The 144,179-nt window shown below is 40.0% G+C and overlaps 3 protein-coding genes across 7 annotated transcripts in view; 2 read left to right on the top strand and 1 right to left on the bottom strand.

Moving 5' to 3' along the window:
* Positions 1–56,583: 56,583 nt before the first annotated feature.
* LOC119156257 (proline-rich receptor-like protein kinase PERK14) lies at positions 56,584–71,239 on the bottom strand. Its single transcript, XM_037405843.1, has 6 exons — positions 70,947–71,239; positions 69,478–69,625; positions 60,803–60,905; positions 59,538–59,610; positions 58,390–58,472; positions 56,584–58,191 (listed from the first exon to the last, which is right to left on the bottom strand). The coding sequence occupies exons 1-6, from the start codon at positions 71,237–71,239 to the stop codon at positions 57,872–57,874; spliced, it is 1,020 nt and encodes a 339-aa protein (XP_037261740.1). The 3' UTR covers positions 56,584–57,871.
* On the top strand, positions 70,065–131,829 carry PPM1B (protein phosphatase, Mg2+/Mn2+ dependent 1B). 5 transcript variants are annotated; one of them, XM_037405441.1, is made up of 9 exons: positions 70,065–70,282; positions 86,023–86,136; positions 88,019–88,367; positions 96,457–96,602; positions 107,083–107,946; positions 109,870–109,987; positions 118,109–118,220; positions 122,243–122,300; positions 128,128–129,165. In XM_037405441.1, exons 5-9 carry the CDS (start codon positions 107,101–107,103, stop codon positions 128,431–128,433), a joined length of 1,440 nt encoding a protein of 479 aa, XP_037261338.1. In that variant the 5' UTR covers positions 70,065–70,282; positions 86,023–86,136; positions 88,019–88,367; positions 96,457–96,602; positions 107,083–107,100; the 3' UTR covers positions 128,434–129,165. The 5 variants fall into 5 exon arrangements, with proteins under 5 accessions (XP_037261338.1, XP_037261337.1, XP_037261340.1 ...); XM_037405440.1 differs by lacking the exon at positions 88,019–88,367; XM_037405444.1 differs by lacking the exons at positions 88,019–88,367; positions 128,128–129,165 and adding an exon at positions 127,780–128,115 and having other exon boundaries at positions 70,067–70,282.
* Positions 131,830–136,162: 4,333 nt separating this feature from the next.
* Positions 136,163–144,179, top strand: part of SLC3A1 (solute carrier family 3 member 1) — a 22,097-nt gene continuing 14,080 nt past the window's right edge. Inside the window, exons 1-3 of the mRNA XM_037405447.1 lie at positions 136,163–136,761; positions 141,766–142,250; positions 143,462–143,641. Coding sequence (XP_037261344.1) covers positions 141,827–142,250; positions 143,462–143,641 — 604 coding nt within the window. The 5' untranslated portion in view covers positions 136,163–136,761; positions 141,766–141,826. The remainder of the gene's footprint in view (positions 136,762–141,765; positions 142,251–143,461; positions 143,642–144,179) is intronic.

The raw sequence follows: 144,179 nt of genomic DNA, 5'->3' as shown, positions 1-144,179 counted from the left end.
ATTGTTATCTCTATGAACAATAATCAAATTAGCTTTTATTTGTTAAGAACTCCCATTTTTCTGTTTATTTCTCTTTCCTCAGAGTAGGTCCACAGACCTGACTGACCGAGAAGACAGAAATATCCAGAGAGGTGTAAACAAGCATTTTGAAGGGCAGAGACCAAGAATCTCTTAAAACAGATCGGTCACTGATGGAAAAAGTTTTTAATATTTTTGGCAGCTGATCTGCTTTGAGAGATTTTTCTTCTTTTGCCAATTTTTCCATCATCCCTGCTGGACATTTCTGCCCCACTGGTTAAGTCAAATGCTAAATAAAATGTTGCTATGGCTGTGCTCTAACTGAGGAGTAATATTTCCAATTGTGAAGGCAGGGAAGAAACAATTAATTTTTTAACCTTTTTTTTAAAGTAAAAGTACTTTACTTGCACTTGCAAGTACAAGACAAAACTTACAACTCAAGAGTCAATTAGTCATGTAGAAAATGTGTATTGTTTCTCTGGCTTTGTCTTCTGAAAGCATTTCCTCCTGAACTCCAGAGCTGCCGAGTTTAAAAAACAAATAGATATGTTTACCGTAAGTAGGGTTCAGTACTGCTGAGTTTAAAAAACAAATAGATATGTTTACCGTAAGTAGGGTTCAGTAATGGCGTTTTCCATGTTACTTTAGGCCCTTGAATGAGTTTTATATGTATTTTTAGGGGTTTTTTCCTCAAGAAGTGCAGAGTTATAGTAAGACAACTTTCTGGCTAGACCTGTGTGCACACACAGTGAGTTAGGGACAAAATGTCAGCCCAACTGAAATAAAATTTTCCTTTAATGGAAGTCAAATCCAAGGGTGAGTTCCAAATTTGCTTAACAAACAGCTTGAATTCTCTTTGTTTCCGAGTACTTTATATTTTCCTAACTACTTATCATTTATACTACTCAAAATAAACATTTAACATTAAATACTGCAGATGCTACCAGATTTTTTTTTCCATAAACTTCAGTTAAGATGACTGGAATGGGTATCATTTAACTGGAGAGAGTAACCTGTTTCAACAACATGGGTTGTGTTGCTGATATTTTCCCATTGCTGCAGTGTGTGAAGTCTGGGAAGTTCAAATATTTCTCATAGGGCAGATACTGTCTGGATAAATCAAGATAAAATAGCAGTTGAATATATTGGGCTATCCAAGGTGCATCAAGTGATCCCTGCAAAGGAAGAAAAAATTATTAACATTTTAAACATACCTTATGTGAAAAAAATCACTCTTACTTTTCCCTAATTTGTCGAATAAATTACTTTAAATACAGGCCTTTGTGTCATAAAAATACTTGTGGATTTCTGTAAACTCATGTTTTAAAAACATTAATCAAAAACATGCAAAAGAGATTGTATTTTTAGCAGCACAAAAAGAAATATTTCAAACATGGATTCACTCTGCAAAATCCTCTGCTTATTATTGGCAAATATATGTTTTGCTGAAGCCATGAAACACTTTTGATTATTTTACTAAATCAGTGACTCGGACAAGGATTTCATGCTCCACTAAGTCTGATTTAGTACACTGAATATTGGCCTTAAAATAAAATTTAAAGAAGAGCTTTGTCCTCATTCATTTTGTTTCTTGCTTGTTGCTGTTCTTTGGAAAGTACCAGTAAAAGTTGCTTATTTTCAGAGGGAAGAACATATTGCATCTTTCCCAGTGAGAATTTCTTCCCACATATTTGTAATATTTGACCTGAACAAATGTTAGAAAGGAAAAAAAATAAAATAACCAGTTTTTAAATGGTGTGGCTAGGTTTATAAATTTGCAGGACAAGCTGAGATTGAAGGATTCATCCTCTTCTGCTTTATGCAAAGGAGCTTCTGGCTCCATCTGACTCTTGGAAAATTTCTCTTCCATCCAAGGCACCAGATGTCTCTCCAGCATGCACTGTACTAGAGTCTGCAGCTTCGGTGAGCTGCGCTATGTTACCTTGAATCCTGTTTGAAGGTTAGGCACTCTGTAATCTTCAGTTCTTCAGAAGTTCTCGGTGGCCCAGTACCTGATATAGTGCCTTATTGTTACGCAGGTACTCTGTAGTCAACATTTGCAAACAAGAAGCAAGAAAGAAATGTATGTTTACTGCTGTCTAATATTAACAACATAACTGTCAGGTTTAAACACAGACTTTGAAAAATATTCAACTATCTATCCTCAAAATGAAGACATTTCTCTGTTTTATCTAGCCAAAGGTTTCAGGTTGCCTATACAGTCTAATGGCTGGGATCTGGTTGTTTTATTAAAACTCTCATCCCAGAGACTGGTCTCATTAAGCACAAAAGTAGTGAAAAGGAATTTTTTCATGACATGAGAAAAGAGGAATTCTGTTAGTAAAAAGCCAGTTTCTCAGCAGAAAAGGCAGAATTTTCTACAGTGTGGAACATGTAAAGAAGTACTTAGTTGTGGCTGTATATTTCCAACAAACCTGGATACCTCCATACATATGAACAATAAAACTTTCTTGTGCCACAGTGAAATGGGTAAAAGGACTATTTTTTAGCATTAAATATTTTTATGTAAACAGGTTGAAACAAGTCATCCGGAGAGGGTCTTAACAAACCTGTCTGGACTAATGATGTCAATTTTAAATGACAATCTGAGAAGTTCCAGAGAATCAGGAGGATGATCTGCTACCATTTTAAGTGGTAAGACAGGTAATTCGGAAAATTAAATATAAAACAGCTATTTAGGCACAGAGCTGCAAGGAAGTAACAGGTCAGCTGATAATGGGCTTCAATAGAGAATTAAATGCTGAGAATATAGTTAATGTTAACCAGCATGGCTTCATAGAAATTAGGTCTTGTCAAATGAAATTGATACTGTTCTGAAGGACTGTGAGTCTGGTTGATACAGGTGACAGCTGTGTTGGCACACCTTTGTAAGGCATTTGACTTAGTGACACCAATTCAAAAACATTTGCTCTTCAACAACAATAAATTCAGAATGGGTTACCTAGTAATACTCAAAATTTATTTCCTAGGAATAGCTAGCAAAATAAATTATAATATAGTGAGGTTATATAGAGATCATTCACAGCTTAGTACTTTAATTAAAACCTAAAGGAAAAGTCACCATCTGAATTAGTGTGAAAAATCTTGGAGCAGTAAGTGGTAGAAATGGTTCACTTGCACAAAATTATTTGGATCATGTTGTCAGCCAGTGCAGATGAACAATAACTGAGATATTTCAGCACATGTAAATTCAGGTGTGTTGAAATGGGTGGTCATTGCTCAAGAGGACTTTCTTGGGAAGGGAACCTCCCCAGAGATGCAGAGTTACCTCCGTGGGAGCTGCCTGTGAATATCCTCTGTGTGGGTCAGGGCAGCGCTAGGTGATGGGGAGGATGTTGCTGGCACTGAGAACACCATCATGTACTGTGATCAGCTTGATGTGTGCATGTATTAGCTCCTTTATCTGCTTAGTGTGTCAGGATAATGCTATGCCATATCCATACCCACTTCTCCGTTTAAATCCTTCTTCCACATGCTTCTCATTTAATGAACATTAGCATCCAGTTTTACTGTGTAGCTCCAAAAGCTCATGGAGGAAAGGAAAGGGCAGGAGTCAGGGAAATATGTAAAATTTGAAAGAATGTTGATTAATCAGGTAAATAAGCTTAGCCTGATCTTTATACATTTGTCCTTGTTTCAGCTGGGATAGAGTTAGTTTTCCTCTTAGTAGCTGGTGCAGTGCTGTGTTTTGGATTTGGTGTGAGAATAATGTTGATAATACACTGATGGATTTAGTTGTTGCTAGCTAATTTTTATACTAAGTCAAAGACTTTTCAGTTGCTTGGGCCCTGTCAGTGAAAGGGCTGGAGGGGCACAAGAAACTTGGAGGGGACACAGCCAGGACAGCTGACTCAATTGGCCAAAGGGATATTCCATACCATAGAATGTCATGCTGAGTATATAAACTGGGGGGAGTTGGACGGGGCTGGCCGATCACTGCTGGGAACTGGCTGGGCATCAGTCAGCAGGTGGTGAGTGATTGCACCATCCATCACTTGTTTTCTCCCTTCTCTCTGGATTTTATTCCTCTCCCCTTCTCCCTTCTTTTCATGGCAGTTGTTATTATTATTATTGGTTTTCATTTTATTTTATTTTCATTATTAAATTGTTCTTATCTCAACCCTCAAGTTTTACATTCCTTGCTGATTCTCCTCTCCATCCCTCTAGGGAGGGTGGTGGGGGGAGTAAGCAGGCAGCTGCGTAGTACTTTGTTACCAGCTGGGGTTAGACTACGACAACATTGAAAAGTGCTTGTTCTGTTTGAGGCAATGGACTATGTATCAAAGTGTGAGGCTGTTGGGTGAACACAGCCTGGTATCTGTGGGGAAATCAGTCTGTCACCAGGAGCTGAGAAACACTCTGGGATAGGTAGCAAGAAGGATATATTTCCCTCAACCTGTGTTTTGCTTCTGAGTCCTCATCTGCACCATCCTCTTGTGCTAGCACAAGTGTTTACATAGCCACTTGATGAACCAGATGAATACATCAGCCTGTTTTAGTTTTAAGCCAGATCACCTCCCCAGCCCTTTACACTGCACAGCCACACAAATAGAATCATACAGTGGTTTGGGTTGGAAGGGACCTTACGTATCATCCAGTTCCAACCCTCCTGCCATGGGCAAGGACACCTTCCACCAGACCAGGTTGCTCAAAGCCCCATCCAACCTGGCCAGGAACGCTTCCAGGGATGGGGCATCCACAGCTTCTCTGGGCAGCCTGTGCCAGTGCCTCACCACCCTCAGGGTAAAGAATGTCTTCCTAATACCTAACCTAAATCTGCCCTCTTCCAGTTCAAAGCCATCACCCCTTGTCCTGTCACCACATGCCCTTGTACAAAGTCCCTCCCCACTTTCCTGCAGGCCCCTTTAGGCACTGGAAGGCTGCAGTAAGGTGTCCCCGGAGCCTTCTCTTCTCCAGGCTGAACAACCCCAACTCTCTCAGCCTGTCTTCAGACGAGAGGTGCTCCAGCCCTCTGGTCATCTTTGTGGCCTCCTCCAGATGTTTGTGCTAATGCAAGGCAATGACAGAGAGTGGACCTTGGCAGAAATGGGAAGTTAGTGACTGATGGTGGCTAGATGTCTTTTTTTTAGCATTGATGCTATTTTATCCTGTCTTGAAGTGCTCATGAAACTTAAGCTAGATATTAAATTCAATATTTAAAGAGATCTAGTGATCTTACTTGCACTTATTTAAGTGCAAATTGTAGTAGAATATTACCAAAATTGATGCTAATACTGCTGACGTGTTCCAGTGCTTTATAATGCTCTAACTGAAGTTAGGCCAAGAGAATATTTTCCTGACTTAGTTAGGGAGCAGAAGGGAACTGAAGAGAAGGATCCTGCTGCTGACTGTTAGCTATCCATACCCTGGGTTCCTGTGTTAGATTTTGCCTAGCTATGCAGCATGATCTTTATTAATAGTTCTTACTTTGCTTCTTTCAGCACTGAATGCAATTCTGGAGATAAGCTTGATATAATTTATTAACATGTTTAAACTTTTATTGAGGCATAAGAATTCCTTAAAGCTGAAGCTTCAAGCCATTCCTGAAGCCTAAACTGAGAGTGAAAACATACTTCATACAGAATAAGGGGGACTCCACAAAGATTTATTCAGTGATATATATGAGGCTTTAAATTTACATTCTGCACTGTGACAGGAAGTTAAACATACAGAGAAATCTGTACAGTCATGGCCCAAAGTTGTGTTTCTGGTCCTTGGAGAACTTCAGTGTAAGGCCTTCATTGATGGCATTTTAGTGTGTGCAAGGACTTACAGATCACCTCATTTATATTAGTTTAAATTGCTTTATTTGCTCCGATTCAGTACTACTGTACATTTTTCTGGCCAGGTTGTGTTTGAGCCTTGGATAATTTTCTCATTCCTAGCTTAAGACTGACTAGAATTACAGTCATGTTAAGAGTGCCCGCTTTTATGCAGGTTCATTTACAGTTAACTCTCGTTACTTGGTCAAGACTTTTCACCTTCCTAGAGCTTTTAGTAAAGGTTATCTGTACATGACAAAATTCAAGCTCAAGCATATAGAAAAGATTTTTACAAAAACAAATGAAATCAGCTTTTTACCTGGAAGACCACTTCCAACACTTTTAAATCTAAATCTGAATTTAGAAGATGCAAACTAAATTAGTTAGAATGTGTTAGGACTCCAGTAGGAAGAGGTTTTGCCTATTCACAAGGTTAGTCAAAAAAGAAAAGGAGCTAGTCCCATATACTGAGGATCTCAGCAAGTTCATATCTCCTCCCTGACCCTCCTTATTAGCCCTCAGAATTTAATTGTTTTCTTCTGCCTTTTAGTCATGTATATGTGTTATTTTTTTATCCCTGAACTACACTTTATTTCCTCATTTGGGGGAGGAATTTAATTGGTTTTTTCTGGGTTTTTTTGTTTTAATTTCTGCCTATAAACTTTCACAATTTCACATTTTACTTTAATCTTTTTAACTACTCATTTGACAGATCAGTCACTGGCTTAAATTTACCTAAGGTGTATCTTAACTAAGATGTATGTGAGGATAGAGATGTGCCTAAACATTTGTGGGGTGCAGACGCAGAATTTCATTGAGTAGGCATGTTTCCCTTACCAACACCAACTTCCATTATGAATATTTGATACATGGACAACCATGCAACATTTTCCTTCTATAACTTTTTGCATTTTCACCTCTTTTACAATACTTTCTTACTTGACTTTGACAGAACATCCTTTGTTCGAACTCATTCTATTATAAGACTTACTTCAAACATCATTTGAAAATAAAAGAAAGCCTTTTTACTTTAGTCTTTTGCTTTATCATAAAATTTATAAAAGGAGATATTTTGTTTAATTTTTGGAGGTAGCAGTAGGTCCCTAAGAAAAGACTGTAACATTAGTTAGTCACTATTTTTTGTCCTTAAGAAGATGTATTTGCAGTTAGGCAAGGTGTAAATTACTTTCTCAGTTACTCAGGTTTAATGCAATCCATATAGCACACAAGTCTTACCCTGCTAGTTGTTTAGCCATCCATGGAGTCTGTGAATAAAAAAGTACATGTGGCTTGCATTTCTAATGTAAGCAAATAAAAGTTGGATTTTTTTTCCTTTTGCATATTAAAAAGCATCAAAAAAGAAAGAAATATACTTTTGCCCAGTCCACTTAAAGTTTCTTGGGCTTGGTTCACCATTAGATTTATACTGAGGATGAATTTGGCCTCTGTATTTTTCCTATCCTATGCATATTTTCCACTCAAACCAGTCCTTTTTTTTTAACTTTTTATTCCAAATATTTGCTTCTAAGCCTTTTCCTAGCATTCTCTTTATTGTCAGCATCTGTTTTTCTTCCTTTCCTGTTACCTTTCTGTTGCTTGGAGTAGAGCTCTTTAAACATTTACAGTTTCAGAAAGTTTCCAATCTGCCATTACTAGTAAGCTCTTAAAAGAATTCCTCATCTAGAAACATCTAAGTAGGACATTGCTATTTCATCAAAAGATTAAAATATTTTTCTAATTATGTGTCAATTTAAATTGTAAAGCCCTTGTAGAAATCCTTGTGTTTGGTGGTTGTTTCCCTAAATACATTTCAGTGAGAAATACAAGGGTTTCAAGTGTCAGCAAGATATGCCTTCAGACTGTTTAGGTTTGATTGCATTGCATTATAGAATGCTTCATTACTAGTTTTAACTTCTCAGAGGTTTTCAGCTGCTGTTTTATTTAGCTATACCGACTACACTGCCTACAGCAACTCCAGGCAATGATTCCCCCAGTGGCATGCATGAGCTGCCCTGCTCTACTGCAAAAATACATTATGGCTGAATTTGCCCTCAGAGTTTGGAAAGATCTAAAGTCTTTGGAGACTAAAAATGTGTTTTTTTCTTTGTTTTAGCTGGCAGTATGAGCCTCTGGCATTTTAAAGTGCAAGTCATTAGCGTCCACAAGGGTGATGTTAATATGTCTGTGTTTCAATCTCAGGACATTTTCCAGTTGCTTCTGCCACAACAATCTCTGCCATCTCAGTGCTTTTTAAGCCCCTCGTGAATTCGAGCAAGCTTTGCAATGCCAGTAAGAATCACTGTAGACTTTGGCTGAAACCAGTTGCTACCTGATTTATTCTTTTTGCAGCAGTTGGCAGTGAGGTTCAAAGTCATTCAGAGCTACTTGATGGCAGTGGGTGGAAATTAAGAGAATGAGGGATGTAACATTTAGAAACATTAAACACAATCACAAGAAAAGCTAGAGGATTTTGGACAACCTTTTTTTTTCCAATTATTTTTACTTATTTTTAAAATTGAGGAGCTATGATTTAGACTTAGAATAATACTCAGTTGCACATACAAAATCCCAGCAACAGCGATAACATGGCATCCAGAAATAAAAGCAAACTAAAGGATCAATTGAAGCAGTCAAGAGCATAGCCTGAGGGACCAGATGACAGTCCTCATTGATGAGAAGGATGGAATCTGTCTAACAAAGGTAAAGCCTTGTGGGAAATGCAATAAGGCAACACAGAGAGATCAAGGGCTGAACCTTTCACCCAGTGTGTAAGCGCTGAGTGTGGATGTACAGCATGTTTGGTCAATTGCTGCTTGCTTTCACTGGCAGGAATGTCAGAAATATTCCCCCTTCCCTTTTAGACTGCTTTACTATATTCCCTCCAGTTCCCAGCTCAGGCATAATCCCAGTTCCCACAACTAAGAGGAACGTAATCTAATCAGACGGATAGGGCAGAAGAAGAAAAGAGGTCCCTGTGAAGACAACCGAGCGAACCTAAAAACATAAACATTTTGGCAAGCGTTGCTATTTTTAGGCATTTCATTTGGTCTTAGGGAAAACTAGATAGTATGGTGCCAAGTCAGTAGCGCCTGGGGTTAGATCACAAAGTTTCACCACCATCACTGCCTGTCCCCAATGTGTAAATATATCAAAGGTCTGGGGACTAAGAAATACGGTTTCTCTTTTAGTTTTCTTCTGATTCATTATTGGTTTCCCCCTAAATGTCTTTAAATTAAGAACTCTGCAGGGGATTAGTCTCTCCAGCTTAAAGCAGTGAGGGTCTCTCTGGCACAGGTTCCAGCCCACTCCTGCTGCCAGCATCAGACATGGGTCTTTCAGAAATGAGTGGGAAGGGTCATCTGGGCACATGTGCCTGTATGGACACATCTGCCATCTGGTACCCAGCCTGGTGATGGCCTGGTGTGAGGGCCTGAACAGAAGGGATAATCCTGGATCACATTATAATGACTACTGCCTGGCCTGTTTGGTGCTTTATAGAACCGAATCTCTTGCTCATAAAGTGTATGAAGAGTCCCAGAAGGGTTGTGGTTTGCATGAAGCTGATCCAGATCTGCAGACCTGCAGGTACTGAGATCATGGTGTATCAATTAAAAAACCGTCAGTCCTGTTGATCCATATATTTTTACATTAGTTATTAAATTTATGGATAAATATAAAGCTATTCAGGTATTTCTAGACAGGTCTCTTGAAAATGTCACAACTCCTTAATCTGGTCTTAAGTAACACATTTTCCTTTGGATCACTAACTTTGACTCATAATATCGGTAGTGTACATATTCATTCTGGCCATTTTCTTTTTGTTCACGTGTGTTACGGTAGCAAGTAGTTCTGCTCCAGGTAAGACCTTGCAGAAACTCAAGTGTTACTCTGAATGTTGGTAATAGTTTATATTGTATGTTGGTCTGACCTGCTTACACATTGGCCTATAAGGAACTAAAAACTTCAATATAAATTTCAGTTCTGGTGAAACTGCACCATTCTGGGTCTGTGCAGAACTGAAAGTGGTAAGGATGGGTGGTGCAAGTGATTAAAAAGCAGAACCCAGATGTGGGCTAATTCACAGCACCCTAAATATCAACATCTAAGGAGAGGGAGGGACTCTTAATTTTGTATGGGAGGAAGTCAAGCTGTCTTACAAAAACTGTAGCAGTAAATTCATGTTAATTGGAATGAAAATTCAGAGGTTTGTGGCTAAAGTTGCAGAGCGAATGAATGACAGCGCTAAGCACAGACTTGGTTTGACTTCCAGGCCCATGTACCAGAGTACATCTTGCTTTTTTTTATTTGATTTGAACAGGATTGGAATGAGCAAGTGAGGGTCTCCTCATGCTCTGAAAACTATGTTAAGATGCTCCTTTTGAAGTGTGAATTTGACAGGATTCACAAACAAGTACCAGGAATACAAACGAGCAGGCAGTGCCTTGTATTTCCCCTTAGCTGAAAGTTGCATATCAAAAGCAAACATACACTTGGTTTTTACTGACGAAAAGAGGCAAGGATGACTGTGGGCCTGTGTTCATGTAGCACATGTCAGTATGACGTAGATGTTCAGTGCATCTACATCTTAAGAGAGGCTGTGGGTATCTGATGTATTTTCAATTTAAATTATTACTGTTTATTTGAAAAAAATCTGAGAGCAACATACCATTTTGATGATTAATGGCCAAGTTTTCTTTATATTGTTAAAAAAATAGTATTTCATTTTATATAAATTCAACACAAATTGTTTGAGAATAGTTGTCTGAGAATAATCAGTATTCCTTTTATATAAATTCAACAGAAATTGTCTGAGAATAATAGCTACAAGAGGTTCTGTTTTGCATATCTATCATTCTTACAGTTGGATGCTCTAAAAGCATTTTACAAACAATAATAAATTTAGCTTTACAACACCCTGCTGGTGTGAGCGAATATTATGAACGTTTTTTAAAATAGGAAAACTGAGGCATAGAGATATTAAAGCAAAATGCCTCAAGGGTAGCCACTGGCATTACTTTGGGATGCTTCCATTTTCTTTCAGTGAAAGAAAATGACACTACATTATCAAACACTACATTATCAAACTGGTGAAAGTGTAAGGAAAAATTTTATGATGCTGTCATCACTTCTGCACTGTTTTTCCTTGCAAGATGAGTGGTAGTCTAGAAGGATGTTCAAGATTTCAATGAAAATCACTTTAGATTAGCTGGAGAGGACTGTTGTGAACATCATCAGATTTTTTGCATAATGTAGTGCATTATATACTATGACCCTTATAATTTGTAATAATGTACAATTGTATGTGAATGTAATTTTTAGATTACTTTCTAAAATAAATTATGAACATTTTATGTTTTGATGATAAATCCATTCCAAATTTTTGAGACATGCATTTAAAAACATTATCTTAAATGGGCAGAGACATATTTTTAAATATCAATATCCTTATACCTCCAACACGGTGTTACAAACAGAAAGGTATAGAAAAGTTCTCCCCATTGCTGCAGATACTCAGTTTTGCTAGTGCAAGAGGAAAAGTCTTATTTCATAAGTAAAAAGCCAAAGGAGATACATTGCATGAGATGTTAAAGATTTTGCATTCTCAATTAATAATAAGCAATAAGTACCACACACTAGACTCCATTATAACTGTAGCCCATACGTGCAGCCAGAGTTTGATCTAAACTCTACTCCATGGGTATGAGAAAGCTAATCACAGCTGGTGGATCTTTACAATATCATGAAGTTCCTTTGGCTTTAAACCGGGTTGGTATATTTATGACTTGGTTATACTAGCTGTCTTGATTTTTTTGGCTTCTGCTTCAGCCAGCTGCGGAAGAAAGTCTTGGAATATATTGACAGTGCAATTCTTTGTACCAAAAGATCCGAGATGAGCTATAGAAGGTGTAAGAGTGGGTATTAAAAACAACTAGGGCTGAAGGCAGCTCTTAGTGAAAGTATCAGTGGCATATTTACATACCAGTGTAAAATTTACACCTCGTTTGTGAAAGGTACACTGCCTTATGTCCTTATTGTAGAAAAGTCCATTCAAGTTTCCCATACATGGCCTCATTTAGCGTTTATAGACTTGAGGCATTAGAGTTCTGCTTGTGCTCCACGGGACATCCTCTGCAGCAAAACAATGAAGGAAAACTTCATGTGTAAGTTATGCATAAATTACTTCAAACATGAAAAATTGTTCTTTACAAATATATCATTGCTGTGCATCGCATGCTTATTTTATCATCTAGTAATTAGTGTTGTTTCATGATATGCTCCTTATATGAGCTATTTAACAATTCATTCTAAATAAGTTAAATAAATTAGTTGGCAGTAGAATGATCGCACATCAAATTCCAAAATGGGACCATAGTTAATACCAGTTGCCATGTAGGTACTTCCAGATGTAATTACCTTGGAAATCCTGACACTAGGTAACAGAGTAACTTACAGTTCATTTTGCAGCCCTCTAGAGCACGTTGCTGCAAATGTAAGTCAGAATGCACTACCTGAAACTGAACATTTACTTTTGAGTTGAGCATTAGCACTGATGTGCTGTGTCTCAAGGAATGAGCAGAATTAAGTAAATGAATTTAACAAAACAGAAAGCTGGTGCAGTGTCTGTGTACAACCAATTCTGATTTATTTGGATCTCATGTCTACCAGTGGTCTTAAAAATAGCTGTGTGGCAGTGCAATTTGTTGGTCTGTCAGCTTATTGGGGTGGGAAATCTTACTAACTTAAATAGTCTTCTGAGGACTATTTTATTCTTTTCATATTGTGACCATGTGCAAATGCTAGTGGGGCTTGCAGGACAGAGGTTACCGATGAAACAATGAAACCAGTTCCAGTGAATCCTGCTTCAGAACCTCAGGATGTTGAATAAGAGCTGGTTCATATGGCTTCACAGAGACCACCTCAGTCCCTGAAAAATCAGAATGTCTTTTTCCCTCCTTGTTCCTCTGATCGGAGAGTGATGTGATTTTCTCATGTTTTCCTACTTAACTAGAAAGCTGCTTGTGGGTTTCTTCCCTTAGCTTCCTAAGCAAAGTATTGTTAAGTATTCTCTGTTCTAGCTGGACAGGACTCAGTTCCATTGGGTTGATGGTCTAAGAAGAGGAAGGCACTAAAGTAAAAGCTGAGCAGCAGAGTTTGAGCCCTATAGTAAAGTTATTTAATCAAATTGTTTTTCAGGTGTTTGCAGGAGTGCTTGATAGAAGAGTTTTGGTGTGTTTTTTTAAAGGCTATTGGATTTCAGTATTTGTCCCTCATGACTCAGTGATGGGAAGGCTTTGAGTACGATGAAAACTTGATTGATTTTAATATAAATGCTTATTCTGAGAATAATGGTTTAAAGTTTTTGTAGGGCAGCTCCCTTCAAAAGATTAGCTGTGCTAATCTGATCATACTGCCTGGTGAATCTATGGAAATCTTGAAAGTGCTGTGAAAACCAGACATTTTTGCACACAAAGATGTAGAATTCCAAGATTTAAAGCTTGAGTATGAGTTTGTTGCAAAAGTTTTCAGTGTCACCTGCCCTGGAAGTATGTTTAGATCTTTAATCCATCTCCGCAGAGCAAGGTGGCTGAGGATCCCTCTTTCATGGATATATTCATGGACCACCATGGGGTCCATTAATATAAGATTATTAATGTATTTACTTGTATAGTACTTTGGGCTGAGGACACTTCTCAGATACAGGCCTAAATTGTACCTTTGAGCATACTACTGATAAAAATGGTGTTATAGTGCTCCATGCAGCCCAAGACAATATAAACCAAGGACCTCCTAGGTCTTCACATCAAACATGACCACATGTACTGCACCACGTAACTCTTTTCCTGACCTTGACAAAATTCATCATGCTGGGGAACAGCCCTTTTGCTTCTGCCGCTCAAGTGAGAAGCTGCATTCCAGAACTGGACTGCCATGGGAGCTTCCTCCAACAGCCCCTCAGCTCGCATACAGCCAGTCATTCATTTGCCTGTTGTGGCTGTTAAATGGAAATTCTTTTCCTTCTGCACCCGACTGAGATATTTCTTAAAAGAAAATTACATCTGTTATAAGCCTCGACAGATCACTCTCTTCATGTGTTATCTCATCAGATAGCCTCTTCTTGTTCCAGTTTGAGGAGTTCTTTCCTGAGCCAGGTGATCTGAAAGCTTCATAGTAAGGTGTCACCTAAATTTTCCAGGTAGGGTCTCACCAGCTGTGTTGCACAATGATAGTAGTAGTAGTAGTTCCTCAACAGAAAAATCTTACCTGATCCCAGCTTGGTATCATTTGCCTTTCTTATGCTGGCATCAGATTGTCATCTGCAACTCCCCCTGTGGTCTCTCATTACACTAGAATCTTTCTCCTTGTCCAGCTGATGGATTCCCAGCTTACAACAGAGATTTTGTTATTAGTCTCCAAATGCACAATTTTGCATTTTGTGATACACCATTTCTTCACAGTTCTATTATTCCAGTCATCAGGTTTTTCTCTGAGACATGCTGACTCTTTCTGTACTGCTGTACCTTTTAGCTGAGCTTTGTCAACCCATCTTGTCAGCACACTGTCATTTCTCTGTTAAGGTCAGAGAACTTTTGACAAAGCTTGTTTTTAAAATTATCCTGGAAGATACCCACTAATAACATCTCCAACTTGAAATGCTTATTTTTTACATTGTTTGCTATTATATCCTGTTTTATCGGTTCCTTCATGTATCATGTTTTCCTTTACCAATTTAATCTTCAATTTTCCCAGGAAGCAATTTGTCAGTTTTTTCACTGGAAACCTGGCAGAGATTTTCCTCATATCGTATAACCAGAAACCATTACTTACTTGAAGAAAAACAACCAGGTTAGGCAAACATGAATGACCAGTGGAAAATTCATTTTTTCTCCCATTTTCCATTCTATTTATTGAGGAATTTCCATTCATTTCCAGTCTTCCTTGCTGATTTGCTGAAAGTTGGTCCTTGCATGCTATCATATTATTTATGTTTGATTAACAGGTTTTATCTCCTTAACCTGTACAATTTTCTTCCTGACTTTAAAGACTGTTATTCTTCATTTAGACAAGATGTCAAGGACTTCAGTACTAGAAGTTTGAATTGAATGACTTAACTAAAGGAATCACTATATAATCCCGAAGTGAGAAATAAACAGCTGAACAATGGATTTTATTGCTCGCCTGCCTCAGCTGTCAATTGGAATTTTTTGGCTCAGGAAAAACAGTTTAGCTGATAGCAACTAACACAAATTTTATATCTATTGCATTCCCCTATTTTTGTGCCTTTTACATGAGTTCTAATGAAGGCTTCACAAGGAAACCCAACTGGCAGCCACTTCCCTATACATTTTATCACATATCCCAATAGAGTGACATTTTTAGCATGCTTTTCCAAGTTGTTACATTAACAAATTTGCACTGATTTCTTTATCCTGTCATCTAAAGACCACCTTGTAGTAAGACAGTGAACTTTTACAGCGTTCCATAGTTGATGCACTGTCTAATGTCACAAATGTCTGCTCAAATTACTTCACTAGGACTTGAGAAGAGTCTACATTGTGCCTTCCATTTGAGCTTGATTTGACAGAATCAGTCCCTGCGCTAGCTCATGGCACTTATCAGTTAGTCAGCCTTCCTCAGGGAAGAGAATTTAGAGTGCACCATATTCAGTTTTCAGATCAAGCCCTGTCCCCTCAGGAAGCTATGTACTGCATTATTAAACAAGGTGCCATCAGCCGTAGCACCACGCTTAAACATTCAGTCAAATAAAAGACGACATCATTATGTTAACTCTTTTTTCACCAGCTTCATTTATCTTTCAGCGGTCTGAAATAAGATGCTAAGACAAAGAAAACTGCTACATTTTTCTTTTAATTTCTTTAGAAAGTGCATAAACGTGGGCAGGAAAACCTGTCTGATGTTATAAAATAATGATTAAACTTAATGCTATATGAAGAGGGTTTTGAAAATTTGATTTTTTTAAGTTATTTGAGACTGATGTATTGTTTATTTTGTCAGTTTTATATGTGATTCTTATATAGACTACTCATTTTGTGTGTTTTGATTTAACTGTTATAGCTATACACAACTGAATTCTCATGATTGCTGTAACTATATCAAAGACAGAAAAGTTACTTCAAGCTAATACATCTAAATGAGAGAAGAAATTGGTCATAAATGTAGAAGTCCCTTTATAAAATGTATTACCTGGTATGTCATCAGTGCACTGTGCAATAAGGTATAGTAGACTGTGATCAAATTATGCACACAGTGTCAAAAATTACGGATCCTTTGAAGTGTCTTATGTCATTTCAATCAAACTGAAAATCACACAGAAGGGAGACGTGCTCCCTCTTGCAAAGTGAGTAGATTCAGGATATATACTTTAAGATCTGAATTTTAAATCTCCTTGGGTCTTCTCCTTATATTCAAAGTGAATTTTGTACATCTTTATTTATTTGTCAGACCAGAAACTGTTGAGATTCTCTGAGAAAAGGAAAGATACCCTTTTTAAAGCTTCATGTTGATATAAATATGAAAATGGATTAAACTCTGCTTCCAATTTTCAAACATATGTACTTCAATGAATATTAAATGGTAGACCCATATCATCATCATGACTTATTTACTTCTTAGAGTTTTTATCAAAAAAGGACTGGAGTTTGCTGTGGAGCGTGAAACTCCACTGTAATTGAGTTTAGAGTGGTAAAACCACTAAAGAGGCCATGGCCCCAGAGAGTTCCCTGAAACCCACCTGTCAGCTGGTGTTACATCACTGATCCAACAAGCCGTGCCTTCCCCTTCCCACTAAAGACTTCTGTGGCAAAAAAAAAAAAAAAAAAAAAAAAAAAGACGAAAAAACACCCAAAGTTGCTCCTAGAAAAAAACCCCTCTGCAACAGCTGCACAGTGTCAGCAGAAATAATGATCTGAAACTCAGCCTCCAAGGGATACTAGTCTGGGTCCCAGTTCTGTAAGGTGTCATTTCTTTCATTGCAATGCCGTTAAGCATGAAAGTAATGGAGAGGACATGAAGTATTCTTTCACCAAAGTATAGCAGAAGAGAGAAAGGGTACTTCAGGATATTGACAGGAAAAGGTGTCTCGTTTTGCTAGAAGGATCATGTTGAAGGGTCCATGCATAAAAATGGCAAATTAATTCTTGCTATTTTACCATCAAACTTGCACATTTTAACATTGTAGCTTTTGAACATGCATGTTCACATGATAATTGACTTTGTAAGCAGGTTTAGTTTTGTAATTTCTTTGGGTGAAAAGCAGTTTTTTGCAGGTGAACTGAATGACCTAGAAGACTGATACTAGACTACTTTAAAACCATTGATTAAATCAGTCCTCAGGTCAAACATTCTGCTTGCAGAACTCCATTTACTTCAGTGGAGTTACATCTGTGCAGGATCTGGTTATAAGCCGATAGTGACTGTTGATATTTAACAAATGGTTCACTAGCCTGTTTTCTGTCCAGCAGACAGTTAGATCTGAGGTGTGTGTGCACACACACAGCCCCTGCTATAATTTAAGCACCTGCACTAGGCTTTTTAGCAGAGATGAGGAGCTGAACAACACCACCAATAGCTTCTTTGTGAAACTCAGGGTGATTCCTGTGCCAAAATGTCAAGGCAAGCTGGCAGGGCCTTGTGAGCGGTTTTACAAAATGGCACATTTATTCTATTTTTGGCATGAAAAGAGGCTTTCGTCTTCAGACTGTCAAGTACGTCCCTTCACAAAAGCAAACACCTAGCTTCAAAGACAGTTAAATGCCCGAGCCTTCTTAAAGAGCTTACCTCCACTGAAATCACTGCCATTCTGACGTTGAATCAAAGTCTATAATAGAAAAGGATCCAAATGTTTTCTTTTGAGAAGATGTAGCGGATCGTATTGAGTCCCTTTTTCAAGAAAGGGAAAGAAGCTGCTCTGTTAAGACTTGGATTTGTTTCAAAGATTGTGGCTGGCAGATGCATTGTTCTGAAAACTACTCCTGCCAGTTTCTTTATCTATTACACCCACATTAATATTCAGTGCAAATGAGTCCTCAGCTTGGTCTTTGAATTACTACTGTGATCATCGGTGATGAAATTGAGAAAGGATATGATATTTCTCCTATATCTTAGCTGCACATCAAAGTCTGAAATAGTGCTGCCTACAGGAGATGTGCTGCTCTCAGTTGTCCTGCTGTAACATGCTTCAAAAATAGTTGCTGGAAGGAAAATCACAAATTGCTGTGCATTGTCTACTTACCATGGCATGCGGGCTTACTACAACTAGTAACTCTGAACCTGATCACTGCTGGGGAAAGGATACACAGAAACTTCCAACCTACTCAGGGAGTGATTTGGGCTCCCAGCCTATTGCTGAAGGAGAATAAGGCTGTTGTTAGTGTGGGTGCTCTCCTAGCTGTACAGAGATATGTCTCCTTTAAATCAGAGAAGATCACTGCAAATTCAGTGTCTCCCAATGTTTCCACTTGCTTTCAGCTTCACATTCAGAGTCCTGAGTGATTATTTATGAAAAACATTGAATTGAAGATAAGAAATCTGATGTCCCTTACTGAAGAAATCTTCTAATTGTCCATCTTTTCAATATTCTATGCATTTTTACAACCAAGGGAACTTTTAGGCACATAATGAAATTCGAAAATGTGTGTGCTGAGAAGAAACACACATTTTTGTCTTTTGATTTGATCTTAATGTAAAGCAGCATGCTTTTTTTCTTCAAAGGATGCAGTTTAAACATTAAAAAATGTCACTTTCTCTGTACTATAAATAATTCTAATTTTAGTATTCATATATCAAAATAAACTTTACTCCCCTACCTTGATATTTTACACTTCTCGAGGGGCTATAACTCACACCCATTGGTGCATACTCCGTAGCACTGCGGCCAGGGGCATGGTTTCATTTGTTCTTAAACCAGTTGAACTGTGGGCTGCTGCTAAAAGTGCTGATTTTCTTTGAATGATCAGGCTGCTGTTCCTGCCCCAGGATCTGCTGCAGGGTGTCATTTTTGGGGGCTGTCTGACAGAGCTCACCACACCCAGTTAGTTTTCAGTTGGATCCATTCACTGACCTGGCAAAATCTCTTGCTCAGGATTACCGGACCTGACATGAGGAAAGTGGTGGGAGCACACCACAGAAGGGCAATCTGAATTTTTTGGCAACAGTCTTAAGTTACACAGGATAAGATGTATCATGAAGTCACTTTGCAGGTAGTAAGACTGCTGGTTTATTGCACAAAACAAACAGGGGAAATGTAACTCCGTATCTCTGAATGACCCTCCTTTTGCTCCCCTTATGCAGGACCACCAGTGTAGTGCCTGCATTTCACATCAGCCTTAATTTTAGCAATACATCAAGAAGATGGGAGATGCTTAAAATAACTCTTTCCATAGATTTCCGCAGACAGTCTTCTTACATCTCTCTGACTGTGATAAAACTTCTTGCCTCCAATCCTGCTCACCTACAATGTTTTCTGGCATCTCTATTTGAGGGGCCCAACATGGAATGACTGAAAAAACAATGCCACAAATTATTTACATTTTTATATTTGTAGGAATGCACCAAATTTCAGGTGTTCATACTTCACTGTACCATGAGAGGCTGTAGAAATTCATTAGGAGAACTTTATGTTAACATGTTAGAAGTTTATGCTCCTCAGTGACAACAGAGTATATGTGCTAAAAGAATTGCCAGATTTTTTTTTTCATGGTTTGACTGTCAGTATCTGTGCTGTTCTTGATACCTCATCGCTGAATATGGAATAACTGACAAGAATGAAAACAAAAAATGGCACCCTGCATGTCTGCAACTTTCATTACCTATTTTGCTATTGTGTGAGGGTGGTAATTGGCTCTGTTGCACAGCAAGCTGGGCTATCACTTCCAGCAGCTTACTGAAATAAGTGATCATCTGATCATCGCAATGTCCACAGTATATTCGAGGTATTTTATTGTGATGCTGGCCAGATCTGTTTCTGCAGAAGACTCATTACTCTTTAGATGTACTCGTTATTGGATGTTGATCAGCAGCTTTCAAACAAAGATGTTCACAAATTGTCCACACATACTGCCCAAACATCGTGGAGGCGAAAAATTGTTATTATTTTTGAGCCTTACATTTAACACCCAAGCATAGTGTCAGTAGCCTGTCCAGTAAATGATGAAGGATATATGTAACAAATAATGCAAATATTGTGAGAATAACGCTTTCCCTTTGACAAACAATACCCAACACTAGATGGCACGCTTGGCCTCAGGATCACAGCTCTGCATGTCCTTGCGTTGCCCACGTCCCCTACCGTTTCGGTCTTCCTTTTCTGCAGATTTTAAAAAAAGCAATGTAGGTGAAGTTACAGGGCACGGCTCAAAGACCCTCGCTGAGTAATTTTGCAACATCGGATATGTGATCCTCCCCAAGCTGCTTCTTTCTACAATTTTCAAAAATTTTCAAAAAATCCCTGAATATGGAAAGAAAATGTCATTGAAATAGTAAAATTAGAGGAGAAACAGGAATGCAAATAATAGAGTACTAAAAATAGTAACATTTAAAAGCAAACATTAATAAATAAATAAAAGGAGAATGGGAATGCAAAACTATTGGGTTTTTTGTTATATTATATTGTTTAGAATATATATATTGTTTAAAAACAATATAACAGACATATTCTTCCTCCTCTATTCCATCTCCATCATCTATTATTCTTAAACTAGCAGATCAAAAATTGTTACATAAGGTAAAAATAAATTGCTTCCTGTCAGTTTGATCCAAATCAGAATTTTATTTTATGACAATTCTTGCTTTGATCATTGAACAAAAAATCCACAGTTTCAATAAATTTTCACTTAGCTTCTGCCTATGTCAGGAACTAGTGGGACATAATGGGATTGGGATTAAAGAGCAAAATGGATGGGGCTAAGGATCCTGTGTCCACACAAAATGAGTTTCAGGGAGGTTACTTTGGCTAGCTCTAATCTGGTCCTGTGGGCTGAATGCCCATGTATCAGGCAAAGTCTTGGGAGCTCAGCCTCTGGTTTAATTGCATTGGCCTCGATGATGGCCAAAGTCCACCTAGAACTTTCGGCCATTGCCATAAAAGATAAGTGTTTCTGTAAATCCATTTGCAACAAAAGAAGGGCTAAGGAGAATCTCCATCCTTTGTTGGATGCAGGGAGGAAACACAGTGACAAAGGGTGAGGAAAAGGCTGAGGTACTTAATCCCTTCTTTGCCTCAGTCTTTAATAGCAAGACCAGTTGTTCCATCCCCCAGCGCTGGAAGACAGGGATGGGACACAAAGTGAAGCCCCCATAATCCGAGGGGAAATGGTCAGCCACCTGCTACACCACTTAGAGACACGCAAGTCTACAGGGCTGGATGGGATCCACCCAAGGGTGCTGAGGGAGCTGGTGGATGTGCTCACCGGGACACTCTCAATCACTCATCAGCACTCCCGGCTAACTGGGGAGGCCCAGCTGACGGGAAGTTACCAGACGTGATGCCCATCTACAAGAAGAGTCAGGAGGAGAATCTGGGGAACTACAGGCCTGTCAGTCTGACCTTGGTGCTGGGCAAGTTGATGGAGAGGATCATCCTGAGTGCCATCACCCAGCGTGTACAGGACAAGGCGATCAGGCCCAGCCAGCACGGGGTTATGAAAGGCAGGTCCTGCGTGGCAAACCACATCTCCTTCCACAACAAGGTGATCCACTTCGTGGGTGAGGGAAAGGCTGTGGATGGTGTCTGCCCAGACTTCAGTAAAGCCTTATCAACTGGGATATCAGTGTATGATCTCCCCAGTGAGAGCTTAGATGTTTCTTCTTCCTGAAGGAGTGGAAGCAGAGCACAAAGCACAGCTTTCTGTTGGAAGCTTGGGGTCCTGTCTTGGCAAAGGCAGGCACTGAACAGAGTGCAGAGCTATTTTTTGCACTCTGGTACCACTCGGTACCAATATTTGGTCTAGGTGTTTTAAAATAGTTAGGTATGAAATCTTTCTAAATTTCTGCCTTTCCACCACTGTAATTTAAACAATTTTACTTGCATTGTTAGTGATTTACATCAACCAAAGTGAGAAGGAAATCAAAACACTGAAATCTTAGGAAGTGAAATGGACCTTATTGTACTGTCCACACTAATAACAGATGTATTGATTTTAGTAGTTCAGCATCCTAATTTTTAGAAGCACTAAAATATCTCCCAGCTGGATAAAAAAAATGTGGGAAAGGCAGCCCTGTCTAGCTGACACAAAGTCAGAAACCTAATAAAGGGAATGCAGCATTGGAAAGTACAAAAGTCAACATGTCAACATAAATCAACTTTGTCAGAATGAAACAGATGAGTCCATTTGTTGGTAGATCAGATTAATGTAAATCAAGGCAGTATAAAGGTTACACATTATAGGGATTTGTGACTGGTAAACTTTCATAGTGTGATCAGAGATAGTAATCATCTGGCAGTAGGAATAAAAAGTCAAAGTGAAGCTTGAACGCTGAATCAAAAATCAGTCCTGTTAATGTCTAACATGCTGGGGTCAAAAATTCATAAGAGTCCAGCTGTGAAAATAAGATGGGAGCTGTATTAGTTTTCTCCATTCTGTATCTCACGTTTAAGTGTTGTCAGTTGATGAGGGTTTGTCCCTTGGGAATTGTCATAAGGTAGTTTAGTCCATGTAAAGCAAAAATTTTGCATCATATTGAGGATCTTGTGAAATTCTGTAAGGCATGAGGACTACATGCTGAGATTCATAATGGCAAGGAAGGAACAGTAGAAACAGTAATCTGCCACATGCCCTTATCTAAAAGTGGTCCTTGACAAAAGAAGGCAGCATGTTTGCAGCATGGAAGCTATCAAAATCTGTGACACATTTTAACAGTCAGTGGTTATTAATGGGTAAAACCTGGTAACTTTAGACTGATGCTGACATATAGAACTGTTTAGAATAAATATAAATCCCCATGGACCCATTCTTTTCACACCTTTCAGTACTATTTCTGTTCGTGACATTGTGTAAAGTTCTATTACTGGGTCAAACGTTTGATGTAAACAATCAATAAGCTCTCTAGCAGGATTTATATACTGAGAAAACTTGATTTAAGAAAACAAATCACATGCAGCTTATTTAAGGCATATGTTGCATAATATCTGTGCAAATATTTTATAAAGGTTTTTTTACTTCGTGCATTTCCCCCCTTTGTTTTCAAATGATAGACTCACAATTCATTGTTTATAACTCCATACATTTCTAAATTTGTGTAACATTTTGATATCATGGGCTTACTGCATACTCTAGAGAAAGAATCTAAATCAAGCAAAGAATTAACTTTAAAAGAGATTAATGCAGTCCTGGTTCTTTCCTAAAAATTATTTGCAATCCTTGGCAAATTGTTTAACCTCTGTGATCCAAATTCAGACATGTTTAAGGTCTCTTTCCTTTGCATTTGACCCCACTCTCTTATTTTCAATCGGTTATGCTTTCCAAAGAGTAAGATGCTACTAAGAACATGAACATGTCACATCTATCCAGAAGGGATGTATTATGTACTTACAAACTACATTACACTGAATTGTTGATCAAAGGTATTTCAAAGGATTTTCCAATGTGTATTTGTTGAGTATGTTTAGCCTCATTTTATAGAAGTTTATAGAAGTTTATTATTTATAGAAGTTTAGCCCTTTATAGAAGGGGTATCGAGTGACATAAAACTGAGGGCAGATGATATCACTAACATAACTTCTCTTATGATGGTCTAAATGTAATCGAAGGAAGGCTGTCAGGATGTCGGCTGAGGCTGATGTGCCTAGGAGCACGGCCTATGAGCCCATATGTTTCTCTAACTCTATGACTACCCACTTGCAAGTAATCAAAGCTCTGGAAGCTGGAAGTCACAGTCTGAAATGGTGATCTGTTTGTCCAAGATAACAGTGACAGCTGTGGCAAAGTCAAGATAAAAATACCCAAGTATCCCAAATCTCGGTTTCCAGTTCTGGACACAAGATCATGTTGCCTCCTGCCTTTTAAGTATAGTGAAAGCAACACCAACAATAAAAATAAAGTTTTCAAGCATCCATTTATCCTTTGAAAATACAAACGGAGAATAGTGTATGTAACTAGCATCAGGTCATGGTATCAGAAGCAGAGATTCTATTACTCTTACTCAGTTAAGTATATTTTACTGAGTATTACCATGACTGCCATGTAGAAGACAGTATTGCCCTTTGTGAGTGAAGGTGCTGTATGCTTTCCAAACTGCCAACAATGGCTTTAACTTTTAAATGAATCACTAAAGGGCCAAATGTTTTATCCATGACATTAAGGGAAACACACTGTGTTGTACGAGCTTCCTCAGCAAGTTGTGAGGAGCTTGACTTATTGTTCCTGACTTACAGTTCTCATTTAGAAGGGAAAAAAATATCTTACATGATAGTAAGACAAACATTAGTGCTGATGAGGTGGAAAGGTCATAGCCAGGATCGTGAAATGTAGAGCTTAATATTCAGAGTGGCAATGAAAGATGATGAGTGGCACAAAAACTGAGGCCAGATGATGCCACTTCACACCTTCTCGTCTTGTGGTGATTCTACTGGCCATAGATTGTCATGGGATGGTGCCCTAACCTAATAAAACGTGGAACTGGTTAAAAAACTACTAATGATAAAAAGATTTACAATTAAACTAATAGCTAAAGTAATTTACTTCCATTCAGAGGAGTCTCAATTTAGTTTGACAATTACTTCTGTGGAAATTATTTTATTTGTCACATAAATCTAGCCAACTCAGAAATGGGACAGAAAGCTTTTAGCCATTCAGAGTAACAGAACACCAGTTAATGACATAAAATGAGAACCAAAAATGCTGCTGTAATAAGAGTATGTATAGTAAATGTAGTGAAATGCCAGTGTCCTGAGAGGGAGGCAGTCATCACTAGACTAATTGGAAGGCGAACCTGATCCTGCGGCATTAGGAGTTGTGGTAAACCTAGAGGAGAAGGAGGGATGATACTAGGTCAGAGCCAGGAGCTGTCAGTGAGCATTATCAGTGAAGGGAAAAATACAGTATTGGCAGAAAGATCTGCAGACAGGTAATGAAGGCAACCACAGACTTCCAGGGTAAGTGAAAAGTGAATTATCGCACTGAAATAATAGTTGTTGGTTTAGACTGAGTGTACTCAAGCTGGGTTTCACTCTAGACATGAGGTCTGTCAACACTGAAATTGTCTTGAAATCTTTTATTGTAACTTTCTAACTTCATTCCCTGGTGCTGATTCAGTACTTCTGGGTACTGACTGAGCTTGAAAAATACAGCACGGGTGGAAAAGTACTCCTTCCTGCAAACATTTGAGTTTTCTTGGAAGTTTCCCAACTGAGTACTGACCTGGCCTGACCCTATTTAGCTTGTGAGATCTGATGAGATCAGAGCCTGAGGTTATGGCACTAAACTAAGAAAAGTGATAACAAAACAAAAATGGCATGATTGACAGGTTAGTAGGCTGAACACAATAAACCTATGGAGAACTATGTGTATGTATTCCACTCCTTAATATCCTCTTTGTAGATAAGAAAAATAAGCCGTAGCCTGGAGCTGAAATAGTAATGGGATGAGGGCTGCCTGCCTTACTTGATGGCCATAAACAATATTATACAAAGTTGGATTACTGAAATGGAAAGTGGGTACTCATGAGGTGCTACCTTGAGGCAGGACTGAAGCAGGAGCCATCCCGGACCCTTATGCTGTCTACGGTGGCCCCATGTTTCTCAGTAAGCTGTGATACGACCCTGTGTAATCCACTTTAGTGCTTTTCACTGTCAGGTTCATTGAGGCTATAGAAGATTTATTTTGCTTGGAGAAAAAAAAGATATGTGAACAAGTCACTGAAAGCATTTACAAACAAAAGAAGTAGTCGGCAGAAAGCTGTCTAAAGAGGTTTCTTTTGTGGTGCACCAACGAAAAGCAGCTACTTATGACAATAGAAAAAATGGCAATAGAAGAGTTATGTAAAGAAGCCCAGGTTTCTTTTTTTGTGTCCATGTTTTTCACTGATCTTGAAAATTATTGAGACACATGCTATTAAGGTTGTGACGTAATTATATTGAACTCATTTAAGAGAGCTGTAATGACAGATTTTTCTGTCTACAATGAGTACTGGAAGTAACTTCAGAAATCAGGCCAAGTTCTGATGTTACTTTGTAGTGTGATTAATAGGGAGAAACTCCATTACCTTCAAAGGACTTGTTCTAGATCATTACCAAATAGTTGTTCAGGGCTCAGACCCTCTATTTTTCAGGTTTTCAGAAAACTAGCATATTTTCTAAACATCTTTCATTTCTATAGACTATTTTATATGCAAGCTGAAGGCTCATATAGATCTTCTCCTTGCTTGGAACAAGCTGGAACAGATCGGATGTCCCCGAGGCTTTTTTCTGCAGTGTTCCAGTTCAAGATAGGAATGCAAATTCATCTGATTAGAAATTACACAAAATCTTCCTATTTTAGAGATTCAGAGCTGGTTTGCAATTTCTGAGTGTGAACTAGAGCTGGTGGGAATTTTTCTGCTGAAACAACTGATGCAGAATGGAATTTCTGAGGGAGCACAAAATTCCGTAAATGGGAGAATACATAGTTACAAAATTGTAAATGAATAAAAATCGCTGATTTAATATATTGTAGACTGATTCTGGTGAGGATCTCATAGATCTTCTAGCCCTGTTAAACTGAATGTAAATACGACAGATATTTGGCTTATCATCTTTAGTGCAACCTGGAATACAGGGATTTTCCTCTCTACTAAACAATCTGAAGTGATTGCCTTCTGTGCTTTCAGAGGACGTGAATTAATTTTGAAAGCAATAGATCATTTTCCTGGTGACTTTTCCAAATACAGTTTTATTTCTTTGTGTGGCATACTTGTGAGTGTTACTGTTTTACATTCTGTATAAAACTCAAATGCAATAAAATACAAAATTCTTTTAGTGCCGTCATCTCAGTTGTTGCAAAGTACTGGCTTCAGACAAATTTGTAGGCACAGTTTTGCAAGTACTGAGAAGTCACTTGCTCCCTGAGAATAAAATCACTACAGCAGGGACACCTGAAAACTGGAATACAAATCATTTTATAAAGGTAAAGTGGTCCAAACTCAAGTCTTTGTGCCTAAATTCATGCATGTGCTTTTCAGGCACCTGAGGCTACTTCTTGGGAAGGATGATATTGGACAAATCCATGATTAGAGCATTTGTAATGCTAACCATCCCTACTGCGCTGGAATTGATTACACACATTTCATCAAAGGCAATTTGAATGGCAAGTCACTTAGTCATATTCTCGTTTTCACACACCATTCAGCTTCCTACTGTCCTTCTGCTCGTTTTTTTCTCTTTTCTCACAGCAGTATGCACTGCATGTCCCCACCATTGTTCAGCATAGTTTGAGATGGCATTGAGATAGAAAGATTGGTATAAACATGTGGAAAAAGTTCCCAGTGAAATGTCCAGGCTTCTCCAGTGTACGCACAGCAAAAGCTTCCTAACATCTCTGAAGAAAACAGAAATTAGCAGCATTTTACTAAGAGGTGAACTAATTACTGCGAACGGGTTAAAGCCCAGTCCTACAAGTGGCTGGGCATTCTTACTGTACCAGTGAAGTCTGAGGGAACGGAGCATACTCAGCAGCTATATCGCTTAAATTTGACCACTTACTTAACCAAAGAAACTCTGTTTCCTGCTATGTAGAATATTTGGGGTTGAAAATTAACCTGAAGATTAGAACTGGGCCAAAACAGAACCTATACCGCAACTCTAAAGCTATGTCAAATTTATCTTTTTAACCATTAGATTAAATTTCCATGTATAAACATGGTGAAGTATGAATTTTGCCAGATAGTGAAATATTTTGATTCCCTTTTTGCAAAGAGCAGCATTTGAATGGTAAGTCAGTTACTCACATAATTGTTTTCACGCAGAAAAAGGAAGACTGAAAAAAAAAAAAAGAAAATAGGAAGACTCAGATCAAAACTAACTTTAATCCACTGTTTCAGGCTCCATGGTTTTGTCTTTCTTTTGGAGCTCTTACTGTTACATAGCATCACAACTGGCCTCTCATACTGACATTTATGCCACTCAGATATCAATCACGAGGATTGTTTGGTTTTATTTAAAATAAGATTGCTGAACGGCACAGCAGCACTTAGACATAGCTACCTAGAGCCATGGTTGTAACAGCTTTGAGGTCTTTTTGTGATGGCAACGCTGTACACTGAGAGCTGGGGAAAAACATCTGTAGCTGACAGCACAGTCTTGATTAGATGTCCTTAGTCAGAGTCTGAAGCTGCAAAGTGGTGTATTCCTCAATACACGTGAGGTGTATCAACATGGCACAATGCAGTTCTGAGGCAAGAAATGTGAGCTGCTAAAACAACTTAAGGACCAGCAGTATTGCTACATTAGCACAGAGCTTTGCTCACACTTCTAAACCTCATGTTTCTTGTAGAATCAATGTTTGACCATCTGAGCTACCTGCCCCCGTGCAAAAAGCACCTGAAGAAGGGCCAGTGCAGGTACCAAAATACAAAGTGGCAGGATGCAGCAAGATAGAGGGAAAGACAAGGCCACAGAAGTATTGTCTAAGAACACCATGGGCTAATAAATGTCAAATTGTGCTGTCAGGCCAGCACCTGCTCCTTGGAGCTGAAGACATCATTTACAACAAGCATTGTGCAGTCCTGGCAGTCGCTTAGGTCTACGCATGCTCTCACTACAGCCAGCAATAAAATTTCAGTTGAACTAAGTCTGGGCAGTAGTGTCCCAACGTCTGGGAGCAGAGGCGTTATCAGAATCTCCAAAACACCTCAGAGAAGTAGTATCTTCAGAAACTGTATCCCTGCAGGAGCTAGAAGTGCTGAGCTCTCACAGGCTGCATGTCAGACATCTATAGAGGTAAGCTGAAGGGACCCTCTGGTTTGTCTTCTTGTACAACACAGAGCAGAATTTCTCCGGTTATCCTGGTTTTATTCCATATATCAAGTGGTCAACACATTAAATAAGAAGGAGAATTGTAAATAATGTGTTTCCTATGTCATGCCCGGCAAAGGCCAGATTTTCACAGTAGGTGGGGCTCTACATTTGCCATCTTTTATAGGCACATTAAAAAGGTCTGAACAATCATTTTGCATCCAATGAATCTACCTTTTAGAAATGCATTCCAGTCTTGGAAAGGTTCAATACATTTGCTGTGTGTACTGGAGGGCGCACATTGTAATTTCTTCCCTGCCTCTGTGTCAGGCAGTATAGCATTCCTGCTTTCCAGCAAATAAATCCATGCATAAATAAGACCCTAAAAATAATTTCTCTCTGATAAATATTTTAGTGAATATTCCTGCTTGCACAGGGCTCTCTTTGGTTCCCCTGAAGCCAGATCTGGCCCACATACAGTGAAAATGAGGCTGTCTGCTCAACATGCAAAACTCCTTATGTTCTAGCTAACAGTAAGCATCAAGGAAAAGGGAAAGCACTTTTTATTCCTTTGTCTTCCAGCAATGTTAGCTCAGACAGCCACCAGCACATGATCATTTACATAAGGAGGGAACTGCAGAGCTGCTGCCAACTGCCCATAGTGCCTGCCAAAAACAGATGTTAGATGTTACTGTTAGAATAATGTCTTCTTCAGTTTGACATGTGAGTGCTGCAATCTTTATTTAAAAGGAAGAGGAAAAAATATGGTTGAATTAATGAAATGAAGCACACAACATACGGTCTGGAAAAATTATAATGTAAGGGAAAGTGCTAGTTGTCCAATTGCCTAAAACTGCTAAACTCAGCTGGGTGGATTTGTTACAGAGAACTGTCCTGGTCTGTCATGTAGATGGATCTGGTGACCTAATAGGTCCGTTGTATTTTTACATCTTTACTCCCATACCTTCACATTGATTTTTAAATAGTTTCCAAAAGGCAGTGGGTAAAACTGTAAAGCTCTATATTGACCAGGATGGTGCTAAACCCAGTATTCTTTCTTTGTTACCAAAAATCTACATGTTAAGTATCAGACAGCCTTATCACAAAACCTGTGATTTATGCTTGGGTTTTGCTATAATTTTGCATGAATCCTGGGGGCTCTATAAAAACACAATTGAGATAAAACTTTTGTATTTTATCTGTGAGGTACTTTATATATCTTAAAGGAAAAGAAGGAACTTGTCTGTAAAGGTGAATAATATTATAATTGATTACTTTTTTGCCTATCTTGCTGTAAGCAGGGCGCTAAACCTCTTGGTCTACAGAACTGGAAAGCTGACTTACGTTGCAGCCAGCCTTATATAGTCAGCCTCTGTTGAGACTTATATTGATGTTGGTTCTGTGTAGTCAGTATAACTAACGAACCCTAATTTTTGCATTTGTGTGCTGAGTTTGAGCTTTCACACAGCCTCTGCCATGTCTAACAATGGTTAGTTCACTCTTCAGCCCTTCCTTTCATTAACAGCCACATTGTCTTTTCTTGCTAGCCAGAGCCTGTGGGAACTTAACATCCCTGAGACCTCTGTGCCTAAATGTCATTGGAAGTGGTAAAAAAAACCAACCAAAAAAAAACCCCAACAACAAAAAAAACCCGGATAGATGTACAGGCACACATACTGCATGATCTCACAAGCATCATTTCTTCAAGACAACTGCCTAAAATGGGTTCAGATCCTCAGCTTTCATGTGCTGTGATTTCCTTGCAGGTCCTGTAGTAAAAGCAATTTGTACCTATGAGGAGTCTGTCCCCAGATGACCAGGAGATAAGGCAGAGTATCCCTGTCTCCTGCTGCAAGAGTAGCCGATACAAACTGCCTCACAAAGGATACTCCCGCATTTTTTAGGACTTCAACTTGAAGTTGCTGTGCGGAAAAGGCAGCTGCCTAATTGCACAGCTGCCTTCTCTGTGAGGGTGTGCAAAGTGCTGCCATCTGCTTCTGAAGACAGATGGAACAAGAAAGCATGTGAGTGCTTTGTGTCCTCTCTACACTCCTTTCCATCTTCTGGTCTGGGAAAGGAAGTTGTCAGGGTTTTCTGTGGCTATTAGACTCTGGTAGGCAGGTTTGGAGGAGGTGGGCTCAGTGGCCAGGTCATGGCTGGCAGGAGGGGAAGCCCTCGTCACCTTCTCCTCACACTCACCATGCCTGTGACAAACTATGGTGCTCCTTTGCTCCTGCAGTGGGCTGTTTGATTGACGTGGCATTTTAGGTGTTTTTTCTTACTTTTTTCAACTTTGGTGAACAAAGTCAGCTGAGTGAGGAGTCCAATGCATACTAGAGCTTCCTCCAGAGACGAAGAAAAGGGAATGGGATTGCACATTTTGGTAGCACTGGTGTATAGGGTTGGCTCAGCCATCTTGCTTAAACACCAGCAGACTGTGTCGAGATGTTATCACCACCAGACATTACACTTCGTGATACGGTTTCAAAACTGCAGTAGTCTTGGCTTTTGGTCATTCTGATTCTTTAAGCATTTTTAATCCCTTTCCTCTTTCAAACTACAGACTGTTTCTCCAGCCATTTGCAAAGGGACTAGGGGAGGACAGCACAGGGAAATGTGTCCTGATGCAGCTCTGCAACAGCACACCAATGTGGAGCTTTAGCTGGATGCAAAATATACCGTGTTTGGCAGTTAAGGTCTTTTTCTTTGCATCCTCCTGTCCAAAGAAGTATTTACATGAAATGTCAGTCACCCTGTAGAATTATATGAGAATTAATTATCTGTGGAGAATGATTTGGCCCTATTAATTATGGGTCTCACATAAGAAAAAGAATAGGCATAATGTGTCATGTGATGTTTTTTAGCCACTGAACTAGGAACTCATTGGCATCAAATATCAATAATGGTTTTGTTGAATACAGATTGATGACCTCTGACAAAAATTACAGGAGAAACTTGTATCATTTTGTCTTATTATAGCCTGCTAAGACCTTAGTCAAGATCAGGGTCTTATTTTCTTAGGCTTTCATGCAAGGGTTAAAGCTGATATTTATCAGATTATTGTTTGCAACCAGTCATGAATGAATAAGACTTTAATGTATGTAGAGTCAGAAATAACTGATGTTAAAATGCAATTGCAAATCAAATACAGTATTTCATGGAGACAGTTAAAACATTATGTCTAATTAAGTCTTCATTTAAACGTGTGTAATTTTGTTGTTCAGAATTATGTACAGCCTTGTAGAATGTTCCCTGCAGTGAATCATGGTGCCTGTTTATATCTTGCCATTTAGTAAAGGAAATTTTGAATTTTATGTTTTGCAGATATAGTTAGATATAAACAAAGTCCTAAGAAGTTTTCTGCGTTATTCAAAATCTGTGTATTTTACTGAGAAAAATGGAGTATTTGTCGTATTGTACTTCTAAAATATGCTCGAAGTATTTTCTTGTTCTTGTGCTTTCTCTCTCTCTTCTGACATTGATCAGCAACTTCTTTGAATGGTTGCAAAGCACAGCACTGGCACAGCTGGAATAGGATCCTTTCTAGGGGAAATAGCTTCTTGGCTGCAAGGGAAACTCATACTTAAATACCAACAAAATAGATATCACCACCACATATATGAATTTCTGACTGTAGCTTAAATATACTAGCAACCTGGGTTGTTGTTTTTTTTTCTTTTGGGGGGAAAGTAAGTCCTGGAAATTAAAGTAGAATTGAAAGAAGGTTTGAATATCTTTTTAACTTTTGCAGATTATGAGTAATATCTAGCCATTATCTCTCTGTGTTGCCAAAAGTGTTTTAGGAGGTTGGTTGAAGTAAACCTGAAGACACCTCATGTTATCTGGCTGTTACAGAACTCCCGATGTGCTGAAGAACATCATGTCAATAACAGAGATGATCCTCCCCCAGCAGGACCACTTGAGATAAAGGGTGGTCTGGCAAGAGGATAAACTGATCTGTAGCTCCTTTTGGAAAAAAAGCAGTATGTGTACATGCTACTTCATCCAGCATATGTACTCTGCTGTCTTGCCTGCATTTGTTGCGTTATTGAGTCCAAAAGTTACCTATGTCAGGCTGAGGAGAGATGATGCAAAGGAGTCTCATGGGCCATGCCCCAGGTTTCACAGGAATTCTGTAGAAGGGGAGTGCAAACCACACATTCAGTAGGACAAATCCATCAAATAATGTTTTTCATAAATTAATGCAATACTGCAGAATGCTTTTCTCACGAATAAAATCAGTGCAAGCTTATTTTTTCTTCAGATGTTTTCCTGATGCAACAGCACACCTACTGCTGCTTGAAAAAGTAAACCTGAAACAGAATCTGCTTTTGGAAAACAGTGCTTTGGTAGGAGCAATTGACATTGTAAAGCAGAACATTCTCAGTTTTCAGGCAGTGATATTGGACTGTAGGTCAAGAAAACATTGGCACGTTCACCCTTCACCCAGTTCCTTTGAGTGTGAACATTTAAAATCAAAAATAAATGGCAAGAGAAGCATAAAGAGAACTCCCTACAAACTGGGACTTTGTGTTTTATACTTTAGAAAAATCATTTCACCTACTAGCTTGTCTGGCAAGGTTAAGAACTGCAGTTAAATGAAACTGCCAAATTGCAAACCAGTTATTTGGAAATAGAAGAGAAAGAAAATTCTAAAGGAAACTCAGATGATACAAATTCTTCCTTGATAGCAATTTTGTAGCAGTCTATTCAGATAGCATATAATGGGAAATGCAGCAAGGGATACCCATAAAGACACCTGACTGAAGAAAAGCTCCTTCTTTGTTCTGTGTATTTTTCTTAAAAGTATTTCTGTTGCATTTAGTGTCATCTCCGCAGCCCAAGCTTTGCTTTTTTTTGGGCATTTCTATGGAAAGGATAAATTGAAAATGTAAATTTTCACATATTTTTGCATGCAGATTGGGTTCACTCATGACCATTTAATCAGATGCAGACACATCTACATAGAAGTGCAAAACCACAAACAGGAAAAGGGAAACAACAGGAAAATGGCAAACAGCAAAAGCCTTTGGGAGGTTTCACTGTAAGTGTTTTCCACAGCTCTGCTGGAGATGAGTGGCCCCTGTCCTGTGATACTTTCTTGGCACCATCAGGTTTGGTAGGATCTGGGCTGTAGAACCAACCTGATTAAAGAGAAGAGAGCAAGTTAAAAGAAGAAATAAATACACACAGCTACTATTCACACCTGGACTTTAGGTCTTTGCTTTGCTTATACAAGAAAAAAAATAAACAACAGCAGAAGCAGTTTATTCATTAGTGGCAAATCATGGACTCTTTCCAGAGGTAAAGTAAAGCCTTACCCCCATGGGCACAGAAGGACAGAAGGCCAACTCCACTCTGCATATCACCACCCTATTCATCCTTCCAGACAGCTTTTTGTGGATGGGCTGGGCACATAAGGAGAGCTAGAAATCCTGCTGTAATCTGCGAACTCATTTCCCAAATATGCATAATAAACCATATTAATTTGCCATACCCTCTGCATCAGTAAATTTCCTTCTTCCAAGGGATGGGCCAGCAGTCCAGTCCAGCACAAAAGATCCTCTGAACAGTATTTTCAGTCTTCTGAAAGAATTAGGGAGGCTACAAACAAGTGCATGAATACAGAGCCTTCTCATTTATTGCCTCCTGCCACAAGTGTGTGTGTACAGGGAGGCAAGAAAAAGGTACAGACATACCGAGCCTTCCCATAGATTTCCTCCTTTCATGTGTGTGTCGGGGGGTATATGCACAACCTTCCCAGAGCACGATTAAGTAGAGTTTTTAATTGTAGTGAGGACCATGTGAAAGAGCAACACTGCATCATAATTTTGGTAAATTGTTTATCCGCATGCTGTATTGATGAAGAATTATATGATGGAAATAAATTTTAGTTCCACAAAGCAAACAGTAAAGCATTATTTCAATTCTAGCAAAAATGTTATTACCTTCTTAGTGTGTAATGATTTGATACATATATGTGATCATCACATACCAAGGACTTAGAAACATAGTCGTAGGTATTTTTCACAGCCACAGTCCTTTCATCTTTCCTGACAGATTCCCAGAGAAACAGCGAATAAAGAAAATTAGATTTATTAATAAATTCAGAAAATGTGAAGAATGTCTCTCAATGAAAAATGTATCTTCTTCTAATAAACACTAGCATTTTTCTTTCACTTAAGTTTCAGTTTCACACTGTCACAGTAATAGTGATTTGAAAATTTAACTTCAAACACTAGAATGATTAACAATGAGGTATAAAAGACAATGAAAACAGAAGGCAGGTCCTCACCTTCATAAACCGCTACAGTTCAGAGGCTACCGATGACATTTTATTCCCAAGGAGCTGACTCAGGGTGAATAGTGAAAAGGATGTAAGACAGGAGGAAGAAGCAAAAAAAGAGGAAGGCATGTACTGGTACTGTGGGCACAGTCAATATATAGTTCCCGTTTCATAAAAACCCTTGCATTTTCTGTGTATCTTTCAAGCAAATTACACTTCAAAAGGACACATGCAAAGGTATTGCACTTCAGCACTTTTTCAGGAATCGATTCAAGGAGACTTATTAACAGCTGTTTTCTATGTCTTTGTTATTTTTTTCAGCTGATTAGCCATTTGCTTAATGTGGGTAAAACGTTGTTGCATACGGTGTCATACAGGGACTGACTACTCTGCCAGCTCTGAAGAATGACAAGATACTAAAAAGTCACAGCAAGGCATACTGTCACTACAGTATGATGGCATTTACCTTGCCACAACTTTTATTCTTTATTCAAAGAGCCATTTTTGTGAAATGAATGTTACACTAGTATATCAGGATCTCAGTCTGCAATTGCTCTGATACTATCTGCACTTACATTTAAGGGGGTGTTCACTTCTCCATTGAATTTTTCTTTGAAAAGAAAGGTGTCCTTTCCTTCTCCCTTCCTGCTTCTTCCAAAGACAGTCTTAGGACTTGTCAGAGCCTCCTAAATGCACAATATACCTTAGATCTTGGTAAACTCAGCAAGAAATGAACGTGCTTGGATCTTGTGAAGAGATGAGTTGGATTTGTATATGTAGTTCCACCTGCAGGGCCCAGAGGAATTGTGCATGGCTGTAAGATCACACACTGCATGTGTTTGCACTAGGGTGATGGTGATATTTACAGAAGCATCAAAGTTCGCAGCTGTCTGTTCTTTCATAGATAATCAATAAATTATATGTCAGCTCCGATGATTGTGCATGTCAAGTAACAAGTCATCAACATCTAAGTTGTTAAGGATGGCATGCTATTTTTGTGGTGTTGTGAGTCAGTTCTCACTAAAAGAAGGAAACAGGAGTGGGGAAAAAAAAGAAACTCCATGTATGAACCATCACTTTCTGCATTTCTGATACTGGTCAGGAAATGCAGAAGTGTTTATGAATAAGGAGAGAGCCCTCACCAGTAAATTAAGTAAACCTGCATGATCTCTAAACTGCCCTACTTGTCACCAGCTGACAGATCTAAAACATGAAAACCCCTTTTGACATTTTCTGATCTTAGCCTACCAGATGGTGCATAGCACTTCTAGACCGATGTGGTGGGGAAGATAGGAATGGATGGAAAACAAAGCAGATCACAATCGTAAGCATCCTCTTTTATAATTCTGACCATTTGCCACTTCATAAATTAATCAATCTGATTTCCGATGTATGGTTATAATGCTACAGAACATCAGACTAAGATAAACGGATCCTGTTCTGCATCCCAGATGAAAATAAACAGGATTCTGTGAGACTCTGGCATCAGCTCTTTACCTCCACTGATTCCCCTCTAACACAAAGGTATTTATGGTCTAAATTAGTGTTAATGTTTTGCAGGGCTTAATTCATATTACTAAGTGGCTTTGTGATAAACAGCTAAAAGTGCAAAACATGACAATTCTGTTTCCCAGACTATAATTTTCTGCAGCGATAGAAATGCATTAGTGCTGGCTTTGACTTCTCTTCTGCTAATAAGGGCACATTTTAATGCATTTCTGAATCTACTGTACCTTATTCTTCTGGGATAGCTCATTGACTTATTTCCAACTAGTAAAACACAAGCAAATGCTGACGATCTGAAATCTGCATTTGTACATAACATCTAGGAGCTTCCCTCAAGATGGCACTACTGAACTGCTTCACATACCTCTGAACCCTTATGTAATCTTGTTTATACAGCATCAGGGTCATTTTAAAGCTAAGATCACACGATGCTAATTTGGCCAATGACTTTCATTTTCATTTTGGCAAAATGCCTTCTTTTTATCTGGGCTCAGACACTTAAAGGCAGTATATTTGTGCAGGCTCTGCCAATAGTCTTCTACTCAGGGTACACTTGTTAAAAAATAGCCAGGGTTATACTTTTCAGTTTGCCTTAGAAACCATGAACCTCTCTTTAATCTGCTCTACAGATTTGTGTGCAACAGATCTACAGGCCTCCCTTTTCCTGTTGGCTGAGACTCTAGATCCTTGCCTTAACATGTGAATTGAAAAGGATGATACGAAGCAGGGGGGAGAATGGGGAGAATTTATTTTTCCAGAATTTGTGAATAGATGGAACCCCTGCACGCAGCTGTCTCCGTTCATAAGTAGGAAAACTCTTGCCTTTCCACCATCCTGTTAGAGCCTCCTGAAACACTGCATAGAAATCAGAGGTCATACAGCATCTAGAGCGTGTCTGGAGCAACGTCATTGTTTCTTCTCACATCTCAAGCTTTGCAAGGGGTACACCCCAAACTTCCCCCAAGCTGTCCTGACCTTTGCACGCACACACACACAGCCTTCCAGACTGGGAGCTTCATTGCAAAAAAAATCTAGGCTATGATGCCTCAGCAGAGGCAGTCCTTAGAAAACAAATGCCTTTTTTCGTGTTTCTTTTTTGATTTTCCAGAGCTGTCCTCAGAATCCTGCTCTCTGAGAGGGCACTTCTTGACAATGTTATAAAGAAATATTTTTCTGCAGAGAACTATAGAGATTTTCTACATAGTTTGGCATAAGACATCAAAGAAAAACTTGCTGATCTATATTGAACTGTAGGAGGAAACTGAGAATATCAATGAACTGTAGGAAGAAACTGAGATAGTATCATTTGCATTAGCAATCACCTTAAAAACCACTGGAAAGAATCTGGTTATACTTCATTCAAGTGTTGTAGGAGATTAAATTAAATTATTCTCATCACAGGACTGACGAACCTTGCTATGCTATGCTAAAGCTATGCTATGCCCTGAGTAACTGATTCATCATAGCAAAACCTCATCTTTTTGCCTATGAATAATGTGAAGCAACCTGAATGACACAGAACCAGGGAAAAGTTTTTACACTGTGAAAGATGGGTAGCAGCATAAGCACAGACTCTGTTCAAAATATCTAACATTTTGCAACTTTTCAATTCTCCTCCCTGTTTTAAGGGTTGTTGAAATTCTAGATTTTTACACTTAAGAAAGCTGATCAGATATTTTTCTTTGAAGCTGTAGCAATCTTCAATAAATGAATAGACTTGTGTGAGACCTCCCTGTTACGTGGCACTGACACAGCTCAGTCTATGCTTAGCACAAAATTTCTTTTGTCTGTATGAGACTTCTGGGGTCAAGCTCTGTGGGACCAAAAGCCAGTCTGTTTGTTTCTCGCAGCTCTGTCAGTTGGTTTGATAAGGTACATCACCTCTCCCTCAGAAATGTTGCCTTCCCACAGCTGCAATTACAGAATCTCAAATTACTATGAAAGGAGTTTCACAACTGTATGTGATGTTGCAACAAGTGATGGCCAAAACTGTTCACTGCAGGTGAACAGGGGCCAATTTTGCCTAGCATACCCTGAGCTGAAATGGTTGAATTAAATAAAGGTTACTTAGATGATGGTGGATGTATTTGCAAATGTTGTCACACTGAAAAACAATGATTTAGCACAAGCTCTGACGGAACAGTTGAAGGAAGTAATGCAAAGACGGCATATGGGACCTCTGCCTTGAACAGTGATATCTGAGGGAATCTGTCGCAAGGGACTGCTACCCAGGATGCTGGTGGGTTAAGTGCTGTACTCACTGAGAATCACTGATTAGTGGTTCAAACCTCCAAATTAATATTGTGGTTTTCTCTCTCCCTCCACGTAATAAAAAGTTGTATTTTCAGAATTTGATAAAGTATTTGTGAACAAGTGGGTAATGATCCATTGTATGTCCAACAGAAAGGTTGTTTGGTACAACTAACCAGCTTTTGGAGGATGGGAGGAGAAGTGCATATTGAGCTGCGTTTGCTTTAAAACAAAAGCCCGGACTCCCATCACAACATTAAAAATCCAAGTTGTAATTCCTGTGTTTTTTAGGGTAAAGGAAGTTACCTGAAGAAATCCTTTTTTCTTCTTCCTTGTGAGGAAAAACTCTGTATTTCTGAGCAACAGTGGTAAGAAACACTATGATCAAAAGGGCTAGCTGAAGTCAGTAAAAGCTTGGAATTTATTCAAAACACCAGGGGTTCACTCCTGAACTCTTGGAAGCTGCTGTGATGACAAAACCAAAGCAAAGTAAAATCATGGTGTCTTGCTACTTGCTGAATGCAATGAGCAAGCTTAAAATAAACAGTACCCTGTTGCTTACTGGGACTTAATCCCAAAAGCACATATGCATGTGCTGTACTTCACAACCCCGTACCTTCTGACTGATTTATGTAAGACAACTTTGTGGAAATGTTTTGAGAATTAAGACCCTACATCTACCACGGATGAGCTGCACGACATCCTTTTCTGATTAGCTGCTCCATGGTAAAATTTTTGATTGCTTATGTTATTGGTGTGCACACAATGTCCTAAATGCTGGCCTTAGAAAGCACAGCCACTCCTACAAAGTGTAGAAGTCTGAAAAGGTATGAAACAAAGGATGAAGTGCAAGTTAGGAAGGCAGATAAAACATGAAAATAAAGCTAGACATACTTCCAGTCTTCCAATACCTGCTGTTCATTTTGCTCTGGCAAACCAGGGAAAATATTGCAGAATGTTTCTGACTATGAACGAGTAACAATTTCAAGGTATGCAAGAAGAGACTCAGCTAAAAAAGTTACTTTCTGAAGGCATCATTGCTATCTTAGAAAGAACAACAAAATTTCCACTCCCACTGTTCTGTATCTATTATACTTGTCTCCTTTTTTCCAGGTTTTCTACCCTTTCTCTTCCCACTCCTTAGACTTTACTGCATGGCTTTGATTTAGTAGCTTACTGAATGGTTCCTCTACTATCCATGCGTTTGGTAAATATTACCTAAAATTATTCGCAGGTTTAAGGACAACAAGAATAGAAAAACAGAGAAAAAAAAAGAAGTCTAAATAAATCTTTGCACCTCAGCCAAGTCAGGCCCTTGAGTATAGCCTCTAAAAATGACCCACTCTTGATATATTGAACAGTTACTTTTGCTTAGAATGTAATAGATGCCAGCAAAAGGTTCAAGAAAGGGAACTTCTAATTGCTAAATCTGTCATATCCATGCATGTATGGAATGCCTCTACTTTCATACTCTGCGGGAGTACAACGCGAACTAACATAGTAGGAATTTCCAGTGCATGGATGGACTTACAAGAATGGATGTGGGCAACTAATAGATGTATGATATGTCAGTTTGATTCTGATGAGAAAGCAATATTTACATGTCCAAGCAGAAGTAAGAAAGGAACCACTAAGCTAGGCTTTCACAGAGAAGCAGCTACACTGCTAGATGGAATCTAATCAATGCAAGCCTGCTTACAGGAAGGTTGGCATCAAAACACAACAGCTGAAGTGTAGCAGATGGCTAGATCTGAAGGAGATGTAAACAGAGGCGGAATAACTAAGCATTGCATTCTGCAGATGTCAAAGTTTCCAGGCTGTAAAAAGTTTAGTCTGAGCACTCTCCTGAAAGCTCTTTTTGGTTTTAGCTACCCAAGACCTGCACTCTACCCACACTCTCTCCATGTGATATCTTAAAGGCATCTGCTTTGTCCGGCTTCCCAGCATGAGGCTGATGAAGAGTTGTCCCTGAAAGGCCATAAGACGCAGAGGATTATCATTTCCCTGCTCCTTGTACATGGATCCTGCCAGTACTGGATGTTCTAGGATTTCATTCTCAGTAGCAAGGAGATATTGTAAAGGTGAGAACACTGCCATCAATATGGATAAAGGATAGAGAAGCACAAGGATGGAGTGGTTAATTTCAATTTCCTGCAGAGCAGGGAAATAACAGAAGTCTCTTAATACCCTTCTCCTTCCTTGCACATTCCCAGCTTGTTTATAGGGCCTGCGTATGAGGAAGGAGGCCTATACCTAGAGAACAGCAGAGCACCAGAAAGCAAGGTTGTGTTTGTCCACCAGGCCAATAGGTCTCTGTGTAGACCCCCAAAGAAATAAACAGGCTTGAAAGCCGTGTGAGTCAAACCTGATCTGTTCCATGCATTTTCTGCTGCCTACTTCTTTTTGTCATTGTCTTTTGTGACTTGCACTTCTTTTCATAGCGCACCTCTACTTAGAACAGGCCACTGCTTCGCAGATTATAAGCACCATTCGTCTCTTTCAGTCTTCCCTTGAAACACTCTACCATCGAAAAGAAAAATTGTGAGATTTCTTCACTGAGAACTGGCCTGTGCATCACGTTCTACAAGTGAGACAGCGAGTTGTTCATTCTCAGTGTGCTGTGTAAAGGGTATGTTCGTACTTGATGCTGTATACACATCAATATCTTCCAGAGTTGGGCAATTGAAACTGTTAGGGCAGATGTTTTGGCTAGTCTTCAAGGAAAGGAAAGCAAATGGCAGCGCAGAGGGGAGTACTAACTCAGATGCTGAGTCACTACCTGGAAACTAAGACTAGGAAAAATCTATAGAGAAAACGTCACTTCCCAGTTTGTGAGTAGTGGAGAATGAAGTTCAATAGAAAAAATACTATGAGATAAATTAACTCAAATTTAAAAGATTATTTTTCAGCCCCATGCTCCCATCTTTAGTTACTTGCAAATGTTCTTGATGGGTGGGTATATCATAAAGGATTTTTTGCTTTATTTCTGTCTTGCTTTGCAAGAATTCCAACTTTATGCCCCCTTAACACTGGGCTGTTGCCAGTAGTGCAGCTTAATTAGCTTAATGTGCCTGTCTCCAACCACCAGCAATGCCATCTACAGCAATGCCTTCTACTGTTGACTTTGTAAAAGGTTATCAAACAACACCCTGCAGTTGTCTCTCCAGTTCCTGCTCTGCAGGAATCCTTCTCACCTCTGGAACAAGGATTTTTAGGTCTTCCTTTGGAATCTTTTGTCCCTCACCATGGCATAAAGATGAAGTGTATTGAAGTTACAGTTGGATGCCCCCTGAAACTGACTGAATAAAGGATAATTTTAATAGTGGCTACAGCTGGTATAGGTGATCTCGGACCATGCTATAAGGATATTAATGGTACTGAAGGAGATAGGCTTTACTGAAAGAATAAAAAATGACCATGCTTCAGCTAGCATTCAGCTTGCAGCATTAGAGTGATTTGTTTTGCTTTGGCAATAAAGCTTTAGGTAATCAAATTCAATCTGAGACAGAATGTCACATTAGAAAGTAACCAGGAATCACATCGGCCAGTTTGATGACTTTGCTGGTGAATTTACTATTAAAGCTGACAATTGAGCTCTGGCATGTGGAAAACACTAAGTTGTAGCCTGGGCCATAGACCACGTGGGGAAATGAAAGTCTATATCCTTGAAAGTGTAATTGTATAGTGTATGAGTGGACTAGGGGTTCAAGTCAAGTATGGCTTTAAATTTAGATCCACATGTTAACATTGCCAGTTGTAAAGGTCTTTCTTCCAGCCATCTAAGAATTTTTAAATGCTGAAGGCAATCAGAAGTAAAATTCCGATACAAATTGTAATTAACGCTCTTCAGCAAAATGTGCATGTTCAAAATGAAGTCCAAGTCCACATTCATCTCTAGCTAAATACCCTACCTTCTCTTCCTGAAAGGAGGAAGATTAATTAATTATATAATTAAAGAGTTAATAGAGTTAAACAGAGAAAGCCAGTGACTGTAATCATCTTTGAAGTTCTGGCTGTTTTCAGGCAACATGATTGAAGCCTCTGGTCACACTGACAAACCCATTTCCCTCTCTTTCCCCAAACGTCCCATATCACTGAGACTTCTTCACTACCCAGAAAGCCCAGGTGCCACACTGATGGACATCAGCAGATCAGAGAGACCAGTTTCTCAGACATCTCTGGGCCTCCTTTTGTCGTCACTAACTCCTTGCTTCTCCAGCTACACCTTCCACTGCACGCCTTTCACTGGAAGCTTTCTATGGCTTCTGGCTATGAATGAACATTTCAGTCTTTTGGTGCAAATTCAGCCTTGCTCAACTCCAAGGCACTCAGGAGTGCTGCTCTGTGGGGTGCCACGTGCTCTTAGCCGTGGCCTAATGCAGGAGAGATGCTGTGCATGAACACTACCAATTGAACTCTGGTTTTGTAGGAGCTCACCTTTGTGGACACAGGCCAAAATTCCCCTTCCTTCTGCTGCTGTGGGGTGAGTTCAGCACCAGCTGATTGCTATGCTTTTCCTTAGGGAGGGCAGTATTTCAGACAGTGCTTCCTATAGATATATATTTATGCAAATATAGATATATATTTACGTACATACACATCTGTATATGTTTAAATACATGTTACAGCTTGTTCAGATTCTTTTGGGGTAAATGCTGCTCGCATATTGTTTTCTAAGCATCAAGTGTGGCTATTTGCCATATGCAAGGAAAATGTTATGACTTTGTTTAATAAAACAAGGAAGAACTTCCAAGCTGGTCCAAAAAAATCTAGGATCTGACCCTGGCCAATGTCAGATGCTTCAAAGAAAAATGTAAGGGATGCTATGGTACATATTTCTGGAATAAACTCATTAATTATATAGAATAAACCAAACGTAGCTGCCACAGTTAGTGAGTGAATATTAACCATGCATTGTAAGAACATAAAACATGAGTGGAGTCAGCTGTTACCACCCTGAGCGATGTATGGAGTTTGAGGAGGTCAACACAAGTCTCCAGCTCGCTCCAGACTTCCTGCTTCTGCTTCACATTTGCCTCAGTACAGCAGCAGGGACTGCACATCCCTGTCAGTAATTAAACTGCAGGGTTGTTTATCTCTGCATAGTCGTGGTATAGAGAGCTGTTTACAACTGAAGCATTCATATGTATTCTCATCAATCTTGTTCTGCTGGTCACTTACCCAATCCTTCTCTGTGGTGTTTCTCAAACACACAAGTTACAGCCATTGCTTTCAGTTTCTGAAACTCTGCAGCAGGGAAGTTTCTGTGCACTGACAACCAGATACCAGTATGTACAGTGTACAGTGGACTCCCAGACATCCATGGGCTTATCCACTGTTGGACAGTTTTGTTTTTATATCCCTTAAAGAAAAAGTGATGCTATGGGGCTTAGCTCAGAAAACGGGGTTTCCTTCCTAGAGGTTCAGAAATGCCCTGGAGTCACGTCTTTTCCCCGGTGGTTCGTATGAGTCTGTGGGACTTTCTGTGAGCTTACAGTTTCACACCAGTGAGTGGGTCGTGCTGACCAAGCCTCGGTCTCTGACTGCTCGTCAGATGTGTCACTGCCTGACTGCCACTCAAAAGTGAACTGGCACATTTCTGCCAGGAATCCACTCATAATGGCTACCTTGTTTGATTTCACACTGCCCACAGTTACAGCTCATTGTAACACAACCATACCATCAACTTCTCAGAAAGGCAGCTCAGAGACCAAGTGTGGGGTCAGTCTAAGCAGGTGGTGAGGCGTGACTGCAAACCTGCCTTCGCTGGACTCTTCCCACACCTCTTGCACCTTCAGGGAGGGGAGGATAGAGCGGAGATAACCCAGATGGGTCCTTTGGATTTCCCTTAGGTCTGAAGTCACTCTCCTGATGAGTAGCTCTGGAGAAGAGACAATGCTGCCACAGCCATTTGTGCTTTGGGTTATATAGTGCTGAGCTGCAGAGTTTTTGTCACACGTGCTTCTCCCAGGGGCTACCAAAGGAGCAAACAAACCAGCTGCTCTGCACATTGCTCCTGCACCTAGGCACTCAGGCATCCGTGTTGCTGAGTGCATGCCATGCTAGGAAAGCACCTTTCAACTATTCAGAATTAGTATTTTTGAATGAATAACTATGAATAATAACTTATTTTTACTGAAGAAATAAAACAAGCCAAATTAAAAGCATGCGTCCAGTTTTAAGAACGAAACCCCACAAAAGCATCTTTGTGAGGTCTATTTAAATGTTTGGAGGCAATTCTGAGGCAAGCATCTAAATTTAGTCAAGTGATTCAAGAGTTACATTAGCCTTCATGATACCAGCACTAACTTGTCTGGCAGACAGTCAAAGATGCAGGGCCAGAGCTGCTAGAAAGACTTACTTGTCTTAGGGAAAGCAATGCTAGTTGCTTTTATTCTTTCAGATGTATACTATATGACTAAAATACATGGAGAAAAAACATAGCATATAACTAATACCAAATGTTCTTAATTTCTGACTCATTGGCACCCAACTATTTTAAATAGTTTGCAAACACTGGTGCGTTTAGTTGCAAACCTCATGCAAGGCAAGTAGGATGCTTTACAAATAAGTACTCTATAGCACAGCAAAATTAAGATACTTGCACAGTATTTCTGAATGAGTGAATGTATGTTCATTGAAACAGTGGAAGGGGATTCTAAGAACTTAAGTTTATTAGAAGTTAGTTAAAGATCTCTCCAGAAATATTGGGTCACAGCAAAAACTTCCTAGGTAACAATTTATTTATGCCTTTTCTGACCTATTCTTCCTCCTTATAAATTAGTATCTTGGGTGGAATTGCGGACTGCTGAAATAGGTCTTTCTGATCAACAGAACACTCCTGAAATTTGCAAGACTTTTTGAAATATTCCCCTGTTCACCTCAGCTGTAATCAGATTTTTAATCCTTTCTGAGACACTGGAAGTCTCAGGTCAAATGTCAGGTCTAGTCCTGAATCAACAAATAATTTCAAAAGCAGGCAGAAAACATTTTCCTTACCATCACAACCCTAGTCTTTTTGGTGAGACGCATCAGGACTATCAGCACTGGGAAATGGCTGCAGCAGTCCTGCGTCTGGCCACCTCCGTGAAAGTGCGTGACGCTGGGAAGACCTGGCCATGCAGCAGAGCTGGCTCCCAGGCTCTGGAGCAACTTAAGTGCAGAGTGGGCTTCGTGGCAGGCCACTGTGCTCACCGTTATTCCAACCCAGTTATCTGTGAGACAAGCCATTACCATTTCTAATTCCAGGACACTTTATCCAGACCCTAGGCTCCTTACCCTATTACATTATTAATTTCTGTCCCAGCTTTGAACACTCACATACTGGAGACTATGCTGTTTTGTAATTGCTTTTCTAAAAGTGCAGATGAAAATCAGTTAGAGCTGCACTACTGGCAGCAAATGAATTTCACTTAGAAGCTATTACAGTTACCAACCCCAAATTATCCTCACCCCAGCCGGAGTGGTGCCTCAGTCAGCAATTCACCTTTTAAAGTGTTCTTTGTGTGAATAAGTCAAAGAAAAAGGAACCTAATTGGCCTTTGTTGTAATTTTTATTGTTGCCTTTCCAGTGGACCTTTTTGCTTAACATTATGACAGGGTAACTTAGAAACTCTATGTGAATCAAAGTAACCACTTGGATTAACATCACTGCTGTGAAAATGGAGGTAAACCCTCAGGGTAGAGATTCAGTGCCTGGCTCGTGCAGAATCCGATAACAACACTGAGAAAAGATGGCGTCTTTCCTAAATTTTTGACAGGTTTTCAACTTGGACTAGGGCAGCTGTGGGGATTCTGGATACCTTGGTCCAAAAGAGCACTGGTGAGTTCTGTGAGGTACCCCAAGCATGTGAACAGCATCCCAGAAAGACCTCACACTCCTTGTTCTGCTGGGATGTTTTCCCCATTGTTCCAGGGCTATCTGTTCCTGCCGTTCTTCGTGCACAGGTGAGTTATCCAGAAGCCGCACAATCCCTGTTCTGGACTGGCCATGGCCGCTCCTGGTACAGGGAAGGCCATTTGGGTCTGAGGAAGCAAAGAAATGCTGTCCTCAGCCACCAGCAGTGTAGAAGGCAGCTCCATTCCTCCCTCTTTCGCATGGGTACGGTGAGGTGCCGATCTCCGTTCTCTACGGTGCTCACCAGTGCCAGCTGCAGAGGGGCTTAAGTTTCCAGTGAGTGCTCAGGATACTCAGCACTTTAGGAGCTGTTAGAAACTTGAAGGTTTGGTCGCTAATACAAGATTTCTCAGGCATGTGTGCTTTTTTAGCTTGCACGGGTAAGAATAATTTAAACAGCAAGAAGGAGGAGGCTGAGATTCAGGGACACCTTATACTGCAACCTGCTAGAAGCCATGCTCTACCGTCATCAGATTGAAAGGCTTCAGGAGTGCTTGGAGCTTGCAGGGTCTGTGTCACACAGAAATAGGGACTAGGTACAGGAAACACCACATTACCATTTTTATTACTTGCATGACTTCAGTGGCAAAATATCTCACAAAGCAGGACAGTTGTAGAAGGAACAAAAAGGGGTCCACAAGGCCTACTGACTGCCGTTTGACTGAGCAACCAACTAAGAAGTCTGCTTTCTTTGGAAGGAACCACGTATTCCCGGCCAGCCTCTCCCTGCCCAGGGTGAAGCAGGCCATCAGCAGCTCTGCTCCATGCAGCAGGGATGGGAGAGGGGCTTGCAACAGGGAGTGCATCTGTCTGAGGCATCCAAGAAAAAACACCCTTTGGGGAGATGTGGGGTATGAGGCACTGTCATAATTTGAGTCACTAGTCAGAGTTTGGGAACAGGTTTTCATTTCCCTGGAATGTGGTCATTTCAATATAATTTTATTCCTTTGTTAAATGTGTTCTGTTAAGTTGTTCCTTGTGTTTTTCAGTTTAGATCAGCTTTTACAATGAGGTTACTCTCAAAATGATGGGTATGTGGCCCATGGCTACTAATTTCCATATCTAACTATTCATCTTGCAACTAAATAAATAGGCTTTCTTTCTGCATCATATGATATAAATTTCGTAATAATCAGCACTCCTGGCCTGTCTGATCTTCAGAGCCCTCTGAACTACAACAGTTAAGATATAGCAACTTCTGGCACGCCAAAGCACCGTGTATCTAACATCTAATTTATCTGCTTTTGACTCCTCAGCCCAACCATGTGTTTACAGTTTTGAGAGGAGACACTCTTTGGAACAATCTCAAAGTCATCCTTGTAACATCCTAGCAATCCATTTTAACCACTCCACCGCTGTACTCCTGTGCTTTCCTGTTATCACTTAGCTTAACGTGGCATTTCAAAACCGTGCTTATAAACCAATACATTCCTGTTGAAATATTTCACAAAATGCCAAAGCCACATGGTTGACAAGAACCTGAAACCGAGATGCTTATTTAGGTACTTAGCTTCAGGTATTGGCATTTGTCTTCATATACAAAGCTTTTGATGCCTTGACAGCAATTCTTCTCCACATATAATGAATCCAGAGAGCAGGGAGAGCGGCCCTGACCTTACTCTTATTAAAGTCCTGTTTCAAAGGTATTACCTGTATTTTTCTGTTGCCTGTGATAGGATTACATATTACCCTGCCTAGGTATTGATATTAGGAGAGAACAGGTGATGCTGGGTACTTTCAGCTCCTTTTCATCCTTTCAGCTATCCCAAAACTACTCTGACTTCAGGGAAGAAGGAGCAGATGTCCGTCTTCAGTAGCACTTTTGAATGGCTGCTTTACTCCGAGCCGCAGAATAACAGCTCAGGTAAGTGATGTAATGAGGTTTTGCACTGCAGAGAGCACAAATTGCAAGTGTTGGAACTCCTCCCTTTATGCAAAGAAGGGCAGGAACCAAAATCATAAGAGCAACATGGTTTCACCCCAATTTCATTAGCATGTACCTCTTCTGGCTCCACAAGATTCCATTCTCCTGAAGAGTGCTTGCTATCGTTGGAAAGGGGTTACTGCTGGACCCAGCTTTTTCTTTTGAAAACCCCACACATTTCAAGTGTAAGAGTTCAGGGTTTTTTTCAGAACCACTGGGGAAGTTAACAGAGGCACAAGACTTTAGGGAATTCCCATTTTTCTTACAACAGAAAGATCTATCAGTCCTCTCCTCCCAGGTCAGGACCATTCCTTGAGCACATGAAGACCTTGACTGGTAACAGCTAGCGCTAATGCTTCCCAAGGTGTCCAGGTAGGGGCAGGGTCTCACTGGGTTTCCTGTGTTGACTCATGGAGAAAGACAGAAACCTTCAGAAAATGCATCAGATCTTAGGTGGGCTGACTCAGTCTGTCACTCATGAGTAACCCTATGCAGACGTGAGGGTTACTGCTTACTCTTCTGATAGACTCAAACATTTGCCTACAGCTAGGTGAGATGAACCCAGACCTAAGACATCAATCAGTCTGTGACATGCAAATTCCGCCTGGATCTTAAACTCAAGATCTTTCCAATTCTTGTCCTGGCAGACAACAGAGGCTCTGTCAAATCATTCTTCAGCTGTGCCTGTGCATGGGTGGTTTCGGTGATTGGTGAAACCAATATAAATCCACTGACTCTACTGGCTAAATGAGGTTTAACAGAAGCATAACTGTATATGCTACCTATAAATAAATATATGTAAGTAATAAAACCACAACAGTAATCCTCCTGGTGATAGATGAGACAAAGGAGAACCTGATTAATTTCTCTCCTAGTTGTGGCAGCTTTCCAGAGGTGCGTAAAAGTAACAAGTGGTTACTTCTCTAATGAAATGAAGCGTTTGTGACACAGAAGACACAAAGGAACAGATCTGTCCCCCAAAACAGCAGCTGTCTTACAAAATAAGTTTCATAACAGAGTTGCCTTTGTTAGTACAGTAGAAAATATTTTTTTTTCAGCACACTGTTCCACTTGACTTTCTGAGTCCAGCTGAGCTGGATTGTACTTGCCATTGTATCAAAGAAGATACATACAATTAAATGATGGGGAGCGAAAATAAAATTTGTTCTGTTTCCTTCTGATGTGCTAATATTTATATTAAAGGCTTCCAGTTCAGTGCTTAATGTATTTCCACAATCTGCACATCTGTATTTGAAAGAGTAACTGGAATGATGACATCCTGTTGTACTTAAAATAGACTGTACTACCAAGGAGAGGTGTCATGAAGTGACATTTAGTAAAAACTGTTCACTCTTCCACAGCCCTGTTCCCTGCAGTGTCCTTCATGCTAGTTATTGATCAGATCTTCACTCGATGCAAAAAGCCTCTCTTTGAGCCCATGCTTTAAATGTAATAATAAAGTAGGTCATTGATTAACTGGAAGTATGACAGACAGCTCCTCCAGTCAGGTCCTGACGTGCTGTAAATCTTGAGGGAGGAGAGCAAGCGATGAATCAGTGATGTGAAAAGAAATAAAGCCCACAGTTTTTAGTCTTTTGGGAGAACTTTTCTTGCCAGCATAGTTAGTGGCATTACCCTTAGCAAGTCAACAGCTATGCAAATTTACAAGAGAAGCTTTTTGGATTTCCAAAAAAAGAAAGAAAAATAAACGTATAAGATAAAATTCACTTACCCAACTGCAGTACCTACAGAATTTTTTTACTTTGCAGGCAACTGACTTATATGGGCTACTCCTACTCATTGTTCTCTACATTTAGAAATAATATATATAATTAAGCACTGTATAATTAAGTAGTTTTACATGCACTGGTTTCTACTGCACTGTCTTCTGGCAGCGCTTCCTTAACAGTCCTTATCCCCAGGTCTGCTCCATGGCTGCCCACTCCACCCCAGCCTCCCATGGAGGCAGCTGGAGAACATGTACATCAGCACCCTCCAGCGAAGCCTCAGGCTTGCCCAGCTCCAGCAGCACGTGCAGGACAGTCCTGCCAGCCATTCTGCCACCCCACACACCTCGTTGTCCCCATCTGCCCATTATCCACAAACAGCACAAACATCCTCTTACTTGGTTTTCACATGCCCTTGTGCTTTCCAAGCAAAAATTGCAGTACACATAAGCCTTTCATTAGCTGGTTTGCACCACTAGTGACATCTAAGAAAGGACGGTGCTTACACCACAGGGCAAGTCCCTGTCGGGCACTCACTGGGAAAAGAACAGTGATGTGGCTTTGACTGTGCCAGAGCTAACCTTGTCCCAACCATGCCAAGTAGCCAGTACTCGCTCTTCGCCCTGCCCCCTCTGGAGATTTTCTGCTCCAGAATTGCTCACTGTGGGTCATGACTGGCATTACTAGATGTCAAATCTAGTCATCAATCAGTCCAGAGAGCAGAGCAATGTTGGCTTAGCGCTATGCACTGTGATACCCAGAAGCTTTTACATGCTCATGTTTAATGTGATTTTTTCCCCAAACATGTAAAACCTGCAATTTCTATCACTGCCTCCTCTCTGCCTCCCACTTTCCCACCCAGTAAAAGCTAGCTCATCCACTTGCATAATTTTTTTTCAGATGCTAGCACTGCCCACAGTCAGTCTACACAAACATAATGATGTACAAAAAGAGAACATGAAACAACTGGCATTTATTTAGCTATTTTTGATTTACAGCTATGCTCTACGGACCTCATTATCACCCACGCATCTCTAGCCTTTCTGTCTCTCACGTCCACACCTCCAGTGCTCTGACAACTCCAGCCCTCCACTCTCTGCCTGTAGCTGCGGTAGCTGGAGCTAAGCAGTGCCTACCTTCATAGGTTTAAGGGGGAATATTATGCATGTGAGTCAACTTGGCGATTAGTTTTAAGTCAAACCTTTGATGTTTAATTTTCATGAGAATTAAACAAATATATTTACGTACATACAGTCAACAAATATACATAGACCTGTAAAATACTGTCAGATTCCCCACTGCCCTGCATTTTGTACATTCATCACATCTGTGCAAAAAACCCTTGAAGTGATACTGAATATTGCCCAAGTATAAGGGTCACTATCAATAAGAAAGCCTCAATTGATTCTGTCATGCTTCATTTTTACTTTTGGAAATTTTATTTGACTTTTTCTCAAACAAATAAGAAAATTAAAGGATGCTGAAAAATCATATAATGGTTTGAGTTGGAAGGGTTCTTAAAGATCATCTAGTTCCAACCACCCTGCCATGGCCAGGGAACCTTCCACCAGACCAGGTTGCTCAAAGCCCCATCCAACGTGGCCTTGAACACTTCCAGGGATGGGGCATCCACAGCTTCTCTGGGCAACATGCTCCAGTGCCTGAACACCCTCACAGTAAAGAATGTCTTCCTAATGTCTAACCTAAATCTACCCTCTTCCAGTTTAAAGCCATCACCCCTTGTCCTGTCCTTGTTGAGGCTGCTCCTATGTATCTATAGAGGGCCTCCTCAGCTCAGGCTTCCTGGCTGAGCAGCCTGTAGCAGATCCCCACTGTAATGTCACCTGTCCCTGCCTTCCCTTTAACCCTGACTCATAAGCTCTTGGTGGGCTCCTCATCCATCCATCCAGGTGGAGCTCCACGCACTCCAGCTGGTCATTGACACAGAGGGTGACACCACCTCCTCATCTCCTCTGCCTGTCCTTCCTAAAGAGCCTGTATCCTTCCATCCCAACACTCCAGTCATAGGAGCCATCTCACCACATCTCCATGATGCTAAGTAAGATCATAGCCCTGCAGGCACGTGCAAGTCTTTAACTCCTAAATTATTTTTAACATTAAAAATATTATAACATATTTGCTTAAGTTCTTTTGCATAACAAATTAATGAAAAACTTTAGCTCTTTTTCTCCAGAGCTTGCTTCCTTCATTCCTTCATTTCCTTCTGCTCATTCTCTCTCTCTCACTTTCTCTCTTTCTTCATTATTTGAAATATCAGCACTTGGACCTGATCTTGACATCCAGTTTATCAAAGCTGAAAACATAGCAGCAGGTCTGTGTGGCAGAGCTGAATGTTTGATACTATCAGCAACTCTTGGCTAACAATTACCTAAGTGGTACAGGCATGAAAACGATGCTCTAAATTACATTAAATGAAGCAGCATACTGGAAAATGACCAAGATTACTCAGCAGTTTCATCTTGGAAAATCCGCCTGTTGCTAGAATAAAAAAAAAAAAAAAAAGCCTTTACTAGCCCCTTTCCAGCTAGGACACAAAATACAAAGATACAGAATGACCACATATTTCCTTAGCTGAATTTATCTACAGGCTATTTAAACAGAGAGTAAGTCATAAGCGCATCCAGGAATGACTTAAATCAGAAAAACATTACAGAGACTACACAGGATATTAAGAAAAAACATTCCTACCTTTGAAGTAAGCCCTCTTGAAGACTTAAATTGTTATCCCACTACCCAGCCACAAGGGCTGGAACTGCCTCATTCAGAGTCCTACGTGAGGTCTGGAGGGGGCTGGGGTACCTCAACGCTTTTTCAGACACCCGCTCAATGGCTGTGTAGCTGAAGTGAGGAGCAGCCCTAACCCCAGGTATACCAAAGACCTGCACATGAACCCATCTCACCCTCCCAAACAGCCCAAACTGGAGTGAGCAGAGACTACCAGAGTACTGGGGAGGCTCCACCGCCCAGGCAGTGGAGATACTAAGCAGAAACAGTGACTCACTCTCACATGACCCAGAGATTCACACTTAAATGCACCTGAAAGCATTTAAGGACAGAAGGGCACTAGATACACCTGTGTTAATACACCTGTGTTTTTTCCCCCTCTTGCAGGCCTACTCATTAGAGTACTCGTAAGGTCTTCATTGGTGTAGGCGTGACTGGAATTTTTTAGCTGCAAGTCTGAACTTCAGCATTGGTGTTTCTCCTGGGAGAATTTCTGATGAACGAAAAGGAAATTTCATGCATCTCCTTCAGGCTCTGATGGTCTTTGCTGGAAGAAAGATCCTCCCTGAAAGGTAACTCAAGAATTATTGTTTGGTATGTCATCTTCTGTAGCCAAGTATTAAATTGTATTTGACAGATCCTTTGTTCTGAACTGGTTGTATAGCTACCCAAGTGGATTTCCCCTTATCATAGCAAATTTAGAAATAAACTCCCCCAAAATTACAGCAAATGTTAATTTCAGTAGCTAATGGAAATCATAATGAATGGGGATTTTATCTCTTTTTTGATAATTTTAACCAGTGTTCATCAACCCACTTGGATTGTAAGGGATGCTGAAGAAAGAGCAATGTATCAGAAGACTGAGTGTTGCTTCCAGCAACATTTGATAACAAGTTAACTAAAATAGATGCTACTTTACGTTTTTTTATGAAATACTGCTTAAAATATACGAAGTGTTTTGAATATTTACTTTCTGTGGAAAGACTACACGCTGAAGATATATTCTAAAAAGATAAGTGTGTGTATGTACATAAGCATATGTTGCACGTATATCTCTACAATGATGAGTTTTTCTGCAGAAAATGTTTTCTGCTCTCCATTTACAGTCAAAAAGCAGCAATGTCCTACAAGTAAAGTTATTGCTGAATAGTATAATTGAATAAACATGATTGAAGTATTTCTAATTTTCTTTGTGTGTATTTTCTGCAACCTGCTAGCTATTAACAGATACGTTTCCAACTGATCTTATTTACAACTTGGGTTAAGTGCTGAAATCATTGGGCTGTGTGTGGGGTGTTGGCAACCCTGATTGCCAAGTGAGTAAACAGCACTGATGTTTGGTAAATGTGGCTTTGAGTTTGTCCTTGCGGTTGTACTTGAAGGCTGGAAGCCCAAATCCAGCATTAAGGTGCCTTGACACTCGCAACACACTTTGCCCTTGGAGCTTCTTGCAAAACTTCTAAGGGGCTTATGCTCTTCCGCAAGGTGTGCCTAAGGTAACCTGTCCTAATGGCACTAGTTCGCTCCTCGGTTCAACAAGATTCACAAAACTGATGTTTCCTCATGCAGCCAAAGGGCTCGACCCAATAGACAAGTTCCAGCTGTGGTCGATGCCTTACAAAAATAAGTAGAGGCATCAGCACGGTCAAGTGTAGCCTCCTTTGCTCAGCATGTAGGAGTTAATATATCATGCACAGAATTAAAAAAATAAACAAGTTTTCACTAAGACTACTACCATATAGCAATAGCATATGAAGGGCAATATTAATTGCCTGAAATGCTAAGTAGGTGATATAGAGAAAACAACAATTCCAGGGAAAGGAATTAGTAAACCAAAACATAAGTTAAAAGTAAATCCAGGAAACATCCTCCCCTTGAGAATAATGAGAGAACAAATCGAGAATGCATTTGCCAAGCTATTAGGAGAGTGGGAAACAAGAGTCTGTGGCCTAAAATAAGAAGTTAAGCCATTTCTGTTTACACAGATTTTAATATATCTCATAGAACTAGGGCCTCTGTTTTGTAACTAGATTAGCTGATGTGAATCTGGCTGCATCTGTGTGGCATCACTGTAATAAGTGGGATGCGAGTGGATGACTAATCATGGCAGTAGACTTGGTTTCTAGACTGGGTTGTGGAGTGGTCAGTCAGCCAAATAGCTGTGTATGTATATGCCCAAGGGCCATCCTAATCCATTCACTAGATTGTAAGCACAGTTTACAATACTTGTGAATTTCCCTAATCTTTGGCAAAACTAAAGAAAAAGTAAATATTAGAGCTCCCAAAATTGATAAGAAAAATGCATTTCCTATGTAGCTGTGCAAATTGGGATACGCTGAGTACTTATATATTGTATGTAGAATGACAGGTTGGAAGAAAATGAAATCTGTTTCAGTGGAAAATGAAATCCAGAGTAAACAATTTAACTTTTCCATGGAAATTTAGAAAAGTGAAAGGAGAGAGGAAAGCAGGCATAGTTTCAGCCTTACAAATGCTAGTCTACTTTGCATTCAGAGTCTTTCAATAAACACACCACAACTAAAAACTCTTCCAGAACAAAACTGACACTATTTTGCTTAATACACAGTTGGTGACTTCAGCTAAATAACTTCATTTGTCATAGCATCTTATTACCCACTTAAAATTTTGAGTGATGGAAACAATTAAAATTGGAAGAGAGAAAAAGAAACTCCTTGGGTTTCAACCAAGTAATCAGAAATCCACCTGAAAAGTAGATGTTGCTCAGCTGTTTGTCAGTGTAATGCAACTATGTAAACGATTTTATTTGCAACCTGAGGCTTTCCTAACAGCTTTTTATATTTGTGTTAGCTTTGCTTAATGAAAAAACCAAAATAGAGGGATTTGCTTCCCTTTAACCTTAGGTGTTGAGCTGAGAACACCTACAATATTTTAGGAGAGTTGGGGCTGTCATTAATAATATCTAGACAAAAAGCAGGAGGATGGCGTTATTTTGTTACTGTGAAATGTTTCTAAATGTACCTTGTGGATTCATATAACCGTAGGACGGTATGTCTGCTGATGACTCATGCTGACTCACCCACCAAGCCAGAATTTACTGAGCCTTCTTCTGTGCCCACACACAGTGATATGATTTCCAGTCTGAGTGAATTCTTTAAAATTTAATTTAGTAGGCTTTAACTACAGAGACAGATACACTTCTTCAATGGTTGCCTTAATTTGTATTTATGTCTTATTAAATGTGTGCTCAGATTATGTTTTGCAGAATGCTTTGAAATAAATCTTTAAAATAATGTGCATAAGTACAACTGTACTTTCCAAGTATGAAGGTCTGTCTGAAAACATTGCAAATACATAAAGCAGTGATAATTTACTGATGCTATGAACCTAAAGGCCTAATACATAATCACTGCCTTTTTGCTATGGCTTTAGCAGCAGTGCATGTGGGCCTCAACGGCGATAAGTCCCTAGGCTTAGGCAATGAATAATTAATAAAAAGACAAATTGACCTTATTGTGGTTTTATTTTTAAGACTGAAAAATCATGTGTTACCCCACAGAAGTCAACAGAATTAAATGGTATAAAACTAGGTGTGAAAGCGGTTCTTCAAATTCTACTACAAATACCTTCAGACTGACTTTGCTTTTTCTGAAATAAATAGGAATTGTATGGTGGACTTTAGTGGGAACATCATCAGTCCAATTATTTGTTTCACTTGGAGTTCTGGTCAAAATCTGATGTGATGTAGCAGCCTGAAAAGTAATTCCTGTTGCAGTACAAGCTGCAGTGACTGAAGAGATGAATGCGAGTGAGGTTCTCTCTTGGAACCAAATAAATGCTTCTCTTCATTCTCGTACTCTTTAATACAGACTCATATATATGTTAGATCAGGATTTAAGATAGCCTTGTCTTCACTCCAAGATTCTTTACCCTCTATGTAAAAACTAGAAAAAAAAATTTGCTTGGACTACTCCTGCATGATTTGCTTTTTAAACTCTTCTGACAAATGACTAATGAATGTTTAAGCAACAGAAAATGAGATGCATGTATCTTCCCTGAAAACATGATCAAATGCTTCAGTAAATTGATCGAGGTCTCTAGTCTTTTCTCCACCTTTCCAGTATTCTGAAAGAACAGTTGATGCCCCCAAGCCATGTACCCTTCCTTCTTTTTCTGGGAATTCATGTAATTTCTCAAAAGTATGTCAGCTTTGACAGTGTTTTGGGGCTGTGTGTGTTACTTCTCTTGCTTCTGCAGTCAGTCAGGCATGATTTCTAATCTGCAAGAGTTTGTCTATGATTCTGTCTTCTCATCTCTGGGATTCGCTAAATTGCCCTGTCCTCTAAATCTGAAAGTGCTGGATGAGTGGACACTTCATCCCCTGTGGTTTCTGCTTCACTGACTTCCTTGTACTTTGGCTGTACAGTCCTTTGTTTTGCTTCTGGAAAACAAAAGTCCCAGACTTTTAAGTCTTTAGTCACACCTTCCTGCCTGCATCTTTGTTCACACAGCGCTTCCTTGTAATTCTGTCACTAGAATTCAGAAGTTGTTGGTTTTGTGGTTTGAGTTAAATGTGCTTGACAATAGATATAACTTCTTTTTGTTACTTCAGCCCTCAGTGGCCATTAACATTTTTGTATGTAATGGGGCATGTTACAAGGAGAACCACGTAGCTGTATGACAGGGTTTGAATACAAGTTGAAATAAGTTTTTCTACCTCGGTCCCCATATGTTCTGCCTTTTAACGTTCCTCCTTTTGCTGTTGCACTGCCAGTCATAGTCTACATTTCATCTGAGACCATTGGTAATTTCTATCAAACAGGCATGCACAAAGGACTCTGCTCTGCCGAAATCCTGTCAGATGCTCTGCAGCAGATGCCCACATCTGAGATGCTACACCTTTCCCTAGTGACAGCAGAGGGCCATGTGCTGTGGTCCATCCTTTGCTGCAGGACATGGCAACTGCCTGGAAGTGCCATAATCACTGAATGTAAACAACAGGCCGCTTGCAGCAAGTTTCCCATGCTGAAGAGATAAGCACCCAAGAAATACAGAAGCTGAGAGTAGATTAGTATCGCCAAGTAATTCGGACAGCTCGCTGTTGGTATCCTCCTCTCCAAGCGGTGCCACAGACCTGTGAGGAGAAAAGACAGATTACTGGATTAATTGTTCTGACAGTACCTCGTTTCTAAAAGCCGTCTTTCTCAGGGGCCCTGGTCCTTCCCATGTTTTATTACTGGGCAGGGAGGTGGTAAGTAGGCTACTGCCACTACCAAAGCAAATCATCTGGCCTACAGCCTGTTCCAGAGGGCCATAGACTGAATAAACAAACCTGGTAGTCGTAGCCACTGGAGGCCGAATGCCCCTGTTATTTTCTGTGTCTCTGCAAATACTGTATCTTTTCTTCTTTTACTCCTGATTTGAAAAAAAGTATAATGATAATGTAATAGCGACGTGCTAATAATTGAAAGAGTAATGTTTTTTTCAAGGAGTGAAATTTTCCAAGCCTCGTCTAGCAATGCAAATAAGCAGTTTATGGTGTTTCAGCTAACACTGGCCTATCTTAGATAAACATACATGATTGCAAAGCCTGTATCCAAAGGTCCCTCTCTAGCTGAATAAACTGGCACTGAGGTTTTTCTGTATCTCTATAGCTTATACACTGCTGGGATCCGGTTTTAAGCATCCTACTGTGATATTACAGTGCCAGCAGTGTTTGGCAGTGTCCACTATGTACTTACTTTTGTATTTATTATACTTCAGCTGTGGAGCCTCTCAATTTATTTTTTTCAAACACTTTATGAAAAAGCTGAGCTTGTTACCATTGAAGAGCTTTGCACAGTAGTACTCTCCAGTGTCTGTTGTCATTCTTTCTTTTCTAGCTTTCGGAATTTCACTGTTCTTACACCCTTTTTCAATGGAATGTAATATTTACATTTCTTGAATCTTTTTCTGGATGTAAGATCCTCACTTGGCTTATCATGGCAGTTGTACACTCTGCAGTTCCCTGCTTGACTGTCTTGGAGTTCCACCTCTTCTTTTGCCTCACCTCTCCTTCCCTGCAATACATTGCATCCTCAGTAGTGCTAGAGCACTGTGTCAACTCCAAGAGATTTAATCTCTGGCACCTGCAACTGTGCAATCTCATGTGGTCAATGAATGCCCCACTGGAAAGACTTCTCCCCCTAGTGTAACACTGACTCTTGCTATTTGTTAAGAAATGCCTTGATTTCTCAAATTTCTCTTGGGTTGTGAGTATCCTAAAAGGTATGTGTGCCAACTCATTCATTTGGATTTGATGCTTCTTCAGAAATAGTGCCTTGTGCTTGCCACAGTCACTTGAAATCACCAGGCAAAGTTAAATAAGGAAAAAAAAAGATTATGCTAACAAAGCAACAGTTAAGTTTCTGATATAAAATGGAAACACACTTAAACACAAAACCAAAAAGTATAGAAACAAAATCCAATTTCAATACTTACCTTGTTCTGGGAGCCAAGGAGCTGGTACAACTGAACTTCAGGATGTACTTCTTGGTTTGGTTTCCGCCTGCCTCTGCCCAAAGTATGAGGGAACTGCTTAGTGCAAGGGAGGCTGAACTTCAGAACGTTTCTTTGGATCATCTGCCTTCCCTTGCTTCCTTCAGTTTAAGAAAACTAATATATTGTATGGTAGTTTTGATCAACCTGAGCTGTTTAGATGAATGCAAATGACATGTTTACGCTTATCTCAACCTGAAATGTCTCCAATACATGGTGGTCCTCTGACACATCGATTTCCAAACTTAGATTTACCTTCCTGCTTAGACAGTCAGTTGAATCATAATTTGCTTTGGGTGTCAATTTCCCAGACAGTATAATTTCTGTTATGAACCTTTTTTCATGGCTTTTTAAGATCTTATAAATTACATACAATAAAACTATCAACTGCACATTAGACCCTAACCTCGCAGCTTGTGAAAAATGGATTACTTTATTCATAGAGTTCACACATGGCATGTCACTAATAACGATGATCAGTTTAGGGTCTGGAGCATTTTCTCAAATAATTTTCATTCCTCTTATTTCCTCACTTTATCATATCAGAGGCTTTACAACTGCCATAGTAACTTCCAACTCTAATTCCCTTAGCCATGGTTAATTATAGATATCCCAGCAGTTTCTCTGTTATTTATGCCAGAGTTTCTTGATAGTGAGCAGGCTAATCGGAGGTCTTCTGTAAGCCCTTTCACTTTCAGAAATACTGCTTTTAAACTGTCAAGTCCTATCACCACAACTTTGGTAGGTTTGTTTCATTTTTGTACTGCATAGTGTAAAATTCATAAAATTCATTAATTTCTTCGAAGCTGAACATTCCCATTTAAAATCCACTATCCTTTTCTCACTAGCTTTAGATTATCTTTGATTAGAAATTATTTTCTAATCATTTGAAATAAACTTATTTAGTTGAGTAACAGGTAGCCTGTTAAAAAGATATGCTTTTACGCACTTCACTGACATAGCAGTTCTGTTGGCAAAAAGGACCTGTGCAACTTTCTTATTTTAGCTGGCAGCTCTCTGGTGGAGTTGGGAACAGAGTTCATAATATTCATTGTGCAGAGAGTCTATTCTTTATAACATAAGGCAACATATTTTATATTTTCTCTTTGATAACTACAACTACTACTTTGTTTTAGTTGTTTCAAAAACTTTATTTTTTTCCTTGAGCAGGACCAATCCTCTACTTCTTCCCTGGCGTGTATTCTTACCAAGATTGGTGGCACTCTGGCTTGAGCAGAGCTGAACCGAAGGCTGTGATCCTGGGGCTAGTTTCCCTTTGCTGAAACAGGAGGGAGTCAGAGCACTCGGTACCTTGGAGGAAGAACACAGCATACTTAACGTTGACACTACTATTATAGTTGGCATATTTTGATCATCTCATTTTCTCTTTGATACTGATGTACAGTAAAGTGTGAACATTATCTTTAAGCTGCAGTCTGATCTCACTGAGCTTTAAGTGCAGTGAAGGGCAGTGGATTTTCTCTTCAGCAACAACACGAACAGCAGGAGCTCTGGAAATTGTAGTGGCATCAGCAGCATCTGTTGTGACAGTTCTCGCGTAGGTCACCATGGTGAGAATGTATCTGAGTGGGGTATTTTTTCTTTTTCTGTCCCAACAGTAATATAATTTCCAGAAGCCAGAAGAACAGCTTATATAAATTAATACCCTTGTCATGAATAATCTCCATGTGGATATGCTAGTAAGAAATACAGACATTTTCTTTTTTAGGAAGGATTTAATGACTGGACAAAGAAGGATTCAACAATACTTTTGAAACTAAATACAACATACTTACCTTAAAACAATTGTTCTGTCTGTTAGTATATAATTGGCAAAAAAACCCACTGTTAATTTAAAAAAAACAACTAACAAACTTAATAAATAAAAACATGGAACCTGGACTACATTCTGCTTTGCTTTTCTTTGTGAAGATTCATTACATGCTTATATGTTTCAACATTAAAAATGCTAATTTTTAAACAGTGGATACTGCATTGAACAGGGGATGTACCTGGATTTGGCACGCAGAAGGCTAAGATCTTTGCTCAGAGCTCAAAATTGAAATGGCTGCAATGTGATAGTGTCTGACACGGGCCACTGGTCAGGGATAGCACCTATCAAACCACCCTACAGAAATGCAGAGAAGGAAGAATTAACTCCTTTTTGTGAGGGGCTCCATTTGGAGTCAGCGTTATCCCTCTTGCCTATCACACGGATTAGCTTTACCTCCCAGCAAGCTGGTGTGCAGTCTGCTGACCTTACCGGATGGGTTTGCTGTTGGTGACTCTCTTTCACCGAGTCACCACCAATTGTTTCCATTGGCAAGTTCACAACCACTCACATCTGCAGCTCTGGACTACTAGGACACTCCTTCTGGGGTTATGCAGCACTGGGATGGATACCAGAGAGAGTTGTTTAGATGTTAACAGATTTTAAGAGAAAGAGGCCCTTCCCTTGCTGTGGGTTTACTTTTCTTGGTTTGTTTGATTTCTTGCCATCTTTCCTTTCTACTTAAAGTGGTATTCATCAGTCACATGCATATATAAATTACTCAACAGCCCCTGCTGCAGTTCAGTTCTTTAGGAAAAAGTTCAGTGACCTACTGGATGTGCATGAAGTTTCTGTCAGAAGATGACATTTTTCCCCCTCAGTCTTTAAAAAAAAAAAAAAAATCTTCTCGAGACCCACTTTGGTGATTGTTAGCATTTGAGCTGTGTGTTCCGACAACCCTTCGCGCTGTGCATGGTTTGGTTGCTGGTGTTTTTCCCCTCAGAAGGATGATGAGTCACATCCATTCCAGTTTAACAGCTCGGCTGATCTTAACAGAATGCCCTCACTAGAAACATCCACAGAATAATACCAACCATTCACACAGATCAGATTGCTTCTGCCTGATGTGTTGCCCCATTCTAGGCAGCTTTTCTTACCCATTGTGGATAAGAACAACGTGTGTAACTAGCCCCATCTCTCACTGGGGCTCTCAAGCTGTTCTCCCTCAACAATGGGGAGAAAAAGATGGTGAATGGACACGTGTGAAAGTATAAAGTGTCCCTGATTTTATGAAGCTACCTTTTCCACTCCCAGGCAATTACTTGTCATAGTTACAGTAAGGAAGGGTAAAACAGTGACTAAACATTAATGGTGAATATGAATTAGAAAAATATCACAAAGATTAAGTAGGAAGCTGTTAAATTGTTATTAGATTACTACTAGAGATGTGCTTAGAACATGTGTAAGTGGGCAGGAAAAGGTAGCAGTGGAATTGCATCGACCGTGATATATCTCAGTTAATAGCAGCATACTTTAATGATAATCTCTTCAGATTTCAAATTTGTTTCTTTTTTAATCACATGCTTATTTTTGAGTTTTCATTGGAATGGTCTGTACTGTATAACTTTGTATCGATGCAGCATTTGAAAGATGTTTGAAAACAGAGGATATTGTTACCAGAAGTTGTCTATTTTGTGAAGCTTAAAAGAAGGCTTGCTAGCCAAATTTGATTGACTTTTTCAATAACATAAGCTTACAAGCTAAGAACAGAAATACTATACAGTGATAATGCTTACGCTTTTGACCACTCTTATAGCATTTTAAGATCTCTTAAAATATTTCAGTCAAAGAGTAGAAAAAGTAATCTGAAGTCCAGATAGTCAGTGAAGAACAAAACAGGGCAGTAATAATGAAGAAAACATATTAGGGATAATGGGTGAGAGTAGTGTAAGCAAAAATTGCTATTCTAACATCAAGGTAAAATGTTTAGCAAAATTTTAGACTGCGAAAGTAGCCATCTCAGCAAGAAGTTAACAAAACTAACACTTCTAGTCTACCTCCCGTGCCACTTACAATACTACATTGAGTTCTGAGCTTCCTAGTAGCATGGAGGAAAAGTATGATCACAACTGATTGGGTTACCAAAGCAAATCATTGCTTATCAGCTAGGATGCTATAGCAGCATATAGTAGCTTAAACTAACACATCTTGCTTCAGCAGCTGGACGGGCTGGGAGCATGCATACAGGCAGTTATTACAGCTTGCCTGTGGAGTAGTAACTTATTAAGCCATGCTAAGTCACGGCTTAATTACAAACTGGCTTGACAGCTTGTGGCTGGTTGTCCCTACCCAATTTAACAACACGAACAAAGCTCAAATGAAGGCCACAGAAATAATCATGGCACATCAGCCCCTTCAGTTTGTTACAACCCAAAGCCAGCTTATGGCTGCCTGTGTGGAGCTCCGAGTAAGTACTTCCACACTGCCAATTAAGGGCCTGTGTGCACGCAGTTAACCTGTTGCTCAGCCATGCTTAAGATTGCATTTGTCATTCTAATGCTGAAACTGAACGGCATTTCATATCATGCTGTGATAAAATAGAATATTCAGTCCTCCTCCATCATCTTTTTGAAGTGATGAGCTCCCAGGTGCTAGAGGAAATCTCTGACAGTAATCCTCAAAGATCTTGCTTTTTATACTCTTGACGTTAACTGCATTTCTATTTCTCCATCAGTTTAATTGTGTGTGGTTTCCTAGTTCTCCTTACTGTTGGTACCTCCAAGCACTGGGTCATTTGCAAATCTATTTCTCACCACCTTCTTGTGTCCATCATTAAGGAAAATGTCTAATAGGCTTATTCCAAAACTGATCTTGGTGGGGGGCAGATAAAAGGGAAAAATTTACTCAGATACTTCACCTCTGATCATTAGGTTTTACTTCATCCTCTATGGATAGTCCATCAACTCCATTAGTCTCTGGTACTGCTCTGCTAATTCCTGTCATCTCCTCCCATATGTAGAAGTTGAATGATATTATCAAAGAAAGATATTAGATTAATCTGGTAAGGTCCACCTTTTGTAAACAATCATTATGCTTTCTCATTTCCTGCTATACTTACTTTAAAAAGCTTACTATGAGACAAACGGTTTCATTTGACACTGTTTCCTGACTTCTGGAATGGGCATTATCTGTTTTTCCTGCCCAGAGGCTGTAGCCTGTGTTTTATTTTCTTCTTAGATGTGATACCAGCAATTTCCTTTCCCTCCTAGCTATTAGCCATCCTGCCCTCTAACCCTGTGTTCAACATCACCATCTTTACTGAAAATTGAGCCAAAATATGCATTTAGTTGTAGAATCAGATGTAGACTATCTCTAAACCCCACTTCTTCCTCACCAGAAAGCAACAGCAATTCTTTCTTACAATATTATGCCATAGCTGGATAACATCTTGCTGGTTTTCTAGATATCATATGCAAGGTCTAAATTAACCTGGTTTTCCAGGTAAATTCTCTCTTCATTCTCACATTGACATTTGAGATCTTTCCTGAACCAGACCATTTCCCCCCCCCCGTTTTGTTATATGCTCTCTGCTTATAATTCTTACCTCTCCCTCGATGACGCTTGTCTTCCACTTACGCCTTAAAGCCTCTACCTGTAAAAATTTTTGCCTCGTGTGGGATACAGAATCCCAATGGAATTAGCAATTTTGGTTTCAACATACCTAAGGCTTCTTCCACATTCAGATTTCTGTTTTCATCATACAAGCTGATTTTATTGCCAGGCCCCTTCATTTAGCCCAGCTTGCCTTTCTAAAATTGAGTATGTTCTTACTTTCACCCCTACCTTTGATCGCACAACTTGTGATGGCTTACTCCAAGGTTATTATCTACAGTCAGGCCTTCAAGGGCACATTCCTGAACCATGCAAAAGCTTTACTTCTTGCAGGCTTAGTGGCAGTTTGGAGGAGGAATCCATTGACTGCCCCAGTCCAGAATGTCAGCTCCAATTATGAGTAGCATGTATACCCCAAACTGTTAACCGGGAATTTGAAAACTCACTGGCTGGTTCTTGGTATCCAAGTGGTATCATCTCTTTAATAATATGGAGTTTTTAGCTACCTCAGAAACTTCCCTTCAGGGGTCTGTAACAATCTCACATCCCTCTCCTCTCAATACATTCTATAACCATCTTTTCCAAAAATACATTGGAACTAAATTACGAGCTGTTTTGTTCCCCATGTTTTATTTGCAGAACATTGCTTCCTTAACCTACCATGTTATTATCCATCTTTAGTTCTGTGTTTCCTCAGCTGCAAATCCTCTCTAATCCACGTGTTTCAGTTAGGAAGTCCATGAGTTTTCTTGTATCACAGGGGGGATGTCCTGAACTGTTTTGTGATAGTCGTCCTTTTTTTCCCCAAAAAATGCTGGAAATAGTATATCCACTTTTCAGTTATTTCATTTTGACACAGTAACATTACTTGCTTTTTGCCTCTGTATCTGTGACGTTTTCTTTGCTACCCATCCCACATTCTTCCTATTCCCCGTTGCTGTATTGGCATTTAACCTTCTTCCTCTTGAGCAAAACCCAAGGTGAAACATTACATGAATCTTTCCAAATTTTCTCTACTAATTTCTTAATATGATGATGACCTTATTATCTGTGGTGATTTCCTTCCTTTCTTCACAGATGGTGTAATCTAGAAAGGGGTATGCAGGGAAGTGGTGAAGAACTGAACTACTGTTTTTTAGTGAATTAATTTCCATGGGAAGTTACTCAGCTGAAAATGCGTTTGTTTGCTTTGCAGATAAAAAATGCTCATGTACCATGAATATTCTCAGTGTCTGAGAATGCTTTCTTGTGAAACTAGAGCAGTTGCCACTTGTGGTCAAACCAGTGTGAAGGCCAGTTAAAACATTAGTTGGATACATGCTTCAGATGAAAAGTTAACTTTTTCAAAAACAGAGGTAAAAGTTGAGATAACAATGTGAAAACACTGTCAGATTGAGTAGTTTCCCAAAGTTACTGATATTTTGTCAAGACCTGTTTTACAGTTCATTTGTTTGAACAAATTTTTGAGAGTGATCAACAACTACGCCTAAAAGGACAGATCTGTTTACTAATATCAATAGAACATTAAAAAAAAAAAAAAGCCATTTTAAAAACTCTGTATGTTAAGAATTCACTTTCATTTCTCTTAAGTGCATATCAAATATAGTAATTTGTAAATTGTCTTTATCCTGTACAATCTACTTCCCATTTATTGGTTAATATTTCTATAGTTCACAGATATTTTCATCACCACTAAGAATCAGACAGACATTGTATGTGTTAACAAATGCACACACTTTCAGGCATGCACACATGACTGTCTATCCAACACACATGTATTCTCACAAATATCCTGCTGTAGTAATATTAGATGAAGCTTAACTGGGCCAGCCATGAAAAAGTACAAAATCCCTAGATTAGCCATTAACTCCACATTGCCACATACAACCATTATTTCTCCTACTTATTACTTCACCCACCACCCCTGCTGCCTGTCACTGTGCTACTTGCCTATTGCCACACACAGCTCTTGAGCAATGCCAGTGTTCAGTTTTAGCCCACATAAACCAGCCAGATATGCATTTTCTAGTGACTAGGAATGTGCTGTTTGTGCTGGGTTAAGGACTAGTGCACGTGGTGTGGATTTTTATTAATCTCTAACATTTAAGCAGGTAATGTTTGAGAAGCAATAGGGGACATGTTTTATTACTTTAGAGATAATGTAGGGTAACATTATTTTGGGAAGTCAATTCTGTAAAGGTTATACTGGTAGCGAGGTGATATGATAAGGAAGTGTTTTGTTTTTTCTGAATTTGTTATAAGGTGATATATGCAGTTAAAGCTGAAGGTGAAATGAAGGGGATAAGAACAAAAGTGTTCAACCCAGAAGCAAGGAGAAAGGCAGGGTCAGAAGGTTTGGATGACAACTGAAAGACTAACTTGTGATTTCCTCCAGTATTTCTGTACATTTTTTTTGTTTAGTAGTCCCTGCGGGAAGAATGGCTGCTACAGTAAATGAGACGGAAGACTCAGTAGCAGCTGAGTATACCATGGTCATACTGAGCAAAATTATCTAATGCTACCTATGGTATCTCTCTGGCTGGCAGCCAAGAAGCAAAGTAAGGGGTGTAAACAGAGACCTGATTAAAACTACAGCCCAGTTCTGTACTTGCTGAAATCTGTGCAAGATTTACCATTACTTTAAAGAATGACAAACTCTCAAAAAATTCCTGGTGAATCACTTGAAATAAAAACACTTTTAAAAGTCCAAGCAGTATCTAGACTGAATGAATTTTACATTCATCAACCCGAAAATATAGTCATTTTTAGCTATATTTGTCATTGCTGTAATAATACATAAATTGTGTTTAAATGACTATGAGATATAAGCCTGGGGAAAGGGGAGGAAAAAAAAAAATCCCTAGCTAGATATATAAAAGCATCTTGAGTTCCAGATCATGTGGACACTGCTAAGTTAACTAGGTTGATTGGCAGCTGGGTCTGGGCACTCAAATTAGCTTGTCTATGAGCAAGTTTTCTATGACAGAAGGCTAACTGCAGCCTCAGCGTTCTGGCCGTTTCTGAGCTTGCTCACGAGTGCCTGTGCTGAGGCAATCTAAGTTTCATTCTCAATCAACTCCATCAGCAGGTCGAGGGCTGTGGAAGCAGCACCGTCACACGGGAGCGACCTTTCCCAGCTTCTCACGGCGGAGTAGACGCACTAAAACCCACAGAAAGCAAAGCTTCGGCGCTTAGAGCTGCAGTTGCATCAGTCACCTGAGCTCAAAGTGCCTCCAGAGGGTTTTCTCGTGTGAGTGGCGGTGCCGATGGCCTCACAGCCAAAAGCTGCGCGGTATTTTCTGTACCGCGGACATAACCCTGGAGAGCTGGGAAAAATCACCCCCCAGCGTGGCGATGTGGAAGAGGGGGAGAGAATGCCACCTCCTGAGGGAAAGTTCCCATCTTTTTCAGGGCCAGCTCCTTGCAAACACCCCAGAAGAGACAGACGTGTAAATAAAAAATGCTACATAAACCGTGTTTCGACTTAGGATCTCAAGTCCTGCTTGTGACAAGGGTTCATTCACCTGATGTGTAAAGTGTGTGGGGAAGAAACGTAAGGGGATAGCAGCAGGCTCTTGTGTGAGAATGTGTGCGCTGCTTGTACGGGCGGTGTATCCAAGCCCAGGGCAGGGACGGCATTTCCCTGTCATTTAGCTTTGCCAGGATGGCCTGCAGCGCCCCAGCGCAGCCACCGCAGCGGGGCTGCGGGGCCAGGCGGGAGCGGGGTCCCTCCGCAGGGCCGAGCCGCCGGGCCAGCCCGCCGCCCGGGATGGGAACGGCGCGGGCTGAAGAGCCGTCACCCGGACTGGCACGGTCCTTCCCGAACAAACGCTTTTGTGTCGGGGCTCGGCAGAGGCTAACGGGCCTCCCGCGGGGCGGCTCTCGCTGCAGCCGGCGGGGCCGAGGGGCCGGAGCGGCCGCCTCCCCCGCTGCCGTTATTCCTCAGGCGGCGCCTTAGCGGTCCCGGTGCGGTGCCCGGTTCGCTCCCCCAGCGGGCTCGGCGGCAGAAATGGCCCCCCGAGAAGCCTCCCACTGAGGCGTGGGGGGGGCGCCCTCCCGCTCGAGCCCCGCCGGTAGAAGGGAACGCCGAGACCCGACACCCCCTCCGCCCCCGTCCTTTGCAAAACCGGCAGCTGCACCCCCCCGAGCCGGCCGGGCACCCCCCCCGCCGCGCCCCCCGGCCGCCCGAGCCGCAGCGGCTCCCGCAGGCGGGAGCAAGGCCCCGCCCCGCCCCCCCACGACCAGGAGACGGGCCCCGCGCCCCCGATTGGCTGCCGGTGATGTAATCGCGCGCACATACGGGTACTGCCCGCCGCTCGCCGCGGGGGAGGTCGCGCGTCTCTGCCCCTCCTCGCCCGCCCCACGGCCAATCGCCGCGCGGAGCGGCGCGCGGGCCGGGACGCGCTCTGCGGCTCCGTCGGCGTCCGCCGGCCCTTCCCCAGCACCCGCCGGCCCCGCTTTATTGGCAGGGGCGACGTCCAATCAGGAGAAGGCACCCACCGATCGATTCACGCCCGATTCGCGAAGCGGCGGCCGGGGCGAGAGAGGCTGCGGGACTGGCGGCGCTGAGAGCCAATGGCCTGCAGGCAAACCGCGCCGGGAGGGAAAGGATGTGGCGGGGGGAGGGAGGCTGGGAGGGGCAAGGGCCCTCGTTGACAGCCGCTTCCGTCAGTCCTGCCCAGGCTACGAGGCCGGATTAAAAATAAAAAAAACAACACCAAAACCCGGTGCGGAGAAAGACCGACTGCGTGCAGTGGCACTTTGATTGACAAGAGCCGTAGCCAATAATTAGCAAAGCAGAGAGGAACGGCCCAATTAGGAAAAAGTTTTTGGGCGGGGCTGGCGGGTGAGCGGCGAACTGATCGACCAATGACACCGAGGAAGGGTAGGGCCTGCAGGGCAGAGGGCCAATGGCCACCGGGGGGGGCGGGACGGCGTGAGCGACGGCAGCGGCAGCCAGTGGGTTGGGAGGAACGCGGGGCGCCCCGGCCGGGAACGGCAGCGGGGCGGTAGGGGCGGGGACGGGGGCCGTGCCCCGCCCGCCCCTCCCGGAGCGCTGTGACGTGGGCGGCGGGGAGGGCGGGGCTTGCGGCGGCCTTTGGGACGGGGGCTCCCAACATGTCCGCGCTGCTGGCGGCGCTCGGTGTGCGCGAGCGGGCGGCGACTGCGGCCGGCGGCGGCCAGCGCGGGGCGGCCCGTGCCTGAGGCCGAGCCAGGGCCCCCACCACCACCTCACCCGGGCCGGGCCCTGCAGGGCCGCCTGGGGCCCGGGCGCCGGGGGACGCCGGCGTTCGTCTGCCGACAGGTAGGGGAGTCAGGGCCGGCCGTGGGGCGCGGGCGGGCGGGCCGCGTCCGCGCCGGGCCGGGCGTGGGAAGGGGCCGGGGGGCTGGGCTGGGCCTGGCGCGCGCGTGTTACCGAGTGGCACAGGGCCTGCGCGCGTGCCGTGGGACGCGGGGGCTGGCGGCGCCGGCCTGCGCCGTGGGGCTGGAGGGGCGGCGGGCGCGGAGGGCCTGCTGCGTGTGCGCCCCGGGCAGCGGGCAGGCGCCGCGCAGGCCAGGCCTCCGCCTCTTCCCGCCGCCGGAGAAGAGGGGGCTCGGGGCAGCGCTGACACGGCCTCCCGGCGCGGCAGCGGGACTGCCGGGGCAGGCGCACGGGGGAGGGACGGTGAGGAAGTGGCGGCGAGGCTGAGCTCACCGGTGTGGCCGATGTTGGGGGCCGGCGGGCCCGCCCTCCGTGCGCCGGGGCGGTGGCAGGGGGCCCGGGCCCCGCACGCCGGCCGCCGCCTGTGGGGCGGGGGAGCAGGCGGGCCGGGCCCTGCGCGGTTAGCGCCGTGCGCTGGGCGGGGAGGGGGCCGACGTGCCCGGTAGCGGCGTGGGGCGAGGGGGCGGCCGGCGGGCCGGGCCGGTGCACGTGCATTGGCTGGGGCCGGGGGAGTGGCGGGCCGGGGCCGGCGGGGCCCGGTGTTTACCGACGGGGTGGGGTGGTGGGAGGCGGCGAGCTGCGGCCGCGGCCCCGCTGCCGGAGGGAGAAGCTGTCGTTAGGCCCGGGCGCTTGTGACGAGCTGGTGCTGTGCGGTGGGGGGGCGGGGAAGTCACAGGCAGATGCGCAGCGCCTGGACGCCTTCGGCGGGGAAGGGGAAAGAAGTTGAAGGAGCTTCTCTCTCCTAGTTCGGGCCTTGCTGGCTCCCTCCGCCAGCCCAGTGGCTAGAAACGCGGTTGTGCTTTTAATATAACTTGTAGCTAGTCGAAGGGAGGGGGTCATTGTGGTGGGCTGGAGGCAGCTGGAGAAATCTGCGTGCGCGTTGTTTTGTGTGCTGTGGTAGGGTGAGGGATGTGTTTATACCGTGGGGATGCAGATGGTGGGTGAAACCACATGCATTTAGGAATAGTAGTACTTTGTGGCTTTTGAATTTAAGAGTGATAGGTAAACAGTCCTCTGAGTGTTGTGAGAAGTAAGGTGGTAAGTTGGCTGGCGTCAAAGCCTTGGGGAGAGGAAGGCTTTGGGTGGTAAGCCTATGTACAACTCGCAGGCACAGTGGTAACAGGCTGCTACAAGGTTCTGAACTCGTTTTGTGTGGTGGCCGGTGTGGTTAGACTTAATGTGCGAGACCTTAGTGTGTAATATGGGATGGTATGTGGACAGAGAAGCATGCGTGTTCTTACTGTGTGTGAGCTGGTTTGTCTGCCACTTCTGGGAGTTGTGTGACGCGTGGCTCGGTGAGCATGTTGAGGTGGGCTAGGGCAACAGGCAGCCTGGGCTGTGCCCTGGGAGGGTGAGAGGAGCTCGGAGCTGCTGTCTCACTTGTGATGAAATTGAAAGGCTGGGTGTTTGTTGTGTTGAGCCATGGGATACAAATTGGAAAACATGTAGCAAATGCCACGTGTTTGGGTGGTGATAGTGCTGTTTGGAGAAAAATCTATGCGTGTCCTGGGGAGCTGTAGAACTGTAGGTATCTGTTTGTGACAGGTGTCAGACAGTGTAAATTTCTGTCTATGCATCAGTGCACTCCTGGGTAAATTTCCAGGGGTTACCACGGCTTGTAAGAATGTGAGGGGACTGGGGTGGATATTTAGAAGTAGAAATGACTGGTGGAGTCTTTGAAAGGCTTGTGTACATTTGAAAAGGGGCCGGGGGGGGGGGGGGGGGAGGATGAATTTGGGGGGGGATTATGCACATACAGGGTGAAGATTACATTAAGCTGTGTGTACATGTGTGTATCAGGGGAATGGTATTTGTGCAAAAGGGAAACTGGAGTTTTCGTATTGCTGAGTTAGTGGGAACTCTAGTCTGTGTATGGAGAGAGGAGTCGGGCATTTTTGGCTGAGGCTATGAAAAGTTGAAATGGTGTGCGGGAGGGATGATGAACTGGGTCTGGGGTCCCAGGTGTGTCCCAAGCAGGTGGGAGCCTGTGGGGATACTTTGCTCCTGTCAGTATGGAAAGAAGTATTTTATAGTTGTGACAGCCAGTGGAAACCAAAGTGAATGAAGATGCGGCAATTTGTGACTGTTAAGAATATCATCAGATTAAAGGGGATACTACAGAACAGTCGAGGGGCTTCTGCGAAGGATGCTTTTTTTTCCTTATTTTGCTCTGTTTTTTTCCACTGGGTGAATTGTCCATGAACTTACCATGAAAAGGGTAAACTTTTGTCAAAACTAGTAGTCATAATGGTGTTGATGGGTCAGTAGCTAACTAAAAGTACTTAATATGGTGTAGACAAGCCCCATATATGTGTGTGCTCAGATGTGTCTATTGTATGTATTTATTATATGTGTTATATATACCTTAACACTTTAAGTGATTGCATGTGTCCAAAAGGTGTGAAGTCTTTTGTACTGGACCATACACTTATGTTTGAAAGAGGGTTAGTGTGTAAACATTTGAGGGTGAGAGATCTGTGCAAAGATGATCCGTTTAGAAAGGAAAGCTGTTTGGCTTGGGTGGAAATAAGGAAAAATTGCACATGTATATCCAGTGTTCTGCAGGTTTGTGATAGTATGTATTATTTGTTTACACAGCCCCTCGTGTCTTGCTCTGCACAAATATTTAGAGGAGGTTGTTACATAAGATAATGATTTAATTAAGGGACATAAAATCAAGAGGAGGGAAACAGAATTAATATAGTATAGAGAGCGTGTAGGACCCATTTTTTTTTTATTGTGGTAGCTGTGAGGTGGTCAGTTAATGAGGTAGGGAACTGGAGAATGAAAAGAGTAGTCTCATAGTAGTTGTCCTGGATAATCCAGTTCCCTTCTTGTCTCTGGTGTGGAATTATCATTGTTCACTTAAACTTTTCCAATGGTGATCAGTAATGTGTGCTTCAGACTTAATAAACTTGAGACCCCATCTTAAATAGAAATCCATCACAATTGAAATTAAACATGTTGAACATAGTCTTTTAAGGTGCTCAGTGTCAAGAGGGGGTGATTGAAAGCAGTATTTGTTCCATGAATGCGTTGCCTCCATACTACAAAAAGGGAAAGGCAGTAACAATCTGCTCTTAATATTGGATGTAAAAATCTGTTTCTGTGAAGCACTTGTGTTATAATAATTAATATCCCTCTTTGGAGCAGGGTTTATTTAGACTGCAGCAAGGGATGGGGTTGTACGTAGAACAACATTCAGGGAGTACTGTCCATCTTGAATAAAGCAAACTGCAGCACACCTAGCTAAGTGCTACCATAATATTCCTAGGTGTAAGTGTCGGGTTTTGTTGGTGTGGAATTTGTTTTGGTTGGTTTTTTTGGGGGGTGGGGTGTTTTTTTTTAAAAAAAAAAAAACTCTGAAAATTAAAAGTGATCATTTGGGTAGTGTATGTCAGTCCAGTAGGAATACTTAGGCCTGCTGCTGTAGCTTAGTAAGTGGTAAATAGCTGTTCTTTTCTGGTCAGCAGTCAAAGATAGCTAGTTAACCGTTCATCTTTTCAGCCACAGTCTCTGAGTGAATGAGAAGGCCTTCATGAAAGAATCCAGGGCTTCATGTGTGAATTGTGGAGAGGGATTACTGTAACAGGTCACGCATATCTTTGTGTCCATAGTTGTGTCTTTAATATTCATTCTTTTAGCCCACCACCATAATTGTATCAAGTATGTTCTATTTTGTGTGGGTTTTTTTTTTTTTTAAACTCTCACTACTTTGTCCAAAACTTTTCTCATCTCTCTGAATTCTGTGCTGCACTAGTGTTTCTCTTCTCAGTGGAAAAGAAGAAGCATCCTTCAGATCCCGGGCCTTTTAGCAGCCCAGGTGATTTGATCTGCATGTTGGTCTTCTCAGTAAGAGCAGTGGTGTTTCTTTGGAAAACTGTTAAAATTTTTTGCTCTCATGGCTCCTTCCCTACTTACCACTTTTTTTCATTCCGTGCTTTGATTGTTTATGCTTGATCATCTTTAAGACTTGGCTTATAGATGTATAGGCCATGAATGGTGGCTTCTTCCTTCTCACTGTCTGTTAGCAGTGTGAATGCAGGCTAAGCGTTTTCTGAAACTTCATGAAGGGTCTGGTTTAGCCCTGGTCTTCAGCATAACTATTACACACATGACCTTCAGGGAATTTAATTTCAAGATCTGGACAAGTTATTGCAGGTTATTAACAAAAAAAGAAGTCACCCAGATTCAAATAACAATGGCCAGAAAAGAGAGATTCTTTGCATGGACAATGAAAGATCCTTGATGCAAGAACAAAGATTCTGAGTTTCCAAAAAGTTAAGCAAAACTTTTTTTCTTTAGCAGACAGCCTTGCAAACTCCTCAGCTATTTGGCTGACATCTTTCAGTCTTTGGCAGATAACTAGCATGGGAAACGTTGGTCAAAGTGCTTAAAATTTGGCAAATCTTGTACAAGTTTGTACCTGTATCATGTGCTAAAGCAGAATAAAAATTCTGAAGAATTAGTGATGTCACTGCAAAAGAAAACTGGTCTGAAAAGCTGTAAATAACTGAGCTGGTGTAGCTCATATCAATTTCTGGAGATGAGCAGTTCAGCTCATCTCAACTTCTTGAAGCATTATTGGCGTGAGGAAACCATAAGGTTTGCCAATGAGCGTAGGTTAAATTAGTCTTCTGGCTCTTAGCAAAGCCTGCACTGGGGGAGAAGGCACAAAGATGCTTTAATGTAGAAAATGATAGAAAAGAAGACTCCATATTTCAGCAGATAACAGGCTAAATATTCAGGCTCAGGTATTTTTCTGTTAGGAAAAAATTCATGCACAACTTTTTTTTTTTTTTTTTTTCTTAATGCACCAGTACTTCCTCATTAACATTACTTCAATGCGTCATTTTATGATGTTATTACATTACTATCTCATGGCGTAGGTTCTGTGCATCTTTGATGGGAAGTAACCTTTTCACTAAGTATTCTTTCAAATAAATAGTACAACTAGGTGCTTCAGTCTATGCTCACAAGAGTTAACAGGAATTCAGCTCACAAACATCACTTAAGGATGTTTGACTGGGCTGCTTGCTGGAGAGCTTATGGTGGTTCTTTAGTGTGTATGGTAATGACAAGGCAATGAGCGCAAACTTCCAGTTAAGTCACAAAGGAGAGCATCTGTCTGTCTTCATGAAAATGTTGTTTTCAATAATCCTACTTTTGTCTACACCCCAATGTAGAAAGTTTGCCTTTAACAATGCAGGGCTGGATTTGCTCTACATTCAGTAGTATATGAATTAATTGTTTTTATCAAGGAGGTAAATGAAGTAAGATGATGACTTGTTGAGTAGAGGACCTAGCACTTACTGTAATTTATTCGTACAATACTGCTTTGGCCTATTCTCATCAGCTTGTCTGTCCTGCTAAAGCCAGGTATTATTTGTTCAAAGCTCATGATTTTGTATTTAAAATTTTGTATAGTAAAAGAAAAATTGGTGACTGGAGAGAACAAATACCAAATGATGGAACTGTTTGTAAAGAACTGATATTTTGATTCAAGTGGAAAACTGTAACAATGAATATTATGTTAGTCAGCTTGTTCAGAAACAAAAAAACCTCTTTTCTGGGCAGCTTTGGTTAAGCTGATGTGCAAGTAATATAATAAAGCATTACTGAGCACATGCTGCTCTTCCTTTCCTGTTGGCAGCTACAGTGGAGCCATTGATGTGGGTTGCCTTTTAAGTGTTTTTTTTAAAGTTTTATAAAACAGTGTATGTAGGTAATGTATTAAGTGTGTCGATCTTGGAAGTTTTTTAACTTTTTCAGAGAACTTTCCTAGATGTATCCCACTAGCTTTTGATACTCCTAACTGTAAAGGGGTAGAAGCAAAAGTAGATGAGCGGTGAGACACAGCTGCTATAGTTACTCCAGGAAAAGGAGCACTCAAAAATTCACAGTGCAACCTTTCTTTTTAGGGCTGATGAGGTGTGTGTTGGCAGCTTAAGTATGTGGGTTTAGTTACTGCTGCTTGAGGCTCTCTCAAATGAATGGGCAATATCTGCCACATTGATTATATTTACATTAACAAGCAATATGCTGCAATTGAGGATTGTAGAGTGAAGCTGTGAGTTAGGCAGACTCAGTGTCCAACAGTGTGTGTACTTCATGTGGCTTTAGATGGGTTGTAGTCTGGTTCTGTGGATCGCGTGTACTTCAAACACTACTGAGTATTAGGTGTTTTGCCAGAGTTTTGGTTTCGGTTAATCAGAGATGTTCAGATTATATGTTCAGAAACTTAGCTGAGATGTGAACCAAAGCACAGTGAGTGGGGTGACTCAGACTTACTTCGAAAGTGTGCTCCTGATCCAAACTGAAGTGCTAATGTGGATGTACTGACTGGGTCTCTGAATCTTGGAGCACTGCAGAGATTGTTGAGCTGTGCAGGGGGCTGGATTCTGCCTTCTGCCTCCCAAGTGCTGTTGTCAGGACTGCAGATATTGTCTTGCTGCTCTCTGAGTAAGGATTGTTTGTGTATCTTGAGTGGTAACTGAATTTCCATTTCCAAATTGTTGTCCCTAGTTTTGTAATTGTGTGTGAAAATGACTGGTGTTAAAACTGCAATAAATTCTGGAAAGTAGCTCTTTCATGAGTTTACTTCAGTTAATCAAGAATGAAACTAGCTGTGTGAGCAACAGGTTATGAAGCCTGACTTCCTGTGGCTTTGTGTCTTGTGGTTGGATTTTTCTGGGTAATACTGCATTGTGAGCTCTGAAAGTATTTTCATGTGTTTGGGGCGCTATCTGTCCTGCTGTCCTGTACGGGAGGTTGTTTTTAGTAACATAGCTGAGCTCCTGCTGCACTGGCCCTTAAGGGCACTAGTTTAGATACATCTCCTTGATCTAACTGTATTTCCACAAAATTCATAGGACCTGATTGTCTCTGAAATATTTACCCTTGTGTTAACTTCTGAATTGTGGCCAGTTTCAATAAAGTATTTTTTTTGGGGGGTGGGTGTTCGGTGGGAACGACACACACTGTAGCTTGGTGTCTTGAGGTTGTATTTTGGGTTTTTTCCACAAATGCTGTCTCTTGTTTAGCTTCTGGAAGAAATTTTAAATAGTGGTAAATAGAGATGATATTTCCCCCCCTTCCCCAATGTTTCAGGCAGCATATCTGAAATAGGAGATTATGTTCCTGATGGTAACTTCTTAAGGGATGCTAAAAATCTTGTCTCCATAGGATGGATAAAATTCTTGAAAGTATCCAACATCCTTATTAAACTACTTTTAAATAAATGTAGACAGGTCTAAAGTTGCCTTTGATGTATATCAACCTTTTGTAATACACACTGGTACCACATACGGTAGTTTTGGGCTGTGATTCTAGGAGAGAAGTGAATGAAGGTTTTGAAAACTAATGATGTATTGAAACCTCTGATGTACAGCTAGGTGGGATTGTGAGGGTAGTGGGTTAGGAATTGGAGGGGGCAGGGACTTGGGTTTGTGATTACCCTTGTGACCTTGAAAAACTGCTGCAACTGTAGTGTGCTTTGAAACTTTGCAGATAAGTACTGTACTGAAGCTATGTAGTACTGCCGGCTGAGTTCTGAGAGTTCTGTCTTGGGTGTATAAAGCTGAAGATACTGTTCCTTTTGCTTCTATTTTAAGTGGGCCTATACTCAAAGCACTGACTTCAGAAAGCTTCAGCAAAGGTATGAAAGGTGAACCTAGCAGAGATATTACTCTGTTTCTTTCTGTGTCCTTTCTGCTCCTGCTCTGTTTCCCTCGTATAGTAATAAAGTAGGTGGGTTTTTTTCTAGTTCCCAACAGGAAAATCTCATCTTGATCAAAAGGTGCTCTGCATACTAGTTTGTGCGCAGGACCTCACTTCAGATAGGGTACTAGTTGCAGGTGCTGGTTTCTACTGTCTAACTTAAAGTTGATTCTCTGTGGGGCATTGGAGAATTTGTTTATTGCTGATTTCTCAGGAAAAGGGTACTCTTCTTTAGTGTGTGTATTCAAGACAAACACGAAATGCTTCTTTTATTTCAGCTGTTGTAAAACTTGAATCCAGACGTAGCAGAGGTAGTACATTGACTTGACTCCCCTCCTAGGTAGCAATTGGTCCTACATCTTAGAAGGCAAAGAAGCTCCATCTAGCTCAACAGAGCCCCAGTGTGTTAAGGCTCAACGAATGCCTCACTTTGGGTGTCTTCAGTAAGAACTGAAGTGATGCCTCTAAGGAGGCTATTAACAGTGTCTAATTAAAGGTGGGATTTACAGGCACCTTTAGTGAGCGTTACCCGGTAATTGTGGGACTGCTACCTTTAGGTGTATCAAACTGACTTACCAGATATGATGTTTATCCATTTGCTAGCTTGTCATGATTTTGGTGTCTCTACCGCTTTTCCGTGAGACATATTACAAGGGATTTTTTGTTTCTTTTCTCTGAGATGATGTCTTTCCCACTCTCTTCCTTACTGATTGCTTAGACTGGTGGGTGAATTCATTAGAATCATTGAAAATCTAGGTTGTGGCTGATAATGTTACTCTGAGGAGCACCTTTTCTAAACTAGTAGAAGGTTGTGCATAAAACTTCAAATAGGAGGGGTTTTATAAATAAGCAAAATGAAAACAGTCTTGTGAAAACAGTAGCTAGAGCTGGCGGAAAGGAGATCTGTGAAACCTGTTCTGTAAATCCTCAATAAATGCACCACAGTTTGAACTGCTGTTTAAAAGATAACAGAGAAGTTCATAGGCATTTGGTCATTTAAAAGATGCTTTAATAGTAGTAATTGCTTGTTTTGTGGATTTTTTTCCAACCAGCCCTCCTCTAGATTCTGTGAATCTCCTAAAATGTAAAGAAACTGGAAGCAGTTTAAGGTTTGTGTCTCTTTTAGTAGTCATTTGTGGGATCAAGTATACTACTTTTATGAACAGTTACGCTGGGAAGAGAATGTTTCACAGAGTTTGCTACAGTCAGATAGCTGTATGGTCTCTGCTGCAGGCTGGCCTTGAGAGCTCATCTGTTTTTATAAATGGTAAGAGCTATAGTTTACCATTTTTCCCATGTCTTAAAATGGAAATAATAATTAGGCTTGTGTGTGAGGTGCAAGAAAAGCGTTGTTAGGACTCTGACATAGTGACATTGGTGTCTTGTGTCTTACATTTATATTATAGTGAACAATGTGATTTTTCACTTGTTTCCTGTTTGTTTTTCCTTATGCTGGATGATGTCTGCGCTTCTGTATGTTTTATCACTATATTTGAAGTGTAAGAGTGATGAAGGTTGAGCTGTTGAGAATTAATATCTAGCTTGTAACATAAAATCCAATAGGATAACTTCTCAGTTTATTAACTAGAATGCACCAAACACAAGCAATTCTGGGCCAGAGAAGAACTTCTCTACAATATTTAATGAACTCAAAATAGTAGGTGCTCTTAACTGTAACAGCTTACTATGTGGTTTTTACTATTGTTGCAGTACTGTTTGAATTTAAAGAAAAAAAGAATGCCTTTAACTTAGAAGTTGGACTTCTGGAGGGAAAGGGATAAGGTGGTGATTTGGTGGTGGTTTTTTTTAGTTGTCAAAAAATTTTCTGATTTTTTTTAACGTGAAGTGAAATGGGATTTGACTTACGGAGTCAGAGGGGAAGAAATAAAATTCCAGTATATTTCAGGATTCTTGAAATGAACTTGTGAGCTGCTGTTGCCAATTGCAGGGAATAGAATTTAACATGGTCAGAAAAATGTCACTGGGGAAAGTACTCTGAAATTGTATTTTTAAAACCCTTTAATTTATATTTGGGAAAAGTTTTCCTTGAAAGATACTGTATATTCAGATATATTTAATGACAGTGTCCTTCTCAGTCTGAAGTTTTCTGTATTTCTGAATCTGTACAGAGGGAAAGTAGGGCTCCATCTAGGAGAAGTACTAGTCACTTACTACTTGAAGTTACCTTTTTTCACTGTTTTGCTTTGTTCAGAGTTACCAGATGAAAATGTGTTTTGTATAAATAAAAATTTGGGGGTAGCAATTTGATAATTTAAGTAAGTTTTTTTCAAGGTCTCTTAAGGTTTGTCCAGACTTGAAACCTGGTTATGTTGTCAGTTTCACAAAGAATACAAAGTTCATGTGGAAAACTTATTAATATGTCTCTCCATATTGTTTCTTCCTCTGTGTCTTGTTTGTTTATTGAAGCACTGATTAAAAGAGAAGCAGACAAAGTAGTACAAAGCAGACATGACAGCTTATATCCATCATGAATGGTCAGATTTGTGCCCGAAACATTTCTAAAATAATGGTCCTGGAACACTGTATTGGAATCTCCATCATACTTTTCTGCTATTTACCTTTTTTAGTAATCACCTCAAGATACTGTGCAGTACAAAAAGAACCAGTGAACCCGGACTACTGAGCACTTTCTTCTGTACAGTTACTTTGTTCCAGTTTCAGAACTGTTGATTCTTTCTTAGTGTTTCTCCTCTCCTTTCCTTGGTTCAAAGTCTGATACTGTTACTGCAGGAGAGAAACTGAAATGAGACAGGAGAGGAAATGAAAAGTAGTGTTCTTGAAGAGAGCTACAATTCTTTCTAAAGAATTGCAGTCATAAATTTGCTGAGAATTTAAGCTAATCCAGAGAACACTTGAGTAGGCAGAGCTCATAGAGAAGTGTTCTTCCTTATTCTCTTATCACGGGGTTCTGTTTTCTGTTCATTCATCTCTTCATCATGTGAAAGATTTTTATCAACAGATAAGCAACCTTTTATTAACAAGTTCTGCTGTCTGCCACTAGCCTACTGGAATTATTTGCCTTTCAGAGGTATCGTGACTCTCTGATACTGGTACGGGTAAAAACCAACAAGTATAAATTCACCGCTGGCACCTGTATTGCTTAGTGAAATGGGGAGGACTGCTTTAGTCTTCTGTCTCTCTCATTATTTTTGTTGATGTGTGGTTTCTTTGAGCTCGTTTTCTCCTCCTGTTGTGTCTCTTTTTTGACAAGGGTTGAGAGTGAGTTGGAGAAATTTAGTCTATAGCGCTTTTTCCTGAACTGTGTAAAAGTTGTGGGGTGTTTTTCACCCTGAACTGTGTAAAAAGTCCTGCAGACAGTGGAAAACCTAGTGCATGACATGATCTATTCTTATTATGGATTTAAGGTGTTATGGAATTGGTAGACTTGCATCACTGTTGCTGAGGAAGCAAAGATTACTACAAGGTCTTCGGGTGACTGAAAGGATGTACTTGGACTAAACTGTCATGTTCAGAGAAGGAAAGGAAAGCTAGAGTGGACTGATGTGACCCAGAATAACTTTTTCATTAAGAGGGGAAAAAGCAGTAAAGCTTGTTTAGTTCAACTGCCAAAGTGTAGTGCCTTAAAAAACCTAGACAGGACAAAGGTAAACCAAGCACAGTTAAAGAAGTAGCTAGCATATAATTCAGTTGAAACTAAGCTTTTAATTCTGAATTTCTTCTATATTAATTTCTAGTCATTAAATCTTATGCTACCTCAGTGAGAGCGCTGGGCACTAGGTATATCTGTTTTCTTTGTCAGCTGGACACTGTTGTTTCTTCACAGATGTTACATCAATTGTTTTTAAACATCTTGGAAGCTGGCTGAAAGTACGCAATATAGGTTTGTGTTTGTCTCATCACTGCAGGGAGTTCATTCCCTCTACTCAAACTGCTTCCTGCTACATGCTGTCTAGTTGGTGAGCATCTGGTATTCCTCTTTTTAGTTAAAGGTCCTTAGAATCATTTGGTTTTTCCACCACTCTTCCGTGTTGATACAGTACAGAAAAGAGAGTTCTTGTTAGGCCTCTGCGTGCACTCAGGCATTTGGTTCTGGAACCCACTCATAGTCTTGACTTTCATTAAGAAAGAGCTGCTTACATAATTACCTAAGTATGTTAGTGCTGCTGTGTTTCTGCAGTCTTCTGCCTCTGACCATGGGCTCCTTTTCCTTCTCATGCTGATACTTGATTGCCTCTGCTGTCCTGGTGTATGTTGGGGTATCTCTTGCTAATTTCCCTGTAGTTTAGCTGCTTGAATCAGCTTGCTACATGAGGATGTGATAGCAACTACTGATGCAAAAGTTGGAGTAGAAAGTACACATGGCAGGAAGCGGGCTTACAGCAGTTGTTGGTTTAGCTTAGCCTAATTTTTTTAAGACTGCACCCTGAGATGTCTCGAAGGAGGTTCTTTTTTTTAAGTTGTAGTTATTAACATCGGTTAATACTGATGGTCTGGATACCTGGTGACCTATCTTGCAAGTGGAGGTCCTAAATTTACTTGGAATTACTGCTGATGAAGAGAAGACCACACTGAAAGTCACATAACTGACTTGTTATGTGTTAGCAGTGTCACCAGCTATGTTGCAATCGTAAAGTAAAAACATGCAGTTACATTACAACCTCTATTATAACTAAATTAAAAATGCCCATCTCCTCTTTTGGATTTCCCCCGAATGTGTAGCCTGCTACAGATGTTGATATGACTCCCTTCACAGCAGTCATTCTGGTTTAATTAAATCTCACCACTTACTGACAAGAATATCTTTATTCTGTAGGCACATGAGAATACAACAGAGTTGGCATTGGTCACTGCTGAATGTGGAGCTGGAATATATCTACTCCCTGCCTTAAGCATAAGTTTTGGGGAACTGTGAAGTGACTGAAGTATTTTGGGTGAAATATGAGTAATCTTATCACTGGTAGAGGCTAGAGTTTACAGTTGTTTGTCAGGCACTGACTGTTTTCTGTGTCCAGGAGTTCCTGAATTTTTTTAAAGTTCAGAGGTCTCAGTGAAGTGAATATTCTTTCAATAAAGTCCAAGAGAAATTCAAATAATCTGAAAAGATATAAGCAATCTGAATCTCAGAAATTCTTTCTAATATGCATAATGATGCATAATGAAACATACTTAAATTTTGTTGAGCACTTGCTATTCTTTTCAACTCCTTTCTTCTTCCCTTTCTCAGCCACCAGTTTCTATAACAATTTTTAGGTAGTTATGAACACCAATTTTTTCCTTTTATAACGTCTGCTATTACTTGTTGCCAGATACTTTGGAAATTAGCCAGAAACTCAGTTGCATGATGGCTCTGTTCACTTGTTAAGACCTGCTTATTTTTATGCACAGAGCTCTTATATTGAGGTTTTGGGACACTCGAATTTTGCAAATTGTTAAAGCCTAGAGATGGTTCATGTTTACTGTTTCAGGCATCCTAGCTATTTTATGTGATAAAGAAAACTTTCTATTTCACTTGATAAAAACATGGAATACTGCTTTACTTGGGTAGCACTAACAGTAATTTTTTTATATCAACCTGTAGCAAAACATTTCTGAGCCTTGAAGAAGGTGACTAGAAATAGTCAGCATGGCTTCACCAAGGGTCAGTCATGCTGGGCCAGCGTGACTGCCTTCTGTCAAATGACCAGGTTTTCAGCTGTGGGGAGAGCAGTGGATGGTTTTTTTTACTTTGACCTTAGCAAGGCTTTTTACAGTGTCCCACAGCATACTCCTGTTTACAGTCTGAATGGGAGGATGACTAGGCACGTGAAAACTGGTTGAAGAGTCATTTCGAAGGGTGGCTGATGGTTCATGCTCTGCCTGGACAGCAGTTACAGCTGGAGCTCCTCAAGGGTGTGCTGTGACCTACTTTTCTTTTTAATGTCGTTATCTGTGAGGAGGAGGTGGAATGCACCTTGGTCAGGTTTGTGGTAGACCCAGAACTGGGTGGCTCAGAGGCAGGATGGCCATCTTGAAGTACTTGGAAATACTAGAGGAGTGTGCCTGTTCAAATCTTAATGCAGTCCGACAAGGGTACGTGCCAAGGCCTGCTTCCAGCATCAGTAACCCTCCTGCAGTGCTGCAGACTGGTTGGGTTGTAGCTTTACTGAGCAGGACCAGGTTCTGGTGAACAGTAGGATAAATACAAGTCAGCAGTTTACCCTGGAAGTGACTAAAATGTTTTTTTATTCCCCTTTAGCTGGCATTTGTTCTAGGTGTTCCCAGACTGCGTCTGTGATATTCTGTGCAGTTTTGCTCCTGTTCTCCCTACCCCAAACAAGAACAACATCAATAAACTTTGGGCCAGTCTGCCAAGGTGATCAGGGGGCTGGACTATGTGACCTGTGAGGGGATGCTGAGAGCTTTTTGTAGCCGCCTTTATCCTGGAGAAGAGGTGCTTAGGAGGGGACCTAGTAGCAATGATCTGGTATATACAAGGATGAATACCAAGAAGATAGAGCCAGTCTCTTTATTGAGGTGTCCAGTGGGAAAAAAGAGACAGTGATCATAAATTGAGATGGGTGGGTATATGTTGAAAAATTTTACTGTAAGGGTGATTTTTAAGAGATTATACGAGGTAACCTGTAAGCCTCTGTGGAGGTTTTCAAGACCTGAGTGGCTAAAGCCCAAAGCACCTGGGACTGAGTTCAGTGTTGACTATGCTTTGAATTTAAACTAGATGACCCTCTAGGTCCCCTCTACTCTGAGTCATTAGCCAAAGTAATCAATACATCTTGTTTTATTTGGAAACTTCATTCCTTGTGCAAGTGGCGTTTCTTTCTAGTGCTTCTACATGAAATAGCTTGAACATAATCAGTTACTTTCATTGACTATCTTTGGTACTATGTATTAGTTACTTGAAATCTACCTATTCGGTAAGCATGGAATAAGCAGGATAGATTCACTGAATAAGCTCATTTAATCTAAGAAAGACAGGAAAAATACTCTTTCTCGGTGTTGAAAAATAAATTTTAGAACTTTATAGTGACCAATATGTCTTGTTTCTCACTTGCCGTCCACCCATTATTCTGAACCTTGTGGTAAACTAAAACAGTTTGTGGAGCATTTGTTGTTGGAAGTTACTGGGGGCAAGATAGATACAGGAAAAGGAAAATAATTTTTTTCTGAAACTGGTTCACTTCCCTCTTTGCCCAGGCCTATGAAAAGAAACTGTCGTCCTAGATGCTATGTGAAGACATCTCAAAACCAGAAGGCTTTAGGCAGATTCATGCCACAGAAATTACATACTGGTGTCCCTAGGTACTGTGGGTGTAACTGTGATAGCCCTTCTCCTTAGTGAATGTGTGTTTCTGCTTTTGCTTTGAAAGATATCTGCAGTGGCTTGTAACAGGCTTCTCTGTCACGGTTTCTGTGCTTTGGAGTAAGTGAATCTCAACTTCTAGTCTTTTTCCTTTGACTCCAGAATCAGAATATATTCTTGTAAACAGCTGCATTAGGGTGCTAGATTTTTCCATCCTCTCTACGCTTAATCATGCATGTGTACACGTTAAGTGTATGCAGGCGCTCTCTGTCACGTGGTTGTACATATTCCTGGTTTGGAAATGGATTTGTTTACACAGTGTCTATAAAAGTGGTATGTATTGACAGTAGGAGGGGTTTTTTGGCAAGTATTGGCCTTTGAATAGTGTAGCTTAGGTCACTTAAGACTTTCACCTCTTAACAAGCTAAAGGCATTCACATGATCTTTTGCTGCATCACCTTAGACAAGTAGGAACTTCTTGACTAACTTGGCCACTTCCAGCAGTTCATTTATTTAGTTCCAGTCTAGAAGATGCTAGTAAGCAATTCTTGAGCTATAGATGCTGTTGAATATTGTGTTGAACTAGGAGAGAAATTGGTCAATTCTTCCATCTTACTGCTTTCAGACTTGCAGGCTCTTCTGCTTTATTCACCCCTAATATACAAGGAAGAGTCTCTAAAGTGAATCTGTCAGAAGGACAAAGATCTGGAAGAAATTTGACTTTTGTACTACGTTCAAGGTAAGACTTTCAAAATTGTCTGTGATCAGATGACAAAAAGCATGAATACTGAGGCTTGCAAAATGGTGCTGTTTCTGAGTTCCTGGCTTCTTGCATATTATACTTTCCTGCAGAATTTTATGAATATTCAAGTATTAAATACTTCTGCATAATTCTGTGGAAATACACTAATTATCAGAGGCATATAAGCTAGCTCTGGCTGTGTTCTTGTAACTAATATTTACTATGCGAAGCTGTCTTTTGGGTAGCATAGGTGTTCTAAAACTGATACACTAAGATGCATGATATAAAATGGAATGTCTTACTAAAGCGGCAGTGTCTTAGTCTTTTTTTGGTTTACTTTAAGGTCCTGTGCTGAGCTTTAATTTCTCTGTGAATGCAATATTCTAGTTCTTGAGTGACACTTCCAGTCAATTTCAAAATATCAGGAAATAATTGGGATTCAGAGGACAGGTTTGCTGTGTTTTGGAAGGAATGATAGATGGATTTCTTTCAATAAAGCCATAGCTTCAAGAAGGTATACGGTTGTCATCTGTCTGCAAGTTAGAGCAGCAGTCGGGTGGTAGGAGCCATTAACATCATTCAACAGAGTGATGCTATTGCCTTCAGCTTCCATGCACAGTTTAACAAAATGTTTAATAATTCTCGTTCTGTCATTCCCACACCAGTCCCAGGGAGCAGTGGATATTATAATAAAGGACTAGGAGGATAAAATCTGTAGCAGAGTGGAATTTCCTCCAGAGGGGTAAGTCTTGGGAAGAATGTTGATGGACTGTCCTGTTGACTGATCGAGCATCATGTTCATGGCACTCAAAGGGAGGGACTGAAGTATGGGTGAGAAGAATGGAGAGGCACATGGCTATCCCTTGCAGAGACAGTAGTTTTTGTAAGAAGGGGAATACAAGGCCATGGTGTCCAGCCATAGAACAAGTGCTGGAAACACATGGAGTCTCTCAGAAGGATGTGGGAGATATTTTGGGGACTGGAAGGTACAAGTAGCACTCAATGTAGACAGCTGGTTGCCTAATGCTAGCTCTTCAGTTTTGGGGTGTGTGGAAACCTACTAAAATTGGCACTCACTGTGATGAATTCAGCACCTTTTTGAAGGCTCAGATCAGCAGTCTTCTATCCATGTCCCTATTTCTAATTTGTTGTGACTGTGGTGGTTCTTTTATGTAATAGGTTTTAGTGAATTACCTGGGTAATCCCCTAGCTTAATGCCTACTTCTTTTTTTAAATTGCTAAATTCATCAGATTCTTTCAGTTCTGCAAAAGCCTGAATACTTAAGGGTATTCCTTTGTGTGCCTTGATACTAGTTTTTATGGATACCTAGTTTAAGTCAGATGATTTGTTAAACCTAGTATAGAATACATGCAGGTTAAGCTTTACATGTACTGGAGTGCTAAGGCTGAGGTGTCAGCTCTGAAAGATAGTAACGGTTTTAAAATATCTTGATGTGCCACCTCTGTAAATGGGATGACAGAGTAGGGTGTCTGCCCCTTTGTTACAGCTAATGTGGTTTTTTATGAGTCTTTGTGCCAAGATGTTCCCATCACCATTCAGCCCAACAGGGGCATGTCTTACAGGAGCAGTAATCTTTGGCAGAGCTGGAGATGGTATCTTAATCTGTGTTATCCAAACTTGCCTGCAGCTGATGTCTGACCTGATGAGTAGCATAAAATGAATGTTGAATTATTAACATGCCTGCTTCCCGGAATCCTTTTTGCTGTCAAGCCTGTGTGGACCTATCATTACTGCATTGACTGCCTGTAATGCCCTTAAGCATCCTCTCTAATGTTGATTTCTTGAAAACTGGCATGGTCGTCTTGCATGTTAGTTTTAACATTCTTATTGACAAAATTGCCCTTTGAATTTTTGCAGGTATAGTTCGACACACATTGATACTTGCATAGTGGCAAAATTAAAACAGTTATAACTCAATAGATGTGTCTGAAACTTCAGCATTGAAATACATATCGCAAATCAAGAAGAGTTTAAATTGTATTGATTGAAAGTGAGTCCAAGTGATTTATTGTGAAACTGAAGTTGCAGTACTAATTGAACAAAACTTTGAGTATTTAAGCTTGCAAGTTGCCAAATAGCTGCTTCTTGCCAAGTACTCCTCTGTTTAGATGACAAGTGAAGCAGTTCATATAGCCTCAATGCAGACACCTGAAAAAGATTCCATGTGTCCAGGCAACGATACTGGAGCCTGCTGCCAGAAAAAAAGGTAATGGAAATTTGCTTCACTCCAGAGTTCCTAGAATAGTAATTTTTTTAATTAGACTTCAGACGTTTTCTTAAAAAGTTTCTCTAGCCTGATGGAGAAGTAGAGCATGCTATAAAAGTGCAGGGGGTAATACTGTGTTCTCTGAAGTAGTGTGACAAGCCATCTGTGATTGGAAATCTAAATTTCTGTACCACACTGTGGATTGATTGTTATGTGTCATGTGATTACAGGTATATTGATCCTGTTATGGTATGGGAGTATATAATTTCATATCACGTAGGATCTGCTACATCTCTTAAGCGTTTGTTTATAACTGCATTTCTGAGTGTTGATTCTCTTCATACTAATTGCAATGCTGTTAGTGAAGTAACTTTGCTAGTAGATAGAAAAAAATTCTTAACATTGAAGAGACTAAGAAAAAAAATGTTCTGAAACTGAAGTGTAAAAATAACTATGTATTTTAACAATTTCTATTTGGAGCCTTCAATTCCTGTATTATTTAAGTTAGTTGTTTTGGAAGATGGTGTGTGTGTAGGCTGTTAGTTGACGTAAGATTCTTGAATTATCTCCTTCCAAGTGGTCCTTCGCAGTAAACATTAAAATGCCTATAGCACAGTAAGTGTTAATATTTGGCAGCTTATAGTACTGGTGTTCTTATGTTACTAATTTGAATGTGATGGTGATTTTATTATGGTGTTGAATGACCTTTTTTTGAATTTTACTTAACTCCTTTTGTATATGAATCTAGCAAGTGGTAGCATGGCTAAAGAAGCGCACAAATAGATCCAAGTAGTTACATAGTGGCAGAGGATTTATGCCTCCTGTAACCGTCTACACATCAGCAGTGTCAGATCTTTTTTTTTAATCTGCTGTGATGGCTTGGCTTTAGTTCATTTATGGCTGAAGACTTATCCTTAGAAGATGAGGGAAGAATAAGAACTTTCTTGGAGAGAGGGGAAGTCCTTCCCCTAATCATCAGTATTATATTTAAAGAAACAAAAAAACCAATCTTGCTATCCCTTCTAAATTTGATACAGCTTGGTTTCTGCCATTGTCAGACATATGAACATTTGGGAATTCTTGCTATATTTTCTGCAGCTGGTGCTAAATGAAATACTGTAACTTTGATCTTTTTGCTTGTTTTCTGCTCCACTTTGTGGAGTTTAAATTCCTTCTGAATTTTTTTATTTACTCATGGTCCCCCTTAGGGTTGTATGTATTATACATGTAAGATAGGAAAAAATGTGATTAGTCGGCATGTATATATCGTAATGGCTTAATTCCTCACATAGACAAAATGGGATGCTGTTGTGCCTTTGAGGATCTTTTGTGGGATGTTGGCTCTGAATACCATACTGATAGACAAGTAGAAACCAGGTTTAAGCTTTTTTTTTCTGCCAGGTGCAGCAGGAATAAGAGATGTGGTATTGAGGATAAAAAACTCCTTATTGGCTTTGATGATACTAGCAAGACTTGATTGAAAAGCTGGCTTATAAATGCATTGCTAGCCACTAGGTGCTGGGGTGAGATTCTTCTCCCAGATAAAAATTAACTTTTGGGAACTCTAGCTCTTGGATGACTTAAAAATCACTGAATGCTGTTCAGAGAGGAATTACTGAGATAGCCTTCTGCAGAGAACCTGTTCTTACCCTTGGTGAGCATTTCCTACGAAAGACAATTACATTAATCCTTTGAAAACTATCAAATGTCCCGACTGTCCTACAGTTAGAGCATCTTAAAATTTCAGAGCTGTCACCTTTGCTGTCTTAGCAATGAAAGTAGACAACTATGTCAAGTTTTTTACCTCTTTGTCCTACAATGTTTTGAAGTCTGTAACAATGGAGTTTCATTATTATCCGGATGTGCATACTTGCTGCAGAGTTAACTGATCTGAAATTTCTCTGATTTTCCTGACAGCTGATTTGGTAAGAGTTCTTTATGGTCTTAAGATGTTTTCTTGAAAGGCTTATCTAAGCCCTTTCTATGGCATAATCAATAGAGAAATTTTTACTTGCAAGATTACTTCGGAATTTGAATAATACCATAGTTTGGTAACACCTTGCTCCTCTCCTGGGGAGAGGAATCACAAACTCTGTATGCTTTTTAGCACTGCTGTAGTAGGTGGAGTGGATGAGATGGTTCACTGCTTCATGAAGTGAGGGGTGCTTTAGGGGACATGCAGTTTTGGACCGGAGGACATCTGACTAGATGTGCCCTGTAATGTTATCAGATGACAGGTGTGGTGGATTCTTTCTCAGAATGTTTAACCAGTGCTCAGGCTGTGATTTCTGCTTGTCTTAAGCAGATGGATATATACAAAATCTAAGTAATCTACCTGGAATGAGTGTATTTTTTTAAAACTTTGATTTGAAGGCCAGGTGTTCACAAAGACAACAAATGGACAGATGGTTTCCAACTGACTCATTAGCTATTGCTACCTATGGGCATTCTAGCTAGTAATATGATAATAAATTTACCTCATGGGGAAACACCATGGGGATGTGCTCAAAAGACAGGTGCTTCAGTAACAGCAAACATGATCTTACATTGCCCATGCATATCACTCTGGTGCGTTTGACATGGAATTTTGAATCTCCATCAGGAAGACGAGTGTTTGCAGGCTCTGCCCTTTGCATTAAGAAAAAACAAAACACATACCCATGAGGAATATGTACACATCTTCCCCAATCTGCAGCTCGTGGATTGCCATGAAAAGCATAATGTATATCTAGAACTTAGACCATAGCCTTGATGTAAGATGTGAGAGGCTAGTTAAAACTTTTTCTGAAGAAGGGCTTGCAAGTCCTCGTAGCCACAATAAACACGTTTGTTTGAAGAAGTCCTCTGCTAGAATCCTCCTTTGTAGTTTTAATTGAGGTGTTTTGGTGGGGTTTTTTGTGAAAGGACAGTAACATAAAAATGCAATAAATTTTAATTCTTGAAGATACTCTGTTCTTAGTTGAGCTAAAGGTCAGATCACTTTCCTTTTCAGTTTTTTGTACTTACGTCATTTTTTGTATAGCATGTTAGATCACCTTTTTCTTCAGTGTTCCTGAAACTGGATGTTTGAAAAGCTGTCCAGCATAACTGGTAGAAGAGTCTTGTCTTTCCGTACTCGAGTTATGATAAGCATAACTGATCTGTTACAGGAGGACAGACGAGTAAGTGCTTGCCAGCAATCTCCCAATAGGTAAATGTAGATTGCATTTCTGTATCCTGAATTTAAGAAGGCTGGCTTCTGATATTCCTTCATCTTCTGCTTGTGTAATTCAACAGAGTTTGAGTTCCTCATCAGCTAGATGAGCAGTCAGTGCTTCAGGCATGCACTTGTACCAGTGTAACTATATAGGTCTGTTGTGCAGCCACCTAGCACAGAAACAGGAATGAGCTGTGGAGGGCAATTGCTGCTTAAACTACTTCTGCTGCCAAGACATCTGCATAGCTATAATATGAATTTAACGATCTAAAGCTTACCTAAAAGAAAATTACGGAGATTTTAGGAATTAGAGGTGCATTACGAATATGTATTAGATAGGACTGCAGGAAAAAAATTCAGAATAGCTTTCCTAAAATGTATGAAAAGCCCTCTTTCTGATGTTATAGCTTAAGTCTACCATTTGTGAGGTGATATGTAAAGGTATGGACCTAATTAGAATACTAAGTCCATACATAGTATTACCACATTTTTAGGCGAGTGTAAAATAGTGGTCTAATAGTATGTTCCTGTTGGAAGTTAGAACTGCAGACCTCAAGCTGCTGAACTAAATTTTCACCAGAATCCCAAGTAAATTTATTTCAAGGCATTTAGCTTTTTAAGAAGCCCTGGGTGTTTCTTCTAAAATGTACTAGAAAGATACCATTGCGCTTTTTACAAAACCATAATATTAGATCAACTGCTTCAAAAAGGATAAAGAACTTAAATTACTTCATGGAGTTTTTAGTTTCAAATTTCTGTTCAATCTCCCTCTTCTAACTGTTGTAATAATGAACATTTTAATGCTGCTTCCATGTTTGAAAAGGGGGCGGGGGGGTGGGGAATCCCCACACCCACACAAACACAAATCAAGGCTTTGCCCAGTCTTGGTTGATTCATGTTTTTATATAGAACCAAGAACCACTTAGCAAATGCAGAGATAATTAATTATCTGTTTATTACAGAGGAAGAACCAACTTACTCTTTAGGGTAAAAGTTGTATGTTGTCTCAAGTAATTACACAAAAATTAACTCTTTTTTTTTTTAAGTTTGGGCTTTGTCATATATGTAGACTAAGGAAGAACTACTGCATGAATTTGCAGCACGAGTAGTGCGCTCCCTTGGTATGTGCTCTTAAGTTCCCAGAAAAATCGGGTAACCTAATGAATGCCTCTCAGGAGAGGGATTTACTGTCTGTTGGGAACATGCAATTGGGAGGCTGCAGTATACTAGCTAACCTGTGGTAAGCTTGCACTATTGCTCTTTTTTCTTCTCCTTCCTGCTGTCTTTTACTTCTGCAAAATCTTTTACTATCTTTTTGTGTGAACTTTTGTGGTTTACAGTTCTGGGAGATGGTATCAGCAGTGGTGGTGTTGTGATGTTGTAAGGTCAGTTATGACACATTAGACTATAGCTCTTTCTGTTGGTGTTCAGGGAGTGGGTTGGTTGGTTTGTTTACTTGTTTTATAGCAGCAACGATTTGGTTATCCAGAGTCATAGCTGGTTGTGGAATAGAATAAATCTGGTGTTTTTTCTGGTGCTTCTCTGACCAGAGTCTGGAAATTTGCGAAGGACCAGATGTTGTAGTGGGTATTGTGTGTGTTAAACGTTAGGAGTCAGCTTGAGGTTCGCTTGCTGCCAGGGTTATTAAGTATATATTTAATCATCAGGAAGAGTAGCATTTGATGCCTATCCTTCTGTAAAATAGCATGGTAGAATTCTTTAAATTTCTGTAGGCTGAATGATTTTTTTTCATGTGCTTACGTTTGAATATTGGGTTTAGTTCTTTAACAGTGACTTACATATGATGGCTTTGGCTGCATAGTCTTTACCTGTTGCAGGAAATACTGTAAAATTAAAATTCCTTATTAGCCAGGGAATATTTAAGCTGTGCTCAATTAAAAACTATTCTGTTGTAGGGTACTGGTGTCTTAGTACTATCACTGAACTAACCTAGCCTTACCCAAATATTGTGTTTACATATTCCGAAGATCTAAGGAGCCCAAATAAAATGCTTAATACATGTTGTAATTTTGTTAAGCCTTTAATAGGAAGCATTCAGTTTTATTCTTGCAATGTAATTTATAATGAGCAATCTGGATAAGACCATTTCATTTGTGTATTGTGAGCATTTTCGGCCCACAAATTATTGGGGGCTGGATATAGTAGTTTGTTATCGCAAAGTTGTGTCATGAATCTAAGTGTCTTTCCATATGGAAAAAAAACATAGTGCAGCTTATTTGGAGAAGTAAGAGTGCTGTGCAGAAGTAAGTAGTAGTGTCCCCTCTTTGTGCAATGATCAGTGGTCTGAATTCTATGTCTTAAGGTATTCTTGTGTTTTGGGACACTGAATGCTGTATTCTTCTCTTCTGAGAATTAGTGTAGGTAGAATTTGTGTAAACAGGAGCATTATTCTGGGGAAAGATGCTCTTGGCCCAAAATATCTATCTTTGAATCTGCCCTACTGTAAGAAACCTGTTTGCAGACTAAAACTCACCCTAGTCTGAATGCTCTTACATCCCCTGTATGGGAGGGGTCAAGTCTCTTGCTTGTGGGAAGCATAATGCTTGTCTTTAGCTCTGCTTTTGTGAGTCAGCTGCTGCTGAGGGCTGCTGGAGTAGCATCAGAACTGAGGCTTTTGAGCACTTCACCATGCAAGCACTATGTACCCTCCTAGTTAATGGGATCTTCTGAAGGTGGGAGACAGTGCTTGAAGGGAGTTGTGTTCTGGTCATGCATTCTTTGTCCATGCCCTAGTCACTGGTGTATTTCAGAATAGGGAGTTAGGCTGTTTTGTACAACTTCGTGAATCTGTGCTGCTTGCGTTCTGGTTGGTTGGATTTTGTTTCCCTGAAGTTCTTGGGTGTGGAAAAAACTTTTTTTTTTTTTACTGAAACTTTTTAAATTTTTGGGGAGGGCTTTTGCTATGTAGCCCAATACAATGATTTAGGATACTTGCTGCCTAGGTCTTTCAAAATACCTTCTCAGAGTTCATTAATGATTTAGTGGATGCTGGTTAAGGTATGGTTTCACAATATTCGGTGCAAATCTGAATCGGCAGCAGCTGCTGGTTCTGCATGTCTGGCATTGGTGTTTGTTGGATCATGCATTTCATAAGCTGAATCGGAGAGCTCAAGTGACGGAGGGTTTGATTCCTTGAACCCATCCATCCTGTTGTGGTGTCTAAGAAGAGAGAATATTGGGGGAAGTGCAGGGCTTGCAGCAGTGTGATGTTACAGGCATACAACTTATTGAACCCCTACAATTCTTCTTCAAACTGTAGCACAATACTCCTTCTTTTGAGCAATTTCTTGCTTATGACACTTTTTGGTAGTTGAAAAGCACTGTTTAGTGTTCAGAAGAGGCAAGACATAATGAAATGTTGTCATAACTCCATTCTTTGATCAGTGGGCTTGAAGTCAAGGTCTGCAATATGTCTCCCTTATCAATCATTCAGCTCATCAGAATGCCGTAATCAGTTTAAAACCATCAGTGTTGCAAAAAGGCTTGTATTTCCCTCGTGCCCTGGACAGAGCTGGCTGTTATGCAGAGTTCTTCTTGCAATAGTTCCTTCTACCAGTGTACTGTCATGGTAACTTTTGTAAGATGCAGTGGTTCTTAAGATTAAATGTGTAGTCCCTGATCCATGAAGGAATTTGGGTATTTGCATCCTGTTCAAAACAATGGGTAGATGCCTAAATGCTTTTGTAGACACATAGAGCTGAATTGCTAGTTATCTGCTACTTTTACATTTTAAGCTGAATTTATGGTTATTTTTGGAGAAACTACTTTTAAAGAAACAATTATTCTTATTTCAGAGGAGCTGAAATTCTTTTGCAGCTGAAGGTTATTGATTTTGTTCTAAACTCTTGTGCGTTTTTACGTCTAAGCCAGCAGAATAAAGAGTTTACAAATTACACATGCTACACATAGTGGGTTTAAGTCTTGTCAAATGCTCAAGGATTTGTACTCTGTCATTTGAGCAGGTGAATAAAAGTAAGCAAATAGGGCCATTATACTAGCAGGCATGCAAAAGCTATTCTGTTACTGAATTTAGGGACTTGAATACCAGGTAATAGGCTAAATGACTTTTTAAGTGCTTGTGGTTTAACCCCAGCTTGCAACTAAGCACCACTTAGACACTTGCTGGCTTCTCACCACCCCCATCCCCCCACCCCTGTCCCCACAGTGGGACACGGGAGAGAACCAGAAGAGTAAAAGTGAGAAAACTCACGAGCTGAGATAAGGACAGTTTAATGGGACAGAAAAGGGGGGGGGATAATGATAAAATAATTTGAATATACAAAATAACTGATGTACAATGAAGTACCCAGCCAGTTCCTGAGCAGTGGCACCCAGATAGCTTTTCCCCCAGTTTGTGCTGAGCACGATATCATGTGGTATGGAATATCCCTTTGGTCAGTTCGGGTCAGCTGTCCTGGCTGTGTCCCCTCCCAATGTCTTCTGCTCCTCCAGCCCCCTCACTGGCAGGGCATGAGAAGCTGAAAAGTCTTTGACTTAGTATAAACACTAATTGGCAAGGACTAAAAATATCGGTGTGTTATCAACATCATTCTCATAGTACAAATCCAAAACATAATGCTATACCAGCTACTAGGAAGAAAATTAACTCTATCCCAGCCAAAACTAGGAAACTGCTAGTCTGTGCTGGTGAAGGAAATAGGGTGTGTGTGTGTGGAATTATAATCTGATGCTTTGTTAACATGAATCTTTAGTATCCTGTTTTGAGAGTGTACTGAAAGGTCTTTTGATGTCCACACGTAGCTTTAGTTCAAGCATTTCTATTTAGGAAGAAGTTGTATTCGTGAAAAAAATCATGTACAAATCTGTTGTAAACTATCAAGTAAGCTAACTACTTTCTTTCCTCCTTTCTAGGAAGTACCAAAATAAAGCAGATGTTGTGTCCTGGACTGTTATCTCAAGGTTTTGCAAGTCATTCTGTGATGTGCTTCTTGGCCGCAGGAATGTAAACTAATTCTTTCAGCACTGAACTAGAACCTTTGACAAGGTTGCAATTACAGGTAAGAACAAATTCTGCCACTTGAAAAATCATGGGAAGATATAATCACTTTGACTGTTTTAACTTGCAATTTGTAATTGACCAAGAATTTAAGAGAAATTTCATAACAGGTTTGATAAAAGGGTGTATTTTCTTCTTTAAATTTATTTGAACTTTGCATAATTCATTTTTAATAGGGAGGAAATGTAACAAAGTGTAGCTTCTCTCTGCTACAGTACAAAGCACTGTTGGTGTTGAAAAATTACTTGTCATTTATTTGTGTGCTGACTTAGATTGTGAGGAAGGTATTTTCTAACACAAAACTGCACAGTGTCAGTCAGTAAAAGCCAATGAAGTGTTTTGCCACTGTGTTGAGATCTGCTTACTGTCTGCATGTGGCTTTTTTCCCCTCAAGGTCGCTGTTTCCTTAAATGCTCTAATGGCAGCTTTACTGCTTAAGTTGACTTTTTTAATCAGTTACAGAAAATCTCTCCATTTTTGTTACAAGTCCATTGTATCTGCAACTCTTCAATGCCCTTTTCAAGGGTAGATTGGCTTCTTCCAGGTCAGGGAAGATGTTCTGCCTGCTGCTTTTCTATTGTAACTACCATAATCATCTGAAAATGATGGTGATAACTCTTGTCCTGCTACTCAATCACTATATTCTAAACTCACCTGTAGGGAACTAAGTCAATGTCCTTTTACTCTGACTTTTTTAACAAAAAAAAGATAAAGTCAATGCTACAGAGCTATATTAATTAAGAAAAAAAGCACATACCACCACAAATACTTGCTGCAGAGACTGTGTATTTTAATTTGTATGTTTCTGAAAAAAATATTTCAGTCTTTAAACGGGGGATATGTGTTTTGAAGACTATCAATGAAATGGTTTCATTGCATATGCTGAATCTGCAGTTACGATTAAGTTAAGGCTTTCAGTCTTGATTTTACTTTGGTATCTTTGATGAGAAGAGTTGCTTGCCTTAGGCTGCACTTGTCAATAGTGGCAGGACAAGAGTCTGGACTGTTTGAATCAAGCAGTCTGATGTCTTGCTGTGAAGCTGGATGGTGCATAGGTCAGTGACAGATTTCTGCCAAGGAGGGTGGCATCGATGGTTCTGCTGCTACAGTGTTTTGGGTTTTTTCTGTTACTGTTGTCTTGATTTGAATGTCAGTACTAATTTGCAGCAATGTAACAGGTCGAAAAAAAGGCACAACTCTTATTATTATTCTGTGAGAGTCATAGACTAATCTATGTTGAAATGGACTTCTAGCATTCATCTAGCCTAACCCTTGTGTCTGACTTCCTCAGGTTTCTGTGTGAATCAACAAGTCACCCCTCAATTATGTAAATAAATGGTTTGGTGTTTTACTGTGGTTTTGTAGACCTGCTGCAGAACACTTACTCTGGTCTTTCAGACCTGTTTAGGAACAAGTTATTGATGATATGAATTGGTGATTCATTGCTGCTGTTTTCTCATGAAAATGTGTTTGAAGCTTTTAGTAAACAAACACTGAAAAAGGTAAAAAAAGTTTTCTTAAATGCTAAAATTTAGAATAAAGGAGAAATAATTTTTAGTGACATACTGCTTCATGCTAATCAGTAAAATATTCAGTTTTAGTACCAGTAGTATATTGGCTAAACATTTGTTCTCTTCCTTCAAAATCTTAGGTGCTATTTCTTTAATAAAAACCCACCCGGTGGTGGTTTGATTGAAAAGAAGCAGACTAATTCAAAATAGTTGGTCTTTATTGAATTTAGAGAACAAAAAAAAAATGATTCTGCATAGAAATAATTATAAACTTCATTAGGGGAGGATCACTTTTGTACTATGTCAATGTTTTGTAATATCAAAGTGCAGTACGTGCATCTGTTTTCAACAGCCCAGTAAAGGAGTGAGAAACATGCTTGTTAGCTACAGGAAGCATGAGCGGATGCAGGCAAACAAAAGGAATTTCAGTTAATATCATGGGATATAAATCTCGTCATAGTATGGTCAGTAGGGATAAACAAAAGTACAGTGCAGTCTTCCGGGTGGTATAATAAAGCCACACTGGGTTGCAGAGTTTGAGTTAAGGACAATATGTGACTTCAGGGCTTATTAGCCTGAACAGGTAATACCTGGTTTGACCAAGTAGGCCCATTTCACTCAGGTGCCAGTGCAGCAAACTCTTACTCCAAGAACGTAGTACAAGAGCATAAACACTGGTTTACGTAGAGCTATCTTGGCTCTTGGAGACTTCAGCCTTCATTCTGTTCCCATCAAGGTGCTAGAAGCAATAATATAAAGAAAGGCTGAAGTTCTTACCTGGAAGACTAAAATGAGTAACATTAGAGACATCGACTACAGTAGAGTGTTTTTTACTGAGAATGATGCTGCATTCCTCTTCAGTTCAGTCCCTAGTGCCATTGCAGTGCCACTGTGAATTAAGGGCTGTTGGCCATCGGAAGTCACACTGGCAAGCACAGAATTATGTGTAGCTAACTAGGAACCACACTGCATTTTTTTTTTTTTTAAGCTTTCATTTGGCCACAAAACCATGTGAAGCTGACTTCTGTGACTTAAGCTAGAGCGAAGCTACATGATAAAAGCCTGGTGACTTTAAATGCATCAGCCTGGGCACCGATGGCTTTGTTCTATATGCTATGATTGCAAAGCTAGATTCAGAGTCTGCTTCCATGTTTTGTGAAATTCATCTTGAGTATCTTGGGTATGATCTCTCACTTTGTACCTACCAAACTGCATTCCAGAAAAATAAGAAACCACAGCATTGAAGTGTGCAGTTTGTCCATGAGACGCAGACGGGTGGTTGCCATATAAGCTGAGCTTGAAGATCTGTAGTTGCCTAGCTTTATCCATGTTTTAATAAAGCACAAGAAAGCAGAATATAAAAACCTCTGAAAAGACCATGAGTGCATGTTATTCTGGTGTTAACAACATGGCTAAAAAGGCTATATCTCTTAACCTAGTTCCTGGTGCTCCTTTCTATTTTTCCCCCACTGTCTTCTGTTGAAGGTTACTACCCCCTTGGATCTGCTGTCTAAGCTGCTGGCTTCTAAGATCAGTGCAGCTGAAGTCACAGAGTTTCAAAATACTAAAGCTAACTTTGCACCTCTTCAGTGAAACAGTTCAAAATGAAAGGGCAAAACCGTCTCAGCCAGCAGTTCTGAGAGAGGGAAAAAAAGAAAAAAAAAAAAAAATTGCTGGCACAATGTAGTGGTGAGTAGCTGAGGCAGAGCAAAAGCAGTAATGTTTTCAAGTATTGCCACTGACATTGAAAATAGATGTGAATCCACAGTGTTAAATTACGCCTGTACCTCCAGACCAGTTTAAAGCAGCTGAAGCACATTCTGACATCTCTTTCATCTCCTTTTTAACTTACTGGTTTAAAAGTAGTGTGGTGGTGGGATGTTATGTGTTTTGGGTGGGTTTTTTTTTTTTTGTTTCTTTCCCCCAACTTGTTGTAATAGAGGTGCAGAAATTAATTTCAAAGTTACAGTGGCAGCTCCTAGGCACTTACTCTACGTCATGATGGGGATAACTTGCAAAATTTTTTCAGTTCCTGGTTTAGAAGCCTATTGGGCTGCTTTCATGTGGTTCTGGCAGGAAACAGTTACTTAGCATAAGCTCTGTATTAAAGGTTTATATTGATACTTTATTTCTTTGTGATCAGTGTCTTTTGGTCAGCCGAGATCCTTCCTAACAGTGACTCCTATGGCCACAGATTATTAAAAAAAAAAACAACCCACGAACAAACCCAAAAAACAACAAACAAAACACGAGTGACTCAAAACAAATAAATCCCCTAGTGAGTGGAACATGAATGATAATCATGGTCCTTTTACTTTCAGTTAACAATGAACTACATAAAATATTGAGATCACATTCTTGGATTCCAATAATTGCTGTTTGGCTCTGCCAGTACTTGTGGCTAACTTGTACTAGTTAGAGTAGAGGTTGCAGCCAAGCTTCAGAGCTCTTGCTCAAAAATTCAGTAACTGTTTGCCTAATGTACATTTATGTAGTGCCAGCATTTTTAAGGTCAGTAAGTCAAAAGCGATCCCAAGTTTTCTGGGACCAAAAATAAAGATCTGTAAAGCTGCTTTCACTCATCAAATGAACTTGTATTTAGGATACATGTAGTATAATCTAAGTATGGTGATGATATAATGATAGTATATTGTAAGTAAACACAAGATTAGTGAAAGATTACTTAGAGTATTCTATCACTTTCTTGTGTAGATTAAAGGGTACAGGGAATCTTTACGAATGTCAAACCTGTGGTATGTGTAGACACATGTGATGTGGGGGTGTATGCACGTACATACACAGTAGAGTGAGTGCAAGATGAAGACAGAGGAGCTTTCTACTAAGGCTAAGGTGTAATTTTTTACTTGAACCAGGAAAGTTATTCCTTTCTGTGCTTTTCAATAAGCTTTGAAATTGTCACAGCTATTTGGATAATTTATTCATCATTTACATCTTTAATATCTAGCACAGCATTTTCTCTGTTGAAACGTCATTCTTTTTTTATAGCAGGAACACATGTGTTTTGTAACAGGAAACTCTGGCACTGTTTCTCTTCCACAACACTGACTTATTAAAAATGACTGGCCCGTTGAGTGAATGCTTCTGAGGAAGAGACATTTTACAGTACACTTTTATGACCTAAACCTAAAAGATTGGTGTTGGACCATTCTCATTATATGAAAAGATAACGTTATTGCCTTTGGGACTTTTGGTCATCAAGGTATTATTAGTCTGGTTCTGATGTTCTCTTTGAAACTGATATGTAATCTGAAAATTATTTTGTAGTTTCTAAAAAAAACTTTGATTATGGCTTTTAGACCTTTATAATCTAATTACATTTTGTCCATCTTCATGATCACCAGCAAGTAAATATTTCTGCCTGTTAAATATAAATCTATATGGCAAGGAGCATGCTTTTCATTTAAAGTAGCTGCCTATTTCCCCTTCACGGTGTAGTAGAAAATCATGGATATCTGTAACTCACAGGAGCCATCTGCCATTTTATAAGTAGATCTGAGTGTCATGCTTTTTTTCTTTTAAACAGATAAACTTATGCACAGACCCGATTTTAAGACCCTTTACTATATGGCTAATCTAATACCAATGAAAGTCTTCACCACGTAACTGTGGAAAAGAATACTGATCATGAATTTTTATTGCATGTCAGAGGACATGGCTTTTGTCTTCATACTTCATACCTCAAAAAGGTAGATGTCTTTGGTTTCATGAGCCAGAAGTAATGCTCATCTCTGTATTTGAGATGAGGACCTCATGTAAAATTTGTATCGGGTAGGAAATATATCAGAGAAGAATATACGTTAGGACTTCAGAGAAGTAAGCCTTGGGTTAGGTTTTTGCCCTGGCAAAGGGGTGTCAGCTTTCGTTAGAGACTCAGCCCTGAACTCTTGGAAATGGCTTAGCTATTGATTTAGAACTAGAGCTGAAGAGTGTACAGTAAAGTGGTAGCTAGAGCCACTGCTTTAGCAGCCTGTTGCTCAGATTCAGTTTCTTCCACGGCCAGAGAGAGGAAAAGGCCAGTGTTTTCCTCTAAAGGCTTTCCAAAAGCCTTTGAGCCTTGGTGATTATTGGCATTTACCAGGTGATAGATTCATTGTTGTTGTTGTTGTTATTATTACTACTACTACTATTCCTACTCCTCTTTTTCCCCAGAGTTGGGAAGGCTACTTGAAAGAAGGGAGTCAGTCATAGGTTTCCATTATTGATATGAAGAATACATACTGTTTTAAAGAATGATCTGTGGAGCATGGATGAGAACTAACGTCTTCTCAATTTCCAAGAATGTTTGGGGAATTATAGTAGATAGGATCTTCCAGATTTTGGAAGTTTCAGCTAATAATCTCATGCAGGGAAAACATTTTCATCAGGAGGAAATTAAAATATTTTCTTCTCAAACTAATGTATTACATAATTAAATTTCATTTAAAAATGGGATCTTTGGAAATCAAGTCCCAAAAGCTGAAGAGGTACTGAATTTTTGAGCTTACAAGTAATGATTAAAAATCATGGCTGAATTACTAGCTGAAGGTGAGCACTTTATCTGTTCCTCTGCTGGCTGTGTTTTCTCTTAAGATTGAACCTTGCTCTACAAAGATGATTGGGGCTTATTCCTTAAGCTGCCAGGAAGTGTTGAGGGGAAGCATAATGAAGTCTTCATTAACAGCTTGGACAGTGAAAAGAGTATTCATTCTTAGCTCATGTGATACCGTGTCAAGGAGAATGGTCAAATAAGCCAAAGGGTAGGCCTTAACAGGTAGAAAGATCTTGACATGTTGAACAAGCGGTTTGATAGTAACCTCAGGAAGTTTAATCAAGCCCTGTACCTGGAATAGTGTAACTGTCCCTCGATACAGGCTGGGTGATGACTGTTTAGGAATGATCTTTGCAGGAAAAGAACCATGGGGTGCTGGTGGACAACTGCGACGAGTGAGATGAACATTAGGGAGCAGTGTGTTTGTAGTGATGAAGGTTTGGGCCATATTAGAAAAAGTTTATCCAGTATATTGGGAGAAGTGATTATTTTAGCCTATTTGGAACTGACAAGGCTGCATCTGGAATACAGTGTGGAGTGTCGGCCCCCAGTACAAGAAAGGCATAGACATAGTGGAGCAAGTAGAGTAGAGGACCACTCTGTTACTTAGGGGCTGGAGCATGTAATGTATGAGGAGAGGTGAAAGCTGAGTGCCTCCAGTATGGAGGAGAAAAGGCCAAGGGGTGGATGCAGTTGCTGTCTTCCAACTATGCAATATGGGAGGGTGTGGAGAAGGTAGAGTTAAGCTCTTCCCAGAGATGTGTAATGAGAAGTTAAGAGGCAAAGGGCACAAGCTGCACTGACGGGAGTTCTGTTTTTGTTGTGAATGTGGTCAGACATGAACTGGTTGCTCAGAGGCTATGGAATCTCCATCCTCGGAGATGTTCAAAACTTGGCAAGGATCTAAACAGCCTGAGCCATCTTTGTTGTTGGATATCATATTGATTAAAATTTGAATAGGGGGTTGGACTGGGTAAGCTCTAGAGGTCTCTTCCAATGTGAATTGTTCCATGATTCTGTAATTCATGAATTCTGACCCAACTTAAATGTTTATCTAGGTGCTTGTGTCAGGATTGACTTGTATCTAGCCTAGTATGGTTAAATTAAGAGATGGAAACACCAGGTTAGACCTATGACAGGCTTTGCCTTCTGTAGGATTTTTGCAGGTCTGTTTGGCCAAGTCCCATTTTTAGGTGCTCAAGTCTGTTTACCAATCTAGCCTGAGATTAAGAGGGACAAAACTAGATGGGAGTGCCAGAGTACTGTTTCTCCAGTGGAACTGTTTTCTTACTGTGATCTTTCATTTTGAAGAAAACAAGCCATGTTTTGTTTGTGGTGGTGTGTGTTTGTCCATTTTTGTTTTGGGGGGTTTGGTTTTGGTTTTTTTTAAGACTGATTTCCTAAGAAAAGTAAAGTTTGGTATGATACCACAGATTTCATTAAAGTGTCTCTGATTTACTTAACTACCTTGTACATAGATAAATACATGGCTGGGTTTACTGCTAGAGATAGTCTGGTGGCACTGTAGGTGTGAAGTTCAAATTACATTTGTGCATAACAGCTGGGAGGAATATACTGCACTCACCTGTATGCCATGTTATTTACTTGTGTTTTTCTGTAACTTTGTAGTGTTTTTTTAAATTAAGTTTTTAACAGAACAGGTGTTCATCCATTTTAAGTTGTCTTTGTGCTTTACTATCACGGATAACTTTGATCAAAAACCTGAGTTTCAATGAATTGGTGAAATCACTGTTTCTTTGATGCTTACTGAAATGGCTTGACTTTTCCAGCTGGTCTTCAAACCAGTTGCTGCCTTATATAGTTGACATAATATACACAATGGTAGAAAGATTTTTTTTTTCTATGTGTTCGGTGTCTTTTATAGGAACAGCTGTCTGTTCTCTTACTGATTGCAAGTCAGTCTCTGCATCCTTCATTAAATATTTGTAATATTAAAAAGGATATTTAGAATGTCAATAACATAACCTTGAATAGTATGACCTTTTAAGTTTCTCGCTCTTGTGCTGGAAAATTTAAAGCTACTTATTAAATAGATAAAACTAAGATGTGAAAGGGGCCTTTGGGTTTTTTTTTAACAGTGCATTTTGTTTTTTATAGATATAAAACACAACATTCAATACTGAGCTTAAAGGCTTTTGCAGTTAGATAGGGTTTGATCTTTTTCCTTATTGATATTTCTTCCATACTTTTGATTTTAAGAACGTAAGGACATACTTAACTCAAAGGAATCTCATACAAGGTCTGAAGTGTTGGAGGACTTCTGTCATTTTGGCAGCATTTCAGTTCTATATTACATATTGAATGTTAAATGTTTTTGTGTGCTTTTAAAATAGCTTTGTATTATGTGTAATATGTGAATAAGTGGTCATCAGTTACTAGAATCCTTTCACAAGTCTCCTTTGCTGCTGTTGATTGTATTTGATCCAACTAGTTAGCTGTATTTTAAACTGTGGGACTTGTTCAGCTCTTAACTGAGAACATCAATTGCTGAGAACACTTATTTGTGGTGGTATGTAGCACTGTTGCTCTGCTTTTATGACAGCATTTGACACAGATTCTTTGGTTTTTTTCAAAGCAAAATCAGATCTTGCAAGAGAAAGGGCTGAAAAGTGTTTGGGCTGTGTGTCTGGCTAGGTAATGGATACCTCATTTCTGTTGCTTCCACTGATTTGCAGTGTTGCAAGTATTCTTTTTGGAAAAAGAAGGAAAACCAAAGCTGAATGTAACTTACTACTTTCACTTGCAAATTACATAGTGTGAAGCTTGCAATGCGTAACATGTGGTTGTATAGTCACTTTATCTTCATCTTTGCTATCCCAGGTAATATAATTAGAGGCCAGTGGATGGTGAGTAGAGATAAAGAATATAGATAGTATTTGTGTGTCAATTAATACAGATGGTAAAACTAAACTAAAAAAGACCTCGATGCTTTATGGAGGTCACTGTAGCAGAGAGGTAGTGTGAAGTTGGAATTATCTGGAGGAAAATACTAAAGTTTTACCATAAAAAGGGAGGCGGGGTGCAGAATTTAACTGTAATCTTCTCCTCATTGCATTGTATTATTTCTTTTTTTATCTCTCCTGTCAGAGTAAGCTGTGTATACTGAGAATGTGTTTAGATGAAGGGAATGGCAGAAGTAAGGATTTTTTAACCTCTTTTTCTGACCTGGTAACAAACCGTTGAACTAAATTATCATGACTTTGCAGGCTTGGTGGGTACTAGTGTGTCAGAGACCTAGTGACTGACTGCTCAGGATCAGTCATGGGAGAATTATCTCAAATTCCTTTTGGATGAAGGTTGCTATAACTTTCACATCCAGTCATAAAGCATGTCATGGGGCAGTCATTTTTAGCATGATCAGAGGTTGTGGTATTTGTTTCTGAAGTTCTTGGGAAAGTACTAAGGGATCTGTGGATTAAAGAATTTATTCTCCGCTGTCTTTGTGAAGTGAGAGGTAGTAGTTCTTCAGGTCCACATAGGACAACATTGTCTGGTACAGGAGAGGAAGTCAGAAGTACTCTAAAGCTTCAACATAGTTTATTCACATTTTACCTGCAAGCTTGTTCTCTAGAGATGGTTCATATACATTTTGAAGTAGGTCTCCAAATACTGAAGAACTTCTAATTTACTGTGAATTATTTTCTTCCCTTAGATAGCTTGTATCCCTTGTAATTGGATACGTTTTAAAATCAAGATCAGTGCGTCTTTGAACTTAAAATTACATATAAGGACATGAATGTCTTTTAGGGATGGTAGAAATGTGAATATTGTTTTACAAAGAACTAAGTAGAATTTAAGAGAATCTTGTGAAAAGTTGTCTTGGATCGAAGGGGAATTTGCTACCTTGTTTCCTTTGGCGAATGGTCTGCATTCCCCTATTGTCACTTTTGCCATGCTTTACAAGAATACAGAAGTAGCACAGTATGTGCAAAGCTAGTGAGGCCAGTCAGTTCTAATTTATGAAGTATTATCTTTTCATGCCACAATAGAACTGGAAAGAGAATAGGAATGATAGAGTTGTTACTTTTCCAGCATGAATTAGTTTATGCAGAGAATGAGAAAATTGGCAGGGTGGCAAAATTAACTGCCCTGCCTTCGTATGTAGAGCCTTTAATTTTGATGCGATAGCTCTTTAAAAGACACAACACCCCTCAAAAAAACCCCAAACACAACAAACGAACAAAAACAACCTCAAACCCAAACCACTAAAAATTCAAGCAGGGATCTGTAAGTTCATACTTCATTCATGTTACTACTTTTTTCTCCTGTTATAGTTGTTGATTTTTGCACATGTGCATACTTTATTACTTGTTTTGTAAAGAAGAAACACAGGAAAATGAGAACAAAGCTTATGTAGAGTGGTGGTTTTATAAATGAGACTTTTCTTCTCTGTTTTCCAGATTCAATATTGCATAAACATGGGTGCATTTTTGGATAAACCAAAAACTGAAAAACATAATGCTCATGGTGCAGGGAATGGCTTGCGTTATGGCCTCAGCAGTATGCAGGGATGGAGAGTGGAAATGGAAGATGCTCACACAGCTGTTGTAGGTATTCCCCATGGCTTAGAGGATTGGTCCTTTTTTGCTGTCTATGATGGTCACGCAGGATCTCGTGTTGCAAATTATTGCTCCACGCACTTACTAGAACACATCACTAACAACGAAGACTTTAGGGCGACAGAAAAACCTGGATCTGCTCTTGAACCTTCAGTGGAAAATGTCAAGAGTGGAATCAGAACTGGCTTTTTGAAAATTGATGAGTATATGCGCAATTTCTCAGACCTCAGAAATGGGATGGACAGAAGTGGCTCAACAGCAGTGGGAGTTATGATTTCACCTGAGCATGTATACTTTATCAATTGTGGTGATTCACGTGCTGTTCTCTATAGGAATGGACAAGTCTGTTTTTCAACACAGGATCACAAACCTTGCAACCCAAGGGAGAAGGAGCGAATCCAGAATGCAGGAGGCAGTGTAATGATTCAGCGTGTTAATGGTTCATTGGCAGTTTCTCGAGCTCTGGGGGACTATGACTACAAATGTGTTGACGGTAAAGGCCCTACAGAACAACTTGTTTCTCCAGAGCCTGAGGTTTGTGAAATTTTAAGGGCAGAAGAAGATGAGTTTATCATCTTGGCTTGTGATGGAATCTGGGATGTAATGAGCAATGAAGAGCTCTGTGAATTTGTTAAGTCTAGACTTGAAGTATCAGATGACCTGGAAAAAGTGTGCAATTGGGTAGTGGACACTTGTTTACATAAGGTATGTAACTGTTTTCCCCAAGCAGCTGTTCTAAAATGATCTGTTGAAATGGGTACAGTGTTAAGAGAAGTTCCTGGCCTAGTTTTCCCCTTCTCCCTCTCTGTTCCCTCAAACTTCTGCACCCATTTGCAGATATATCCTTGCTGAAGAATATACAGCCTCGTTCTTTGTCCCTGGAGAGGTAATAGCGATTGCAAAAACAAAGTTTTATTATTTTCTCAAATAATGCTTGTATATGGTTCTAGCTCTGAACTTTGTTTCCAAATACAGAATTTGTAAAATGAATAAATTCTGTGCAAGGTATTTTGGTTTTTTTGAAGTTGAGCACTGTTTGTATCGTTTGCATAAAACCAGCATTTGCACCATCTCCTCTTCAAGGTATGCTATGGTTTGTCTGTCCTCTGAAGTGGTGTCCTCAGCTTATTGTTGCTTAGATGGAGAAGCACTACTTCAGCGTCTGAGCTTGCTTCCACTCCTCAAATTTAGAGTTTTTTCAGAGCAATACAGGTTGGTCTACAAATGTTTCATAGGTATACCATTTCCAGTATTCCCTAAAAAGTACAGCTCCTACTAGTGCAAATAGTTCCCTCATTAGGCCGCAGACAAAAACATGGAGATTTGAGGAAAATAATAAAATCAGAGTTCTTAATACTAAAGGGTAAGTAATTTTTTTCAAAATGGGGTTGTATTCCAGCATATACCATATGCTGTATGATTGGTTTAAATGCCATAGCTTTTCTGACCTCGCACTTAAACAGCCTTGTTTAAAGGCTGATCACTGTAATATACTTTCAGTAAAACTTGACTCCTGACCTCCTGTTTCTTTTACGAAGTTAGATCCCGAATCTGTGCAGTTTGTAATGATATCATAATGTTGTCACCTGTCTTCAGGATGTGAATTGTACCACATCATATTAACTGCTGTAAACGATAGTTGTCCCCATATGCTTGGTATGAAAAGGAATGTAGAATAACTCCTGAGCATTTCTGAAGGAATTCACTCTAAAGTCAGATTCCTTCTCTTAATTTCTTCAGGAGAAGGAGTTGTTGTTTCAGATGATAGGAGCCATCCAGTAGGTTGGGTTTACACAGAAACAATGTACAGTGACTGATGGCACTTAACTTCTTTTTTTTTTTTTTTTTTTTGGTAGTATATTAAGGTCTTGATTTCAAACCAGGAATTTAGATTATGGTTCTGCTGGATCTCCTTGTAAGAGACTTAGGCACTATGTTCTTAAATTTGGCTGTGGATTGTAATTTTGAAAATAAAATATGAGCAGGAAAGTGGTATCAGAGCTTAGTAGTGAAGAAAGTGGCATTAGAATTAGTACCTAAAAAAGCCATTGCCTGATACTCATGAGCACATGATAGTCTGTAAGATCATCTTGGCCGTATTAAATGAACTCATATTTTGTACTTTTTTTCAAAGTGTGATGTACGACACAGGTGCATTCTGATAAACAGACTTGTAATGAATGTAATGTCTTACATGAATGCTCTCAAACCGAAATAAATTAGTAGCTAGAGCTAGCTATTCTAGTAGTCGATAAGTATTCTGCATTTCATTTTGCATGAGTTGTTTTTAACTTGGCTTAATTTGTCATGTAATGTCATGTTACATGACTCCATTTTCTGACCTGTTTTCTTGATACTGTATTTCAATGGTTGATATGTAAGTCAGTCCATTAAATATATTAAATGTTTAGACTTAATGTACAATAAAAAAATCAGTAAAATTAACTTGAGTAGTTTAGTTGGGAAACTTAGAGGTTCTTATTAATCAAAATACAGTTTTATTGCAAGGTTTCCTTTTTCACAGGTATATCTATAGTAGTGTATTTGGAACAAGTAAAAATGTGACTAGGATAGAAAAATGGAAAGAAGTCTTAAGATCATAACTGTTCTTTTTTCTTTGTCATATAGGGGAGTCGTGATAACATGAGTATTGTACTAGTTTGCTTTTCAAATGCTCCTAAGGTCTCAGATGAAGCAGTGAAAAAAGATGCAGAGTTGGATAAGTACTTGGAATCACGGGTTGAAGGTAAGAAATCCATTTTCTTAACTAGAAATGCTGTGATAACCTACTTCAGCATGAAAACAAAACCCCTGAAATCCATCATGCCACTGTATGTTGGGTCAAATTCAGGCCTGATTGTGACTTCAGATTTTTGTGTCAAGAAAATTTTTTTAAGCCATGTGGTTAGTTTATCTTGGTATTCCACAAGCATTCTCTCATATTGAGCTTTAGGTTTTTACTTCTGTCTTTACAGGTCAAAATGCAACCACTGGCCTTGCAGAATGTTACATCAACTAAGTAAATTGTGGTATTGCTAATATCTTGCTTATAAAGTATTAAAAGGGATACTTGTTCCTTTTTTGTGAAAGTTTTTGACAAAGAAAAAGCTCTACTGGGTTTTCGTGAAGGGACAACTTATTAAATTATCCAAGCTTTTTTAACTGCTTCTGTTTAACATAGCTGTGAGTTATTTCTCACACTGACAGCCTTTTAAAAATGTACTTTTGTGAAAACTTAAGAGTATAAATGATAAAAATACCTATGAATGCAAGAGCCTTAAGTCATCCTTCTGGGTTCTGAGTGGTTAGCAACTGTGTGTGTATGTGTGACTAAAAACCATATAATCATCTAGAACTTTCATGGAGGATTAAATGTAATTCCTAACCAGCTTCATTTAGTGACTCGTTTTATAACTCTTCACTTAAGAAGTTGCATTCAATCTTTTGGTTCCCTTAAGCAGAAACAGTTAAAGGAAGGTTAGTTTGAAGAATGGAAGGCTTGCCACTGTATATTCATTCCTTTTCTGCAGTGCTCCTAAGGTCAGAAAAACTGATGTTTGGAATGGGCTTTCAAACTGTTGCTTCTAATTTAAAATCTTTTATGAATGATTAAGGCTGTTCGAAGGTCTGATTTACAGCTATATGTAGTAGCCTCCTCTTTAGTCTTCTCAATTATTCCAGTGGTTCAGATAGAGCTCAGTTTTGGTAGAATTGACTGAAGTTCAGGGTTGATACTGAAAGTTTGCCTTTTTTATGAGATTCTTATGTTGGCACAGGTTTTTGCAGAAACAGCCCAGGCAAGAAAAGAACTGAGTTCTTGGAACAGTTTGTCTTGCTGTTACAAATGTTGCTGGAATAATACCATGAAGTAGCATCCTTGGAGAGAAGTAGTCATCAGAGGTTTTGAAAGCCTTTTTGCCATGATTCTTTAAACTTCCATAATCTCATCAGAAGAGTACTGAAGCACTGTCACCCGCTCATGGCAATGCAGTTTATTAACCCATTTGTTGAAGCTATCAGTTATAGCAACAGTATTCAAGGAAGGAGAGGGTGTACTGAAGAGAAAGCTGGCTGATATAACTTGTACCCTTTCTTGTTCCAGGCCTGGACTAGAATATTCTGATCGTTGTCACTAGATCCAGGTTTAACTGTGATTTCATGAAGAGGTGGTCCCTTTGTAGACTGAGTCATTTAGCCGCCTTAGATGTTTCTGTCCCAGGTGATAAGACCAGTGGTTTAGCTTTATACTGTAGTATTGCTCTCCTGATGGTACTTGTCTGTGTTCATATTGAAAAATGTGGTGTTGGCAGTCTACAGGACTGTTCAGCAGAATTCCATGAAAGTAACTTTAAATTTGGGTGCCAAGAAGTTGGGACTTTGCAGGTCAGAATCGGTGTGAAACCACCATCTTGAGACTCTTAATGAGGTCTCAATGACATAAACCACAGCTTTGGCTGCCGACCGCTAAAGCTTTTTATTTTTTATATGAACGAAGGTGTGACTGAGCAAATATTCTCAACATGGATCTGGAAACTTTTACATGTCCATGGCGTGTATAATCTGTAAAGATAAAATATTTAAATTTCCTTTCTTATGAATGTTTCATGAGAATTACTAATACAGGACTCTTGCACTATCACGCAGGAGATAGAGGCCACTTCTGTTTTTCTTGTCGGTTCGGTTTATTTGAATGAGACACCCACTGGCTTTTTAACATGCTGTAATGGATACTGAAAAGTCTGATGGGACATGCTTTTATTAGCATGTAGCTTTTATTAGAAAGTAGTTCATATCCAAATAAGTAACGTTAGGTATATGAGAAATAATCTGGCACAGCAGGTCTGAGATCAGGAATCTTCTGAGAGTACACAACTGAAAATCTCACAGCTAACCATTCGTAACTTCTTAACACTAATTCAGTGTGAAATGCACCAGTGATGTGGAAATGTACATGCTGCTGCTGCAGCCTGGTTGCTGCGGACAGCTTAGTTTTGCCACTTCAGGATCAAAAATTCTCAAACGTATTTTCATGGTAGAAATCACACTGTAGATACTGTATCATTTAATTTTTTTAGTTGTGTGGAACAGCTGCAAAAATCACTCATGTTCTTTGTATAGCTTTTCAAATTGCACTCTTACTTAACCAAATGAGGTAAATGTAGAAATGTTTTTGTGTTTGCTCAATGTCCCAGTAATCAGACAGTTGATGTAACAAACCTTCATTTTTAAATACACATGAGAAGGTCTTCAGGCCATGATACAAGTTCTCTGTGAAAGTGCTGCTCTTCTGTATGGTGCCTTTCCCTCTTAAGTGGGATCTAAATTAAAATGGCTTGCCTGTTTGTAGTTTCTGTTGAGATTAGAGAGCGCTAATGGTCACTTCATATGCTAACTCTAGGCATGTTTCTCACTGGTTGGCTTACTGCCCAGCCTTCCTAGATGACAGTAGTTAAGATAAATACCTATTATCTTCCTGTGTCTGAGTACATGAGCTGTTAATGGGCTCTGGGAGAGAGCCAGGAGCAGTTACCTTCACTGATAGCAGTCAGGTGTGCACGCGGTGGTTACTTGTTAGTATTCCCAGCTTCTTGGTGGCTTGTCTCTCAATTAGCAGATAGGTGAAAAATATATGGAACTGCGGTGTATTTTATTGCTTTCATAAGTGAATGTGAAGAAGATTAATAGACACTCTGATCAGAAGTTATTTGACAGCTTTCCTATTAACTGAGAATGAGGTAGGAGGTAGTAACAATGCAGTGTTGTAGCATAATTGAGTTACTACTTTAACCTATCAAAATAACTTAGCAGAAATGTATTTTACCTATATTGTCATATTTAACAAATACTACATGCACTTAAAGTGAAGAGTTTGCAGTCTGAACTGATGCAGAGCCATTTGGACTCAAAATGTTAACTGAATTGCTCCAGAGAAATTAATTGCTTCAAAGCTTGGACTCGTGTTTCTTCAGCACTTCTTGATTATTTTTTTTTTTTTCCCTGCATGAGTTCCCAGTGTCATTCCATGTTCTGCTAATTGGACAGGATACAAGGCATTTAAATGTCAAGCATTTAGCAAGGAATGAGAGTTAGCATGTTAGAGGAAATGCTGTCAAGAAGTGGAGAAAATAAAGGAAACAGACTCCAAAAGAACTTGAAATATTTACTTTTTCTCTAATAAATTTTTGCATTCATAATTCCAAGAAACTGTCATTTTGACTCTGTTTCCTTAATTTAAAAAAAAGAATAAAATACTGGACTATAATTTTTACCTTACATTAGTCTTGAGTGTTACTAGTTCAGGAATGATACAGAGAAGCTTTAACAAGTGTTTCGAACCACTAAGCAGCATGGGGAGGATTGTTTGGGAAGATGCTGGATTCTTCCAATCCATAAGTATTTCTGCACACTACTTAAGGTTTAGTTTAAAAAAGAAGGGAAGAGTATGATCTCGGGTGTTGGAGTAGTACAGAAAAGTTTGGGAAGGTGGTAACATCTTTTTGATCAGGAAAGGACAACTGCGATAATCGGTTTTGCGTTCATCTGTAGACTTGTGTAGTCTGGAAAGCAGTTTGTAGAAGCGCTGTGCCTGAAAGGTGTTTAAACTGCCCTTAATTCTAAAAACTTCGCCTGGTAGATAAGTTGTGATGTTGATAATACGGATTTGATCATCTCTTCCAGTTATCTTCAAAAGACAGGATTTGTATTTCTTTAGATGTATTCTGAATGTAATTTACATATTAGGATAGTAGTCTTCAGGGAAGTGTATTGGTTATAGTTTGTAGTTCTGATGTGTTTTGAAGCTCTGAACATTGTAAGCTAGGCAGCTAAGTCCGAGAATCTCTGTTCAGTTACAGCAAGTAATTATATGTAGTGAGAATTTGTAGCAGATTTACTAATGTTTAAAATAGCATGCTAGATGATTTTTCCTTTCAAAAGGGAAATACTGGACTTCGCACAGAATAATTTAACATGAACAACAATGGGTTTTTTTATTTGTTAAAAAATTAACAGCTCAAAAGTTACGTGCAGTTGGTTGATAGCCAATAACAATTTTATTTATACCTGTAGAAATAACATTGTGAAAAAAATCAGCTTGTCTTAGAACTGCTAAGTTGGAAAGATGGAGATGTCAAAAATACAGTGTATGAGTTCTTGGATAATCTCATCTTTCAGTAAGTGACTAATTTAAATCAAGGCAACGTTGGCACTTAGTATAAAATCCTGTGGGACTTCCTGAAGCAATTTTGGTTAGACCAGTGGTATTTGTTCTTAATGAAAGTACACTGTTCAACATAGAATCTTTTCTCTGTTCTCTTGTGGACCTTGAATTTCAAACTGACTGGACTAACCCATCCAACTTTTCAGACAACAGGTTTTTTTCACTGCTGTGCTTGGGCATTTTAAGCTCTGGCTTGGAGAGGAAGGCATTGTTTGAGGCAGGCTTTTGTTTGTTTTAAAATCTGTGTTCAAGAGCAGTTTAATACTTACACTTGTAATATTTGTAGTCTGTCTTTGTACGTTCCTAAGTAGAATGCTGAGATCCTGTGTATTTGTGCAGTGAGTTGAGTTAGTAGTTTCATAAGATATTTCCAGAGTTAAGAGAATTATTATTTTAGTACCAAAACACAGTTTTTGTTTTAACAGAGTTATTAAAAAACAAACTCAGCAAGTGATAGTTTACAGAGATTTTTAGTGGAAGAACTGTATACCAAAGCTCTTTTGCTAGTTTGGGTCTTGAGGTTGATGGGATGTGTATAACTGCATTCCAAAGCTGCCAGTTCAAGAGCATTATGAAATAGGTACGATGCTGTAGTCAGTAACTTGTGATTGAGTCATTTATGATGGTGAGAGCACAGCCATGCTTCTGTTTTGAGTCACTTAATTGGTTAATTTCCAAAGTAGTGCAGGTGTGTTGGACAGTAGTCAAGTTATGCTAGGTCAGTCTTTTCTTACTGCCGCTTTCAAAAGCTACTTTCTGTTTTCAGTTTTTCTTTGGTTTTTTAGAGGTCTGGAGCTTGGCCACAGGAAGAGAAGACTAGGCACAGTAGGCAATTCAGTTCTGTGATATGTTTCAGTTTATTTGAAAGCGTATCAGACTAGCAGTTAAAAAAAACCAAAAACACAACCAACACCCACCCCCTACCCCCACCCCCCCAAAAAAAAAAAACAAACACAAAAAAACCAAAACCAAAACTCAGCTAGCACCCCCAATCATAAATAGGGGCATATGTTCTTTATAGGCTTAAACAGTCTTTGTAGCAGATGAATACTTGGTTATAGTTGGTTGGTGCATTTACATATATGCAATATATACTGTGTATAAAACTGATGTGTCATAATCTTATAGCTGGAAATCAAAGGAGCACAGAAAACTGGAATACAGAAAACTTGTAATGCTGTCTGGTTGGGAGCTTGCATTTTATGAAATTGAAATAAAAATTTGTCTGAATTTTCAGAATGTTTACCTTGGAGTTATATGTTAGGCTTTCAGTGAAAAGTATTTCAGGAATTAAGTAGTAGGCTTTGTAGTGGACTTCAGGGATTTGCATATGTGATGATATCAGGAAATAATTCTTTAAGTGGTTGAATTACATTAGCAATCCAGATGTAAAAGTTTCTGCAATTGTGGTGTTGCACATTCAGGGAAAATCTAATTGCAGAGTTATTCTTAGTACAGAGATAAAGGTGAAAACCTTGTAAATGCCTATAAATCTGTTTCTGAAAACATTTGGTTTCTTTCTCTAGTGGCCTTTGTCAAACAAATCCACAGTGTGTATCTGCTAACTGATGTGTAACGAATAAAGGTCATGCTTGGTCATTTGCTTTATTCTCGGATTTTCTATTAGGAAGCTTTTTTTCTTTTGAAGAGAAAGGGACATGTTCTGGATGATGTTATTCACGCTAATATCAGGAGAAATAAAAGGAGATAGTCAGTTCCACTAGAATTCCTGACTTGACACCACCTAGAAATGGCGAGAAGATGCTCGTGGTTCATTTCAGCACTCCCTGAGAAGCGGCTATACCATAAAGTAAAAGTTTCCAGTACCAAGAAGTATACAACAATCCTTAGTTGTGATTGCTTTAATTTCCTTTTAAGAAGATATAAAAATCTTACACTTGCATTAGTATTTAGTGATTGCTTACTTCTGTAGTCTATCTTACAAATTTTTACTATTCATCTACTTTTAGTATGTACAGAACCAGGTGTGCTCTTGTATAAAGAGCAGCGTATGCATAGGGCACGTTTCCTATCAGATGTGACTCAGCACAATTATAGTGGTACACTCTACTTCTAACTAGGTAGAACTGCACAAAAGGACACAGTGTAGACAAGGACTTGTGGCTGATTTGTGTGAACGTGTATGGAAGAAATGATCAAAATCCTAAGACTCAAGTGTACATGCTCAGCTGTCATTTCCTTTGCTAGCCATGAGTCATTCTTCATGGATGGATGATAGTTTTGTGGAAGAATGTTAAATTGTTTCTAGTACTAGTATACCTAGTTTATTCACTGCAGAGATACGATGCTGACTTAAAGTTGGGGCTTAGAAGCATAGTGCCTTATTTGTTACAGGGTAGTAAAGCTATTTTAATAGTAGAATTGCTTTTTGGGGGCTTTCCGACAGATCTCCCTGATACAGAGTCAGCAAATACCTTGCAAGCACTTTGGGTTTAGTAGTCCTGAGAGAAGCCTGCGTATCACTTGCTGTTTAGGTAAGTGATAGGTCAAGAGAGGTTTAAATACCAGGAAACTTGGGATGCAGTGTTTAAAGTAGGTAGGTGATGTGCTTTACTAACTTAAGAAGCTTCAATTGTAGCTGCTTCTGGCTTTAGTTGCAGGCTCCAAATCAGACATCCAGAATATAATCAATTGATGTAAAAAATTCAGTCATTTATCTTTACATACAAACTGACTGAAGGTTTTTTTCAGGATGTTATTTGAGAGGATTCCTTCTTAATTCTCTTGTTCTGAGGCTCAAAGAATTTTTTACCTTGAACAATGTCTACAGGAAATGGCATTTCATTCCTTAATGTAGTTGCTTTTCAGGAAAAAAATAATGTGACGTGTATACAACTACTGTTTGTAGATAACTTGGTGAACCTTTTTCTGCCATGGTAGTAGGTGAATGACTAGAGGCTGAGGAGTGGAAGCTGGTATTTTTATGCCTGTGTGAATGTATTTGCAGCTCTTATGCTTTTGCCTTATAGCAGCTTTGATGAATAAGAACATGTGAAGACTGACTTCAGTTTAGGCAGTCCTTTTCCAAGGCAGAACTTGGTAGCACTGGACTTGTGTGATACTTAGGCTTTGAAAATGGAATACCGTATTATTATTTGTTGTTAGGTCTATAGTCTGTTTTGGCCACTTGAGTGATAATGGGCCATTATATGTTCCTCTTCATTGCATGATGCTCTTGGTGTTTATGTACTGGAGATTCAGGCCTTTTGAGAATACAAGGTGTTACTCACAATGACTGAATTCCTGGGAAGCATTTTCTTTATGGCATGTAATTTCTGAGTATGCGTTGCAATGCAATGGAGAGGTAACAAACAGGCTCCCAGCTGTCCTCTTTTTGAAGGTGAACAGGCTGCTGTCTCCAGGGTATTTCATCCCGTCCACAGGCTGCTTCTGAGTTTCTCTGAGAGAGGATAGCTAGAAGCAAAATGGAGGGACAGGCTATGGGTTTAGATAGTTCTGTTCTACCGTACAAAGACTGTTTACCTAAAAGGTAAAGACTGTTTTCCTGTTTACATGTAACTTTTTCATAATGTCTCTGTTAAAGTGATATCATTTTGTATTTTAGTGTCTTAAGGAATGGGTGGTATTAATTCAGTAATCTAAGGACTTCTTCTGTTTTTAAAATAGAAATTATGGAAAAATCGGGTGAAGAAGGAATGCCTGATCTTGCTCATGTTATTCGTATTTTAACTGCGGAGAATATCCCTAATTTACCACCAGGAGGTGGCTTAGCTGGCAAGTGAGTACAGTATTGGAATTTCTTGAATTGTGTAGTTCACTGAAACAAATACTTCTAAATAAATGTTTTAAGGCTTTCTTATTGTAATAGCTATACTCGAAGAAAAAATGTTTTTTGTATTTCAAGCTAGTTTACTTTTTGTACTACATGAATGTTTGTGAGACTGTTCCCATTCCAGAATGGTGAGGGGAAACAGATTTATCATCTTCTGGTACATAACGTACTAATTTACTATTTCCATATGGCCAGTTTAAAAAGAAAAAAAAAGTTTGTCTTGGCTTTTTACTGCTTTACGTTTGTTAAGAACTATCAATAATGTAACCAGAATATCAAAATATCAGCTCAATTTTCCTGATGTCATGTTCCTTCCACCGTGTAGTGTCTATTATAAGTTTGGGTCAATGCTTGTTTGTTCAGCAAACATTCTCAAAGGAAAATTGTTTTTCTTTGCTTAGTCTTAAACTGAATGTTAAATAAGCAAGAATATTATACTAGGATATGCCCTTTAAAACTTAATTGGAATAAACCTTCAAAATTTGGTTTTCTGGGGAGACTAATGGTGATGTTCTAAAAACATTTATTTTAAGGATTTTCATTAACAGAATTTAGGCTCGCATAAACAGTTCATATAGAATTCCCCAAACAATGGGACCCATTATTGCTCCCTGGCTTAGGTCATGTTGATTCTGAAATCTTTGTATTTTTCAAAATATGAAGTCTTATCCTCTGAACGTTTGTGTATATGTGTATTTTTATTGCATGCACTTATTAATGAGCGCTGTTTGCCGTGATTATTTTTTTTTTCTAGCCTTGAAAATTACCTGTATGTTCTGGGCCTCTTTCTCCATTTGTGCATTCTAGGCATTCAGAGAAGTTGTGGTGTGCCTATTCTTCTTAGTGCCTCCCAACTGCTGAATGAGTTGGTGTGTTTTGCTGTTTTGTTCGTTAATAATTGCATCATGTACTGCTTTATTATTCTGGAACCTTTGCATATAAATCCTGTTTTAATTTATTGTGACCCAGGTTACATTTTTATTGGGCTTAGGTTTAGAATTTGCCCTTCGATGCTTTTCTCTCCATTTTGACTTTCAAAAGTCCTGTCTTACAGAAAACTGACTTCAGGACGTGTACCTGCAGCTTCTTTTAAGGGAATATCATACAGTATTCAGTAATATTTTTTTTGTTTGTTTGTTTTGTTTTGTCCTTCAAACTTGGGACAGAGACAGGCGGTGATATATTTTAGTTAACTTTACTTGCAGGATTGAGCTCCTGAATGGAAGTTTTGAAACAGTACAACTATACAACCCAAAACCACATACCATGTAACTTAAGACTTTTGTCCTAGCAAAAGAGCATTCTTTGTCTTGAGATCCTTATCCTTTGATGTTACAAGGACATGAAGAATTCACACTTTGTCCTTCTGTTTGAACTCCAAGTCCTGTCTCACAGGTTGCAGGAAGAGTTTGTTTGTGCACCAGTTGCAGGTGCTCCTGGGTACTAGTATGTCCGAGCTGGAGAAATACCATGTTGTGTTACCTGGACTAGAGTATGTTTGCATACCTTAGGAACCTTAAAGTAGCTCTGCTTCTACTGGTCTTGTATGCTTACTTCAAACATCTCGCGTGTGTAGAAGTCCCTACTGGCTTGTTCTTCGAGACTGGAGATCCAAAGGTGTCAACTCTGCTGCAGGCACTTAATGGTGGTGTCTTATCCTTTAAAATCTTATTCTTCAAAGGCTGGCTTCTGTTTGACGCTGATCCCCCACTAACTTCAAATGCTGCCAAAAGAATGGTCACTGGTCGCTGAAGAAAACAAAAGTCATGAGCCACTGTGTCACTTGGGCATTAATACTTGCACTGAACATCTTGCTCCTGAGTTTTCCCGTGAAAGGAAGGCATGGATAAATACACCACTTGAAGAAAGAAAAGTCAATTGAAAAGGCAGAGAAATTCCCCAGGGCCCGAGTTGTAAGTCTGATTTAAACCCTCTGCAATGGCTGGCTGTTGCTCTATGGCAGCCTTGCTTGAACTGTCTAGGTGTTTTCTATTACATTGGTGTGAGGTGCCATTGCTCTCTGCAGTACAGACATTTGGTCAAAATCATGCCATTCCACCATCAATAAATGTGGGACAAAATGGAGAAAACATTTTCCGGTGTCTGCAAAAAGATTATTTCTTTTCGCTAGGAAAATCTTCCATCAGTGCTGATGTATTCCATACTAGTTCAGCTGTGCATCTCTTCTAGATTTCTTCGTAAAGCATTGACTTTAACTGATAGGCCCTTGGAGAAGTTGTTCTTCAGAGGACTTCTGATATCAGACATAAATTAATAGCGACACTTTCAAAAATTAATTCGGAACTTCCTTCTGGGAGCTCATTCAGACACAACCCAAAACCTTTGTGTGTGAACAAGTACAAACTACTTAACACGGGTGTCTTGAGGCCTCAAGTTCTCAGGTGTATCTGTTGTGCCTGCCTTCTTGTCTGGGTGTGGTATGTCTTGATTAAATGCCAATTTCATCATTGATGTATATTGCTTTTGAACACATGATAGCACAATGTCTTTTCGTTCTTCGGTGTTGCAGGTTAGTAGTTGTCATGAGATCTGAAGCACTATCCCTTGCATTCACTGGTCCGCAAATCCTCTCCCGGAGCTCTGAGTATTTTAGTAGGTACTATTTTAAATGCAGGATCATGGCTGGAACAATATTTTCTGATTCTGGACACTAGATTATGAGACTACCTGATTTATTGCTTTGTCTCAGAAGTGGCCACACTTGCAATATTCCATTCAAAAACTGCACTCTTCTGATTTGAATATGCTTTTGCTTCCATGGTGTGAATGTTAAGAGCCTCATCATACTGGACCGGACCAAGGATTGTTCTAGTTTTGTGTCTTCTCCACAGGACAGTTGAATGTAGATGCCTAGGGAAGAATATAAAACTTCCCCTATCAGTATTATTTTTGTTTTCAGCTTCTTACAGCTGAGGTGCTTCCTGATCTTGAGATAGTTTGTGATTAGTGACTTTAAAAGTTTTCTTCCATGAAGTTAAATATATTCAGAAGGAGCCTCATGAAACTTTTAGCATCCCTAATATTCTGGGGCAGATGGTTCTGTTGCATCAAGAGTCATCAATATGTATTTGTGAGACATTTGCTGCTGTCTTTAATCTGATGCCCTTGTGCTCTTTGTTTGGAAGAGTCAACAGTTGGTTGACGTTCTGTAAGGCATCATTTGTATATATAATCTTGGCTGTTTCCAGACTTCAGGGTCTTAGTTCATGTAGCAGTTTTTTTTGTTGAAGCTATCCATAACTTTGATCATATTTATCTGAACGTTCCCCAGTTCTTAGTGCAAGGTGAAGATGTAGGGACGTAACTTTTTTTTTCTTCTCAGAAGTCTATTTGTACCATGGGTTTTATTTTTTAAAAAAGCTTTTTGTGCTTATTTTGCCTGCCTGTGAAGGTGTGGCCTTAGATGGCACTATCAGAAAAAAGTCTAGCTAGTGGTATTTAGGTTTTAATTTCTTCAATGTGAATAGACACCGGACAACGCACCTCAGAGGTTTGTGTACTCTGGGCACCACGCTTCAAAAGTTCTTAGGCAAGTAGTAACCTGTATCCCAACTGTCTTCAAGTTCTACATCCAGAAATAAAGCAAGAAAACCAGCAAACCTGAAGAATTTTGTTATAGTAAGCAAAATACAGATTTAACCATTATCTTGGCAAAATCTGATTGTGCGGCTGGAACTTCCAAAGGTGTAAAGAGGTAGACTGTGGGGAGATAAAAAAATGTTTTGCCACGCTTAATCTTTACGAAACCTGATGTACTGCAAAATCCCAAACATCATATTGAAAGGGAATAGACACTGAGAGTGGTCTTCATCTTTTTTTAAGAGGCAGGTTAAAGGCAAAATTCTTTAAACGCTTTGAAACTATTACTGTGCTCAGACCTTTTTAAGTTCTCAATGTTTTGAAATACTTTGTGCTAAATTTTTTTACAACTTCTCCTTTTTTTTTAGGCGTAATATTATTGAAGCTGTGTATAGTAGGCTGAATCCACACAGAGAGAATGAGGGGGTAAGTTCCCATTTCGATTGCTACACCTCTTTATTAATGAGAACATCAAAGTAGTGTCAAACATGAAGCAAAAATGTACATCACTGCTAATGAAGTGTTATAAACACGAAAAAATATTGTAGCATACAGTTCATTTTGACCTTGTTTTGGATGGATCTGATGCAGAATTTCATCCTCAAAAAGACAGCAAGCTGTCGCCCAATTCTGAAAGACTTTTCAAACATTTAATTGACTACTGCTTTGTCAGTCAAACCTGTGAGGCAACAGTGCAGCATTTTTATAAATTATAGTTTATTATTGTCAAAAATTATGGTCAGCATATCAATTACTTAACTAGCTGTGATGTTTATTGACCAGAAATATAGTCCAAGAACGGAAAGCATGCTTCTTGTTGTCTTCTGTAAGTGTGGAAGACCTTGGTACACTGAATTTAAAAGATAACAAGAATAATATTGACTACCGTTTTAGAGTTTACACTACCTTTGAATATCCTATGTGCCGTGGTCTAAGGCAAGTGTGAAGTGACTTTAGTTTACCTCAGTTCTGATTCCTAAAATGACATACATTCTTCTGCTCAGTTCCTAATAAGCTGGATTTAAAATAGTATGTTAAAACTATCATTTACTATAACTTTAAACCTGATAGGTGGTTCTTTAGCATAAAGAGTAGTAACTGGTGTTTATATCAAATGTGGCTAGATTTTTTTTTTTAAACAAGTTTTTGGAAATCTTAAAAACTAACAAGCATAACTGCTAGTATTTTGTGAACTAATCTGTGAAGGTACAATTCATCTTCTAGTAAATCCTTTGACATTTTTGCTCTTCTGAGATGGCTACAAGGTCCTTAGGTAGTCATTAGAATAAATGGTGTTGGGGAGATGTCAACTTTTACTTTAAATACATTGAAATGATGAGTTGTGCGCCTTGAGATTGTGACTATGGCCACATTTGTTTTTCCCACTCTCATCTTCTCTTGACTACCTACATTTGATTTATTCTCTTAAATTGGAAAGCTTGTGTAGGTGGAAGGGACCACTGTTCTGTTAAGAGATTTCTTCTCTATTTGTATATTTAACTTTTTTATTTTTTAGGATTTGTTGTTTGTTTGTTTGTTTTTTAGTTTGTAAGTGATGAGTGTACATTCTTGATTTAACTTTCAACAAATTGTGCGACACTACCCCCAAAACAAGCTAGACAAAAGTGTCCTCTTTTCAGCTTCTTTAGCCCTTCAGGAAACTCTGCACCTCTATTAGCCTGCTACTACTTTTCATGTTTAGCCGTAGTTTTGTTCCTGCTTTTGGGGTAAAGTTACTGGTGAAAGTGGTTTATTTGAAAATTGTAGCATAGGTTTTGTAAGTTGTTTGGTCATTTTTTTTAAGAGAAAAAAATTTATCTAATGGTAACTTTTTAGAAATACCATGTGCCATAGTTGCACTTATGACGCATCTTTTCGAAGTCCTAATTTACTTTCAATAGTCATACAAGCTTGCTGAAAATTCTAACATACAGCAGCCTTTTGGGTATTGGCTACTTCCAAGAAATTTCTGTATGTCATCCACTATAATTTAATAAAACAAAGTAACTGAACTAAATATGCAAGTTACTCTTATAAGAATATAGTTGTAACCCTTACTACCATTAATAGTTTTGACCTTTATTGCTATTAGAATCCCTGGCTAGTTGTTTCGAGTCCTTTTAATTTGGCTTCTTTAATAGATGTGAGCCGTATACTCCACTCTACCAATAGAAGGCAAAGTTTACAAAAGTATTTAATAAAAATGTTGGTAATGATTTGAATGATGTGTTTGAAGTACACCGGATTAAAATTTAGTTTGATCTTGTGGCAAGATGTCATTTCCCAGTCAGTACCTTTGCTTTCCATCCTAAGCGATTCTCACGCAGAGCAGTGAGAGAGAAGGATGTGCCACTGGGTGAAGGTTGCAATTCCTGTTTGCACTTTCCCAGCAAGCAGGAATTGTTATCTTACTGTTCTTTAAGTGGATTGATGTTTATTAATTTAACTGGAATCACATCTCTGAGGTGATGAGAACATGACTTCCTTGCTAGTTTTACTTGGTTCCAAGTATGTATGTGGTGATCTCTTAGTCTTTTGAACTGCATACTCTAGTGGTTGGGGGGATGGGGAGGTGGGGTGAAATGGCAGGAAGGTGTTCAGTTACTCAACATCAGACTCTCCACAATGTCTACACACTGTGATAATGTTGCTACACATCTCGCATTTAAACAGGAAGCAAAGGTAGGAAGGAAACATACCAATGATGACATTTCCAAGTGAGCCTGAAATCTAACTAATAATGCCCCTATTTAAACTAGTGTGACGCAAGAGCGGGTCTTCATATGAAAAATTAGGAGCTACAGACACAGGTGCTGAGTCTGCAGAGAACAACGGTGCACGTATGCTGTTAGAGCGTGGGCACAGTGCAGAATGCTGCTGTTGCTAACTGGAAAATCTGCCTGTGACAGTCATTTCTATCTGATGATTTTGTATAAGGCTAGAACCACTCTTTTTACCTTGACAAGTTAATAATGTAATTGGTTACTAAAATATTAATGCACGTGAGTAACAATTTTGAAAAACACCAAAACCCACAAAAACTACCCAAACCAAACAGATTTAACACTTGCCATTGAGAATTACTTCCTCCTGAAGAATATACTTTTTAGTATTGAGCAATCTAAGCTAGTTACCCTGAGTTAGTGTGAACTGGATAATAATAGGTTTGTAAGTAAGTTCTTAGTATATAAGTCAGCCCAAGGTGGTATCTTCTTCTAGATCACAGTCCTGAGTAAAAACAAAGCTCAAGATGTCAGGTAGTGTTCTGCTTGGATTTTATAATTTTTTTTGGTCATCCAAGCTGGTGATTGTAGAGTAACTTCCAATTCTTCACGTGTGTGTTCTGAGAATCCTTAACATACAGCCTAAATAAGGAGTTGTTATGTAGAGAGTGAGAAGTGAAAGATTCCTTACTACAGTAGTGTTCAGAGATCACTAGTGTGGCTTCAGCATATAGCAGTCATATGTTGTGGTGGTTTGATTTTGGGTTTGTTTGGTTTTTTTGAAGTATCTCAGTAGAGTGTGAGTATTTTGTAAATCCAGGGCTGGAGAGAGCCCTGCTTTGGGCTCACAGAGAACAACATTGCCAGTGTTTGAGCAGAGAGACTTCTGCTGAAGATGTTGTGGCTTGTGCGTTTAGAAGTGCAAGTAAAATCATAGAAATCTTACATATTGGAACCTGGTGCTTTCAGATCTTTAAAGAGAATTTAAAAGAACTTCTTCATAGCTAAATAGTTGCTACCACTAATGTTCCAATACCACTGAGTTGTTGTTCTAATTAACATGTTAAAATATTACTCTTTCTTTAATGGCTCTGCTTCTTCAACCATTCTTTTTAATGTGTTCCGAAGACTAGGAGGGTACTCTGCAGTTAGGCTACTTGGGTCTACACGTATCCTCAAACACAGGGAACGATGTTAAGGTTACAGTGGCTGTGTTAATAGTTTCAATGGTATTTGTTTAAAACTGTGTTTTGAGTGTCGTGTTTGAAACCAGTCATGTAGCTAAATCAAATATGTGATTAAGGGCTGCTACAGATAATTTAAAAAATGTAAACGGACAAAATTCTTACACCCTTGAACATTGTAAATCCTGTTCCTAATATGTAGTAGCCCTTTTTATATATATAATTTAACAGAGCAGAACTTCTGTAAAAATCGTGAATGCTCGTGTTCAATGTAGCTAGCCCAAACTTACTCTTGTTTTTATGCTCAGTAGCGCTGAGGTGAATTAGAACATGAAGGAAGACAAAAGTTAACTTGCACAGTAATCATAGTTTTCAGGGACCTGTTCTAGCCACACATCCTTAGAGAGAAATCTGTTATAGTGTACATGTAGTGTGTAGTATATGAGGCGGTTTCTGTCTCACTGTTGTTTGTGGTGTTTCTTGTCTGCTAGCACTGAGGGAGACGGGGGAAGCAGAAAATAGCCTGCCATCAAACCTGGTACAAAGCAGGGTGTGAGTTTGAGTATCAGATGCTAACACCACTGTTACTTTGACTCCTACTAGCATTTGAATTGTTTAGGAGTCAGGGCTGCTATGATATTGCTTATTGCCTTTACGCTGCAGTGTTGCACGGCAGCAAAACTATTCACTTCAGTCTGCCAAAAAGAATTTTTAAAAATCTAAGTTTTGTGAAATGTGGAGATTCAGGCTGTATGTTTGCTAATGTCAGCTTCGGAGCAAAACTGATAGGATGGAGGAATGGTTTGGTTGGGTTTTTTTTGTCAAAACTTCTAAGAGATAGGATACACCTGTAGCCTTATCTTGATACCCTGAGTTTTCACTGACTTTGTGCTCATGAGGCATTAAACCAGTCCCATGTCTTACATTAACGCTACCTTCTTTAACTTGCTTCCCCTCACTGGGCCCTTGAAGAGCTCTCTGAATCTGAAAATGCTAGTACATGGGGGTCAAAACATCTCAGACTAAGACCAGAAAACCACAGTGGAAGTAGTATCTGTCTAAGCAATAGAGTAAGCTTAGAGGGATATTATTATATGTAGTAACATTCATTTTTGTGCTAAAATTGTCCCCTTTTTAACTTAAACTGTGCTATTGAGTCTTGGGGCTTCTATTCAAGAAAAATTACAACATCCAAAATCTTACTGAACCCAAGATACTGTCTTAATACTGCTACTAAGCTTGTAAATGAGTGACTGCAGTACTTGTAGCTTGTGAAGCTTTTGGACTGGATGACAATTAAATGAGGTCAGCATGAGAACAAGGCAGTCTGGATTTTGCCTCTAATGTATTGCAAAATCTGCCAGCTTCCAGAGATACAGTTCCATTTGTCTGGCTTGGTAACTTACTAGATATTAATAATTAAAATGTACTATTCCCTTAAAGCAGCAGTTCTCCTTTAGCACTTTGAAAGTTAAAATACCTAGTACCAGTGTCAGAGCACTAACAGATGTGTGAGTCTTGTCACATAAAAAAACACCCAACAAACCCCCATTTTTTTTCAGCTGGAGGCTTGTGGCGAAATAGTTGTTTGCAGAGTTGACCTTCATTTCTTAATCGGCGCTGCTTACTCGATTTTGTGCTGTAGGTTGTTAGATTTGACTTTAAATAACTGTTTTAGCTATTAATTTTTCTAGGCAATACACATATCTGCCAAAAATAGCATCTCATGTTTTTCAAACACCGCCGCTCCTGGTGCTGATAGGTAGCTGCTAGTTTCTTTTACGGCAGCATCATGCATGCAAAAATCAGGGGTTGTTTCCTAAAACACTCTGAGCGTTTATTTTGATGTGATGCTTCAGTTAAATTGCTAGCAGTAGAGTTATCCATTCTCCTTAAGTTTTTCATGGAACTGTGTTGCTATTGGTTGTGCAGAAATTCACAACGAAGTATGTTGATCTGATGGCTAAAGAAGCGTAAATTTCAAATTTTCACTGACAGCTGACCAAAGTTGTGGGGAATATCAGCTATGTTCATCAAAAGACAATTTGAATCAAGATGAAGTTAATGGGAAGTACCATGTTGACACTGGCAGGCTCATAATAAATTGAAATTATTAAAGATGCTGTTTGAATAGATACCATTTCTTAAATCTTTATGTTGTATTAAGTAGACAAAGATGGATGATACTTTTCTAAGATGTATGTTGCTAATAAGGTCTTTTATATTAAAATAGAGCAAAGCTGATGTTTTCTCAATCAGGAAAAATGTTTTTTTTTTTTTAAATGTCGTTAGAAAATATTCTAGTTTAATTACTGATTTTTTTGGGGTCTTGAATCTTAAAAAAAGGACCCTGGCGATGCCGAGGAAAGTGGAACGCAGGGAAAATTGGTGGAAGCGCTCAGGCAAATGAGAATTAATCATAGGGGGAACTACCGCCACCTGCTGGAAGAGATGCTGACTAGTTACAGGCTAGCTAAGATGCAGGGAGAAGAGTGCACTGCTGAATCAGCTGCAGCATCTACTTCAGATACTCTTGCTGGACCCAGTGACCCCGTACCAGACACCCACACAGAATCTGGGAATCTCCTTGCTGAAATACAGAGCTCAAACGAAGATTCAGGGATGAATGAGATGAGTGAGAAACAGACATAATGTTTTACATAGCGGATTTAACGCTTCGCTTCACTTGGCATATTTTCCTTTGTTTATATCTCAACATTTGTCACATCTATCCTAAAGTCTGTTTGGTTTTACTTCAGTTATTTGTACAGATTGTTTATACAAAGCTCTTTCTTCCTTAGAAGTTCAACTACTGTAGTGTATTATAGTAATTGCATCTTATGTTGTGTAGCAAGCAGTTCATTTCCCATTTGAGATTGATTTCTTTTTTAATCCTGTGACACCAACAATAGGAATCTAACATGCTAATGCAAAAATAAATTTTCAAACCTTTTCTTTTAAGAACATTTAAAAATAGTAATCCTGATGGTATATGTTTGCTAATTGTAAAGTAATTCACATCTTAATTGTATCTTTTGTGCAAATTGAATTATAAAAAACTTTCAGTCTTTTTTGTTCCCCAGCATCTTTTACTGCATGTTTGTATTTGAATTGTGTATAGTTTATATTACAACTAAGTTACAAAAGCTATTACATTTCAGGTTGTCACTTAATCTTCATGAAACGTGTTTGATTTTTTCCAATTTAGATTGTATCCACTGTTCATCATAAATATAATTTTTTCTAGATGACTGTATTATTACTTCCCAGGTTGTAGCATAACTTATATCCAGAAATGAAAATGTACTTAGATTTAGTACCTAGTGTCAAGTTCTAAGAATTTGTGTTTAAGTGAAAATAAAGAATATGCTGTGGAATAATGTCTCTATGCATATTGACTCTTTTAAGCTTTCTTTGAAATGCTACCATTCTGACATGGCTTGAAACTTTTCATAGCTTCTGATAATAACTCAAGATGTTCATTCGTTTCTACAAATATTTCAGTAACTTTGGGTTTGTCACATTGACTATAATGTTCTATTTGGGCAACATTTCTCAAGATCAAGTTCAACATCAGCCATATAAATAAATAAATAACCTGGCTATTCTGCCTAAGTTTACTTCCTACCAAATCTTTTCTGTGTCTTTTGGTGTAGACCCGTGGATGTGTACGTGCATTTGGGTAGATCAGTAATAATACTGGGAATTCACAGCGGTGGTAACTAATCTGCTCATAAGTTAAATATTGAATTCTTGTATCAGTGGTCAGTTCGTAATATCACACTTGCAGGAAGATATCTTTGTTCAGAATAGGTACAAATTTCACTGCCTTAACAAAAAAGAGCCTTTGGGAATTTCTTGCAGACCAGGAATACCTGAAGAGCCCAATTCCTTAGTATTTTTCAGCTATTTTTAAGTAGTCCGTAGATGTATTGGTATCTATTGATAGCTATGATTTAGTACAATTTTAGCTAATACTTGTTTTTAAGTCTGTGCTATAGTAGCTTTACTGGATTCGTGTTTTATAAAAGTAAATTCCCTCATGAAGTTGAAGAACAGAGAATGTTTGTGGGTGGAAGTGGGCAAGTATGGAAAAAAGGAATATGTAGCCTGTCCTAAAGCTTGTATTCTTAATTATACCACTGCAATCCAAAGTGCAACAAAAATGTTTTCATTTGTATTGGTGAGTAGTAATATTTCTCCTCTTCTTTTCCTGTAGGGTGCTGGAGATCTAGAAGATCCGTGGTAGCCTTACAAATCTACTAAAATGCTTTTGATTCTGAAAGGGGGAAAAAAACTTTTAATCTGTTTTCTTCAATACAAGGGAAAAATTCTGGTGGATTTCCAACATTTTGTGAAATGGGCAGAAAGATATTAGAATTTTCCATCATTTGTTCATTTTTGTGTTTTCTGATCTTGCCACTCTTAGCATTGCCTGTACTACAGTATTTTTACCAGCCTCAGGCATACTGATTACATCTGTAATGAACTTTGGCCCTAAGGAAGGAAGGAGTGATTCTCTCAGCAGATTGGTGTAATGTACCTGAGGTACGTGGGATCGTAGGTGTACTCTGAAGATACACTGTGGCGAAATGAAACGTGCAACACGCAAGCATGAGAGAGTACAAGTAATTGAGACATTACTTATTTCACTTTAACGAGTTGGAAGGCTTTGCAGCTCTGTGGCTTGGAAGTAATTTCAATTGGGCAATACGCTATCAGATGTGTGTTTTGTTTTTTGTTTTTGTTTTTTTTTAATTTTCCAGTTTTACCTGTATTACCAGACCGTTAGGTTTCCCTGCGGTGTCCAAATTGTGATACGTTGCCTACTGCTTGCTTGAAGATAAGTGTATTTGGCAATAATATATGAAGATTCTAGGCATCTAAAAACAGTAAGAATTTTACGCATGTGTACAACACACCCTTAAACTCTTGCTAGAGAAAATCTTTACAAACCAAACTGATGAATTTATAGTTAGTAGTGACTTGCTTTGACATCTCTCACAGCTGCAGGTTTTTTAAAAAATGCTGAAATTTTGCCTTTATTATAATGTAAATTGTGATTATTTTTTTGTTCTATATGTGGTTTTCTATAGTTTTTTGATTTTTTTTCAGCTTAAAATACGGACAGAAGTCTTGTGTAATATGGGTATAATTTTTAATTGTTTGCATTATTTTCAAAGTTCAAATTATCACTTTGAGATTACTATAAATACACTTAAAATTATCTATTTTAAATTAAGAAAATATTAGAGATATTTTCATGGGTTCAACGACCTTTCATTTTATAAGCAATGGGCATGGTACAGAGTGGCTGTCATGTAAGGTACTTGAAGATTCTTAGTTTAATTCTATTTTTGCAATAACCTTGACTTTTTTCTGACTTCTTTGAGTTGTGCATGTAATGAGTCCAGTAAATGCTGAAAACGGGGAAGAGTAAAGTATTTATCTAAAATAAAAGCTATTGGGGAGGGGAAACAATGAATGTATCCATCTGTACATGATTTACATGCTGTGGATGCCTTGTAAACATTTTCCTATTTGTTTAAACTGTGTTTCAGCGAGGATGTAATTGCCCTTGTGTGTAGTTTTAAGCTAATGACAGTCATCAACTGGTTTTGTGTGAAATGGAATTCATGGTGTTTTTCTGTAACTTTATCCCCATGGTGAGTCTGTAAAAACCACATGCTCTTTCATACTGGTGCCGAAGGCCAGCTTTCCCAATCATTTTGATTCACTGTGTATCTGATTTTTTTGGTCTAGAGAGGATTATTGCCACAGTATATTTTATTTATTCATTAGATTTTAGCCTTGTAAGTTAAAGTGTTCTAAATGATGATGTTAACAGGTATTTGTCCCTTTACTGGTTTTTTTGGGGTTGTTAAAAGATAGGGAATGAAGAATGCAAAATGGTTTATTGTTCAGACTGTCCGCTCTGGTCCAACCCTGTACTGATAGTACCTTCCCAGTATGATATTGTGATGTTTCATACAATACAGTGAACATAACCAACTTGTTATCTTCAATAAAGGATTGCTAAAACAGTGTGATATGCTTTATATTTTCTTGAGAGGGATTTTTCAGGATGGTGCAGGTGTTCTGTATACAAAGGTAACCAAATAGGATTTATGAGATGTCTTAGTGATGGATTTGTGTGTGTTCTATAGCGAATGCAGCATTGTCACAATAAGCCAGAAGTCTCAAAGTGGGCTTCTCTGTGAGACAGAAGAGAACAAACAACATTTAGAGTTACTAGGGCAAATCCATCCCCAGTTCAGCTGGGATGAGTCTTATTCCAGCTACGGGAGGGTATTCATTTAAAGTCTAAAAATTCAGATTGAACTTGACTTCTTAGTTAACTTGCTTCTTCAAGATCTGAAGTTAGACCTATACAGGTTTGCTTTTGTGCCGTGTTTTGGATGGAAATTTCTCTAATGTTTACACTCTCATATTAAATTTTTTACTGATTTTTTTTTTTTAAAAAAAAACTTACTAATGAAGTTGTTTAGCTGGGTGGAAAAGGAAAATGAAATCCTCCGTGTTATTGATACTGCATGGCAATAACCTGTCTGAATAGGCAGTGTTATCGTGGAGTAGGTGTGTCTAAGAACAACCTGTAAATTTTTGAGTCTATGAGCTCTGTTAAGTTCTTTGAACTTTTTTGTTGGATCTGCTTTGACCGCATAACCCCTGCATGCATTTCTCATGAACTGCAGTTGTAATACCCTGTTCCACTGGTAAGAGTGCTTGTACTCCACAGGCTCTGTGAACACTTACATGTGTAGGCTTTTTTATCATGTGGATAGTCTCCCTGAAATAATAGGGTTTGTGCACATAGGTTTTTCAAAGAGAAGGACCATAGTTTGCACAGCTACAACAAAACCAAGACCCCTTTTTTGCCTCTAAATCAGCATGACTTTCCATTCATACATCCACTGGGTTCCAAATTCTAATAATGTTTTTAGTTTAATGAAAATACTGTTCAGATTTCAGCAGCCTGGAAAAAAATAACTGTGCTTGTTAACTTTGTATTCTTAGCGTGGGAAGTCTGAATGTTTGATAAAATTTGTTGACGTATTTGCCATAACTTGTCAATTAACATGCTTTTTATATTAAAAAAATTATCTTAATTGTATTGCCATCCTGTAACTAACATAAAGATAGTTCTATAGAACAATGATTGGGTATCTCTTCCATCTCTGGCCTTTCTGAGTCATCAAATTCAGCTTGATTCTTTTCATTTTTATGACTTCTCCTGTAACAGACACTAAGTAGTCCCTGTCAGTTCTTAGATCTGCTCTCTGATAATCTTGAGCAAAATAAAGGTTTGTTTTAACTGTTCCTCATTAACATGTTTAATGGAATAGGGAATAAAGAAATGGATACAAATGTAAGTGGTGTCATCCTGATCTTCTCAAAAGGCTCATATGAGATGTTAACTACAATAAAAGTCTCCTCTTAATACACTTTCATTTCATGTGCTTCATGTTCTTCACGATCTTCATGTGCTTATTTGAGCCTGCATACAAACCGTTCTAGGACTTGGCCAAAATATTCATCCTTGTCATGGCCCTTAGGTGAATCTGATGCTGATGTTGCTATTCAGGTGAAAGAGTTAACAACAACAACAACAAAACCCCAATCAACACCCAAATCAAAACAAACTATACACTTGAAACGGGTAAAATGCCAATTCTTTTAGCACATCACAGGCTAACGGTGCTGGGTAGCTCCTTGGTGTCAGCTGCAAAGTGGGGTTAAGTCAATCGCTTCATCTGCGAGCTTTCTTATACTGTCAGCCGTAATCACCTGCTTAAATCTTATAGGCAAAATTAGCCCCAGAAATGTAATCATTTTTCTTTGGCACTTTAAAGATTTGCAATGGAAACCAAAATCAATAGGAACTCAAGATTAGTTACAGCACTGAGCCAAGCTTTAGTGGGCAATTTTTAGTTCTGGAAGATACAGCAAAAACCAGTGCTGCCTAACGTTAGGTATCAGGTCTATTCTGGCAAAAAAGCTAGAGTGCCAAGCAGTTTTAGCTTTCAAGTATTTGAATTTCATTAAGTTAAAAAGCAGATTATGGATTTAAGGATTGTCTGTTGAAGGTATGTTGCTTTTAGCTTTTTATAGTTGTTTCTTAGCTTTAAAATAAAAATGAAGTCAGAGGGTGGTAGCTCCACTGCTGCAGGTGAGCAGCTGCATGGGATGCTCCCAGAGGTGAAAGCGGTTTGACAAAAATCACAGGAACGAACCCAGGTCACTGAACTCTTGCAGTATAATCCAGGTAAGTATGTAGTTTATGCAGCTGAAACTCCTCCCGGGGTCTCATGCATCTTTGTAAGCCCTTTCTCTGTGTGCCCATCTGATCTTGTCCTACTCGCGTTTATTCGGACTGTTGCTGTACAGACCTGGCTGCCCTATGGTTTGCTTGTACCGTTTTATATTCCAAACTAGCTGCTTCTCTGCTAATCAAAAGACAAGTGGCATTTGCATTTTAGCGTGACTGCGCCTCCTTTTTGTGTTTAGCTCCTCCTCCAGGTCATCTGTAATGTCCACCATGCACTTCGTTGCATGCTTAATCGGTGCTGCTGTACTTCATTTTTAATGTCTGCAAGGTCACGTACCCTGAAATACCTTATTTTTCTTTCTTCAAAAATATTTTTGAAGCTGTCTTTTGCTGTGTTGTCTAGGTTTAAAGACTGATTGGGATTACTGAGGACTTCACTGATGAGTGTTTCCTGCTTCTGTCCTGATTTGTCTACATGCAGATTGACTAGGAATTTGCAACAGAAAAAGCTTTTCTGGACCATGAATTGGCATTAACTAGTGATTGCATCAGCACCTGCTTTTAAAACTTAGCAAAGTGATCATCTTGGAAGTTCATCTGGCCTGTAAATACAGAAATACTGTTTTTTCTGGCCTTTTCCGGGTGGCTTCTGGATTCTCTTGGGGAGTGGTTACAGGGGGTTTTCAAACAAGTATTTTTCAAAGGACTTCTATGCAAGGTTATGTCAGACGAAATGGGATCTGCTTTTATCATTTTGGAAGAGCTGCAAAGCTTAAGTGAAAGATATTGGACAAATTCATAGAACGAAAATTCTGTGTCTTGTGAGATAAAACACTACTTTCAGGAGTTAGTGTCCAGAACTTAGAAAGGCTACACAAAAATGTTTGGGTAAGTTATATTCCTTGTAAAAATACTAACTTCTTGAAAAATCTGAACTGTATTTTTAAAAAAGAAACTGTGGTAAGAACACGCCTCTCCACATCGATGTGTTTTAGCTACGTTTTTGGGCGAGGTGAACATGTAGTTTAGTAAACATCCTATATTTAGAGGTTAGTCGAAAACTTTGAACTAAATATGTACATGTTAACGTCTGGTTGCATTAATGAAAAGATACTTCCCATTATTTTTGTAAGGAAACTTTCTTAACACCATCCTCCTCAAATTCATTCTGTGAATGTTGGTTTTGGTTTGGCAGGTTACTTGCATGCAGACAGGTGGGTGTCTGCTTAATCTTGGACATTAATCTATAGTATTTAATTTGCTGCCCTTAAGAGAAACTGGAGAATGTCCTCAGATTTTTCTTTTTTTGATCTTTTATCCAATGGTCATTTTCAGTTCATAAACACATCTAAGTTTGATGGTGCAATAAAGATTTTGGTCTGGGTTTGTAAAGCACATCTATTTTTCTAGTGTGTTTAAAATAATAACGCTTACGTGTTGAGAGCAGAGAATGTGTGAAATCAAACCAAGATACTATTTCTAGCTCTCCTAAATCTGCATTTAATTTGGAAAGATATAGCTGTAGGAAATACTCTGCTAATGCAAACAATGTGTGAGGTTATTTTAAGCGTGGTGCTTCACAACAACTTCTGGGTCTACTTTGTCATGGATACTGAATGAAAAGTGCTGTCTTGTAGCTGTAACTTCTGCTATGGTCTCAGTAGCTCCCTGTGCTTTGAATTGCATTAAATAAAAGCTTCTGGATGAAATTTAGAGAAAGTAGAAGAATAAGTACAAAATGGGTCTTGTGTTATTGCTGACTTAAAGATGTTACACGGCTGTCTTTCTGTTCAGCCTCCAGTACTCGTACATTTAGAAGATCTGTCTTTGAAACGCAAACTAGTTTTGTTGTGGGTGGATTAGGGTCCCGCTGTACTTGGCGCTGCGGACGCCTAGATAGCGTGGCAGAGCTGAAAGCACGAGAACTGTGAGAGCGTGCGTGCCTCACATAACGGACAGAGACTTGCCTAAAATATCCTCGGGGTGGGGGAATGGGGGGGTGTGATCCGAGTGATGTGAGCGAGCTTCTTCCCGGAGGGACAAAAACCTGGAGTTGAGATAACTTCCTATGCATGTGTGACAGGATAGTGATTGACCCTCTGTAGGGGGAGGGCATCCACAAGGAGTCAGCTCTGCGTGCTGCTGCTCTTGGAGCTATGATAACGGCAAGAATTAGAGGATAATTGTTTCCATGAGAAGTAGTGGGGGAGGCCAGCCATGCTGCTCACCCACGGGGGGCAGGGGCTAGGTGCCTCCTTCCCCTGAAACATTACATGAGCCAAGCAGTAGCTAATTACAGCGCTTATAACGCCATTAACCTTTAATCACGTAGTCCATTAGTGGACTAAGAGCATTAAAACATAAAAAAAAAAATCCCAGACAGTGTCACAGTGTCCCACGCAATTCCATTTTGCCACCCCCCAGGACTTCAGGCTGGTGGCAGAAAGCTCCCGTGCTCTCGGGGATGCCTGGGGTAAAAGGCATCGCATCGGAGACTGGTTCTGGGCACCGTGGCTCTCCTGCCAGCCCCTCCGCGCCAAGGGAGGGCTGTCTGGGAGGACTGTCTTGGTGCTGAACGAAACACAGCGTTAAAGGTCAGGCTAGCCATCGCGCTGGGGGCAGCCACGAAGGAAAAACTGACAACCGCAGCGTGTGCCTCTTTACATGGGTGTAAAGCTGGCCCCGATTCTGTAAGTAATGAGGTTATTTTTAGAGGCGAAGTGCATCGTCAGACCAATTCCAGTGGTAACAAAGCATTTAATGAAAAAGCGTTAAGCAGGAGAACTTTTTAACAATAAATTTCTTCCTACACTTAGCACGTTAGGGTGCTTAATCACCCCTCTGTATGGTTTTTGGTGTAATACATGTGGTATCAAGTAACTGGCAAGCTACTTGGCATTTGTATAGCATCAAATGGCAGGCTACTTAGTCAGCCAGTGCATCTAAATAATTATATATAAGAAACGCTTGTGGAAATTAACCCCTCCATCTTGCAGAAATAACCATGGCACTCTGTATGGAGATAGCAGCTATTACCGCCCACATACCGACTGGTTTTGTTTCCCTATCTAACCCTGAGGTAAACAGAGTAACTGGCACAGGATTTGAAGTCTTTTCTTTACTATTTTATGCTTTTCAGTGGATTCTGCTAACACAGTCGCATTGGCTAGTTACTCCTGCTAAACTATAGAATTGCTCAGGAGGGAACAGTTTCAGAACTGCTTGAGAGAAAGCCAGAGCATAATGCCTGCGTACATAAAATGGGTTTTTAAAGCAAAAAGTTTAAGCTCAGCGGGAATTGTTGGTGATCTGCCTCTCTTAAGACGAAGTTTGCAGTTTCCCTTTATCAAATAATTTTAAGGTGAGCAACTCCTCGAGCTGAGGAGAGAGAAATAAAGTCTGTAATAAAACCGAAACACCTGTGTGGTTTTATTTTTTAGTCAGTGAGGAAAAACATACAGGAGGGAGGTACCAGTTCTTGAGCTTGTTCTCCAGGGTCTGTGGTATTGATTGTCCAGGCCTATTTTAAGCTTCTCGGCTGTATTTTACCTTCAGGTTTCCTAGGAGAATTTTTAGTGTTCAGGGTGCAGATGTCCAGCCCACACGCTGGTACCTGCTTGTGCTTCAGCTCTTCTTACGTAGCAATGTGGACTTGATCTGAAATCCAATTGAAGCCTGGCTGTAAACGCAGGCAGTCCGACTCTGAAACCAGTATGTTCACTAGGACAGCTACTACTTGGTAGTTTCCGGGATGGCTTATGTTCTGTTTTAACCTTAAAATAGAACGTGTCCCTGTACCTTAAACCCTGTAGCCAGCAGGGGAAGGTTGGGCCCAAGGACTCACCTGCACGCTCCGTGCATCTACCACAGCAGAATAATCCTACTCTTTTCAGCCAGATGCTTGGCAATTAACACGCGATTTGTCCTACTTAAGGTATTAATAAGCCTTTAAAGTTACTTAGGGATTACACTGGGCCACAGGGGGCTCTTTTGAAGACAGGGCTCCCGTACAGCAGGGCTGGCAGAGCAGGTGTTGGCCGCTGTGCTCCCGCGAGATGTTCGGATAAGAAGGAAGTAATGGCTTCCCACGCCCATGGAGAGCGGTGGCACCTTCTGCCTCCCAACATACCAAGTTGGCCTTTATCAGCTGTAAGAAGCATGTGTACGAGGGGTAACCTCCCTCTACCTTTCGATCAAGCGCACATGTCCATGCAGGCAGTTATCACTGTTAAGTTTACTGGATTAAAGAAGGGGGGTGTCTGGGGGGGCAGGTGCTGAAATACTCCCTTGGAACCAGAGTTTCAACGGTGTTTTGGGTAGTGGCAATGTAGTACTTGGGTGAAGTGGGGTTAAGCCCCTGATCCTCCACAATTTCATGCGTGATTAGGGGTAAGCTGTTAACAGAATTGCAACCCTCTCCCCATCTTTGATTCTAGTGATGTTTGTGGGTGTGAAGCTGTACTGCTTTCTACTCCTGAAAGTGAAATGGTAGGACTTTCTGTAAGGGACAGACAAGAATATACTAAAACAAGTGTGAGACACAAAGGCTATAACTTGACTGAAGAGCTGCTCGATCAAGGGCTTGTGCCTTGTACCCTGGTCTCTCTCCCTGTCTGCCCCCATCCTCCTCCCTGTGTGGGGCTGGCTGAAGCGCTGGTGTGCTCTCATGGGGACCAGGCCAATTAGGAATAGAACTGTCTGAAGAATTAAATTTTTTTTCAGCCAAATCTGTTTCCCGATCTGGTTCACTGTGCAGTTGCCTAAATGCTTCACCTGGCACAAGGCAGGAGGTGACGCAAGGAAGGAGCAAGCAGCCAGGGATAAGAGTAGATTAGGTTAGCACTAAATGCTGGTGAATTAGACACAGAACTGCAACTTCAGCCGTGGCCTTGTAGTATTGCTTATTGAGCAGCTACTTGCTATACATTCCACGCCTGTGTCCCAGTACTGTGCCAGGGATGCTTTCTGGGACTTGCAGAAGTGCTGATCTGTGTCTCGAATACGTAAATGCTCCAACATCTGCCTTCTCTCATTTGTATGCCCATGCTGCAAAATGGTAGATGTGAAGTTCCTCACACCTGGGCTGCATTCCTCAAAAGAGGTGCCGACGGTGACTTGCAAGCTCTGCGTGATGCAGTCACGACATGGTACTGAGCAGCCTGACAGCACGGCTGGCCTGGCTGTGCCGGCCCACCTGGCAGGCACAACGTTACAGAGAGGAAGGGAGAAAGGACAGAGAAGCACCAAAATCTGATTAAGACGTCCCTGTTAATGCTTTGCTGTTTGGTTATGCAGTTGTCTTCTACCATGAATACATTCTTTGTATTTTCTGCAAATGCAAGGTTGTTCCCAGTTCCTGTTAGCCTGGGAGGAAGGACTTGGAATGAGCAGGGTGGTGGCTGGCCCTGTTGGATGTGATGCTATGGCTGGAAACAGTTTTTAAAAATAAACAAAAAGCAAATAAGTAAACACAGCTACTTGGATAACTATCTGCTTGTCAGGGTAGCTCCTAATTGACTTTTTTTCAGTGAAGATTCTCTTTGACATCTAGGTACTGTTTACCTCTTAATATCGCAACAGGAGCTGAGCCTTTTCTTACAGGTGTTGGTCTTGCAGTGTTGTGGTCTGAGAGACTTGGCTTTGTTCTTGTGAGTGTTGAGGTTTTTGGAGTGTCAGACACATTGCTGGGTGTGTGTGTACGTAAATATAACAAAAAAAGGCACAGAATTTATATTTTTAGAGAGAGATCTGTATTCTCAGCTCTGATTCGGTATTGTGGCAACTCCAAAATTTAGAAGCACGTTTATAGTTTAGGAGAGGGGGGCAGGAAAAAGGCAAAACAAACAATTGCAAAAACCCGCCCAACAAACAAAACCCAGCAACCCACAACTGAGGGTGCTGTGAGCCTGGTTGTGGACTCTCCCAGCCCCAGCTCCGAGACGTCTCTGTGTGCCCAGCTGTCCCGAGTCCCCCTGGCTGGGCTGACCCACGTGCCCATGGCAGGCGGCAGCACGTTGGTTGTCCTTTGCTCTTGCCTCTGACTCGCTTTGCTTTCTGCTGCGCTTGGGTGCTTGAAGGAGCGTTTGGGCAGTGCAGGAAGCCACGGGCACATTTAAACCTCAATCTGGGCAAAAAGCAAGGTGGGGAGTACTAAGGTCTTGAGGTGTGCGTGATGCAATCTAAAATTTTTTTCTGTATTTACGCATTTCCTATTTTAATCAGAAACGAAATAATTGAAATGAAACACTTGAAACGGGGGGTTAGCATTGTGCTGAATACAACCTTGTGCCCTGAGCGTGCTGTGCCTGCCTGGAAAATTTACAGCTTACAGATACGATGATATTAAGGCTGTAGAGTCATTAGATGGGAGACTACTTCAAATAACTTCCCACTTCTGAGTTTCCCAGCAATACTGAGCTACAGGCACTGAAACTACTGCCATTATCTCAAATGCTCCCGCAACCACCTGACTTTGCACAGGCCAAGGTTGCTGCCAGGCACTACTGTGAGGAAGGGGAAGAAAAGAGTTAAACCCGACAGAGACCTCTTCTTAGCTCAGCTACTGAATAAATAGCACATTTTTGAATCCTTGGAATATTGCATGCTGGATTTTTTTCAGTCATTAGCTCGTAAATTTCTTTCATGGTTTCAGGCAAACATAACAAATACTTTTATGAGGGCAAACCCAACCTTTTCTCCACTGCTGTTTGCCCGTGGGAGTTTCCTTGGGACCCTGACCCTGTGGTCATGGGCAGGTGTCTGTTTTTACATGTGATAAGGCAGCTCCTTGGCAAACACGTGTTGCTTTGCGTTTCCTCTGGTGTGCCTGGGTAGAGGGCAGGGGCTGGAGGGGATGCCCTGGCTGATGTGGCCTCGCTGGCTCCAGGGCAGCTGGGGCTTGGGGCACACGTGTGTGAACCTGTGCGTGCTTGTGCTGACTTTGGGCAAAGCTTTCTCCTGCCTAGAGCAGTAGACAGGGGGTAAAGAGGGAGAAGGGAGATGTCACTTCACCTTAAACAAGTTTAAAAAAAAAACCCAGCAGATATTTTAGTAGTGGCCAGTAGGTTTTTCCCTCTTGAGTCTTGCTTGTGCCTGGAGAGAGCTATCCTGTCCAGACCCAGGGACAGCTCTGGGTGTAGCAACCTGTCACATGCTGTGAATCACGGGATCGGTATGTGCCTTCCTACTGCTTAAGGTTGTGGGTGGGCTGGTTTAGGTTAGTTTGGAGAGTTTTGTTTCTCACAGCTTAGAAAAACAAAGCACAACCAGCCTTTGTATCTTTTCTTAGTTAGTTTTGGGCCAGAAGTTATCAACACCTCATTCCCTTGCTGCCCGTGTTAAATGGCTCATTAATGCTCAGACTGCTTCAGGCAGGGGAGCCCAGGACCGCACATTTACTAAACCTTTCAGTTGTTAAAGCCCCGAGATTTTCCCCTACAGTCAAAAGGAACACAAGTTTGGTATACTGGAGGGAGCAACAGCAAGCAACTGCTTGACTGGTACGAGCAATAAGCTCACTTAGCTGGAAGACTGCTCTTTCTAGTAGCGTCTTGTTATCTTGCTGAAGATGCCTATTTCGCAGAAGAGCAGGAGCACTTTGCCCTTCTTGTCTCTTTCTGAACTTTGACCAGTTGCTCAGGATTGATTATAAACCCAGATGCTAATTCTGCTGCTTCTTGTTTCACTGAACAAAGGTGTGTTGGCAACGCTTCCCTGCTGTGGACGGAGTTTCCAGGATAAGACCTGTGAAGTGAAATGGTCGAGGAGGAAACCAAGAGCTTGTCTATGGAGCTGAGTGAGAAGAGGGGTGTGGAGAACAACGGATTTGTTCAAAATGAGGCTCTTGATGACAAGGAGACAGATACCAGTAGCCAAGAAATGCCAAAAACCTGCACTGTTGATGTGGCCCCAGCAGCTGCAGAGGAGCCAGTGCTAAAGCCCTATGCGGGGATGCCAAAGGAAGTTCTGCTGAAGTTCTCCAGCCAAGCCCGCTACAGAGTCACCAGGGAGATTCTCTTCTGGCTTGTAATTGCTGCTGCCGTGGTGCTTGTGGGGGCTACAATTGCGATTATTGCGCTCTCTCCAAAGTGCCTTGACTGGTGGCAGGCTAGTCCAATTTATCAGATCTATCCTCGATCCTTCAAGGACAGCAACATGGACGGGAATGGGGATCTGAAAGGTGGGTGAATTTCCATTCCTTCCAGGTATTTGCAGAGCTGTGTGGCAGTTGTCTCTGTGTGTACGTGTGTATATACATATATATATATATATATATAAATCACCAATCACCATACTCTCCAAAGCCACCCTAATGGAGAAGGGAAGTTCCCTGACCAGTTATTAATGGCAACTCCCATTGTCCTGAAAAAAAAAAATAATCTAGGAGTCGCTTGCTCAAGTCGCTGGGTCTGAGGCTGGGGTTAGCACGGACGTTTGGAAGTGGGGCCGAGAGCAAGCAGCAGCAAGGCTGCTGGCAGAGTAAAGTTTCCACAAAACTGAGGTCACTCCAGAGGATGGGTGGTGCAGAGCACTTTGTCGTGTTAGGTTGGCTGCCTTTCCATAACGATAGTGAGGGAAAATAAAAATGACAAAGAGGAGAGGATGATGCGTTACTTTTTGTTCATGGTCCAGGTGTTTTTGAGCTCTGAGTGCGCTGAGGAGGGGTACCTGATACCGAGGCAATGCCACTTGCCAGCAGCTGAGCTGAGGCTAAGTTTCAGAAAGGGAAGGCTCAGCACCACAGGGACAATACATTTCTAAACCAGAAGCGCTAGTATTACGTACTCTACTGGCAAGTGACGAGAAGAAACTGTTTCTGTAGTTGCATGCCAGCAGTAACACGTCAGGAAGATGGGAAAGACTTGGCTTTAAAAATACTAGGGAAAATTGGAGTGTGTCCTTTACAGAAAACAGCAGAAAAAAAACCTGTAAGAGACTTTTCCTAGGGCCGGGAAACCCTGTCATTTTTGCATTAAAAATGTGCTTCCCCTTGGGTGGTCTGAGGATTAATTGATATCCCTTGAAATGGGAAAGCAATGCTGTTGCTGCATCCTAGCAAAACATAGGAGCATGTTTTTAGGAGTGATTGTTAGATTTATTAAACGAAACTGTAAATAGTTCTGTAATACAGAATAGAAATTCGTTTTAATCTGATTTTTTAAATTTCTGCTTTATCTTCCTTGTAAAAGTGGCTTCAAATGGTTTATGTGCTGTGATCTTATGCTGTCCCTGAAGAAACGTAGACTGCCCTGCTACCTGACATCGGTGAAAACGGGACGGTTGTGTATCAGAGGGACCTGTGTACTGTCTGACTGAAAGCCCATGGCAAACTTATTTCAACAAAAATATTTTGTCTTTCCTAAAGAGATGATACACTTTTCTTTTAAACAGGTATCCAAGAAAAACTGGACCATATTGCGTATTTGAATATAAAAACCATCTGGATCACCTCTTTCTACAAGTCTCCCTTAAAAGACCTTGGATATGGAGCTGAAGACTTCTATGATATTGATCCCATGTTTGGATCAATGAAAGATTTTGAGAATCTGCTTGCAGCCATTCATGACAGAGGTAAGCTGCAACTCCAAGCAAAATAACTCCGTTAAAAAGATGTTCGCTTATATTATACAGATGTACCTGGTAGTGCTAGGTTATGATCTGAGATTTCAGTATTTGAATCTGGCAACTCCCCCCCGGTGGCATGGAGCAGAAGCAGGTGGAGGTGCCGGTGAAGGGTACGTGTTAGCTCTGCCGTGACTGCCCTGCCCTGCCCTTGGGTCCGGGATAGCGCTGGGAGCAGGGTGGGGGGCGCGGGGAGCTGCAGGAGCCCTGTGGGGCGGCCGTATGTCCTCTGCAAGGCATGGTCCCCTCTGAGGATGGTCATGGGTGGCGGGCTGAGGTACCGGCTGTGCCCCCTGGTGTATACGGTGCGGGTGCCAATGGCCTGGGGGATCAAGGCAGAGTTGTTTCTGGCTGAATTTTGTGTCCGGCTGCTTTCTGAAGAAAGCAGGAAAACAGTTACAGGGCCAGGAGGGAACACACGCTTCCTTCCTGCGCCTGCATCCTCAGTTGGAGCCCGTATGCCTTAGACCAAATGCTTGCTCAAGCC

The sequence above is a fragment of the Falco rusticolus genome, chromosome 12 (genome assembly GCF_015220075.1).
Source record: "Falco rusticolus isolate bFalRus1 chromosome 12, bFalRus1.pri, whole genome shotgun sequence".
Taxonomy (NCBI): Eukaryota; Metazoa; Chordata; class Aves; order Falconiformes; family Falconidae; genus Falco; species Falco rusticolus.
This window is presented reverse-complemented; position numbering and strand designations above follow the sequence as displayed.

What these genes read in the sequence shown, in the direction of transcription:
- LOC119156257 (XM_037405843.1), bottom strand. Translation starts at nt 71,239, where the DNA reads ATGACCCCCTCCCTTCGACTAGCTACAAGTTATATTAAAAGCACAACC. An exon ending in AATCGGGCGTGAATCGATCG is followed by an intron (nt 60,906 to 69,477) that starts GTGGGTGCCTTC and finishes TCTTCCTCCAAG; the next exon opens with GTACCGAGTGCTCTGACTCC. An exon ending in TCCTTGGCTCCCAGAACAAG is followed by an intron (nt 58,473 to 59,537) that starts GTAAGTATTGAA and finishes TTTTCAAATCAG; the next exon opens with GAGTAAAAGAAGAAAAGATA.
- PPM1B (XM_037405443.1), top strand. Translation starts at nt 107,101, where the DNA reads ATGGGTGCATTTTTGGATAAACCAAAAACTGAAAAACATAATGCTCAT. An exon ending in TGGACACTTGTTTACATAAG is followed by an intron (nt 107,947 to 109,869) that starts GTATGTAACTGT and finishes TTTGTCATATAG; the next exon opens with GGGAGTCGTGATAACATGAG. An exon ending in GGAGGTGGCTTAGCTGGCAA is followed by an intron (nt 118,221 to 122,242) that starts GTGAGTACAGTA and finishes CTTTTTTTTTAG; the next exon opens with GCGTAATATTATTGAAGCTG.